Below are 144179 nucleotides of genomic sequence, written 5' to 3' on the forward strand. Positions count from 1 at the left end.
AAATTAAATTTAAAAAAAAAAGAGAATGATTGCAGGTGTTGCATGATGAAATGCGTGTTTGCTTGTTGACTATCGAGCCACCTTTTGAGTTAATTTGCACTCAAAAAGAAGCATATCCATTGCATTGATTAGCAATTCTATTCTGTCTACTGTAGTTTCACCGTTGTTGCAATTACCCATACATAGCTTAAAGAACTTTAAATAAATAACTCTCAAATTTAATTTTTTGTTGGTTTTGCAATTTTATAATTTTAAATATAATGTGCTGCAAAAACATTTGCTCTGTCTAGTGGATTGGTAGCATGGAATATTGCTATCCTTGGGTTTTGGTACTAGTGACCTGGATTGGCCACCGTAAGATCGGGCTACTGGGCTTGATGGACCATTGGTCTGACCCAGTAAGGCTATTCTTATGTTCTTATTTTCTCTGTTTAGTGTGTCGGAGCTAAAAAGGTTTGAGAGACACTGCTGTAGAAGGCATTGAGAATCTGATTTTAAACCATGCTCTGATTTAAACTAGCTGTTGAGAATCTGATTTAAACCATGAATGTCTATGTGGTACTTCAAAGATCTGCAAAACAGAACCCACAAAGAAGCTGCTGAAAAGTTAAGTTGATAGTGAAGTAGCTGTCCACAGGTCCACAATACAGCATTGTTTACATAGTAATGATCTGCCTGGGAAAGTTGACAGAAGGAAAACTTTTTGCAACATCATCCAAAAGTCATTGTCCAAAGCATAAATTATAGCAGGTATGTATACTTTCTTAATGATACACACCTAAATTACATCCCAATATCTACCCAGTACTACAGATATGCATTCATCAAAATGGAGAAAAGACTTCAGTGTCTAATAGGGGTGCAAAACAATCGCTACCCATTTAGTCAAGCAACTCTCAAAATATCAACTTTGAGACAAGCAGACACATCCTTGGTCAAAAACTCCAAGATAAGTGGAAAAAATATCACACACTATCATAAACTTTTGTATTATATATAAAAAAAAACCAACATCGCACTTATCTTTGTAAATGTAGAATTCACAATAGTCTTCATAGTGGTAATGGGATGTAGGAGCAGGACCAAACCTGCACAATGGAGCATGAGCCATAAACACAACGGCTAAAAATTCCTCACCTCTGGCAATATACCTCCACAGTTTCCAACAGGGTTCCCTGTTTCGCGACCAAACGTCATCAGGGAATTGAGCTTCACCTCCTATTGCCTACTTCCTTAATGAATCAAACAGCACCATACATCCCAACACACTCTTCAGTCATTCATTTGAATGTCTCCTAGGACCATCAGTATTGTTAACTCCAATGAACAGCGGTAAAGAAAGCTATTTCATCGAGACTTCGCCAGTCCTAACGGGAAACTCTTATAACACATATCTTCACTTTTCAATCACTTCATCACATCATTGTTCTTTCATGATGATTTCATACTTATTTTAATAAATGTTCAATATATGCTCTAAATATAACTTGCACCCAGTAGCGAATTTAATGCAATTCTTATCTTAACCGCATCGGGATGGGGGAGGGGGTAGAGTCAAGTCGACATGAATTCATGTTTTGCTCCCTATAGAGCACGAACGGCTCCTCTTAAAGCATTACCAGCTTGGATACCTTGGTCATCTCTGCTCATTCTTTATTGACTGATTTTTCTGTGGGGTTTTTTCTTTCTCTCTCTCTATTTTTTTTTTTTTTTTTTTTGCTTATACAAAACTAAACTTATTTCTTTTATTGTGTGTAAGGAGGCAGTAAATGATCCCCTGACTCACTACCAATTGACTAAATGTTTCAAGAGACACTAACTAATGATGTAATACATCATGAAGGAATTCAATAAATGGTGCCAATAATATGGCACAGAAAAACTGGAATGCTAAGCTCTATTTTATAAAAGGAGCATATAGATTAGCATTCAGCTTGGATTCTGTACCTCTTTGGGTGCTTTAGTTATACCTTCTAAAAGCAGGTGTAAATGCTGGTGACCAACTTAGGTGTGCTTTTTAGAGGACATGCCTGGGCATCTGGATGGCTTTTCAAAACTTGGCACATTGTCCGGGTTTTGAAAGCAGATCGTGTCGGGAGGGGCATCGGTGCATGTGCCTATGCCCTCCTGGCCAAAACGAGCAGGCTGAGGGGGGGGGGGCTGGGGTGAGGCTGGGGAATGGCGTGGGCATAACGGGGCAGAGATGGGTGGACTGGGCGGGCCTGGGGGGCGTGTCTATGGGTCTGGATTTTACATAACCCTAGCTTTGGGCAAATTCTGTAAATTCATGTATAACCTTATGTAACGCCCCTGACATACCTCTGGCCACACCTCTTTACAGATACGCACAATCTAAGTTAGATGCCGTGCTATATAGAAGCATGTAGAGAGAAGGATGTGCAAATTTTTAAGACTGCCAATTAACATCAATAATTCATTGTTGGCACCCTGTAACAGTGCAAGTGGGTTGGGGTCCGGACCAGTCCACAGACAGCCAGACACAAGCAGAGAAGGTAAAGGAAAACTTCTTTATTAACTTAAAAAGGGAGATCCTGTACCTTTTTACTTCACAGGGCCAGGAATACATGGAACAGTCTCTTGTTGAAAAAGTTCTGAGAGGGGCCTGTAGCTGATAGGACCCAAAGCATGGACTGCCATGCCCCAAACACAGTCTTTCAACAGTTTTCCTCTGTCAGGGAACAGGGTCTGGCCCCAGCCAGACCTCAGAGCAAAATCACAGGTGTTCAGTAACAAAAGGTAGATTGGTTTACCTCAGCCAAGCCGAGTATCTAAGGGTTGTAGTCAAGGTGCATATGGGAATTACTTTTTTTCTCCTTTCCCCCAGGCCTCTCTAACTAGATCTGGCCTGATCTCTTATACTTCCTGGTTCCTGCCTTTCTGACTCCTCCTTTCCGTGCCCCTTCCCCTTAGGGAGGAGCTACCTATATTAGGTTGGCTCTGGTATTGCGAGGGAATATCCAACGGGGAGAATAATAGTGTCCTATAGAATCCCTCAAACATCCAATTATTGATGTTTCCAAGCTCATTAGTCAATTAATTTGTGTGTACATCTTTGATGTGTGCACAAAGTTGGGCATGGAAATGTGGATACAATATATAGAACCGTGGGGATAGTGTAGTGGTTTTGCAGACCAAATGGGAAGTGTTTTGCAGGGGACAAGCTGTGCATTATAGCAGAAGAAGCCAGAATGATGCCTGCTCCTTCTTCTTGAGTTCTCTTCCAGAGAGGTGGCTGGCGTTCAAGGGTGGAATGCCTAGGCCTTCAAGGAGAGGGCCTTTACTTGGGGTCCATAAGGATTCTGGCATGGGGAAGAATCAAAGGAGAGCTGTTTGCAGTGGAGATGGCCTTTTCTGATTCAAGAGATGGATTTTACGCAAAGGATGACTGTCAGGCATGGGGAAACTGATTCAGGTGAGCTTACCAGTAAGAACAAACAGGATTCTCCAAGAAAGAGAAACCGCACTGATTTGAAAGGCATTTCAACTTCCAATCAGGGGAAGAATTAAATTCTTGTTTGGAGGACTGAATCTACAATTATACAGAGGTAGCAATCCAGGGAGAACCCTGATGTTGCTGCGAAATACGAGGGTAAATCAAAAAAGTATAGGCAAAAATACATTTAACAGCTTTAATAGAAATAACTGTGAACAATTGAACATATCACTTTTCCACTTAGTCCCCATGCAAGATGACACATTTTTTGTATCAATCAACTAATTACATTCCTTCAGAGAAGACATTTTTTGGCTGCTCCAGAAGCCAGGTGAGCACTGCTTCTTTCATCATGCTTTATCTTTTGCTCTCTAGATCGCAGTGACGCACGCTTGTCTCATCGCCGGTGCAATTCTCTCCAGAATATTCAGATCTTCTTCATACCATCTCAGCAACGGGGTCGCAATCTCCACATGCTGTTGCTTGTGCGATGAGTAAGCTCTTTGGGAACCCATCGTGCGCAGACTTTCCGGCATCCCAAATCATCATGCATTATGGCAAATGCAGATCCATAGCTGATATCCAAATTTGCAGCCAATTGAGACACCGTTATCTGTCAATCTTCTCTAATCAAGGCATCCACCCTGCCAACGTGCTTTTGTGTGCGCGATGTTGATAGGCGACCAGAAAGACCTTCATTGGTTACACCTGTTCTTCCCACTTTTTTTTACCCATTCATAAACCTTTCGTTGATTCATGTTGCTATGTCCATTCTGAGCCAATATCCGATGGTGAATTTCCACAGGTTTCACTCCTGTTGCCCAAAGAAAGCGCACTACTGCACATTATTCTTCGATGGTGCAATCTTGCAATGGAGCGTCCATGTTTCTGACCTTGTGGCTACCATACGACTACAGGCCGAGCGCACTACCTCTGTTCCAGTTATCATGTAATTTAACAATTGCCTTGAATTTTCAATTTGCCCTCATAACTGTAAAATTATGCTATGTTTTTGATTTTTAAAAATTCTGTAGGGATGTTATTAGAAGAAAGCATATACTAACATAGTTCACATTGCTCAAATACTTTAGTACAGCGGTCTCAAACACGCGGCCCGCGGGCCACATGTGGCTCTCCAAGTTTATTTTGTGGCCCGCTGTCTGGACTGGATCATTCCCTTCCTTTTGGAGCAGCAGCGGGTCTGGCCAGTTTGTTCCGTTCAAAGCCGCGGGTTGGCGGCTCCTTGCGCTATTCGCTCCTGCATCGGAAGCCTCTCTGACATCACAACATCAGAGAGGCTTCAGACGCAGGCGCGGATCTCGCAAGGAGCCATCACCCGCGGCTTTGAATGGAATGAGCCGGTCAGACACGCTGCTGCTCCAGTAGCGTACCAAGGGGGGGGGGGCAGTCCACACAGCTGGTCACCCTCCACTATTCTTCCTAGTGCGGCTCGTGGCTCCTCTAGAGCAGGGGTGCCCAACTGCTTCCCTTCCCTTTTCACCGCCGGCACCATGCTCTTTAAGCTCCCTGCTTCTCTCGCCGCCCGACCTCAATTCTGACGTCGAGAGGACGTTCTGGCTAGCCAATCGCTGCCTGGCTGCCCGGAACGTCCTTTCCGACGTTAGAATTGTAGTCGGGCGGCAAGAGTTGGTCGGCCCCGTGGAGATCTTGGCCTGTTCCCGATGGCGGCAGCAGCAGCAGCAGCAGCCGCAGCCTATACCATGCGATGGCATGGGGGAGGGCAGGAAGGAAAAAAGAAAGAAGGGGGGGGACAGGGAGCCAGAAGGAAAAAAGAAAGAAGGGGGGGGGGGACAAGGAGCCAGAAACAAAGCAAAAAATGGGACAAGGAATCGGAGAAAGACAGACATAGAAAAAGAAAGAAAAAGTTGGGGGAGGGAATGAGGTCTGGAGGAGAGGAAGCATACAGGAGGCTGAAAGAAGAGAAGAAATATTGGATGCACAGTCAGAAGAATAAAGTGCAACCAGAGACTGATGAAATTACCAAACAAAGGTAGGAAAATTATTTTATTTTCAATTTAGTAATAGAAATGTGCCAGTTTTGAGAAAGAAAAGATATTAAACTTTAAATGTGAGTGCTGCAGAAAAAATAGAGTACTTGGAAGGCCGCAGAAAAAATAGTTAATGTCTTATTAAAGAAATGACAATTTTGCATAAGGTAAAACTGTTAAAGGAAAGTTTTATAAATTATAAAGAGTTTAACCTCATGCAAAATTGTCATTTCTTTAATAAGACATTAACTATTTTTTTCTGCGGCCCTCCAAGTACCTACAAATCCAAAATGTGGCCCTGCAAAGGGTTTGAGTTTGAGACCACTGCTTTAGTAAATGTTTTCTTTTAGAACAACTCCTACTAGTATGCCTTTATGGTTTTCTTGCACAAACTACTGAAGGAACTTATGTCTAAGGTATGTGTAAGGTCCTTACAAAGTTATTTCTTTCCCTGTCGAGAAGGTACCTGAGGTCCCAGAAGTAGGCTTTGTTTTTGTAAGAGTATATTACAAAAATCACCTTAGATTGTGAGCCCACAAGGGTCAGAGAATATACCTGCATATACTACTACTACTACTACTACTATTTATTATTTCTATAATGCTACCAGATGCATGCAGTGCTGTAAATTAAAGATGCAAGATACGGTTCCTGCTCGAAAGAGCTTATAATCTAATTATGACAAACACAGTGGACAAAATGGCAAATCAATAGAAGCTGCTCATGTAGGGGAATACAAAGGGATGAAGAGGTAGAGAGGGTAGAGGACAACAAAGGGAATGATAAACAAATATAGTGCTTTACCAGTTGGTAGGGTTAGGACTTAGACGCAGCTTCGAAAAGTGGGTTTTCAGCTTGGATTTGAATACTGCCAGAGACAGACCTCGACATACCAAGTCAGGCAGGTTGCTCCAGGCATGGTGCAGCAAGGTAGAAGGGATGGAGTCAATAGTTGGCAGTAAAGGAGAGGGGTACAGACAAGCGAGACTTGCCCAATGAATGGAGTTCCCAGGGTGGGGTATAGGGAGAAATGAGAGTATTAAACAGGGCAGTTTAGATCGTCTCCAGTTAATACAGAATACAGCGGCTAAACTTATTTTTGGAAAGAGAAAGTACGACCATGTTTCCCCATTGCTGAGAAAATTCCATTGGCTTCCGGTCCATCATAGGATACAATTTAAGTGTGCATGTGTTGTTTTCAAACTCCTTTATGGAATATTTGACTCTTTGATTCTCCTTAGTGGGAATTCCTTTAGATCCTGCTATTCAAGAATTATAACAATTCACAAATTAGCATTTCCTTCTCTGGAAGGTATTAAATGCACTAGGAAGTTTAGTAAATCTTTTACTTTTAAATTGGTGAGAATTTGGAAGGGACTTCCAGATTCTCTAAGACTGGTAAATCAATTTTTTCAATTTCGTAAAAGTTTAAAAACCTGGTTGTTTTCACAATAGTTAATATGATTTTAGTGGTGTATAGTAATTTTAAGCAATTCAACATACTTTTTTCTAACTTTTTCCATCCATGTAATCTAACCAATTTCTGTTTTTACTTGTTATATTTCATTTTTTAACAAACTGTAAACTGAGTCGAGTTCCTTAGGGAGTAGATTCGGTATATAAAATGAAGAATCTATATTAGAGAGATGTTGAGTGAATACACTTGTTGGTCCGTAAGAGAAGTTTGAACTGTATGCAGAAATGGACAGGGAGCCAATGAAGTGACTTGAGAGGGGTAACGTAAGCATAACAACACTGGTGGAATACGAGACAGGCAGCAGAATTCTGAACAGACTGAAGGAGAGAGAGATGGCTAAGCGGAAGATCTGCGAGAAGCAAGTTGCAGTAATCCAGGAGAGAGGTGACTAGAGCATGGTGGATGAAGGTCTTGGCAGGTAACAAGTAACACGTGTGTGTTGATACAGACTTCTAGGAGACAGGAAAGATAGAAAGGGATTAATCAAGTGATGTAAAGGATAGCCTCCAGAAAAAAAAGAGTTAATGAAGTCAATTAGAACTGTGTTCAGCCCTGCGTATGTCTAGTAGCAGTATAGAAATAAGTAGTAGTAGAACCAGGGTTCCATATAGATTTTGAAAGAGAGAATGACACGGCGACAAATTTTTCCCTGTCCCCCCGCAGGAACTCAATTTACCTGTCCCATCCCTAAGCTCTGCCTTAACCGCACAAGCCTCAGCCACTTACGATTTTAAAGTGTTTGAGGCTTGTGCAGATGAGGACACAGCTTGCATGGGCGGGGCAGAGACAGGAAAAGAACTCTCCGGGACAGGATGGAAAAATGAGTTCCTGCGGGGAGGGGGAAAATTCTCCCCATGTCATTTTCTATTTTGAAACCATCCCCCTTCTTTTACTAAGGTGCGCTAGCTGTTTGGCGCACGTTAAATATTACCGCACGGTATACGCTAACACGTCCGTAGAATATAATGGATGCGTTAGCATTTAGCATGCGCTAAATCAGCATCAGCTAAATCAGCCTTAGTAAAAGGACCCCTATGCCCTTCTTTTAAAATGTATTTCTCTTTCTTTATTTTGCTCATTGGAACATTATACTCCAGTTTCTAATCTAATCTAAGATTGCTTTGTTATGTTCTTCAATTTCAACCGCATTGTGTGTATTTCATCTAACTGTTGTGAACCGCCTAGAACTCTCTGGGTATGGTGGTATACAAAAATAAAATTATTATTATTCTTATCTAAGCAGGGGTGTCAAAGTCCCTCCTCGAGGGCCGTAATCCAGTCGGGTTTTCAGGATTTCCCCAATGAATATGCATTGAAAGCAGTGCATGCACATAGATCTCATGCATATTCATTGGGGAAATCCTGAAAACCCGACTGGATTCCGGCCCTCGAGGACTGACTTTGACACCTGTGATCTAAGGGTTGGCTTTATATACCGAGTCATCATTCTAAGAAAGCTCGACTCGGTTTACAGTAGTTAACTTAACAAACGGAAACCTGATTTAAACTGAATTAAGTAGCAGGGCCTAGTAGCAGTGGCGTACCTAGGGTATGTGGCACCCGGGGCCCATCATTTTTTGACAACCCCCCCATGTAAAAAAATATTTTTTGTAATGACCATGAAACGGAATAAATGGTCAGAATAGAAACAGGCAGTGAAAATTTTCTTACATTCCAAACATAACATAACATAAATTATGTCTGAATTGTCATGACATCAGAAGTACATATGGAGTAGTTGCAGGTGATGCTTGGGACAGTTCTGATTGTGTTAGTTCGGTTTTATGTGTTTTTTGAATAGAAGGGTTTTTATTTCTTTTTGAAGGTTTTGCAGTATGTGGTCGATGTCAATTGGTTGTAGGGTTGGGGGTCGAGTGTTGCAGCTCGAATGGCTAGGAGGTTGTCAAACAGTTTTTTTCCTTTTGACGTTTTTGGTTGGAGGGTGTGTGAATGGTGCGTGAGTTCTCCTATGTCTGTTTGAAGTGGATTGAATTATGTAGCTGAAGAAATTAGTTACCCCCTCATCCCACACACATTAATTCTCTTCCATTTTTGTTCCCATTATAAAAAACACTGATAAGTTCCCAGAAAAAAAATACATTAAAATAAGAAGTGAAAACAAAGGCCCCTACAGATGAGAACATAACATAAGAATAGCCTAACTGGGTCAGACCAATGGTCCATCATGCCCAGTAGCCCATTCTCATGGTAGCCAATCCAGGACACTAATACCTGGTCAAAACCCAAAGAGTAGCAACATTCCATGCTACCGATCCAGGGCAAGCAGACACTTCCCCCATGTCTTAATAACAGATTATGGACTTTTCCTCCAGGAATTTGTCCAAATCTTTCTTAAAACCAGCTACACTATCTGCTTTTACCATAACTTCTGGCCACTTCATTTTTAAGTTTAGATCTTTCCTTTCAAACAGAGACCTTGCTAGATGTCAAATACAGCACAAGGTAACTTCACATGGACTTAGCTGTGCAGGAAATGTGAATCTCCTCATACACCCACCATATAGTGCAAAAATGTGCAAAGGTCTGTTTTTTTCTTTCGATCACTACATAGCCTAATGCCACACAAGCAGCGCTGTTACAAACATATTCTGTAGGTCAATGCTAAGGATAACAAAGTTTCCTTCCTTGGACCAGAAGGAGATACTGATAAACCACTGGAAGAGATCCCAACACAACACCCTAAGACCCACTCAGTGTGTGAACCAATTGAGTGGAGTGGACTAACTGGGGGGTGGAAATGGGCCCGGAGTTTGCTCAGCAGAATTTCCCAGACCACCTCTTCCTCTCAACACATTGACACGCTGCCACCACCACCACTAGAAACACCTCACTGGGTAGGCCAGCTATGCTATAAACTTTATAAAACACATTATTATATTTTCTTATAAAGCACATATTTTAACTGAACTCTCTGACATTCTTAGCCTTTCCATTCACAAAAATAGAAGGAAGAAAAGTTCCCATTTCCTGCTGTTTCATGTCCCCGGCCTATACAATATTTTTTTTCTGCAGACCCTTCAAAAGTCTGACCAAATCCTCGTTTCACTTGCATTATAAAGTACTGAGGATGCCATCTCTCCCCAATCCCAGATCCTAAAGTCTAAGACAGTAGCGCAAACTAATGCTGCCAGATTCAGGAAAAAAAATTTCGATTCGATTCAGCCTATTGAATTGGTTTTTCAATTTGATTTTCCTGCCCAGTTGGGTGATTTTTTTCAAAACTCCTGGTGGGTTTTATAGCTTTTTCACCCCCTTTGGCTTCTCCTAACCACACTGGCGCTGTGGTGTAAATAAAATAAAGAAACAAAAAGGACTTTTCCTCTCTCTGTTAAATCCTAGCTCACGTTTGCAGTCCAACACCAGCTCTGTCAGGATACACATTTAAAATCTGACATATTATAATCACAAAACAGAAAATAAAATTAATTTTTCTACCTTTTGTTGTCTGGTTATATTTAAAATCTTGTTGGTCCAAAACTCTGGTTTTCTTCTGATAACTTGCTTGCCAGGGTCTCCTTCTTTTTTCTTTCTGCGTGCTAACCATCCATCTGCCAACTCTGTCCTCCCTTTCCATTTCCCTTCCCTCCCCAGGAAGTCTGGTATCTTTCCTTTTTTTCATCTCCCTCCACAGATCCACCTTTTCTTAACTACCCTTTCATCCGGCATCTCTCCCTCCTTCCCCACCACCCCAGAGTCCACCATCTCTTCCTTTCTTTTCCCAATTACCCTCCTATCCAGTATCTCTATCCCTCCTCCACACCATCCCTTGTGTCCAATTTCTCTCCCTTTCAGTTCCTTCCCTCTCTAAATCTCATGGTCCATCATTTCTTTCCCTCTCCTCTATTTTCAGACCCATTATTTCTTCATCCCCCCCCCAAAGTTTGGCATATGCACGTCTCTTTGAACACCCCCTTCCCTCCGTGTACTTCTAAACCAGGGTCCCCCCCAAAGGCCTGTCCCCCCTTAAAGGTCTGCCTGTCCCCCCTTGAAGGCCTGCACCCCCCTTGAAGGCCTGTCCCACCCCCTTGTAGGCCTGTCCCTCCCCCTTGTAGGCCTGTCCCCCACCTTGAAGACCTGCCTGCCTGTCCCCCCCTTGAAGGCCTGTCCCCCCCTTGAAGGCCTGCCTGCCTGTTCCCCCCTTGAAGGCCTGTCCCCCCCTGAAGTCCTGCACCCCCCTGAAGGCCTGTCCCACCCCCTTGTAGGCCTGCCCACCCCCTTGTAGACCTGTCCCCCCCTTGTAGACCTGTCCCCCCTTGAAGGCCTGCCTGCCCCCCCCCTTGAAGGCCTGTCCCTCCCCCTTGAAGGTCTGCACCCTCCCCCGAAGGCCTGTCCCCCCCCTTGAAGGCCTGCCTGCCTGTCACCCCCCTCCCCCTTGAATGCCTGCCTGCCTGCCCACCTGCCCCACCCTGAAGGACCGCTTGCCCCCCTGGCCTCCCCGCACCACCTATGAAGCAGCACTACCTATGCTCCCGGCCTTGCCGTTCAGTCCCCACCACTCCCGAAGGACCGCTCGCCCCACTGACCTTCCTGCACCACCTATGAAGCAGCCGCAACAGGATCGCGACGTCAGCTATCCCTGCGCTGCTTCCTGCGCCGCGTTCCCGCCCCTCCTCTGACGTCAGAGGAGGGGTGGGACCGCGGCGCAGGAATCAGTGCCCAAGCAGCTCAGGGATAGCTGACCTCGCGATCCTGCTGCTTGCTGCTTCATAGGTGGTGCAGGAAGGTCAGTGGGGCGAGCGGTCCTTCGGGGGCGTGGGGGGACTGAACGGCAAGGCCAGGAGCACCCCTTCAGGGCTGGCACCCGGGGCGGACCGCCCCTCCCGCCCCCCCCTTGGTACGCCACTGCCTAGTAGCCCGCATGCCTGTAAGGCACGGGAGAAATGAAGCAGCAAGAGAACAGACAAGAGCTTTTTCAGTTCACAGAACCCCAATTCTTTATTAATCACAGCTTGCTCACAATGACGTACAGAAAAATAGCACTAATGTCGATTATGCAGGCAGCAACCTCCAGGGGGGGTGGGGGACAACTTCAAAATGGCAACTAGGTTTGAGACTTTGTGGTTGTGCAATGGTTCCCCATTTGGCATGAGAGTCCTCTCCCAAGATCCATGCTGTTTCGGCTCTCATAGTTCAAGATCTATTTAAATTACCCAGGGCAGCCTTCCCCTGAACGGGTAAAGGTCAACTTCAGTGAATGTTCAGTTTGGCAACAACCAGCTCACATGTCCCAGGTTCAAACAAGACACTGAATACCATCATGTATTGCATGTAATAACATAAATGTATGTGATTTTGTTAGAATATGCCAAGGAAACCAATTTAACTAACATACTACATCCATTTCGGTAGCAGTAGTCTATGACTGGACTGTTCTGAGTTTTGTGTGTTAAGCACATGGAACAATCTAGATTAAACTTGTAGCTAAATGAATGAATTTGAATCTCCCTGACTGAAAGTTCTACTAACTGTAATGTTTGTTGCCCATGGGCCAAAAGCAGTGGAAGAAAGCATTACACACAAATCGGCCCCAGGATTACTCAGAGGAGTCCAGGTTGTAAGGATGGTACATTTTTAAGAGCACACAAAAGGAAACAGCATCAGGGGTGGCTACATCACCTGAGATCTAGTAATTGATTTAACAAAGTTTCAAGATTTTATAAAGAGTTGTGGGTGGCTGTGTGTATGTGTGGGAGGGAGGGGGGCGGAAATGATTGGTCTCTAGCACCATGAAACTACTGCTTCTTCTAGCCTCTTTGATTCTGTTTTGAGTGAAGCGCAGGGAATGGAATCAGGAAAGCTCGGAAAGACCAAATTTAACAAATTCAACAGAGTGGCAATAGACAACATCGAAAGCCTGTTACAGGACACATAAGATTATTAAATAACTTGCATAATGCAATACTTGTATTTTTTTAACAAAAATGTAAATATTTACAAAATAAGATCCAAGATTTTTTTTAAAACATCAAGCAAATCATTCTGCAAAGAGACCACATTGTTTTGTTTTTAATTTATTTCTGTTTTGTTTTGTTTTTATTCATCATGAGTTCCTGGTTTTCTATTTTTTTTTTTTTAACCATGTCATACATTTTCCATAGTGCTATCGCATGATCCGTAATAATAGAGGCAGGGGAGTTTACTAATGATGGTGACGTGTCATATCAGCCATCGCTTTGTCTCAGCCGGAAAGTTCTACCTGAAGCTCCTTGTTTCTACGGACCTCTACAGCATGTCTCTCCTGAAAACAGCAAAGAGAGGTGCATCAGATCCCACATAGCACTTAAATTCTCCATTCTGTATTTTTTTAAAAATGAAATATAATTTTTCAGACAGAAGCAAATCTCTCAATGTAAATACAGTATCCTACATGATAATTGACTAATATACAGAATAGCTAACCTGCAGCCCTTGTGCCAAGTCATTAGAGCATGTTAATCCAGTGTGTATTGAACTGAAAAAACATTACTGAAGGGCATTAAGCCCTAATATGCATTGCCCCCCCCTTTTTTTTAAACAAAACTGTAGTGCGGTTTTTAGCGCTGGCCGCAACGATAAAGGCTCCGGTGCTACAAACTGCGATATGGTTTTGTAAAAGGGGGGGGGGGGTTAATGTGTGAAAAACCCACCGTGAAATGTGTTAAAGTGTTTTGCTGTAATTTCCCCTTTTCTATGTGCTAACCACATGTTTTTTAAATTTTTTAATATTTTTGGGAGGGGCAAGTCATGGGCGGGATAAGGCAGATTTAATGCAAAAACACTTAGGGCCAAATTTGATAAAGTTTGCCTAAAAAGTTGGTGCCGACTACCGCTTCACTAAACGTCATTCTATAAAAGTTAGGTGCAATTTATAGAATCCCACTTAGCGCCCTCTAAGCATGCCTAGGTGTCGCTAGGCATCTTAACTTTAGGCGATCCCTACTTATTGGTATACCTGCACCTAAGTTAGGTGCCTAATTCACAAAGAAGCGCCTAACTTGAAAACACACTCATGACCTGTCCCTAACCACACCCACTTTTAGGTAGGCGCTTTGGACTTGGGACCTACTTTTTACAGAATTGTGTTTTTCAACATAGGCATCTAACTTTTAAGTCCAATTAAAGCCAATTTTGAGGTGTTAATTGCCAATTATCAGTGCTAATTAAGCCTATTAAGTTAGGCGCCTGCATTGGCTCGGCCTGCCAATGTAGGCACCTAACTTTAGGTGGATTTTATAGAATTTTCAAGACAGTGTCTCCTAAATTCCTAAATAGGAGGTGGTAAGTCCTCCTACTTAGGAACATAGAAACATGATGGCAGATAAAGGCCGAATGGCCCATCTAGTCTGCCCATCCGCAGTAACCATTATCTCTTTCTCTCTCTGAGAGATCCCACGTGTCTATCCCAGGTATTGTGCATTAATGACAGCATTAGCACATAGCCTGCCAAAAAAAAAAAAGTTTTAAAAATGCACTGCATTGAATCTGGGCTTAACACATAGAAAATTTGTCTGTTAAGATGTGGTTTTTTTTTTTTTTTTTTAAATTCTTTATTTATCATTTTAAAATGTTTAACAAAATCAAAACATTTTGTACAGAAAGATTGTCAGATCAGACACAAAATAACAAGAAATCATTTATATAATATTGATAAATTCTAATCAAACAATCTCAAGCCCTCTATACTGTGATCCAAGATTTATATGAGTGAACTTAAGGAAATCAAGATGTGTTAAACCCAGATTCTATGGCCCTTTAGTAAAAGAGCCCCTTTGTTTTGTTCAGAGCCCAAGGATATTTAGAGCTACAGCCTTGGCACCCTGAGGTTGTGGGTTCCAATCCCGCACTGCTCCTTGTGACCCTGGGCAAGTCACTTAATCCCCATTGCCCCAGGTACATTAGATAGAGTGGGAGCCCGCCGGGACAGTTAGGGAAAAATGCTTGAGTACCTGAATAATTTGTAATCCGCATAGAACTGTAGGATATGCGGAATATAAATTATTATTATTTTTTTTAATTCCAGTGACAAAGGGACACATTTTTCCCATCCCTGCGGGACCTTTCTATCCCCTTCCTGTCCCCACAAGCTCTGTCCCTATCCCATTCCTGCAAGCTCTGTCCTCATCTCCACAAAACTCGCACGCTTTAATATCATAAGTGTTCGAAGCTTGTGCGGTTAAGGCAGAACTGAAGGGCTGGGACAGGGACAGAACCTCCAGCCCCACCCGCTCTTTCCCCACCCTCCCCTGCCGCACATGCCCTTTCCCTTCCCCTGCGCCTCTTTAACATTCAAGGTGCGAGCATCAACTCCAACCTGCTGCTCGCGCTAGCATCAGTTCTTCCTCTGTTGTCACTTCCTAGGCAGGGGTCCAGGAAGTGACATCACAGGAAGAGCCGATGCTGACGTGAGTAGCAGGTTGGGGTTGCTGCTCACGCCGTGAACATTGAAGAGGCACAGGGGAAGGGTAGTGGCGTGTGTATGCGCTCGTTGGGGGGAGGGGCAGAGAGGAGGATGGGTGCTGGCATCCCCACCAAGACGGTGCCCAGAGCGGACTGCCCCCTGCCCCCCCTTACTATGCCACTGGTTCAGCACTATTCTATAAACAGCGTTCAACCCCCCCCCCCCCCTTTTATCAAGCTGTGCTAGAGGTTTTTAACATGAGCCGGCAAGGTAAGTGCCCTGACACTCATAGGAATTCTATGATTGTCAGATCATTTATCGTGCTGGCCCACATGGACAGGTCTAGTGCAGCTTGATTAAAGGGGCCAAAAGATGTGTTTATAGAATAGCGCTTGGCACCGGGCATCGTGCTTAACTATAGGCCATTTACATCAACTGAAACATGGTGGAAATCCTTGCGCCTAAATTACGAGTAGGCATGGATCCCTCCCCCCCCCACTTATTCTATAACCGTGTGCATAAAGTGCAGGAATGCTCCGATCTGCCCATGACCCTTTCTTTTAGAAATCACATGCAACATTTATGTGTGGATCTCGCACCTAAAAATACACACATAAATTTTAATTCCAATTGGCGCTAATACTTGCTTAAGACCAGAACTTTTGGTGCTGATTGGCTCATTATTCAATTAAATTATGCATACAAATTGAGAACACACCCAAATTTGTACACCCTATATTTAGTGCTTTTTATAGAATTAGACAGTAAAAATTAAATAAGAGGATTTAAAAGTCAGTTAGTGGTTTACAAGGCCATCTCTCAGCATTCTACATTCACCAAATAAATGTTATGGAAATGGCATTGGAAGGATAATTTTTAAAGGCATTATTGGGGGTAAAGCTGCCTAAAATATGTGTAGATAACACATACTACCAGTATACCTCTTGTTTGAGAGGGTTTACAAGGTCAGATTTGGGGAGGAGTTTTTATTTGCCTGAATTATTTTGAAAATTCAACTATTTGTACAGTACACTCGTATTTTAACTCAGAAAAATTGTGCACCCCAAATTTCATGTATAAATGTGACTGCATAGTTTTCCTAGGGTCGTTTTCAAAGTGAAAGTAATTTATTCGGCTATGAAATTTTGGCATAATTTGAATATATTTTTTACCCATGCATGCAGTGATAAAATTATTCCCTTACATAAGAACATAACATAAGAAGTTGCCTCCGCTGGGTCAGACCAGAGGTCCATCGCACCCAGCAGTCTGCTCCCGTGGCGGCCCATCAGGTCCATGTCCTGTAAGGTGATCCTTGTTTAAATCATTTAAGCCCCCCTGTCCTTCTATCTATGCCCTATCATAGCCTATCTCTACCTCTATTTGTATCCCTCAATCCCCTTATCTTTCAGGAACTTATCCAATCCTTCCTTGAAACCCGGTAGTGTACTCTGTCCTATCACAGCATCCGGAAGTGCATTCCAGGTGTCCACCACCCTCTGAGTGAAAAAGAATTTCCTAGCATTGGTTCTAAACCTGTCCCCTTTCAATTTCTCTGAGTGCCCCCTTGTTCTAGTGGTTCCCAGTAGGCTAAAGAATCTGTCCCTTTCTACCTTCTCTATGCCCTTCATGATCTTGAAGGTCACTATCATGTCTCCTCTGAGTTTCTGCTTTTCCAGGGAGAAGAGCCCCAGCCTTTCTAACCTGTCTGCGTATGAAAGGTTTTCCATACCTTTTATCATTTTCGTCGCTCTTCTCTGAACCCTCTCAAGTATCGCTATGTCTTTCTTGAGGTGCGGTGACCAATACTGGACACAGTATTCCAGATGTGGGCACACCAATGCGCAATACAGTGGCAGGATGACTTCCTTCATCCTTGTTGTAATACCCTTCTTAATAATACCCAACATTCGGTTTGCTTTCTTTGGGGCTGCCGCACATTGTGCAGTTGATTTCATTGTTGTGTCCACCAGCACACCCAACTCTTTTTCAAGGGTACTTTCCCCTAGCACTGATCCCCCCTTTACTATGCTAAATACATTTGAATATTAGACATATAAGAGAAGTTGTCATAAATTTTGAATGCAGTTGAGGTTTTGATATGGTGAGCTAGTCAGAAGTTGTGGCATGAAAGGAATCAAGCAAGGTCATTTTATTCCACCAAGAGGCTTTTGTGTACTTAATTCCTCTTTTTCATTTGCTTATTTTTCATGAATACCTTCCTTTCTACTTGTTAGGATAAGGAGAGTAACATTATTACCTTCTCTTGGAGACGTTCCATAACACCAGCTAAGTAGGCCTCACGGTTTTCCTTGATATGTTCCATTTTCAGTATCAGTTTTTCCTCTGCCATTCTGCTGAAGGTATTATTGTCTTCCAGAGCCTTTTGGAGGACTTCTCGTTCATGTTCTCTCTTTTCAGCCAAGTGCTTTAGGATTTGGGCCTCTTGGGTCTGAAGGAAAAAAAATATGCTTAATTCTCAAGGAAGCACTAGCCATAGATGTAAAAATCACACATAGGAAAGTAGAGTGATAGAGCAAAGAGTTACCAGATGTCCGGATTTCCCAGACATGTCCGGGCAGATTTTCAATTTAACAACTTTTGCCCAGGGAAACTGGACATCTAGTAAACTTACAGCAATTCAACCTATCTGGAGTCCTCCTATCTCCCCCCATTCCCACGCACCTATCCAGAGTCCTATTGCCTCTCTAGCCCTCCCATCCCCTTGCCCCTTGCTGTGCACCTATCCAGAGTCCTCTTCCTTCTCCAGCCCCCCTCCCGCTGTGCACCTATCCGGAGTCCTCCTCCCTCTCTAGCCCCCCCCCTGCACACCTATTTGGAGTCTTCCTCCCTCCTCTCCCCCTCCCCCCACCTCACACAGGATCCTGCGCTTGTTCACCCGGTGTTTTTGTAACACTTCAGTCGTCATCAGCATCAGTGAACTACAGTATACATGCTGCATTCAATGACCCGGAAGCTTTCTCTCTGCAGAGAAAAAGCTTCCGGGTCACCAAAGGTAGCATGTTTAGTTCACTGATGCTGATGATGGCCAAAATGTTACAACAGTGCTGGATGAGCAAGCACTGGGGAGGGGGGGGAAGACTGCGGGGGTGCGGAGGAAATGGAAGGAAAGATGCCCTAGATCTCCAGGGGAAGAAAGGGAAAGGGCAGATAGAAATTCCAGACCAGGGGAAAGGGAAATGGATGGGGGGAATAAGAGAGAGATGTCAGACCAGGGAAAGGAAGGAGGAAGGAGGGGAAGAAAAGAGATGCCACACCAAAAAGGGGGGGGGGGGGGAAGGGGGAGAGGAGAAGGGAAAGAAAGGAGGGGAGAGAGATACCAGAATATGGGAAGGAGAGGATAAAGATCCCAGACCATAAGATGAGGAAAGGGGGGAAGGCAGATGTCAGATCATAAGAGAGGGAAAGAAAAGGAAGAGTTGGTACACATGGATAGATGGGAAGGGAAAAGTAGATACATTTGAGGAGGAAGCAAAAAAATGGAAGAAAGGGTTTAATGTGTGTATATTAGGACTTTTAGTTTGTGGTCCTGTATTTGCATAGGGTTTATGTGTGTTTTGTATGTGTGACCAAGGCCAGGTGTTATGGTAGGAATGAATGTTGTGAAGTGTTATTGGTGTCATGGCCCCGAGTAAGAAGATATTTATTGGCAGTTTGTCTAGGTTTTGGAAGGCCCCGAGTTCAGGGCCATGTCTGGAGGGCCTCTGTGCATGTGCGGATGTCAACGTGATGACATCACATGCATGTGCGCATGAGAGTGATGTCATCGCATCGACATGCACACACGTGAGGAGGCCCTCTAGACATGGCCCAGAGCTTGGGGAAGGAAACACAAGGTTCGGGTGGGGGCGGGATCAGGGGTGAAGCAGGGCAGGGCCAAGTATCCTCTTTTTTAATAGAGGAAATCTGGTAACCCTAATAAAGCAACATCTGTGGTTAAACAGAACAACTGGACTTCTATATATTTGAAAATAGCCAATGACGTTTCAGGTGTGGAAGTGCATTTTCACACTGCAGTTTCCCTTTGAAAATGCAGACCAGCGGGGACTGCAGGTACAAAAAAAATACCTACATACTTTGCACCTGCTTTCCCAAAAATACCAATCCACAACATAAAGTACCCACAGGGATTTAAAAATTAACTCCAGATGTGTGTTTATTTATTAAGGTACTTCTATACTGCCCTTTGCAAGGCCATCAAGGCAGTTTTTACATTCAGGCACTTAAGTATTTTTTCCCTATCAGTCCCTTCAGGCTCACAATCTTCCATGGGGAAACAGAGGGTTGTAATGTGCTCAGAGTCTCAAGGAGCAACATGGGGATTGAACTTTCAACTAGAGAATGACACATGACAAAATTCATCACCATTCCCGTCCCCGCGGATAACCGCGGGAAATAATCCCATGTCATTTTCTAGTGTCTATTTCAACCTCGGTCCTTCTACACCAGCATTCTTCATAGCAAAGCTTGCGGGTCAGTGGTTGTACCCAATTATACTCTGATTCTTATGTGAGCCAAGGATAATGAAGCCATTGTAACATCACTGATGTGACTGGTTCTCAGGCACTGGTGGAATGAAGCATTATGACATCACAATATCTGCTCTGGATACCAGAGATTGTCATTCTGTAGTGTCTGTCTCAACCTCAGTCCATCTACACCAGCATTCTTCAAAGCAAAGCTTGTGGGTCAGTGGTTGTACCCAATTATACTCTGATTCTTATGTGAGCCAAGGATAATGAAGCCATTGTGACATCACTGATGTGATTGGTTCTTAGGCACTGGTGGAATGAGGCATTATGACATCACAATATCTGCTCTGGATACCAGAGACTGTCATTCTGTAGTGTCTGTCTCAACCTCAGTCCTTCTACACCAGCATTCTTCAAAGCAAAGCTTGTGGGTCAGTGGCTGTGCCCAATTATACTCTGATTCTTTCCTCTCTCCTTAAAGAATGACATGAAGATAGTTTCCCACGGTTATCCGGGGGATGGGGACGGTGATGAATTTTGTCACCGTGTCATTCTCTACTTTCAACCTCAGGGTGCTGAGGTAATGGTTCAAACCTCTAGGCAACTCCTCCATTCTCTTCTCTGCCCCTTTTTAATATGCTTAAAAGTATGTGTGTTTTTAAGTACCATTCATACTTCTATGTAAACACAATAGAGGCAGGTATGATCCACTGCAGTAGCAGCAAGAGAAGAGAATGGATCAGGGAAGATGAAGTAGAACACTTTTATTATAAATAGCCACATGTGACTTTTTGGTATGGTCAGTGGTGTGTGGTGAGGGCTTTCAGGGGATTCAGTGAATCCCCTGCTGCACAGCCCTGCTTCTTTTTTTTTTTTTAACGTTTTGCTAGATGCAGTTGTCAGCCTTAGCATTTTCGGTTGGCCTAACCAATGTCAGCAAAGGCATATGGGAGATCATATCATTCATGTCTGATCTTAGGGAATGTCATTTAAAACAGCCTTAGCCAGCCTAAATTAAATCAGTGCTTAAAGGTAACAAAGGAACTTGCAGTGAAGAAGTGCGAAGAGGTGTTAAGACGTGTTAATGTTTAATGCTTAAGATGGACAGCTTAAGATATACAATAAGTCCAGGTGCATGAGCTAGCAGAGACCATTGTTAGAGGCATACTGGAAATTACATTTGACTCCAGTCTGTAAGGGACAGGTTCTCCCTCTATTCTTCTCCAGTCTCTCACACCTCACTCACCTTCCTTATCAATGAAACTAACCATTGTTTCAAACAGTTTACAAAAGATAGCGGTACTTAATTTCAATAGATTCTATATTTAGAAGAAGCCTCAAAGGTAGAAATATGGGAGATTAGAACTCTCCCCCTTGCTCTGTCTGCAACATCTCTCTCTCTGGAACATCACCTCTCTCTTCTCTGTCTTTTCCTCTGGATTCTGTAAGGCAGGGAAACTGCCTTTTCTCTCTCCTTAATTGTAATGCTTAATTGTAATCTTTATGAATCTTGCTTTTCTGTAATATTAAGCTTATTTCTGCACAATATATATATTCTTTATGCAAGCACTCTTGGTGGTCTTTGTCAGTAATTTTCCTTCCTACTGAATCTTCAATGAGGGTATCGAACTCGGGACCTGGCGGATTGTAAGGCTGCTTCAACATTACCCCTCCAAACCTTACATTTAGGGGGCTAAACCTTACAGCAATTTGATTTATTGAGTAGGCAGCCTGGCCAACCAGTCAAACTGCATCAAAAAAGAAAACTACTCCCCCCCCCCAGCAGGGCTCTTGGTCTGCAAGACGTCCATGTCTAACCTGCCTTTGAGACTGCCCAAAGCCTGCTCCATAACATTCCTCCACCATGCTCATCCTGTGCTCTGAACTTACAGAGGCTGAAAAACTTCGGTAGACGTACAGAAAGACGTTTTTGATTATTGGCACTTGGACGTCCTGACGATTAGGACATCCAAGTGCTGATTTAGGATGCTTTTTGGACATCTATGTTTTTTGATTATGGGCCCCATAGTGGAATTAGAAAAGGTACAGAGAAGGGCGACAAAAATGATAAAAGGGATGGGACGACTTTCCTATAAGGAAAGACTAAAGTGAATACGGCTCTTCAGCTTGGAGAACAGACAGCTCAGGAGTGATATAGTGGTCTATAAAATTCTGAGTGGAGTGGAAAGGGTAGATGTGAATCACTTGTTTTCTCCATGGACAAGCAGTATAAGTCAGCCCCACTTTTGGTGACGTCATCTACGTTCCCAATTCGGATTTGCTCTCCCAGAGCTCAGGTGAGGCTTTAGGAGCCTCATCTGAGCATGTGCAGGTAGCCCTATATATACCTGTGCTGTCCCTCACTAATCCAGTTTAGTTAATCCGCCCTTCCCAAACGGACGGATCACAGCTCTCCATTAAAAAAACAAAAAAACAAACCAACAACAAAAAACCCAGAAAGAAAGAAAAGAAGAAGAATGGCAAAAAACCCCAAAACAAAACAAAAAAAAACAAATGAAAAGCCTGCAGGAAAACCAGGTTTCAAGAAGTGCCTGGACTGCAAACGAAAAAGGAGCTCCTTGGACCCCCATGAGGTGTGTGTCCATTGCCTAGGAGAAGCACACCTCATGGCAGCCTGCCCTCAGTGCCTAAAAATGTCTCAGAGGGCTAGAAGAAATCGGCTCCAAAAGCTGCACACCATGGGGGAAGACCAGCGAAGGAAGAGAAAAAAAAAAATGCAGCCAAAAGGTAGCCCCTGCTTACCTGCTGCCTCAGGAAGCCCAGCAAAAACAGAGTAGACTGCTCCTGAAACTTTCCAACTACAGGATAGCTCCCCGACGGCTGCTCCATGGCCTAGGGTAGAGCATAGAAGTGCAGACAGTGGCAAAAATGGCCGAGGGTCTCCTATCCCCTCCACCGGCCATTCCAGCTGCACCAACTCGGGACTGCTCCGATTTCAAAATAGAAGCCATGCGGCCATTGAATCCATGCTGCAGCTTTGCAGCCCCGAGATTCAAACTGCCTCGATCTCATCCCAGGATGATATCAGTGCACTGGGCCCCGCCCCCTTAAAGGCACAGACACAGTGCCTTTGCAAGCATGGAAAAGAACTCTGCACACCTAAAGGGACAGAACAATGTGCCTCACAGGAGCCAACACACCAGAACCTGCAAGGAGGGAACATGAAGGAGACAGAACATCTTCCTCCCCCTCCTCTTCATCATCATCATCAGCAGCCTCACCAAGACGGCAGAGGCGCAGAAGGTTGAAAGATCGCGGGACCAGGAGCAGGGGCAGACCCCATCAGCCGGCTGACCACCCACGTGCATCGGCCGCAGATCCCAATATCCAGCCACGCCAACTGACCACTCCTACCGCTCACAGACAATTGTTCGACTTTTTCAACAGATTCATCGCACAGCGACTCTCCGGGCAAAGGGCGCAGAGCAAGAGCTCAGCACCGAATGCAGAGCAGACACTGCAACCACCGGCAACATGGAGGCAGGGAGCAGAGACAGCCGCATCACACTCTCCAGCCACAGACGGCTATGCCTCCGAACGCAGTGGGCGCTACCAGCAAAGCTAGGCTTCAACACGGGGCAGCCCACACACATCAACAACTCAAGACACCCCAGACACAGAGCACGCGTCTGGGACAACACAGTCCGACATACCGGTGGAGGACCTCACTTATCCAAAGTTCCTCCAGAAGGTAGTTTCCAAGCGGGCACTCACCCCAGTACAGAAGCTAGAGGCGACAGAAGAAGCACCGGGACTGCTGAAATACCTAAAGTTGCAAAAGGCCATAGCCGCACTACCAGCTCACAGAATGCTACTAGATTGCCAGGACCAGATCCGGAAAACCCCACGGTCAGGCCCGGCCGTGTCCAGGAGGCTAGACCAAAAAATACCAGATCAGCGAGGCACTGGGCTTTGACAAACCACAGCTCCCTCACCAGTCCATCATAGTAGAAAGTGCCCTTAAGAAAGCTAAGAGCAACCGCCTGCAGGCCAACGACCCTCCGGGCAAAGAACACAGGACCCTGGACGCTACCGCCAAAAAGGTCCACCATGGCTCCATACTGAATGCCAAAATTGACTCTCACCTGTTCCACCTTACCCTGTACAATGATGCCCTCCGGAGGAAAATAGAGGAAACCCTAGACATGCTACACCCCAAGGGAAAAGCCTGCATAGCCTCCATATTACAGGAAATGGAGGAATGCGGAAAACACATGATAAAAGCGATTTTTGACGCATTTGAAACATCTGCCCGCACGGCCGGAGTGGCCAGACACCTGGCATGGCTGCAGGCATCGGGCCTATACAAGGACACCCATGAGCATATCGCAGATGCACCTTGCTCAGGGGAGAACTTATTCAGAGACAAAGTCACGAAAACAGTGGACACAATGAAAGCCAATTGCACAACTCTCCAAACCCTCTCCTCAGATGGCTTCGTAAAAACCCCGGCACCAAGGCGGCATAGCACCAACCACTATTGCCGACAAAATAACACCGTGAGGCGTTTCGACAACCTGATAAGAGGGCCGTCCCACAGACAGAAAGCACAACCCTGCAGCGCCCCTTACTAGCAAAGGCAGCGCCAGAGGGAGGGAAAACAGCAGAAGCCAGCTACTTCCACCACCGCAAAAGCCGGGCCTTGCTTTTGACTCATCAACAAGGCCCTCCACCCCTGTTTGGGGTCGCCTCTCCGCATTCAACAAAGCCTGGGAGAAGATAACAACAGAAAAATGGGTGCTACACACCCGCCAGCCAACCCACCAAAGAACTCATCCTCAGAGAAATCAAAGCTCTCCTTCAAGCAAGAGCAATAGAACCAGTATCCAAGTCACAGCACAACCAAGGGTTCTACTCCCACTATTTTCTCATCCCCAAAAAGACAGGAGGGTTCAGACCCATCCTAGACATATGAGGCCTAAACAAGTATGTAACCAAGGAGAAATTTCGTATGCACTCCTTAAGAACAATCCTACCACTAATTCAAAAGGACGACTGGCTGGCTTCACTGGACCTCCAAGATGCGTATTCACACATCCCTATGCACTCCTCCCATGGAATGTTTCTGCGGTTCAGGACCCAAACCCAGTACTTCCAATACAGGGTCCCGCCCCTTTGGACTCTCCTCTGCACCGAGAGTCTTCACAAAATATGTCACGGTAGCAGCGGCACACCTCCGCAAGAGCGCCATATGCGTGTTCCCTTACCTGGACGACTGGCTGCTGGGAGGTCCATCAGCCTGGAAAACGACAACAGCAGTCAATACAACGATGTCACTCCTGCAATCCCAGGGGTAAACACCAAAAAATCCGTGCTAGAACCAGCACAATCAATAGAATTCATTGGGGCAAGGATCTGCACGCCCCTGAATGCAGCTTTTCTGCCCCACTCAAGGGGCAAGCAATACAAAAAACTGGTTCAGCAAATATCAGAGAGACACACATTCACAGCAAGAACAATACTACACCTCCTGGGCCATCAAGCAGCCTCCATGCATGTTGTCCCACGCACCAAACTCCACATGCGACCCCTTCAGTGGTTCCTCAGAAAGAATTGGAACCAACACACACAGCCTCTGTCTCAGAGCCCAATGGATCAGAAAATTCGCAACAACCTCAAGTGGTGGACACAACAACAGAATTTGTACACAGGCAAGCTTTTCCAGCAGCCACAACACCAACTGACACTCACCACAGATGCCTCAAAACAGGGGTGGGGAGCCCACCTCCTCCATCTGAGAATCCCTGGTCACCTTCTGAGGCCAAACAACACATCAACCCGCTAGAACTCAGGGCAATTGGGAATGCCCTACAAGCCTTTGCTCCCTGGATCTTCAACAAGATCTTACTGATCCAGACAGACAATCAGGTGGCAATGTTCTATATCAACAAGCAGGGAGGCACGGGCTCACTCACCCTCTGCAGGGAAGCCAAAAAAAAAAAAAAAATCTGGATATTTGCTTTATCAACCAATATTCTCATCCATGTCACCTACCTCCCGAGCCTGAACAACGCCCTGGCGGACAGCCTCAGCAGAAAGCTGGACCCCCACGAATGGTCCCTCCATCCGGAGGTAGCCCAGGATCTCTTCCACAAATGGGGCCTCCCAACAAGGGACCTCCTCGCCGCAGAGGACAACAAGAAGTGCCCTCAATTCTGCTCCAAAAGACCGGCACAATACAGTCAAACCAGGGACGCTTTTCTCCATACATTGGGGGGAACGCCTGCTCTATGCTTTTCCCCCCATACCACTCATCCACAGAGTGCTACAGAAGATCAGGCAGGAGGCAGCCACAGTGATCTTCATTGCGCCCCACTGGCCGAGACAGGTGTGGTTCCCCTGCCTATACCAGATGTCGGCACAGCCGCCAATCAGTCTACCGCTGCAACCAGACCTCATCACCCAGGACCAGGGACAAACTCTGCATCCCAGATTGAAAGCACTAACACTGACAGCATGGATGTTGAAAAGCTAATCCTGGACCCTTTCCACATGTCAACCAGGGTGACCGAGGTACTGCGAGCAGCCAGACGCTCGGCAACCAGGAAATCATACAGGCTCAAGTGGAAAAGATTCCACATATGGTGCGTCTCGAAAGGTGAAGATCCACTCACCTGCCAGGTCCCAGTAGTATTCCAATACTTACTTGACTTATCCACATACTTACTTGACAGGCCACAGCAGGCCTGAAAACATCCTCCATAAGAGTCCACTTGAGCGCTATATCAGCGTTCCGCAACCGCATTGAGGACAGGACCCTAGCCACACACCCACTAGTGTCCAAATTCATGAAAGGGCTTATAAACCTGCACCCCCCCGCCCACCGCCAGCGTGGGACCTGGGCATCATCCTCCGCAGGATAACAGCGCACCCCTTCGAGCCATTGGAGGATGCGCCAATCAAATTCATCACCTGGAAAGTAGTCTTGCTCATTGCCATCACATTAGCAAGGCGTATCAGCGAGCTACAGGCCCTGGTGACATACCCACCAGACACACAGATCCTTCATGATCACGCAGTGCTGAGAACTCATCCAAAGTTCCTATCTAAGGTAGTCTCATCTTTCCATGTAAACCAAATTGATAGTGCTCCCCTCCTTCTGCCCGGAACCACATATCAACAGCACGGAACAACTCCTACACATCTTGGACTGCACCCGTGCACTTCGCCTATACATTTAACGAACACAACACTGGCGAAAGGCAATACAACTATTTGTCTCCTTTGACCCCAACAAACCAGGAACACCAGTGGGGAAACGCACTATATCCAACTGGATATCAAACTGCATTGCCTCCTGCTACGAGCAAGAGGGAGTGTCCCTTGAGAGAAAGACCACAGCACACCAACTAAGAGCCATGGCCGCAACATTGGCAAACCTCAGCAACACGCCACTTCAGAACATTTGCAGAGCAACTACATGGTCTACCCCACACACCCTCACCAGACACTATTGCCTGGATCGCCCGAAAACAGACCTCCAATGACTTTGGTCTCAACATATTACGAATGGTGACCAAAACAGACACAGCAAAAGACACCAATACCTGGACTAGTTGAACAGGACTATCTGATCTGTCTGAATCAGACAGAAGAGATTGTTAGACAGCTTATATTCTGCTATGTTGGCACAATTTGCACAATCAAAAAAAAAAAAAAAAGTGTTACTCAAACACCACGTTGGTGATATATATTTGTTATAATCGCTATCTGTTATTGAGATACATACTTTACCATGTTGGTAGATTTAAAAAAAAAAAAAAAAAAAAAATGAAAAGAAAGGGAGTGTAGGTCCAGTTCTAAGGACCAACATAAAGTTCCTATTGTTTACAACGCATAACCTCTGACTGGTCTCAGTAACTGGGGCTTTGTCTCTGTCCCTCACCTGACATTTATGCAGCCTCACCCTACCGCAGCGAGGTAGCGGGGACGCAGAGGGGACCATCCCCGACGGGGACCCTGTCCTCTTACACCCTCCGCACCCCGCAGCTGGAGAGTCACCAAAAGTGGGGCTGACTTATACTGCTTGTCCATGGAGAAAGCAAAGTTACTTACCTGTAACGGGAGTTCTCCGAGGATAGCAGGATAAGTCAGCCACACTGACCCTCCCTCCTCCCCTTGTGTGACACTGCAATAAGACTCAAGCTAGGGGAATCACTGGATTAGTGAGGGACAGCACAGGTATATATAGGGCTACCTGCACATGCTCAGATGAGGCTCCTAAAGCCTCACCTGAGCTCTGGGAGAGCAAATCCGAATTGGGAACGTAGATGACGTCACCAAAAGTGTGGCTGACTTATCCTGCTGTCCACGGAGAACTCCCGTTGCAGGTAAGTAACTTTGCTTTCTCTTTCCAAAAATACTAGGACTAGGAGGCATGTGATGAAGCTACTAAGTAGTAGATTTAAAACAAACCAGAGAAAATATTTCTTCACACAAAATTGAATTAAACTCTGGAATTCATTGCCGAAGAATGTAATGAAATCAGTTAGCTTAGCGGAGATAAAAAAAGAAAAGTCCATGGGCTATTGAGATGGCTTGGAGAAATCCGTTGCTTATTCTTAGGATAAGCAGCATAAAATCTGTTTTATTACTTGAGATCTAGATAGGTATTTGGGACCTTGGTATGGACCTTTGGTCCGTCTCAGTATGGCAATTCTTAAGTTGTTAGATGCCAGACCATCAGAAGGAAGAGATGGAGGGAAAGGGAGGAGAGGAGATGCCAGAGCATGGAGGGGGAGGGAAGTGAAGCAGACAGAGATGCCAGACCCTGAGGTGGAGTGGAGTGGAAAGGAGGGAAGGAAAGAAAGAAGCGAGAGATGCTAGTGCATGGGTGAGGGAGTGGAGACAGAAAGAAAAAAATGGCGAGGGGGTGATGCTGAATAAATCACGTATAAAGGAGAGAAGGGGCACAGGATAGGCAGTTTATGGATGGGGCATAGAAATGCCATACAGAAGGGGGAGAGGGCGAACAGAGGATGGAAGGGCAGAGAAAGAGGGTGCAGGGTGGAAGGGATGAGCAGAGAAAGAGGGCAGACAATGGATGGAAAGGAGAGTGCAGAGAAGATGAGGAAAGAAGAAACCAAAGATGACAAAATGTAGAAAAAAGATTATATTTTGTTGGTATAGAATAAAGTAGTATTGTAGCTGTATTGATAAACATTTATTAATATAAAATGTTAATATGTAGAAATAAAACAAAAATATAAAAGAAAAAAAATAATACCTTTTTTATTTGACTAACTTACCCCCCTCCCTTTTTCAAAAGTGTGGAAAAGGTTTTTATCGCCAGCAGGCATGCAGAATGCTCTATGCTGATCCGAAGTTCATAGGAACTCTATGACTGTCGGAGCAGCGCAGAGCATTCAGCATGTTGGCCGGCACTGAAAAACTCTTTCACACTTTTGAAAAAGGTGGGGTTAATGCATTTTATGATTAGCTTTCAAAGGTAACCCCTTCTTCCTCAGATCAGAATAAAATGGAAATAAGGTAATCTTTATATTGGACTAATGTTAATACTGTTTTACCAACATTCAGAGACCAAAACCCCCTTTTGCAGGTCAGGATAACGTAACAGCAGTATACTGTACTGACCTGAGGAAGGAGGTTTTGGCCTCTGAAAGCTAATTGAAAAATGGATTCGTCCAATAAAAACGGTATTTTCTTATTTTCCATTTTTTGTTTTATTTCAACAGTATTTGTTAATTTGTAAAGTGGTGACTGGTATTTTTTAATTGGTTTTTTTTTTTTTCAAATTTACATCTATTATCCCGCTGAAGAAAAATGGAGCAAGCTGTTCTTGGTGCAGTGCTGGAAAGAAGTTACCTGCATAAATGTTTAGAATATTAGCATATATGAGTGTATGTGCTGGATATGGGCTTAGGTGACATTCTTTTTTTTAATTTTATTTATTTATCAAAATTTTCAATTTTTACAAGCATATATCTTGACAATGAAAATAGAGTTAGAAATTAAAAGAAATTATAATAAGAATCAATACCAACCAAAATAAAATTCACATTTAGTAACTCTATTAAACCTCATTATGAAGGAAATTAGAAAACTAGGGCAAGATGTTGAAAAGACAGGAAATAATTCAAAAATATTATCAAGAAAGACTAGATTACAATAAGCGGATGTTAAGCCTCTTAAATTCCAACTTAATTCACATTTGAAGGGGTAGAGATAGCTATTGGGGCTGGAGGTTTCCCTGCTTCCAAGAAATTTTTCAGATGTTCAGAATTAAATAATGCAAAGGATTTCTCCTCCATTTTAACAATACATTTACATGGGAACTGCAGGAAAAAAGTCCCTTTGAGGTCCAATACCAGGGGTTTAAGTGCTAAAAAGGCCTTTCTCCTCTGTTGAGTGGACCTACAAAGGTCAGGAAATATCAAAACTGAATTATTCATAAATTTATCATCTTTAAATCTGAAATACATTCAAAATATCCAATTCCTATCATATTCTAACGCAAATGTAACAATTAGGGTTGCTGTATTTGAAATAGATTCAGAGCTCTCCAATAAGCCAGTAATATCCAAACTGGCCTGCTGGTTTTGCAATGAAGGTAATTTTTCCAGTGGGCTACCCAAAGACATATAATATGCTTTTGTTATTGGGGGCATAGAGTCAGCAGATTTTCAAGACCTCTTTAAAGTATTTCTTTAACATCTCAATTGGTTGTAAAATTGAAGATTGTAGAAAATTAAAAAACCTTAAATTCAAACATCTCTCATAATTTTCCAGTTTTCCATTCTCTGGTGAATATTCAAATTATCCTTTACCAAAGCTGTTTGAACTTTCTTAACCCCTTCTATAGTTTCACCAAATTCCTTTACTTGGGAGTCCACCTTTACTGTAAAGTCCCCAATTTGTTTAGTATAAGTTTGTACCACCTCTGGAAGTTGGAAAATCTTATCTAAACGCTCAGTCGATTTTTCTTCCATAACCGTAACAGCCTCCCATACCTCCTCCAAAGTTATTTTCTCCGGTCTTTTCTTCAATTTGGTGGAGCTCTTAATCCCAGCATCTGCAGTGTTGGCTGCTGTGTAGTCAGACATTGGGAGCAATCCCCCGACCATCCTCCTAATGCTCCTTCAAAGATATCCCCGGCTGGTTGTGCCACCTCTTGGGAAAGAGAAAAAGGAAACGATGTTCCAGGAACGAAGCTTCCATCAGCAACCTCTCCCCTATCCGCGGGGCTTCCCATCGACTTCTCCGCTTCACTTCTGGGTTGAAGTGGAGTCTTGCGGTTCTCAGGGCTCAGCGTGGCTTCTGCCGTGCTGCGGGCGAAATCTCCTGTCTGCTGCTCACTTCCTCCCCGTGGACTTTCAGGCTTAACCGGTAAGAGAAAGCTCTCCAGCGTCTGTTGTATCGACACTGGGGAGGGAGCCAGTTCGACTGGGAACAAACGCGGCTTTCCTTTCCTCTTCACCATGTTATTCTTCGGCGGTGTCCAACGCTAGTCAGCACATCCTCTCACTGAACCGCCTTCACCGCCATCTTGCCCCGTAACAGATAATCTTATAAGAATTGCTGGCGGCTTAGGTGACATTCTATTACTATGCACATATCTCCAATAGCACGTAATTTTTAGGTGGACTTACACATGTGTAGGGTACTAAGTTACACACATCGGGTCTCATTTTCAAAGCACTTAGACACACAAAAGGGCAAATTCTATAAATGGCGCCTTAACGTAGACACCAGTAGGCGCCCTACCGGCACCTAAGTTAAAAAGGAAATGCCATTTGAAATGCAACTTAAGCGAAAATTCAAAGTGCCTACTGTCACCTAAATAAATGGCATTGGATTCGCACTTATGCCAACTCTATGCTCCCATCTAAGTTCATATATGCATATATTTATTTATGTTTAGTATTTATATACCACTTATAACCGAAGGGGCTCATAATAAAAACAAACAAACAAACAAAAAAACTCGTCTAAAAAATGGCCTAAATGGGTACTTGGACGATCAAAAAGCCTAATCATCCAAGTACCCATAACCAAAGCTGGTTTTAGACGTATCTAAAACCAGCTTAGGCCTTTCCCCTGACTCTAAACGCATAGAGCAAAAAGAGGCGTTTTTAGAGGAGGGGAAAGGGTGGGAGGTGGGCTGACCTACACCTAGGCGTACAGCAGGTATAACCAAACCTTTTGACAGGTTGCCTAGTCGGCACTTATACGTTTTGACTTAGACCAAGTCAAAACAGGTATAAGTGCCGAAAAAGAGCCTGCTTAACTGATGGCGGCTGGCACGATCAGCTCAGCGGACCGGCAACCTACCACCCCCCCCACCACAACCATCGCGGCAGGAGAGATGGCTCATCTCCCCTGCCTCGATGTAATCACCCCTCTAACCGAACTGCCACGACCCGCAGCAGGAGAGATACCCAGTCTCTCCTGCTGCAGTTTGTGGCAGTTCGGGTAGAAGGGTGATCGCATTGCAGCAGGGGAGATGAGCCATCTCTCCTGCTGCGATGCATCACTCCCCCCTGACAACGATCCAGGCAGGAGGGAGCCGAAGCCCTCTTGCCCCGGCGAGCCGCGATCCCCCCTGCGGGCCAGGAGGGAGCCCAAGCCCTCTGGCCAGGCGACCCCCACCCCGGCTGACTACAATTAGGGCAGGAGGGAGCCCAACCCCTCCTGCCCAGGCAACCCCCCTACCCCTACCCCCACTAAGATCCGGGCAGGAGTGATCCCAGGCCCTCCTGCCCTCAGCTCACCCCCTCCAACGATCTCCCCCCCTGAACATCCAATCGACCCCACAACCCCCTGTGCAAGATGATAAGCTTCCAATGGTGTCAAACCACGTTTTTGAAATGCCATGGTTAAGGAAGCCAGTTCTGATAAGACATCATTCAAAATTTCAAGTGTAATATGAAATTGTTCACTGTTCAGCTTCTTATAGCAGTACTTTGCAATAGGATCATTATCTTTGTCTTCTTCAAAATATTTTAACAGGGGATCATAATTTCGAATAATTGCTTTAAGTGCAAAGTGTCTAGATAACCAGCGCACTTCATTCAGAGGTCTGAAAGCAATTGATTCACATTCAGATGCATCTGTTATTTCTTGAAATTTGCATTGTTTAGTAGAAGACCGACAGAACACCGTGTACACAGTTCTCATTACAGTTTCTACTTCTTTCATCAATTTTACTTCTTTCCATGAATCAGAAAGTCCCAAATCTTCCCGATGTGCAACACAATGTTGCTGCACTAAATGTGGAATGTCTTTTCTCAGCTGTGCTGCAACACCATCTTTTTTGCCCAACATAACAGAGGCACCATCAAAGGTGAACATAACCATTTTATTCAGATCAAGTTCATGTTTCCTATAGAATTCCCTAATTGCTGTTACTATTGATGTAGCATCACATGTTTCCAACTGTAGCATCCCACCAAATGATGTCCTATACTCATTTGAATTGACTGGCCGATACTTAAAGTAGAATATTAAGTACTTGTTGACAGAAATGTCTGTGCTTTCATCAACAATTAACGTATGATACGTTGCTAATTTAATGTCTGCCATACGATCATCTTGCACGATGCCATTGATAATTCCAAGAAGTTTTTGCTTCTCCAGCTATCAGGTATACTAACATACTTCGCCATGTGCTCATTGATATCTTGAACAGAGAGCATTGAGATATTCATCTTAATGGCCAGCACAACACAGTCGACAAGAACCTTAATTTCATCAGGACTGGAACGCTTCAGTTCATTACTAATTTGCCTGTTTTCTTTTTTGGTTGGGCTTTCAAGCAACATGTTAACCAGTCCCCCTCTTAAATTCGGATTTTTACTTCTGAGTTTCCTAATACTGTCGGTATGAGATTTACTTGATAGATGGCGTTTCAGAAAGTCCAGTTTCCAAACATCATCCCATATTTTTCCAGTAGAGAATTTTCCAGTTGCTTTGGCATCTTGACAGTAACAACACACAACTCCATCGTCTTTGTCATAGGTAAATATTTCACACAGTCGAACACGCAATGTATTTTGAGATTCCGGTGTCTCCGTTTCAACAATTTCTTCAAGCCATTCAGACCTAAAAGCTGTTGCAGCGCTCTTGCGTTTTACACTTTTCACCATTCATGGTTTAGACGTTTTAAGAGTTATATCTGGTTGCAATTTAATAAATGAATACAGTTATACAACCGCAGTACCACGCTGCACACTACGATTCCACGAAATAAACAATATGACGGAACTTCTGGAAGTCAAAGAATCGGAAGTGTTTCATATCCTATGGGCCATAGGCTATGGCCCAATGGGGCACGTGACGTGTCAAGTTCAACTGCCAAAGATAACGGAATCACGTGAATGACTTAAAATTTATATTATAGCGCTTCAATAAATGTGATAAATGGAAAATCGGAACAGCTGGTCTTCTGCAACATTTCATTTTAGCAGTGAAAATCATTTTAGGCAAAAATTAATTTTTTTGTGTGCGCTATTTTAATTTGTGTGCGCAGGTTCGGCAAGTTGTGTGTGTGCGCACAAGCGCACAGCATAGAGGGAACAGTGCTTGGGACCCGTCTGGCCAACGTATTTACAGCTACGGGGAGGGGGTTTAGGGGTGGGTGGTCGGCAGGGGGTCGTGGGGTCAGTGGCCGATCAGGGATTCGGGGGGGGGGAGGGGCGATCGTGGGAGGGGGGTGCGCCGAGGGGATGGTAGAGGATGTTTTTTTTTTATAATGGACATTTTCCCTGCTTCTACTGTCAACGTTTAGGGCCTTAGGCCAAAAGGGGAATTAGACCTTTTTTTTTTTTATTATGCCCCTCCACATGTTTACATTCAGGTACTCAAGCATTTTCCCCTCATTGTCCTGGTGGGCTCACACTTTTCCAAATGTATCTGGAGCAAAGGGGGCTTGCCCAGAGTCACAAGGAGCAGTGTGGGATTTGAACCCACAACCTCAGGGTGATGAGGCTGTAGCTCTAACCACTGTGCCACACTCTCCTCCATATATACCCAGTTATGCTAGTATTTTATAGTAGGCCCCTACTTTCCTTTATAGACTAAGTGCTACATAGGTACCCTCTGGGAGCCTACGTATAGGCACACTGTTATAGGATAGTAGGCTATAAAAAATTAAGAAAAGTTGAATTAATGCATTATGGAAAACAATTACTTATATTACCTTTCTCCTTTCTTCTGCAGCCTCCAGTTTCTTCTGGATCTCTTCCAGGGAAACATCTTTCTTCTTTGGAGAACCTAGAATTCGTGGTGCTTCTGACACAGGAGATGGTGGCTTTAAAATGAGTTCAAAGGCCTGTCCTGAAGCCCGTTTGTTAATTTGTTTAACTTCCATATCTGAGGAATGGAAATTTGAAAATGATTAATGTAATATTTTCCTAAGCAGCAAAATAAAATTAATTACATTATAAATAAGTGATTAATTTGATTATATGCGTAGACTCCTTAATTTTCATCAAAAACTTTAATTTGAACAACCATTAAACAAAGTCAGGGTTCAGTTAATAGACTTATTATAATCCAGCTGCCAATATTTGATCAAATGGGGTTGATATCAGTCAGCAGCTTACACAGTGGTAAACATAAGAACATAAAAATGCCTCCACTGGGTCAAACCAGAGGTCCATCGTGCCCAGCAGTCCGCCCACGCGGTGGCCCAACAGGTCTAGGACCTGTGCAGTAGCCCTCTATCTATACCCCTCTATCCCTTTTTCCAGTAGGAAATTGTCCAATCCTTTCTTGAACCCCTGCACCGTACTCTGCCCTATTACGCCCTCTGGAAGCGCATTCCAGATGTCCACAACACGCTGGGTAAAGAAAAACTTCCTAGCATTCGTTTTGAATCTGTCCCCTTTCAGCTTTTCTGAATGCCCTCTTGTTCTTTTATGTTCTGAAAGTTTGAAAAATCTGTCCCTCTCTACTCTCTCTATGCCCTTCATGATCTTGTAGGTTTCTATCATGTCCCCTCTAAGTCTCCGCTTTTCCAGGGAGAAGAGCCCCAGTCTCACCAATCTTTCAGTGTATGAAAGGTTTTCCATGCCTTTAATCATTTGTGTCGCTCTCCTCTGAACCCTTTCAAGTAAATAACATCATAAACACATTAATACAGGGCTTTCCAAACATACTGATGACACCAGAGTCAGTTGGATTTTCAGGATATTGAAAGTCTTCTGTTGCATATCTTACTGGAGAGAGTGCAAAACATGAGAGGCAGTAGCGTACCAAGGGGGAGCAGTCCACCCTGGGTGCAGCTTATTGAAGGGGTACTCTGGGGTCCAGTCCCTTAATGCTTCAGGCTGCTGGCAGCATTAGTGAGCTGAACTTGCTGCCTTCAGAAGCCTGGAAGCTTTTCTTCTGCTCTAACGTCTTTCTCTGTGGGGACAGGAAGTTGAAGCAGAGTGACAGCATCTGGGGCTGCTGGAGGCAGTGTGTTTAGCTCACTAATACTGCCCATGGCCCAAAGATTACAAGCGGAAGAGAGAGGGGTAAGAGAAATGTTGTACCTGATTGGAGAGAGGGAGGGGTGGGTGAGAAAGCCACCAAATTAGAAGGAAGGAATTAAGAACACCAGGGAAGGGAAGGGAAGAGAAGGAAGAGGGGATAGAGATGCCAGATCACTGGAGAGGGAGGGAAGGAAAGCAGGAGAGAGGAGAGAGATGCCAAATCACAGGGGGAGGGGAGAGAGAGATGGAAGGGAAAGGAAGGAGACAGAGATGCCAGTCCTTGGGGTGAGGGCTGGGAAGAAAATAAAAGGGAAGGGTAAGGAGAGAGAGTTGCCAGACCACAGGGGGAGAGAGGGAAGGGCAGCAGATAAGAGGAGAGAGATGCCAGAGTATGGGGTGGGGTTGGATGGGGTTGGGAGGGAAATAAGAAAGGAAAGCAGAGGAAAGAAATGCCAGAGCATGGAGAGAGGAGGGAGATATAGAAGGGAAGGAGACAGTTGGCAGACCATGGAGTGGGGGTTGGGAAGAAAAGAAAAGAAAATGATGAGAAGAGCAATGCCAGAACATGGGAGAGGGAGGGAAATGAAGTGAAACAGAGGAGAGGAGACAGATGCCTGAGCATAGGATGGGAAGGAGTTAGGAGGGAAAGAAGGAAGGAAAGCAGAGGACAGAGATGCCACAACATGGAGAGGGGAGGAAGAAGGGGGGAGAGATGGAAGGGAAGGGTACAGAGATGCCAGACCATGGGCTGAGGGCAGGGAAGAAAATGGTGAGGAGAGAGAGATGCCATATCACAGGGAGGGGGAAGGATGAAGAGAGGAGAGAGATACCAGAGCATGGGGGACAGATATGCAACCATAGGGGGGAGAGAGGAAGGAAAGAGACAGAGATGCCAGACTGTGGGGTGGGGTGGGAGAGAGAGATATGGAAGTGAAGGAGACTGAGATACTAGACCTGGTGGAGGAAAGGAGAGAGAGAGATGCCAAACCTTGGGGGGGGGGGGGAGGGGAGGAGGGAGAGATGGAAGGGAAGGAGACAGAGATGCTGATAGTGATAATTGTATTAAGCAGGATAAAGTGTGTGTGTGTGTGTGTGTGTGTGAGCCATAACCCAATATGTATGAGACACTCCTTTGCTGGGAAACATGAAAGACACTAATATCTATCTATCTATCTATCTATTTATCTATCTATAAAAGATGAAGCTGAAGGATAGAAATGCTTCAGTTACAGTAAAATAATATTGCTTGGTTAGCAAATGTTAAAGTTTTAAAATAGATGAGTCCTAATAGGTCATTATGTCCTAAATGAACATGTTGTTAACCCTCAATTGCTGACAGGGGTGAAACCAATAGCATGTGATACTTAAGTCATAATAGTTGCTAGGGGAAATTACTAATGAAAGAAACCACATGACTTGCTAATGTCTGGGAAAGAAGGCCCTGAGGATGTGGCAGTCATAACATATAAATAACAGAAACATAGGCTAGTAGTCAAACTGAACTGATAATCAAACTGTTCCCATGACAATGCTTGGGAAGCAAAACATGTCTGTTTATAAGAACTAACATATTTTTCACTTACCAAGTTAGGGGAAAATATTGATGAGCTTATAACCATGTGATTGTAAGCAACATAAGAACATAAGAATAGCCTAACTGGATTAGACCCAGTAGCCCGTTTTCACGGTGGCCAATCCAGGTCACTAGTATCTGGCCAAAACCCAAGGAGTAGCAATATTCCATGCTACCGATCCAGGACAAGCAGTGACTTTCCCATGTCTTTCTCAATAACAGACAATGGACTTTTCCTCCAGGAAATTGTCCAAATCTTTCTTAAAACCAATTACACTATCTGCTTTTAGCACAACCTCTGGCAATGTGTTCCAGAGCTTAACTATTCTGAGTGAAAAAAAATTCCTCCTATTGGTTTTAAAAGTATTTCCCTGTAACTTCATCGAGTGTCCCCTAGTCTTTCTAATTTTTGATGGAGTGAAAAATTGGAGTGAAAAATTTATCCACTTGTACCCATTCTACTGCACTCAGGATTTTGTAGACTTCAATCATATCTCCCCTCAGCCATCTCTTTTCCAAGCTAAAGAGCCCTAACCTTTTTAGTCTTTCTTCATACGAGAGGAGTTCCATCCCCTTTATCATCTTGGTTGCTCTTTTTTGAATCTTTTCTAGTGACACTATATCTTTTTTGAGATAAGGAGATCAGAATTGAATGCAATACTCCAGATGAGGTTGTACCATGGAGCATTATAACATTTTTAGTCTTGTTAACTATCTCTATTTTAATAATTCCTGGCTTCCTGTTTGCTTTTTTGGCCGCCGCTGCATATTGGGCAGTAGGTTTCATTGTATTATCTACGATGACATTCAGATCCATTTCTTGGGCACTAACCCCCAAGGTGGACCCTATCATACGGTAACTGTGATTTGGGTTATTCTTCCTAATGTGCATCACTTTGCATTTGTCATCTTCCACTTGGATGCCCAGTCTTTCAGTTTCCTAAGGTCTGCCTGCAATTTTTCATAATCTGCATGCATTTTAACAACTTTGAACAGTTTAGTGTCATCTGCAAATTTAATCACCTCACTCGTCATTCCAATTTACAGATCATTTATAAATAAGTTAAATAGTACCAGTTCCAGTACAGACCCCTGTGGCACTCCACTGTGTACTCTCCTCCATTGAGAAAAATGACCATATAACCCTTATCTCTGTTTTCTATCCAATAACCAATTCCTAATCCACAATGGAAGTACATTGCTGAAGTAAGCAATTTGTAATTGGATGATATCTTTGTAATTTGATTGGAGATTGCATTAACCATGTATGTGTAATAACGAATTAATTAATGATGTCATTAGCCCAATAAAGTGGCCTGTCACTTGTAATTCTGAGAGATTCTTGGTTGTTTCCCTACCAGTTAGTACGAACAAAAAGAATTGCCGCTGCTAGGTCAGACCAGTAGTCCATTGTGCCCAGCAGTCCGCTAACGCGGTGGCCCTTAGGTCAAAGACCAGTGCCCTAACTGAGACTAGCTTTACCTGCGTACATTCTGGTTCAGCAGGAACTTGTCTAACTTTATCTTGAATCCCTGGAGGGTGTTATCCCCTATAACAGCCTCCGGAAGAGTGTTCCAATTTTCCACCACTCTCTGGGTGAAGAAGAACTTCCTTACGTTTGTATGGAATCTATCCCCTTTTAACTTTAGAGTGTGCCGTCTCATTCTCTACCTTGGAGATGGTGAACAACCTGTCTCTATCTACTAAGTCTATTCCCTTCATTATCTTGAATGTTTCAATCATGTCCCCTCTCAGCCTCCTCTTTTCAAGGGAGAAGAGGCCCAGTTTCTCTAATCTCTCCCTGCTTGGCAACTCCTCTAGCCCCTTAAGCATTTTAGTCGCTCTTCTCTGGACCCTTTTGAGTAGTACCATGTCCTTCTTCATGTACGGCGACCAGTGCTGGATGCAGTATTCCAGGTGGAGGCGTACCATGGCCCAGTACAGCGACATGATAACCTTCTCTGATCTGCTTGTTATCCCTTTCTTAATTATTCCTAACATTCTGTTTGCCCTTTCCGCAGCCACCGTGCATTGCGCGCACAGCTTCATCGACTTGTCGACCAGTACTCCCGGGTTTCTTTCCTGGGGGGTCTCTCTGAGTAGGATGCCAAGAATTCCCAAGGCCTTGAATATTTAAACTACACTTTTGTGTTTGGTAGTTTTTTCCTTGGCTTCTTCCAGAGATGTGTAGCCTGTTGTGACAAACCCAGCACCTGCACAGGCTTTGTCCCAAGAGTTGGTAGGAAGAATACTAAACCCCTGTGCAGGAGAGCTGACAAGGTTAGCTCTGCAGATTATGACAGCACTGACTTCCCTTGCACCAGTAGAAATGAATTAGATAGAGACTGCCAGGTTGAGAACAGACAGACACTAGCTCATCATCTTAAACCTGTTTGCAACCCTTTTAAGGCAGTTAAAGCTAAAACACAGTATGGCCCTTTAAGGCAGAGTCACTGCAGAGAATAGAACACTGAGCACATACAGGTACAGAGGGAGTTTGATCCTTTCCCCCTCTCTAAGCTGAGGAGGTGTGGCCTGTAGTAGGTTAAAGTGAGGCCAGTGAGAAAGGAAAGGGGAGAGCCACGTGGAGAGTCATGGCGAGAGACAGAGGAAGAACTTGAGGGGGAGCAGTGCTTGCCTTTTGAACCAGATTCAGAGCATGAGAGAGATTGAGAAATGAAGGAGGAATTTGAAATGCCTCTTACCACAGCAGAGTCAAAGCAGGAAGTGATTGAGACAATGGAAACTTGTGAAGTGCTGGGACAAGAGTGTGCAACAGAAGCTATGGACATAAGTCAGTAAGCTGTGAGTTTGGAATGAGCTTTATTCATGTAGTTGGTGAATTTCTACTCTTATATTTTGGCACTCTGGGTTAAGCAAACCCACTACATGCAGTAATCAGAACTCTACAGAGTTAATATGTGTGTTTGCAAAGCAGTTCTTTTGTCTTTCCTGTATTTGCCTTTGAAGTACATTTTCATTACTAAACCAACTGGTTGCTGACATAGCTCAATGTTAATTAGCCATGTGAGACGGAGCAGTGCAGGCTGAGCTACCAATGCACAGCAAGCTAACTAAAGTTTGTTTACCATTTGGAGTGTACTGAGTTTTTTTTAATTAACCCCTGATGTCGATGGACTGATTTTTGCTCATAAGCCTTGCTGAGAAACTTCTGTTTAAAACCATTCTTGGAAAAGCTTGAATTTCTATTTTTCCATTGTGGCTCAGTTTTGCTGAGGTTTTCCCTACAGATGCTCCTAGGAGCTAAGGACTGCTTAAACCAAAGTAAAGCAAGATTATGCACTTTAACCAAAGTGGTTACATTGCTGGACACAGGTATATGTTTTGTGAAATCTTTTTCTTTTTGCTTTGTTCTGCTGGAAATAAATGCTAGTGTTCACACTGTGTAATGACTGCTCTGGTGAAGTGGATTCAAACCAGAAGTCCAGAAGCAGGGAATGGACTATAGCCGAACTGTTGGAATTCAGAATCCAGTGTGTTAGGAAAAACTTGCAATTTTGTTTCTTTTGCTTGTATGAAAAGCCACTGGAGAGTTTTGGACATTCTCAGCAATGTCTGACCATTGGTCAGAAATAAAACTTGAAACCTTGTTTTTGAATCATTCTGATTGTGTGTTTGACTTTTTGGGGTAACTTTCACTTACCTGGTACCATTCACCCTAGGTAGGTGCCTAGGAGTGAGTCTTGAAGGGTTCCCTGGTAGTAGGGATCACGCCAGCTCTGTTTGGTCACGAGTTGCCTGGTCCGCTGCGCAGATCAGGGACCATGATTGCAACACTGTTCATGAGTTATTTAGAGCAAACAATGACAAACAATGGGGTGGAGTGAGGAAGGAAGGAAGAAAGGAAAGGAGAGGAGAAACATGTCAGAGCATGGGAGGAGGGGGGAGACAGAGAAAGGCGAGATAAAAATGGAGTGAGGGGTGAAACCAGAATGAATCATGTAAAAAGGAGAAAGGGGGCATGAGGAGCTAGCTTAAATAAAGGTAGACAAAGCGATGGGGCCGGATGGTGTACATCTGAGGGTGCTGAAGGAACTTAGGAAAGTTCTGGTGGCTCTTTTGATTTACCTTTTCAATGAGTCTCTTGAGTTGGGATTGGTACTGGAAGGCTGGAGAAGGGCAGATGTGGTCCCTCTCTATAAAACTGGAAGTAAGGAAGAAGTAGGGAATTACAGGCCAGTAAGTCTGACTTCTGTGGTAAGCAAATTAACGGAGACTGGTGAAGTTTCTGGAATCCAGAAGATTACAGGACCGGAGGCAACATGGATTCACTAGAGGTAGGTCTTGTCAGACAAATCTGATCAATTTCTTTGACTGGGTGACTAGAGAGTTGGATAAAGGGAGTGCACTAGATATGGTATATTTAGATTTTAGCAAAGCCTTTGACAGTGTTCCACACAGACATCTAATAAATAAACTGTATGTGCTCGGGATGGGTCCCAAAGTGACAGATTGGTTGAGTGGAAGGCAACAGAGGATAGTGATCAATGGAGATCGCTCTGAGGAAAGAGGTGTTAACAGTGGTGTGCCTCAAGATTCTGTTCTTGGGCCTGTTCATTTTAACATTTTTATAAACGATATTGCTGAAGGGCTGTAGGGTAAAATTTGTCTCTTTATGGATGATACCAGCCTCTGCAAGAGTAGACACCCAGGATGGTGAATAACATGAAGAAAGACCTGGTTAAGCTTGAAGAATGGTTTGAAATTTGGCAGTTAAAATTTAATGCTAAGAAATGCAAAGTCATGCATTTAGGTTGCAAAAATTCAAGGGAACAGTACAGTTGAGGGGGTGAAGAATAGAGAATGACACAGTGGTTGTTACCCGTGGCTAGCCGCGAGTAGCTGCGGGTAACCCGCCAAAACGGGGAGAAAAAAATAGTGGTCGGTGCAGGGAAGGGGACAAGGCCATTCACCGCCCCGTGGAGCGGTGAATGGTCTTGTCTCCGCAGTGAGGCAATCACGGATCGCGCGGTCCAGTAGCCCCCCTCCCGCCCGATCGTTCTGCCATTTCCCTCCCTCCACCTCATCTTAGATGCCGACTCCGAGTTTGCCAACTTTAATTCTTTTTCTCCCAGCCGTACGCTTTCAAAAAGCTGTGTATGCGCGGCTGCTCGAGTTGTTCAAGCTTCTCCTCTGACACAACCGGAAACAGGAAGTTGCAGCAGAGGAGAAGCATGAACAACTCGAGCAGCCGCGCGTGCACAGCTTTTTGAAAGCGTGCGGCTGGGAGAAAAAGAATTAAAGTTGGCAAACTCGGAGTCGGCATCTAAGGTGAGGTGGAGGGAGGGAGATGGCGGAACGCTGCGATCGGGCGGGAGGGGGGCTGCTGGACCGCGCGATCCGTGATTGCCTGTTGAACTGGAATTGACACCCCATCATACACAAAGGTAGGAGGGGCATCCATAATTCCAGAAGCTGAAAGCCACAAAATTTTTGTTTTAGATACATTTAGACAAAGACATTTTGTTGATATCCAGGTCACAATGGCATCCATATAAGCTGTTAACAGTTGAAAACCTTAAACACAGTCAGTGGGAAATTCAAAGAAAAACTGTAAATCATCTGCATAGATCCAGTACTGCAATCCAAGTTTGGAAAAATTTGCCAATTGGCACAATAAACAAGTTAAATAAGGTAGCTGATAAAGAAGAACCCTGAGGTATACCCTTCCTCCATCTATGATCCAGTATCTTTCTCTATCTCAAATCCCCTTTTTTTTACTGGACCAATTGAGACACTGGCGCAGGGCACTGATGATTAAACGGTGCCAAAAATACCAGTCCAGTATCTATGCCTCTAGGAGTCTGAAGATAGACTGAACTGGGATTTTGGCACCCTTTATCATCAGCACCCTGGGCTAGGGTCTCACCTGGTCCATAGGTTGAGCCTGTTCTATAAAGCAGACAAGAGCCACTCTTGCCCACTTTAATCGTTTTGAATATCAGCCAGTCTATTTATTAAATAAATAAATAAAAACTGAAGGACATCCAAATGACAAGGGTGTGGGTGTGTATTGGACAGGGCAAAGGAGAGCCCAAAAAATAGATTTTCATTTTCCATTCCAGAAGGGTAACAAATGTCTGTGCCGATAAAGAAGGATGTCAGCTGTTATATCTGCTACACTGGACAACCAGGTTTCAGAATGTGGTCCTATTGAGGTAAGAGGGAGGGAGGGAGATAGATAGATAGTTAGTCGGGCCGCGTGAGGGGAGCTTAAAGGTGGTAGAAAGGAACAGATGGTGAAGGAGGGAGGGAAGGGTGGTGGTGGAAAAGAATAGAACAGAGGTTGAAGGAGGGTGGAGAGGAACAGACACTGAAGGGAAATGTGGAAGACAGAGTGGGGAGAAGACGCTGGAAGGGAAGACTATGACAGAATATGGGGGAATGGAGGGAAGAAGATGGGTGCCAGACCAATTGAGGTGGGAGGGGGTGAAGGGAGAGGCACAATAACAGAGCAAATGGAAGACACAGAGAGAAAACACACAGTGGATGGAAGGAATTGAATGAGAAGATGAGGAAAGCAGAAGTCAGACAACAAAGGTAGAAAAAAAATTCTATTTATTTTCCTTTTTTTTTTTTGCTTTAGGATAAAGTAGTATATTAGTTGTGTTGATATAAATTTATAAACAAAGCCCTGCCAGCTGAACATCTGTTTCTCCAGTTCAGCAGCCAGAACTTTGATTTATAAGGAAGGAATAAGCTAAATATTGCAGTACTGAGGCTTGTATGAATGCTGCGGGGATGGGGCGGTGAATGGGATGGCAGTGACGGTGACGGGGCGGTGAAGGAGATAGTGGTGACGGTGACGGGGCGGTGAAGGGAGCGGCGGTGATGGGGCGGTGAAGGGGACAGTGGGCAGGGGACGGGGCAGTGATGGGGACAGATTTCTTCTCCGTGTCATTCTCTAGTGAATAACTTCTGTGCATGACATAAAAGTGGGACTAGGGTTTGATTGTATGTGATGATCTTAAGGTGGCCATTCAGGTTGAAAAGGTGACAGCGAAAGCTTGAAGGATGCTAGGGTGAATAGGACGAGGTATGGCCAGTAGGAAAAAGGAGGTATTGATGCCCCTGTATAAGACTTTGGTAAGACCTCATTTAGAATATTGGAGGCCACACCTTCAAAAATTTGTAAAAAGGATAGAGTCTGTCCAGAGGAAGGCTACTAAAATGATGCATGGACTTTGTCATAAGGTGTATAGAGATAGACTTAAAGATCTCAATCTTCAATGCCTTCGGAGAGATGGAAACACTAAGAGAAGGGAAAATCTTGGTAATTTTTTATTATTCTCTTTGACTTTTGTTTCTTTCGTGATTTATTTGTTCTTTTATTTTGATATTTGTTTATGTGAGTGCTTTTCACATTTCTACCAATGAGGCAAAAGCTTTGGATAGGGCGGGACTTTGTCACCAAGACTCCCATGCTCTGATTGGAGTTTGCTACTTTTATTTCAGCTGGACTTATTTGGTGATTGGGACTAAAAATGTCTGTCAGCTGCATTCGGTACAGATGTACAGTAACCTGATGGAGATTATTTACGATCATTTGAAGTCTCAGGGGGGATGCGGATCACCCCTCAGGACCTTCATATGGAAAGATTTAACATAAGATTGGGGCAGGGCATAGAAGCATTAGGGGCCTCTCTATACAATGGCAGGTTGCTTCGGATTAGCAACCCATGGATATTCGTCAGCTGATGGAGAAATGCCGAAGGATCTTTGAAGCAGAAGAACAAGGAGGAAGATTGGGGAGGGAAGCAATATAAAGTTATACAGAAACATGAGTGTTGAATTATATTATTACATTTTAATAAGTTTTTATTAATATTCTTTAATTTCTTTATTTAATATTTTTTTATATGTCTATTCTGCAGGGTGGATGTGAAAAGTTGTGGTATCTAATTATTTTTAATTTAGTTTCATTATGGATGACTGGTTCATTTAGGAATTAGTTGATAGTAATTTATGTTATTTAGCTATAAATTTAGTTAACCTTTTCTAGTAGTTTTTATACTTGATAGCTTGATAGCTGTATTTAGATAAAATGCTATAATATGATGTATTGTTAATACTGTATATTGGGAGGGTATGTTGGTAGAAAGATTTACAGTAAATGTGGCGAATATAGTATAAGAATACAGTAGGAAATTAATGAGTATTTACTGATTATTACCGGGTATTGAAGGATGTTTACTGATACATTTTTACTTCTGATATTTAATATGTTATACTAATCAGTTTATATAAGTAGTTTTGATTATTGCAAATGAATTGGGGTAATTTGTGCTGTACTTATAATTTGATTAATTTAATTTGAAATAAGGGATGGGGATATAGGGTTTAATGTGAATTATGGGGAGGGGGGATAATGGTTTTGTGTGCCTATTCAATCCGTATCAAAGCTTACATGAATTATTTTAGGGGAAGGGTGGGGGGGGGGGAATGGGATAGATGGGGGTTCTGGAAATGTATAGGGAATTATTAATTAGAGTTTATTATGGTGGGAAGGGAACTGCTTTGAATTTTATTGTGAGTCATTTAAGATGTCCTTAAAAATATTTTCATTAAATGTCAACGGTCTTAACCATCTAATTAAGAGGAAAAGAACACTAAACTTTCTAAAAAAGCAGGATGCTGATATATATTATATCCAGGAAACACATTTAAATGCCATGGAATCAAAGAAGTTGGAAGGGGGATGAGTTAAACAATGTTTGCTCCTGCTGTAGGTAAGAAGGCTGGAGTTGCTATTTTAGTTAATAAGAAATGCTTAGCTACTTTTAATTTGAATTCTGATGATCCCTCAGGTAGATGGATCCATGTAGATATAAGCTTGTGGAAGGATACGCTGGTGCTCTTTAATATCTATGCCCCTAACTCACATCAGGCTGAATTTTTAAGGCTCTTCAACAGTTGATATTACCACTGGTTGCTTCTAATGTAGTAGTGGCGGGGGACTTTAACGTTGTTATGGATCCATTATTGGACAAGAAACCAAGTAAAATAATTAAATCATTAGGGTTAGATAACTTGGTACCAGCATCTGCAATAGAGTATCCTATGCACTTAAGGATATATGGAGGATTCTCCATTTTAATGATCGGGAATTTTCTTTCTGCTCCTAGGTTCACAAATCCTTTTCACGAAGCGATTATGTTTTTGTATCAAATAAATTAGTACAGCAGGTAACAAAAGCCACCATAGATCCAATTATTTTGTCAGACCATGCTGGGGTTTGGATTGAACTTAAGTTTGCTGATCAAGATTGTAGTAGGCCTGTGTGGAGATTTAATAATATATTGCTTGCTGACTCAAACTTTCTAGAAGAATTTCAATTAAACATTGTGGGATGCTTTCAAAGCTACCATGAGGGGGCAAATCGTATCATATTCAGAAGTCCTGAAATGTATATCTCCTTTCATGATAGGGGCCTTGATTGGCCTTGAGCAATCCACAGCTTCTTCCATTTATGAGATATTATTGTGCAATTAAGACTACTTGTTAGTGTAAGCAACAGGTGATCGATCAATACAAGCATGAAACAGCAAGTCAATTGTTAAATTGCAGTGCTAAATACTTAACTATTGAAACCAAGAGAGTAAAGTGTATTTTGTTTTCTATTTGTCTGCATAGCAATTCTAGCCCATGGTACATACCGGCAGTGGTGTAGTAAGGGGGGGACAGGCACCCATCCTCCTCTCTGCCCCCCCCCCACTGCCACATATATGCACCACTTCCCTTCCCCCGTAGCTCTGTAATGTTCCTGGCAGGAGCAACAACCCCCCAAGATGCAGTAGTGCCAGCATTGGTTCTTCCTATGATATCACTTCCTGGACCCGTGCCTAGGAAATGACTTCAGAGGAAGAGCCAACCCTGGTACGACAGCATCTTGGGGGTTGCTGCTCCTGCCAGGAACATTACAGAGGTATGTGGGAAGGGAAGTGGTACGCACATGGCAGGAGGGGGCGGGGAAGGAGCGTGTGGAGGGAGGGGGCAGAGAATATGCAGAGGAGGGGCATCACCGCTCTTGGTGTCTCTCACCCTCACTACACCACTGCATACCAGTAAGTGTTTTCAGCTCTTGCCAGTCTATTGCATTGTATTTAATAAATAGGTTAATTTCCATTTTAACTCACCATCATACGTATAGATATTTAAGTTGCGAGGTTCAGGGTAAAAACAGGAACAGATCAGGGACAGCATAGACAGCTCCTTCATCTTTTCTTTGTAGGCTGAAATAAAGGAAAACAGGTGAAAATATAACCTGTTTAACTATGTACTGATGGAACATCAAAATCCAAGACCACAAAATAACTGCAATGCACAAAGGTTGCGCTAGAAAGTCTTTTTTAAATTTGCTTAGGACTAAATGCAGTAAATGGTACCCAGATTTGGGCACCCCAAAAAATATGCATGCTAGAGTGCTATTCTATAAATGGTGCTTTGAGTTGTCTGCCATTTAGGCTTATATTCTATAAATGGCACCAGTAGGCGCCCTACCGGGGTCCAATTTAAGTGGCAAAAGCAATTTTAAACCCTCCTTAAAATTGTTTAAAATCTTGAGGTGCCTACAAAGCTGCCACCGAGATTGCATTTATGGTGATGCCCAAGGATGCCTACGGTTGAAGTAGGTATGACTAATGCCAGAAACCTTAGGTGTCCTTAGGTGCTGCTGTAGACATGATTCACATCACACATAAGCACTGGAAATGTAGGCCTCAAAAACCTTGGGCTACATTTCTATTTCTATGTTTGAGGTAGCTGCAATTCCAGAAATCGTGCCGTTGCATAATTGACAGATCAGCGGCCAACTTTTAAGTAGCTGCTAATACTGGTGCTGTTTTTAGAATGTGTCTCTTAATTTTAGGTATGTGAATTTACATGAAATGAAACTTGATATAAATTCCTGTGCCTAAATTAAGCATGGATCCCCCAAATTCTATAATAGTATGTGCATCTTTAGTGAATTCCCCTCACCTACTAATGCCACTCCCGTGGCCACGCCCTCTTTTCATTTACACGCTAAAGGATTTAAGTGCTCATCTTTATAGAATAGCACTTAGCAAGATGTACACTTAAAACCCAAATGGTTGCCGATTAACGCCAATAAGGGCTCCTTTTACAAAGGTGCGCTAGCATTTTTAACTTATGCACCGGATTAGCGCATGCTATAGCGCGCACTAGCCGAAAATCTACTGCCTGCTCAAAAGGAGGCGGTAGCGGCTAGCGCACGTGGCAATTTAGTGTGCGCTATTCCGTGTGTTATGGCTTTTGCGCGGCTTTGGAAAAGGAGCCCTAAATGATTGTTAGTGTCCAAATGTTGGTGCTAATAGGCTTGTTATTTATTGGGATTTATTAACCGCCTTTACGAAGATTCACCCAATTATATTGCGCATGCAAATAGGGCAGGGTGCAGAACCTGGTGGCCCATTGGAGGCCCACAACAAGTCCAGGAGAGGGGGTGGGTGGGTGCTGGCCCGAATATAAACCGAGACCCCCATTTTTGGGCCAAATTTTTGGTCCAAAACTCTTGGTTTATATTTGAGTATATATGGTAAATTGTTTTAACAGTCCTTAGATTTTTAATGTACTTCATGTGATATTTTAGCATTATTGTTTTGTATATGTTTTAGATGTGATATTTTAATTTGACATTTCATATTTATTTTTATTAGCCTGTACATGATTCCTATGTTTTTTCAGTGTCCCCTGAGGAAGGCATATTCATATGCCGAAATTTGGATCCTTATTGGGATGAATACTTTCTTACCAAACTTTTAGGAAGTCAATCAAAACTTATCTCTTTGATAAATTTCTCCAACTCCACTTCTGTCTTGATGTACTTCTAAAACACTTCCAGGAAAAATTTGACTAATCTTACCATGCTAATGTAATTTTGAAAGTTTTTTGTAATATCGCTGTCTGTATACAATCTCTTTCTCTGTAAACCGCTCTGAACTGTTTATGGGTATTGCGTTATATAAAGTTATTATTAGTATTATTATTACTTAAGGAATAAAGATATTATTGGTTGAAAGGACATCTCTCTTGCCTTTTGCTTATTCTGCCTAGGATTTACCGTATTTTCACGCAAATAACACGCACCCGTATAAAACGCGCACACGTGTATAGCGCGCAGAAATCACGATGATAAGCACAAAAACTTTGGTATAACGCGCTCACGATTATACCGCGCATGCTGCCCGACTCTCCGTTCACCCCCCTGACTTCCGTGCACTGCCCCGCCTCTCCGTGCGCTGTCCCGACTCTCCGTTCACCCCCCCTGACTTCCGTGCACTGCCCCGCCTCTCCGTGCGCTGTCCCGACTCTCCGTTCACCCCCCTGACTTCCGTGCACTGCCCCGCCTCTCCGTGCGCTGTCCCGACTCTCCGTTCACCCCCCCCCTGACTTCCGTGCACTGCCCCGCCTCTCCGTGCGCTGTCCCGACTCTCCGTTCACCCCCCCTGACTTCCGTGCACTGCCCCGCCTCTCCGTGCGCTGTCCCGACTCTCCGTTCACCCCCCCTGACTTCCGTGCACTGCCCTGACTTTCCGTGCGCTGTCCCGACTCTCCGTTCACCCCCCTGACTTCCGTGCACTGCCCCGCCTCTCCGTGCGCTGTCCCGACTCTCTGTTCACCCCCCCCCCCCGCCGTCCGATTCACCCCCCCCCCCGGCAGGACCATTCGCACCCCCGCCCCGAAGGACCGCCGACTCCCCGACAATATCGGGCCAGGAGGGAGCCCAAACCCTCCTGGCCACGGCGACCCCCTACCCCCACCCCGCACTACATTACGGGCAGGAGGGATCCCAGGCCCTCCTGCCCTCGACGCAAACCCCCCTCTCCCCCAACGACCGCCCCCCCCAAGAACCTCCGACCGCCCCCCCAGCCGACCCGCGACCCCCCTGGCGACCCCCACGACGCCCCCACCCCCCTTCCCCGTACCTTTGGTAGTTGGGCCAGAAGGGAGCCCAAACCCTCCTGGCCACGGCGACCCCCTAACCCCACCCCGCACTACATTACGGGTAGGAGGGATCCCAGGCCCTCCTGCCCTCGACGCAAACCCCCCTCCCCCCCAACGACCGTCCCCCCCCAAGAACCTCCGACCGCCCCCCCAGCCGACCCGCGACCCCCCTGGCGACCCCCACGACGCCCCCACCCCCCTTCCCCGTACCTTTGGTAGTTGGGCCAGAAGGGAGCCCAAACCCTCCTGGCCACGGCGACCCCCTAACCCCACCCCGCACTACATTACGGGCAGGAGGGATCCCAGGCCCTCCTGCCCTCGACGCAAACCCCCCTCCCCCCCAACGACCGTCCCCCCCCAAGAACCTCCGACCGCCCCCCCAGCCGACCCGCGACCCCCCTGGCCGACCCCCACGACCCCCCCACCCCCCTTCCCCGTACCTTTGGAAGTTGGCCGGACAGACGGGAGCCAAACCCGCCTGTCCGGCAGGCAGCCAACGAAGGAATGAGGCCGGATTGGCCCATCCGTCCTAAAGCTCCGCCTACTGGTGGGGCCTAAGGCGCGTGGGCCAATCAGAATAGGCCCTGGAGCCTTAGGTCCCACCTGGGGGCGCGGCCTGAGGCACATGGGCCCAACCCGACCATGTGCCTCAGGCCGCGCCCCCAGGTGGGACCTAAGGCTCCAGGGCCTATTCTGATTGGCCCACGCGCCTTAGGCCCCACCAGTAGGCGGAGCTTTAGGACGGATGGGCCAATCCGGCCTCATTCCTTCGTTGGCTGCCTGCCGGACAGGCGGGTTTGGCTCCCGTCTGTCCGGCCAACTTCCAAAGGTACGGGGAAGGGGGGGTGGGGGGTCGTGGGGGTCGGCCAGGGGGGTCGCGGGTCGGCTGGGGGGGCGGTCGGAGGTTCTTGGGGGGGGACGGTCGTTGGGGGGGAGGGGGGTTTGCGTCGAGGGCAGGAGGGCCTGGGATCCCTCCTGCCCGTAATGTAGTGCGGGGTGGGGTTAGGGGGTCGCCGTGGCCAGGAGGGTTTGGGCTCCCTTCTGGCCCGATATTGTCGGGAAGTCGGCGGTCCTTCGGGGTGGGGGTGCGAGTGGTCCTGCCGGGGGGGGGGGATGTATCGGACGTCGGGGAGTCGGCCGGGCAAGAGGGCTTGGGCTCCCTCTTGCTCCGATCGTGGATGCGGGTGCGGGTGGGAGCGCGTGCGAGTGGTCGTTCGGGGTGAGGGTGCGAGTGGTCCTGCTGGGGGGGTGAATCGGGCGTCGGGCGGGGTGGGAACTATGTTTTAAAACTTTCGTATACCGCGCTCACGCATATAACGCGCGAGGGGTATGCGCGGTAGGTAAAAACGCGTATAACGCGCGCGTTATATGCGTGAAAATACGGTAGATCCCATTTATAGAATCAGGCCCTTTGTGCAATTGCCTCCCTAGACAGTATGCCCAGTTTGTGCAAGAAACCCACCCTAGCTCTTTGATAATTGTTACTGCAGAAAGGCAGTCTGGATGGGCAATTTGGCCTTTATTTGCCATCATGTTTTTATGTTTCGATGACCCTGAGAGCTATTTTTCTGGAGATGATCCCTGAGGTCTGCAGTATACTGCCAGAAGCTGCCTAAACCTTCCTTCCTGGATTTCAGTGCAAGACCTTGCGTTAACACCCAAGTATATCCAACCTCTTTAGAGTGCAGATGTACCCACAGTGCTTTGACCTGAGTCATTGGGATGATTTGATGGCACCTTAACATAAGAGAACAGCAAAAAAAGAGGCACAGGAGATGTCAAAATCAACCTCCAATTACATATACCGCGTTTCCCTGAAAATAAGACAGTGTCTTATATTTATTTGGGGCCCAAAAAAGGCACTAGGTCTTATTTTCGGTTAGGGCTTATTTTTTCATGTACATGATCATCTCTCCCTTCCTCTCCTTCACCCCAATTCTTCCTCTTTGCTTTCCCCCACATGTGCAACACCTTTCCTCCCCTCTCACCCATCTTCTTGTGCCTTCCCTTTGCAGCATCTTTCTATCCCTCCAACCCTCCCATCCCCCTGTGCAGAACCCTTTGCCCAGCTTCCATCCTTCCCTCCCTCCCATCCCTCTGTGCAGCAGAACCCTTTGCCCAGCTTCCATCCTTCCCTCCCTTCCATCCCCCTGTGCAGAACCTTTTGTCCAGCTTCCCTCCTTCCCTCCCTCGTGCAGCAGAACCCTTGAGCACCCGCCGCCGCCCCTGCTGCTCAGCTGAACCGCCAGTGACCCTCCATCCTTCCCTCCCAACCAATCCCCAACCAATCCCCACCGACCGCGACCATAAGTACCTTGCTGCAGAGGAGCGTTAGGCCAGCAGCACTCACAGGCTTCTTTGCGGCCTTCTCGCTGGGACCGTCTGTGTACTGATGACATCATCAGTACACAGATGGCCCCAGTGAGAAGGCTGCAAAGCAGCCTGTGAGTGCTGCTGGCCCGACGCTCCTCTGCAGCAAGGTATTTATGGTCGCAGTCGGCGGGGATTAGTTGGGAGGGAAGGAGAGAGGGTCAGCGGGGGTTTGGCGGTTCGACTGCACGGCGGGATTGGGGCGAGGGGAAGCACAGCTGCCAATGACTAGGGCTTATTTTTGGGGGTAGGGCTCATATTAATACCTATCCCAAAAATCATGCTAGGGCTTATTTTCAAGGTAGATCTTATTTTCGGGGAAACATGGTACTTTATTGGTAATTAGTTCAAAGTCCAAAAACACGTCCTTGACATACAATATGAAAATGGTCCCAACTAGGATCCAAGTTTCGGCGACTGAGTCGCCTTCCTCAGGGGACAACAAGGAACTTGTGATGCTTTGCAAATTTTGCACGGTAACGCTCCAGTGTCTCTGCTCTGAAAAGAAGTGCCAAAAAAACAAAAACATCACAAGTTCCTTGTTGTCCCCTGAGGAAGGCGACTCAGTCGCCGAAACTTGGATCCTAGTCAGGACCATATTCATATTGTATATCAAGGAGTTGTTTTTGGACTTTGAACTAATTACCAATAAAGTATATGTAACTGACGGTTGGTTTTGACATCTACTGTGCCTCTTTTTTTGCTGTTCTGTTTACTTCGAGGCTTGGTATCTTCTTTTTCTGTTCTTTACCTTAACATAAGAAAAAGTCAAACAAGAAATCTTCACATAAGGGATATAAGAAAAGTTTGCAATTTTAGCACTTCTATAAACTCATTTTCAATAATTCCTTCCTTTCTCTGGATGAATATGCTTGATGTTTGGTCTGTCTGAATGCGCTTCTTTGAGCATTGCATCACGCATTTTTACCTAGAAACAGATCATAATATATAAATAATGCAGCAACATCCTTTTATCCAAGGATAATTTGAAAAATTTCAGGCTCAGTAATATAACCAGGAGCACTACATGGAAGTGTGCCCTTAATTTTGTAAAAGCAATTTCATTTGAAATACGAGGCTCTTATTAATGTGTTCTACTGTAGATACTCTTATCTATCAATCTGTCAAATTAGGTACATTTTATGCAAAAGCTGCAAATATTATTAGTTTATCTGCTTGCTTAATCTTAATAACTGCAGTTAATATAATTTTTCAGTGCTCTTAGCATATGCACTTTATGCTAATATTCAAACTGAAACAGCAAAAACAATTGTTTTTGGAGAATTGGTTGCACCAGCTTTTTCAAGCAACAGCCTAGAGTGAAAGAAAATAACACATGGAGTTGACAAAATACAAAATCACGTATGTTTGCTATTTTCCTTCTCTAAACTATGGAACCTATTTACTATATATACTCAAATATATTTACTGTTTTACTGAATTTACTGTATATACTCAAATATAAACCTAGATTTTTGGGCCTAAAAAAGGTCCAAAAATGGTAGTTGGTTTATATTCGAGTCTTCCCCCCTCTCAGACCTCTCCCCAGGCCTACCTTAAGACATGCTGGTCCAGTGGTAAGCCAGGACAAGAGCGATCTTCCTATGCTCCTTCTCCATGCAGTCTCACTACTCAAAATGGCTGATGCACGTTTATTTTTTTATTTGGATTTATTAACTGTCTTTTCATGAACAAATTCACCCAAAGTGTTTTACAATACATTGAATAGTAATCAGGTTCTCTTAAGTATTCTCCCTATCTGTTCTGGCAGGTTCACAGTCTAACTGTGATATGTACCTGGAGCAATGGAGTGTTGAATGATTTGCCCAGAGTCACAAGGAGCAAGTTGGGATTGAACTCACAACCTCAGGGTGCTGAGGCAGCAGCTCTAACCACTAAGCCACCCCTCTAATCCACAATAACCTTGTGATACTGCTGTGAGTTCAGTTTATATTCAAGTCAACCTTACCCCCTTTTTTAGGGGCGGGGGGGGGGGGGGGTAAAAGGTTACCTTGGTTTATATTTGGATGGGTTTATATTTGAGTATATACAGTACTTTACATTAATTGCTAAAATTAAGGCACAGTAAATGCTCAGCTTCTCAATTAACTACTTGGGGCATTTCTAACATCTTCTCATACAGTTAATAATGAGGAAATAGCTTTTCTGTATATTAAATCATCACAGATAATGTGATGCCCTCTTCTCATTCAGAATGCAGGCAGATACAATCATGTTTCAAGTTTTATTAAAATTTTGATGTATCGCAATATCATTAATTCAAAGCGATTTACAGTTAAAAACGGGGTCTTAATTATTAACTAAAACCAACACAAATGGACCTGATGTACCAATACATAAGGGAAGTAGGTAGAACTATAATAAGTATAGTAAAGGATACATACAAGGAAAATACAAATGGAGGGTAAAAAAAAGTATTTATAAAAGTATAGTAGAAAATTAAGAACTTTTTTTTCCCCCAAATTCTCAGAGCGTAAGACAGAGGATTAATGAGTTTAAGCATCAAATAGGATCAATAGGGACTCCAATAATTAGGTCTCAAAAGCATCCTTGTACAATCAGCACTTTAACATTCCTATAAATTTACTCAATGTTTTTTCTTCTTTAATAAACGATGGTAGGGAATTCCATATTCTGGGTGCTGTAATTGCAAACATTGTATCTTGTCTTGTATTTATTATACTAAGTGATGGAATTACTAGAAGGTTTTTGTCCTCAGATCTCAAACTTCTAGTAGGAATATATGGAACTAGTATTTTAGCCCGTTACATTAACGGGTGCTAGAATATATGTCTGTTTGTCTTTCCTTATTTCTGCCTCTCTCTCCCTCCCGCTGTCTTTCTTTCTGTCTGTCTCTCTCCTTGGCCCCCTTTGTCTGTCTGTCTTTCTGTGTCTCTCCCTGCCCCTGTGTCATTCTTCTTTTTTTTCTGTCTCCCTTCCTCCCACTGTCTGTCTTTCTTTCTATTTGTCTGTCTCTCTCCCTGCCTCCTATCCAGCAGCATTTCTCTCCCCCCACTTCCCTGTGCAGCAGCCACAGCAGCATTCCCTCTCCCTCCATTTCCCTCCCCCCCACTACTTCCCTGTGCAGCAGCATTTCCCCTACCCCCCATTTCCCTTCCCACAGTCTGCAGGCTCCTTTAGTCCCTTTCCGCCTCCCCTTCCCTTCCCGCGGTCCCGACAAACCTGCGACTCCAGCAGCGTCTGCAGCACTCAACACACGCTGTTTCGGGGCCTTCTACTGCCCTGATTTGTTCTGCCGTGTCTCTGATGATGTCATCAGGGAGTCCAGCACTGGTGGCCAGGCCTGCGAGTGTAGGTAGAGGCTGGGGACTCGCGCATTCACACTCCTGCGGCCATGGACCTACTGATCACAGATCAGAGATCACGGAAGCACGCAAGAGTGCGCATGCGCGGCTAGGGTTTTATTATATAGGATAATATACCTTTCTAAAAATGATGTCACTCTTGTTCATGTATGCACCCTGCTGGTTAGTTGTTTCCCTTATGATTCGATCAAAATTTCTGGAACTGAGTCATTGTGCCTTTCAGGTAGGCCTTCTACTTTACTTCGCTTTTCTTTCAATTCCAAACTGTTTCATGCACCCTCTTAGATATTCTCAGTTAACATCTGGATTCTCAGTTAACATCTTCACCTCTCTTCCCCACCAATGGTTGGATTAGATCAGTGTTTCTCAAACTATGTGCCATGGCTCAGTGGTGTTCCCTGAAGAGATTCCCGATGTGCCAAGAGAGATTTCAGAAATTTATTTTATTTTTAAAAATTCCTTTCATAAGTAAACATTAGAATAGATGACATGTATGTCATGCACACAAGAGTCTGTCAATGTTAAGAGTGTCTGTGTGTATAAGGATACCACCACCCAGACCAGTATCATTCTTTTGATGTGATTTGTCCTTGAAAACTAAGAGCAAGTAATTTTAGTTTTATTTTTTATGCAGTAGTTATCCTAACTTGAGCAACAAAGCAATCAAGGCTTTGTTACCATTTGGATCTTCTTATCTTTGTGAACTTGGATTTTCAGTTTTGACAAATTAAATTGAAAAAAAGAGAATGACTGCAGATGGTGGATGATGAAATGCATGTTTGCTTGCGACTATCGAGCTGTGTTTTGAGTTAATTTGCATTCAAAAACAAGCACATCTATTGCATCGATTAGCAATTCTATTCTATCTATTTTAGGTTTACCGTTGTTATATTTACCCATAGAAAGCTTAAAGAACTTTAAATAAATAACTCTCAAATTTAATTTTTCATTGGTTTTATAATTTTAAAATTTCTATTATAATGTGCCTCGAAAAACATTTGCTCCGTTTAGTGTGCCAGAGCTTAAAAAGTTTGAGAGACACATGATTAGATATTACCAGTTGCACAGACTTCTTTTTAGCTTTCCAGCATTGGAATAAATTGCCCCCTTAGTCTGAAACAATTGTATACTGCTTTGTTTTGTTGAAACATAGAAGCATGACGGACGATAAAGGCCAAATAGCCCATCCAGTCTGCTCATCTACAGTATTCACTATCTCCTACTCTAAGATATTCCATGTGCCTATCCCATGCTTTCTTGAATTCTGACACAGCCTTTATCTCTACCATCTCTACCGGGAGACTATTCCACCTATCTACCACCCTTTCAGTAACAAAGAATCTCCTTAAATTACTCCTGAGCCTATCAGCATCATTCCATTTACTGGTGCAATCTTCCATTTTAAGCATGCTCAACTACTGTAACATCATTTATTTGGGGTCTTTCAAGAAAACCATTCAAAAACTCTGAATTATTCAAAATTCGGCAGTTTGATTGATTTTTGGTATAAAAAAATGGGAACACATAACTCCCTATTATCAAAAACTTCATTGGCTGCCCCTGGAAGCAAGAGTTCTGTTCAAATTTGCTTGTCTTTGTTTCAAATCTATTTTTGGTTCGGCCCCTATGTACTTGGTTTCTCATTTTAATTTGGATTGTTCTATTAGGACCTACACGTAGAGTTCATATGTTTATCCATCCAACAATAAAGGCCTGCCGTTACAAAAGATACCTGGACAGAACACTTGCTTTCCAAGCAGGTCATCTGAACGATTGGCTAGGTAACTTCATTACGCACTCCTCATCTTATCTAAGTTTTAGAAAACTAGTAAAAACAAACTTGTTTAACCGATTTGTAACCTAAGAACTCTTAAAGCCTGATCTCTTTATTCTTTAATCTGATTTGTAACCTAAGAACTCTTAAAGCCTATCTCTTTATTCTGCTTACATGTATTCGATGACTTTACATTTGTGACTACTTCTCTGATTGTCCAGTTCTTCTTATTGTAAACCGCCTCAAACTATTATGGCTTTGGCAGTATATAAGAATAAAATTATTATTATTATTAACTTCATCCTATGCCCTCTCCTTCTAGTTTTCCTTCATTTGAAAAAGACATTAATGCCATGGAGATATTTAAACACATCTATCATATCCTCTCCCTCCTTTCTTCTAGAGTATACATATTGAGGTTTATAAGTCTGTCCACACACGATTTATAATAAAGGCCGCTAAACAATTTTGTAGTGGTCCTCTTGATCGATTCCATCCTATTGAAGGTGCTGAAGGGCAGTTAATAATATTTAAATAAACCTTCAACCTTTAGGTATATGGGGGCACTGGTCATAAATAGTTTCAAGCATTCTGAACAAATTGTTGGTGAAAAGTTCTTTGATACTGACAGGAGTCCAGTTGGTGAATAGTAAGATCTGGCATTTCATCGGGTTCCTCTCTACCAGTCGTTCTGTTTAACATCTTTTTGCAATCCTTAGATGATTTGCTGAGAATTAAGAGTCATAAACCTTTTCTTTTAATCTGTATTCAGTTGGTATGGCCTAGTAAAGTTTGAGCATCTGCATTCAGTAAAGCTGGCTCTATTTTTTGGAAGTCTTTGTCAGAATAGCTTAGAACTGAGAGGATTTATTTGAAATTCAGCAAGGAACTGAAAAGTTTTTGTTTAATCAGGCATATGGCTAAGAGCTGTATCTGTGCCCAATAGTGGAGTTTTAATCTGTTGGGCTGAATGACGATTAGCAGTTTTAGGGATTGGTAGGTAGATGTTTTTAAGATGTCTTTTTTATGAATTTACGAATGTTCCAGCTAATATTCAAAATTATTTAACCAGCTGGAAAGAATTACTGACTGGTTAAATCACTTGTTCATAGCTATTCCGGTCATTTTCAGTGGCACTTAACTGGTTATCTTCTCTTAAAATGACTGGTTAGCATGGGATTCAAAAGTAGCTAACTTCTGTGTGTTCCGGGGCGGAGTTGGGTTAAGTGCTGATATTCAGCTCCTTACCATATAAGTAAACCACTTAAATAGCAGTCCTATCTTTAAGTGACTTAGTTTATGTCAATGGTCTCCAATTTTTTCATGTAAAGAGCTACAGTGTGAGTATGGGAGGGGCCCTAGGCACCTGGACCAATCAGGGCCTTAGGCATCTTCCTGGGCACCTTGGGATGCAGTGAGAGGGGCCTAAAGCCCTGATTGGCAAAGGTGCCTATGGCCCCTCCTAGAAAAGGGACCTTAGGCATCTGGGTCAATCGGGGCCTTAGGTCTCTTCCGCTGGGAAGGGTAAGGCCCACTATTGTGAAGAAGTGGGCCTTTTGGAAGGAGGGAGAGGGACACCTCTTGCCAATCTTCGTGTAAAGGTATGAGGAGGTTTCGAGGTGTTAGAGGGGGCTCATTTAGCTAGAAGGAAGTAGGCATCCCTCCTGCTAGTGTTGGGTGTGTGTGGGGTCATTTAGGCAGGAGGGAGTGGGCATCCCTCCTGCTGATGTCGGGTGTGTGGGGGGTGTGAGAGGGGGTAGTTTAGGCAGGAGGGAGTGGGGATCCCTCCTGCTGATGTTGGGTGTATGTTTGTGGGAGTCATTTAGACAGGAGGGAGTGGCTATCCCTCCTGCCAATGCCAGGTGGGAAGGTGTTGGGGGGGGTCCTCTGTCCGCTGCAGCCAGATGAGCTGATCACATTAGGGGAAATTCCCCCAATCAGCTGAGCTGTCAGGACTCACCGAAGCTGCAGTTTCAATGAGTACTGACAGCTGAGCTGAGAGGGGGAAATTTCCCTGCCGCGATCAGCTGATGGCAAGCTGTGGTCTGATAGCAAAGATAGGTGGCTGAAATGTAGGCCAGTTTCTGGGCCTACATAAGCGCTTTAGGCTGCCTAATGCCACTTCTTGTGTTGGTCACGCCTACTTTGGTGTTCAGCGACCTAAAGCGCCTATGTAGATGTGATTCCCGTGCTATTTATTTAGGTACCGGTAGGCGCCTCAACTGTGCCATTTTTTTATGTTTCTAATGGTGTTTTCCAATTAATTTAGGCCGTTGGCAGGGCACCTACCAGGACCTAAGTTTATAATTTCCCCCTTAATGTAATATTCGAAAGGGCAAGATTGAAATGAACGCATTTGTAGGATTTGAAGAGCATTTCAGCCAACTGTTTGAGGGCCACAATGGAGGACTTTGGGGGCTGCCTGGGGCCATGCATTGGAGACCACTGTCTTATGTGGTCAAGGGCTGAATATTAACTTAGCTGGCTATATGTTTACTGGTTCAGAAAAAAACACAAAAATGGATAATCAATGCCAAAGCTCAAATAGGGCTCGGCATTGAATATCTAGGAATAACGCCAGTGGCGGGCAGCAAAATACTTAGCGTCACTGGTTGAATATAGTGGAGGGGAGGTTTATAATTGTAAGTTGTGTAGATTGTTTGTTGGATATAATGGCCTGTGAGATCAATAAACTGAATTGAACCGAATGTGTTATGTTAAGATGCAGTAACTTACTGCTTGTTAACTGTTAATTGTAAGGTATAGTTTGCCCATTTAATTCCTACTCTTCATCCAGTCCCCATCCTATTCTATGTCAGGAAGTTAATGGGAAATCAAAGCATCCTGTCAGATCGATATGATTTCAATTCCTGTGTTAACTGCTTAAATCTGCCTAGTATAAAGGCTCCTAAAGACGCATCTGGGAACCTCTTGCAGTCCAGCTAAAAGCATGCGTGATATGCAACACAATACATACTGTTCTCCTACACGATGCAAACTATTCTCTTGAATAAACGCCTTTGAAAACAATTTTTCCTATGCATAATAACTGCCAACTATTCTGACCTTGGTAGCACTGTCTTCTCCAGTTTTACAATTCAAAAGGCCTTTTCAGCAAAAGCTTTAACAACCTGCTGTAAATATGATTTTCAGCATTTTTCATTTTTTTGAGAGGGAAGAGGTTCACTGGCCTTAAAACGTCCTTCCCCTACCCTAATTCTCTGAGATTAGGGGCTGTTTTTCTAAGCTGAGTTAGGCAGTTTTTAACATGCATTTTAACATGCATTAAAGTTAGTGTAGCCCATTCTAATGGCTGATATAATATAATGTAGCTAGCACAGTAAAAATCTGTGGTGTGTGCTATATTCTTATTTACTTTCACAACAATTTGGAATGAACTGCCTTCTTAAATCAGAACACTTTTCTCTCTTCAGGCTTTCAGAAAATCCTTGAAAACATTGGTTGCAGTTGAAGCATGCCATTCAGAAAGGGTTCCCTGATTGGCGAAATTTAAAAAATCATTATAGCCTGCAGGTCCTCTGCTTCCAGACAGATTTCATAGGACATCAGGCTGCCCAGTGGTATAAATTAATATCTGAATTCTTAAATAAAAAACCAAAAACTAGTCTTAAGAGACATTTGGAGCATTGAGATAAAGCAGCAGATTTCTGCTACTCAATGGCCACGAATTTGGAGGTTGAGATGTACAGCGTCAGCATCTATGAGACAAACATGGTTTTTTTTTTGTTACATAGAAGTTTCTGGACCCCTGTTTGTTTACAGAAATTAGATAGTTCTAAATCTAATAGATGCTGGCACTGTCATCTAGACATCTAGACCCTTTGATACTCAACTTTTGGAAGTCAATAGGGGGGACAGATGAATAACATACTGGAGTCATCGATTTCATTGACGTATGAGGCTGTCATATGTGGGATGATATTACATCTTAAATCCTCATTGGATAGGTATAATGTCGGCTTTTCCTTATTATGACCGGGATAACCATGCAAATGATTACTCATAACTGGAAAAATTGGGATCACCTTAGTTTTACTTTTTGGTGAGCGAATTTATGCTTAAGTTATAAGTATGAGAAAATGAATGCTGATAAGCTAGAGCATTAAGAAATTAAGACATTCAAATTGTAGAGTTGTTATAGTTGTCCTTTTCTTTATTTCCCGTTGTTTCAGCTCCCACACATCCAAGGGAGGGTGGGTGGGAGGGGAGGGGTATATCTTTTGTTTGGTATTATTCTCTTATTGATATTATTCTCTGATTGATTATAAGTGCTTATCTGATTATTATTATTTGTAGGTATATTGTGTTGCACTTTTTGTTGGATTTGAAAACTAAATAAAGAGTTAAAAAAAAATAAAACATTACTTTTCCAACAGTCATTGCTTGACTATTCAAATTGTGATCAGAAGACTTAGGCCTCCTTTTATGAAACTGAGATAGCAGTGTCTAGCGCGGGGAGCTGCGCTGAATGGACTGCGCTGTTCGACACTCATAGAGTTCCTATGAGAGTCGGGAGCAGTGCGGGCAATTCAGCGTGGCTCTCTGTGCTAGAAACTGCTATTACAGTTTCGTAAAAGAGGGGGGTAGTTTTATGTTAAATCGATTAATCTAATAGTTCTTTAACTTTGTTCTGTGCCTCTCCTTATATAAATTTCTTTATGTGAACCGAGTCGAGCTCCTGAGTACAGTAGATGACTCAGCATATAAACCTAAGGATTGGATTGGATTAGATATTGCCTTTAACTGAACTGCACAAACCAAAACATTGGAAATAGAGCATTGCCACAGTCACTAATGCCAATAGCACTGCTTCAAACACTGCCGCCGCAAGATGAGGCAATAGTGGCAGCCATGCTGTCAGCAGTCTGGCAGAGTGGCTGCCTCACTAAAGGCTATGAGAGCACTGCAGTAGCCAGTTTTCTGTCCCCTTTCAAAAGCTCTTATATAGAAGGATGACCCTTTTGGGTACAACTTTGTGGGGGCAGAGGTGGACTCCTGAAACACTAAAGCAAAAGGGATGGGCCTGGGTAAGACCCTGGGGGTTTTGGGGGGTCAGGATGAGTGGAATCAGGTTGATGTTAAGAGGGACTTTATAAAGGGGATGGGGATAGAAACATAGAAATTGACGGCAGATAAGGGCCACGGCCCATCCAGTCTGCCCACCCTAATGACCCTCCCCTGCCTTTACTTTGCGAATAGAACCCACGTGTCGATCCCATTTGGCCTTAAAATCAGGCACGCTGCTGGCCTCAATCACCTGAAGTGGAAGACCATTCCAGCGATCCACCACCCTTTCGGTGAAAAAGAATTTCCTGGTGTCACCGTGCAGTTTCCCGCCTCTGATTTTCCACGGGTGTCCTCTTGTTGCCATGGGACCCCTGAAAAAGAAGATATCTTCTTCTACCTCGATGCGGCCCGTGAGATACTTGAACGTCTCGATCATGTCTCCCCTCTCTCTGTGCTCCTCGAGCGAGTATAGCTGTAATTTATCTAACCGTTCTTCGTACGGGAGATCCTTCAGTCCCGAGACCATCCGGGTGGCCATTCTCTGGACCGATTCCAGCCTCAGCACATCCTTATGGTAATGTGGCCTCCAGAATTGCACACAGAGGCATAATGACTTCAGGCTTACGGCTGACGAAACCCCTGCATATGCAACCTATGATTTGTCTTGCCTTGGAAGAAGCTTGCTCCACTTGATTGGCAGCCTTCATGTCCTCACTGACGATCACCCCTAAGTCTCGTTCTGCAACCGTTCTTGTTAGGATCTCGCCATTAAGGGTATAAGTCCTGCATGGATTCTGGGTACCCAGGTGCATAACTTTGCATTTTTTGGCATTGAAGCTGAGCTGCCATGTCTTAGACCAGCTCTCTAGTAAGGGTAGGTCATGCATCATATTGTCGGGCATTGAATTTTTATCTATTGTGCTTTTGCCCATTACATTGCTTAGTTTGGCGTCATCGGCAAATAATGTTATCTTACCTCGGAGCCCTTCTGCCAAGTCCCTTATAAAGATATTGAACAGTATCGGGCCCAAGACAGAGCCCTGGGGCACTCCACTGATCACCTCCGTCATTTCAGAGGGGGTGCCATTCACCATTACCCTTTGAACCCTACCTCTAAGCCAGTTCCCAACCCACTTCGTCAATGTGTCGCCCAATCCTATGGAACTCATCTTGCTTAGTAACCTGCGATGAGGCACGCTATCGAATGCTTTGCTAAAGTCCAGGTATATGATGTCCAGGGACTCTCCAACATCTAGCTTCCCCGTCACCCAGTCAAAGAAGCTGATCAAGTTGGATTGGCAGGATCTCCCCTTAGTAAATCCATGTTGACGGGGGTCCCGTAGGTTCTCTTCATTCAGGATCATATCTAATTGGTGTTTGATAAGAGTTTCCATTAGTTTGCTCACTATTGATGGGGATGATTTGGGGACTCTGGATTGGTGGTGGGGTATCTGGATGAGGGTGTCAGAATTGGGGGGGGGGGGTTCTGATTTGAGGAGTCTGATTTCTGGGGAATGGGTTATGGATCAGGGGGAGTGGATTGCGGGTAGGTGTACAAAACTTGACATGATAATTAGCTGCTAATTGGCGCGAACAACCAATTATGGGCTATAATTTGTGTTAATTGGTGCTAATTAGTGCTAATTATCGGTTATGTGTGTAACTGTGCTTAGTTGGGATTCTGCAAATTGCACATGCAAATGCAAATGGGTATGGACCTGGGAGAAGCATAGGCATGTCAGGGGTATACCTAGTACTTGCACACACAAGTTCTAGTACATTAACAGTTATGTGTTTATATACAGTTAGGTGTGAACATTTAAATCAGCCATTGAGCTGGCATAGGCATTCATGCCTAAAGTTAGGCATATAACTGTGGACTTGTTTTATTATTTATTTATTTTAGTATTCATATACCACTTATAGCCTAAGTAGTTTACATTCAGGTACTCAAGCATTTTTCCCTATCTGTCCCGGTGGGGCTCACACTCTATCTAATTAATGTACTTGAGGCAATGGGGGATTAAGTGATTTGCCCATGGTCACAAGGAGTAGGATGGGATTTGAACCCACAACCTCAGGGTGCTGAGACTGTAGTTCTAACCACTGTTCCACACACTTCCCATACTCTATAATGGCAATTGTCTGCCCTATGTGGTAAATACAGGGTAGATGCTGGGCACATCCCTTGCATTTACAGCCAAGGCTCTGCATTTACCATGTGTTAAGTATTGCACCTGATGTATGATGAGTGCAAACACTTATGACACTTAAGTAAAAGGGCTTCTTTACATAAAATGATTTTCCAGTTATAACATTTGAAAGAAAATCTTCCGAGCCTCCTGTCCCCTAAATTAATTTGTTTATATGTATGCACAATTTGAAAAGTGCCAAGCCTTAAACTTCCCTCATGGTTCAACCGTATACAAAATAAATTGGGTAACCAAATGTTTTCTTACATAATACTGAGGCTTTTGCCTAACCCCCTCTTCTTCGAAACCATGCTAGCAGTTTTTAGCGCAAAGATCTGCGCTGAATGGCCCCTGCTGCTCCCGACGCTCATTGAGTTTCTATGAGCGTTAGGAGTAGTGCAGGCCATTCAGCACGGCTCTCTACACTAAAAACCACTAGCGTGGTTTTGTAGAAGAGGGGGTAAGTCTTTCACTGAATGTTCCACTAGGCATACAATCTAGAAGACAACTTAGGTAAATCAAACCACTGGTTATTAAATTTTGCCATGAAGTTTCCTGGAATTCAGCTTATACTCGTAAAAGAAAAATCTTCTATTCACCTCAATTTCTCAAAATGTTTTTTTTTTTCAAATTTATTTATTTAAAGTCAAGAGCATTTTAGATGGGGCTCTGTGGAGAATCATGAGTTGAAGTAAGGAAGAGGGAGGATATATTGAACACAGTTTCTAATAGCAGTAGCTTGGACTGTTATCAACTAGCAGCATTGTGTTGGGAGAGAAAACCCTGAGTTTGCTGCATTGATTTATCTCAGTCCTAAGAGAGATTTTGGTAGCAGTATTGTCCAATATTAAAGGAACAACACATGATTTTCCCCCAAATATAGCAGACTCTCTGTTAATTGGAACTCAAGCAACCAGAACTCTCAAGCAACCAGCAAAAAAAAAAAAAAAAAATTCAAAGAAATACTTTAAATAAAAATGAAAATAAAATCAATTTCTGGTGGAAATTTAAGTGTAAACTTGGCACGCCACACTTGAGTACGCCCACGCTTTGCCTACAAGTGCTAAAAATATATATATTAATTGATCATACAAAAACCCTTCTTCCTCTGTTTCATATGCAAAGAACCTTTTTTTAAAATCAAATATATCAAATAGCCATAATATTATGAAAAAAGGTTCTTTTCATATGAAACAGAGGAAGAAGGGTTTTTGTATGATCAATTAATATATTTTTTTAGCACTTGTGGATAATCAATTGAAACGATAGGAAGGAGGGTCCGAGCATAAATGATTGTAACACCAAATCCAGGATGTGGACCAGGAATGATATACAGATCATAGGAGGTCCTATGATCTGATCATCCAATAAGTTATGATATGCTCACCTCCGTTCCCGAGTGAACATTATATAATAATTTCAGATGGAAACTTCACTTAATTGATTGTTAATGATGGTTTAACAAATTCTGTTAAAATTGATGTGAAACAGAATTATAGTAGTTATTTTTCAGCACTTTCAGCAATTTTTAAACTCTTATACACAAAGTTTCATATAAACATCACGTTACCCACATTTTTTCTATACAGTTTAATCCCGGTAAGATGGAATTTTAGGTCTAATTTTTTTTAATATATTTGTTCTCATTTTGGCAGCATAATGCAAGCTAAATCATAATGAAATGCAAAGCAAGCACTTCCTTATTATGTAAAACGAATAATGCAACTTGTGTTTAACCTTGCAAGTTGCATTATTCATGGAAAGATATGCCAGCCTTGAACAGTTATTATCTCTTCTCCACAGCTTTATATTCCTGGGGAGCCTCTTAAAGGGGTCATTCTCAAGAAAAGAAATAAATCTCATGCCTGGCCCCCTGCCTCCTCTCTATATTTTTCTCCCATTCCAACCCCCTGGCATCTTTCTTACCATGCCAAACACCTTCCCCAGCATCCTTTAACACCCCTCCCCCTAATCCTTGAGCCTCCAGCAACCTTATCTTCCCCATTCCCTACTACCAGTACCTACTGAGGGTTTCCCTGATGTCTAGAGGTAGGGCAGGAGTAATCCAAGTTCTGTCATTAATGATTGCTAGCAACTGTAATCCACTTTGATGGCTTGACACTAGGCATTTTATCAAATAAATATACAACCTTGAACCTTTCTCTCCTGTGCCATTGGGTAGCTGGGCTTAAAATTACACCAGTTAATCCTTACCAATAGTCATGCTGGGGAAAGGAGGGGGGCAAGAGGTTATACCCGTGGAAAATACTGGTGCAGTAAATGTACTGTTTCATTGTAGCTTAGAAACTACCCCTCTTAATCAAATTGATTAGAGGTAGGGTGTGAGAATTTGCACTGGATTCTCCAGCATTTTCCCTGGATCACTGACTGATATTATACTACATGAGATCTTCCTGGACACATATAAATGATCAGCTGGAAACATGTATAGCTATCTCCATTTTGTATGACTAACGGCCTCTTTTACAAAGCCGCTCTAGTGGCTGCCGTGCGGCAACAGCCCCAAAGCCCTTTAAATCTCTATGGGCTTTGGGGCCATTAGCGCAGCGCAGCCGCTAGCGCAGCTTTGTAAAAGAGGACTTAAGTACACACCTGGAGATATAGACTACATTCACTTTTCTCAAAAGGTACACTGCTTTGCGATCTAAGGACAAAAGGCTAGTATTCTATAATTTCAAAAATAAATTGAGCTTCTACAATAAATTGTAGCACCTATTTTAACATTGCTTCCCCAACTTTTTCTCAGTCAGTCAAAATGTGAAGACAAATTAGATACTGAACTTGAACTGAATTTCATTTTAGTTGCTGTTCAGTAAAACCACCGTAGATCAAGGAAAGATGTAAAGATTATCTGAAGCATGAAATGTAAGTCATACAAGGATCATATTTCTTTGACCTTTTATAATTGTATTGATATTGATCCTTTGAAAATTTCATTAAAAAGTAAGCTGTGTTGCTTTGTCAAGGTTAACTTTGTACTGCTTTTGATGTGCTACACATACACAGAGCTTTCCTTTATGATGGCAGTCCGTCAATTTAAAGCTTATGTATTGAACTCTCAGTCATCTCTCTGTATTTGCAACACAGAAAGAGCAATAGGATGTATTTGTAAAATGAGATGGAACTCATATAATCCTGTAATTATTGATCTCAGATTATTCTAATTTACAAAACCATCTCTAAAGGTCTTCTGAAATCTGCTTGTTGGATTTCTTTAAGCTAAACCAGTAATCCTACTTTCCCAGTTCCAAATTTCAGATTATAGTGAGGATTGTATCACTTTTCTGTTCCTGATGAACTAGAAGACTGATAAATTTTTGCATAGGGAGTTTATACGAAAGGAAGGGATAAGATGGAAGAAATAAGAAAAGTTTCAAAAATATTCATGAAGGAAAAATGAATGAAGCTGGGGATATGAATAAATGTTCTCTCTCAGAGTAGAGAATGCCACAAACTACATGTAGAAATCGGCACACTATCTCACTCATTGGCCATTAAAATATCATTTTGTTGTGAACAAGAATGTCATTAAAATGACAAAATGGAGAAAAAAAAGGGAGTAGGAATTTACAGGAATGAATGATAGCATAATTTAAAAGGGAAGGTCCCTTACTGTATGATAATGTATGTTAATTACCTACTGTATAGTGTCTGATTTTTGCTTATATCTTATAAAGATGCCATATTCTAGAATCAGTGTAGTATTTTTTTTTTTGGTGCTGCTAATGTCCTCATAACTACTAGCCATGAATTTTGTGCCTGTAGTTGACAGTAGTTAACTTCCCTGTTGATCTTGCTGTTAATGTCTTTCCTCTACCCATCTGAAGAGTAGTCAACTGATGAACACTGGTTGGTGTGGCTCAGTATTAGGATAAAGGTGGAGATGGTTTGCTCAAAAGTGAAAGTACTAAATATCAGGAAACAAGTCTTTAGCCGTGTAAGGGAGTCTACATAAAATTACCGACCCGCTTAACAGCGTTCCCTCACAGTCACAGAGCCACCTTAAAAGTTGGGTCACAGAGCAAGGAAGGGATGATTCAGGAGGAGCAGAGCAGGGAAGAGCATGGCCAATGTAGGATAAAACTCTAAGCACAGAGCAGTCAGGGAGGCCCCAGAGGAGAGAAGTTCTCCACCCTAATTCTCTAGCACAGTCATATAAGCTGCAGAAGGACTACCCAGGTATGTCAAGTTTAGCTTGGAACTTTGCTAAAACTGCAACTTTTAAACTGAGGGCCAAGCCTAGCCAATTGTGCTGCCTTTTCAATGGACAGAACTGTGATTCCAGGCCAGAGGCAAGTTGTTTTTGCTGTTTTTGAAAGACAGATCAGTACACGCTGTGGTTCCACAGGTGCTGACCACGGCAGAGAACATTTTGAACACATTTACTTTTCTGTTCTCAAAATAAATTGGTTTATTTCCCTTTTAAACCTCTGAATCTGTATTATTCAAGGCTCTAGGTCTGCGCTTGCTACTCATGCTTAGGGTTACCAGACGTCCAGGAAAACCTGGACATGTCCTCTTTTTAGAGGACTGTCTGGGTGCCAGGATGGACTTTCCAAAACCCAGCAGTTGTTTGAGTTTTGGAAAGCTCTGGCTGTGTGTGTAGGGCCTCTGAGTATGCTCGGATGACATCACACCTGTCCACGCATACTCGAAGCCCCCAGACATGGCGCGGAGGTCAGGAATAATGAGGCAAGGCATTTGGGGGTGGGGTTTGGGGGTGGAACAGGGTAGGGCTGAAGGCAGAATGGGGCGGTACTTGGGGCAGAGTGGGGTGTGGCCATGGGTAGAACAGGGCGGGGCCAGGCATTTGGGATTTTGCCATGAAGTATATGGTAACCCTACTCATGCTGCTACAACCTTGTTTACCTTGTTGTGGATGATACCAAAATCTGAAACAGGGTACACAAGCTGGAAGGTTTGGTTAACTTGATAAAGAGGGATCTAGCAAAGCTTGAAGAATAGTCTAGAATTTGGCAGCTAAGACTTAATTCTAACAAATGCAGGGCCAGTAATTTGGGCTGCAAAAATCCAAGGGAGTGGTACTATATAGGGTGTAAAAGAAGAAAGGGACCTTGATATGATTGCATCTAAAAATCTTAAGGTGATTATTAAACAGGTAGAAAAGGCAATGGTAAAAGCTGGAAAGAACCTTGAGTGTATAAGATGAGAAATAGCTAAAAAGGAATAGAAGGTGATAACATTTCACCCTGAAACACCCCCCGAATTACTCTGGAATAGTGTTCTATGGACAGATGAGTCTAAAATGGAATTATTTGGACACCAGAAAAGAGGACATGTTTGGCGTATACCAAATACAGCATTCCAGGAAAAGAATCTCATACCAACTGTGAAGCATAGTTTGGGGATGCTTTGCTTCAGCAGGACCTGGCCAGCTCACTATCAAAGAATCCATCATGAATTCTACCGTGTATCAGAGGGTGCTTGAGGAACATGTGAGACCATCTGTAAGAATATTAAAGCTGAAGCGGAACTGGACCCTGCAACACGATAGTGACCCAAAACATACCAGTAAATCCACCAAGGACTGGCTGAAAACTAAGAAATGGAGAGTCCTGAAGTGGCCGAGTCAAAGCCCTGATCTTAATCCCATTGAGATGCTGTGGGGTGATAAAACAGGCTGTACATGCAAGAAACCCCTCAAACATCTCACAGCTGAAAGAATTCTGCATTGAGGAGAGGGCCAATCTTTCCTCAGACCGATGTCAGAGACTGGTAGATGGCTAAAAGAAGCGTCTCACTGCAGTTATTTCAGCTAAAGGGGGTAGCTATTAGGGTGTCCTAATTTATTCCTAGTTAGAATACACATTTTTGTGGATATCTTTTGTTTCATGAGTAAATCAAGCAATTACATCTTTTTCTTTTCCAGAGATAAATAAACAAAAGATTTGACATTGAGATGTGAACATTTCTTAAGAAAGAACTGAATATTTCACGGGGTGTCCTAATTTTTTCCATGACTGTATATCCTATTTTTCAACTAAGCTCACTGGTTACTGACAATCTAGTTTTGTTCTGTAGACAATCTCGGAAGCTTTCTCAGCATTTCATCAGTGAAGGTCAGCAAGGTGTTCTTGATATAGTCAGGTTAGAGCACTAGGCTTGACAGCCAGGGGTACCTGGTTCAAATCTTACTGCTGCTTCTTGTGATCTTAGGTACGTCACTTAACCCTCCATTGTCTCATTTACAAAATTAGTTTGTGAACCTTCAAGGGACAGCAAAATATCTTACCTTGGTCTACTACTAAAAAAAGTTCTCAAGATTAATATATCGAAAATGTGACTGTAGAAGAATCTAATGAGGAAGGGATTGGAATTAAAACTATTTTATCATCAGCACAGATGAAATTACAGAAACCTGCTCTAAAGTAAATTCTAGTATGAAGAAAGATGTTGAACAGTATTAGCAGCATAGCAGTGTTTAACAAGAAAATGTTTGATTACATTTCTAGAGGAGGGCAGGTCCATTGGCCATTATTTAGACAATCTTAGGTGTTTCTACCTAGTAAACAACAGGGAATGTGCTTTCCTGTTTGAGATCCGATGCCTACTCAAAAGTTACCTGGGCTGGCCATTGTTGGCACATTGTCGTACTCTGTATGGCACTTCTTGAGTTCTTATGTAGTCCTTGAAATATAACACTAATATTCATATTCAAGGTTTCATATAGTACATACACTGCTAGTCGTATCTGCCTCCAAGTGGATTTATTTTCTTACAACATTCTAAAACAAGCTTGAATGACCTATATTTGAGAGAGAGCAATTACGTTATGTATTATACTGTAGGATGTTAGCTACTGTACAGAAGTCACAAATAAATGCTCTGAAAATCTTTAGTTACTATCCAGTTCCATCCTTTTATAGCTTTTCAGGTCAGAATACTAGAGCAATGAAAAGTCTATTTATTCACAACCCCTGCCATCCAACACACACACACAGTAATATTATTGTTACTGATAATAGATGTTAATAAGACTATTGTCTTAAACTTAATATGATTTTTAATGATCTGTGCCCAAGAACAAATAATAGTGATGCTTCATAAACCTCATAAGCAGCGAAATGAGCATTGCCTGTGTTCTCAAAAGACAATTTCAAAGAAATCAGTTGCAATTTGTTCTATGCAGATGCAATAATGTCAGTAAGTGAATAGGGAGAAGCAGAGGTTACTGCATTTTCAAAGAATACATTAAGACTGATTGAAATTGTCTTTTCATATATATGAAGCATACATAAAATAGCTTTTAAAACATTTTACAGTAATGGAGATTTTAATGGCCAAATAATGATTTATTTTTCACCAATTTCATTTACCACAAACGATATTGTTGGAATAAAAAATTATTTATATATGTGCTTGCCACAGTTAACTATTTCTAACATGACTGTTCTTTTCCTCTTTTCAGTGCATTTTAGCACAATTGCTATTTAAGCCATAATTAGATCCTAATTTAAACCCTGATGAGAGGGAAAAGAAACCTGTTGCAGGGCTCCAAATTGTCATCCTGTATTTCCAAGAAAATTCTGAAGCCTACTCCTAACTTGAAGGCTATGTTGAAGTGATGTTATGGAGGATGGGCTTGTTTTAGTATGTTCGTCATTGCCTAGTGAGCATTCTTGAGTTTTGGAGAGATCTATAAGATGCCTTGTACTGATAGTGAGGGAGTTCTTTTCTGGTAGGGCTTCAGTGGGAAAAGTTGTCCACAGTGGTGTAAAGAGTTATGTTGTGGCCTATATCATCTGCTATCAAAGTCTTATCAATTCTGGATGTTGGAGTATTCTCACATGTGGCTTTCTTAGAGCATGAAGAAGTCAGTCATTTTAGATTATTTCCCCATCTTGCCAGAGGAAACAATATTTTTATGCCACTCATCTAGAAGGCTTTCCCTACAGTGGCTAGGCTAAAAGAGGGAATGGATTAAACTGAAAATCCCATGGCAACTATGAATCAAAGTTCAACTTTTGACCATCCCTCATCATTAATGGCGGTGTGGCAGTTGTGGAGAACCCTACTAGTGACTAGCAACAAGCAACAGAGAATGTCAAACTCTGCTTAAAACCATAAAATCCAAATAGGAGCAGAGTACGTCTGGTTAAAAAATTCTGACCCTGATGAGTGCGTATCCTTTTCCTGACTAGTACAGCATGTGAACGCTTACAACAGTATTGTATTCATTTGCTGCCGCAAAGCTTTCTACCAGCTGCTCTGGTCGTTGCTTCCCTTTATTACCTGTCTGGAAAGTTGGGGGCCAGCGCTACCCTTGTTTTTTCGACATGCTGCATTATTTGTGATCTGGCATTCCACTCATAGGGACTCCCGAGGCAGGCTTTTTAGTTGAAACAAGGCCCGTGCCAAGTCACACGATTATTTCCAGACTAGTACGTTTTGTGCATTTGGTTGCTATTAAAAGTATGATTTGTTTGAAGACCAGGCGTATTCTGCTTCTTTTCTGGACTTTTCAGCAAGTTGTAGGCACCACAGTGGGGTGCATTTAGTGGCAATTCATTAATGGCTTCAGGGTACACCCAAGCTGTTTTAGAATACCAATGCAAAGCTATGGGCTCCTTTTATCAAGGTGCAGTAGGCGGTTAACGCGTGGAATACCGCGCGTTCAACCGCCTGCCGCGCTAGTCGCTAATGCCTCCATTGACGAGGCGTTAGTTTTTAGGCTTGCCGCGGGGGTTAGCGTGTGATGAAATGTCCGACGCTCTAACCCCTGTAGCGCGCCTTGTTGCTGAAATATTAGCATGCCCACTTATGAATGCTCAATAGCTGGCATAAGTTGGCGCATCTAAGTGTAGCATTCTATGTGTGTAACTGATATGGACATGGTCTGCTCACATGTATGCCTCCTTGCAATTACACACTAACCCCCCCTCCCAAATCTAGGAAAAGCTTTAAAAATTGCGCATGCAATTTTGGTCATGCGCCCATATTGCGCACGCGATTTAGCTGAATAACAAGCTAATTAGTGCACGTGACTGACATTTCAACAAACATTTACTGGTGCTAATTAAAATTAATTACAAGTTATGCATGCAAATTCAAGCATGGGATCCGCACCTAAATTTTATACAAGTCAAAAAAGGGGGCATGGAAACGAGCGGGTCATGGGTGAGTTATGGGCGGATCAGGGGCATCATTTTAAGTTACACGCATAATAGAATAAGGATATCCATGCCTAAATTTAGATGTAGGCATTTGTACCACATTTTCGTACATCTAAACTGTGCCTAACTTTAAGTGCGGTTTATAGAATAGTACGTTTTTGGTGCCAACTTTTTGGGCTCCATATACAGTATAGAATTTAGCCCTAAGGGCCATCTTCAGTAAATGAGAAGTGTAGCCTAGAGGTTAGAGCTGCTGCCTCAACACCTTGAGGTTGTGGGTTTAATCCTAGTGCTACTCCTTGTGACCCTGGGTACCAGGTACTATAGTTAGATTGTGAACCTGTCAGAACAGATAGGGAAAATACTTAGAATACCTGATAGAAAAAAATGGTATACTGTATAGTCCTGTCCTGAACTTCTCAAGATAGGGTGGTATATCAAATGCCAATAAACATAAACATAATATTCTGTAAAGGGCATTCTATGCAGTGGCATTGTAAGGGGGGAGCAAGGTGCATCTTGGCTGCCATCTTGGTGGGGGCACTGACACCCGTCCTCCTCTCCACTCCCCTGCTCTTTCCTGACCTCTTCCGGCCGGGCATTCGCACCCCTTCCTTTCCCTCATGCCTCTTTAATTTTCCATGTGCCAGCAGTTTCATGGACTTGCTGCCCGCGTCGATGTCAACTCTCTCTGGCGTCACTTCTGGGTCCCGTGTCTAGGAAGTTATATCGGAGGGAGAGCCGACACGACGCGGGCAGCAAGTTCATAATGCTGCTTGCCCTGGGAAAATTAAAGAGGTACAGGGGGAAGGGAAGAGGGGCATGCACGCGGCAGGGGGAACAGGAAGAAGTGGGGGAGGGGGCAGAGAAGAGGGTGGGGAAGGGCACCACTCACCCTCACTACGCCACTGATTCTATGCAGTGCATCCTTCACAGAAAACTAGAAAAGTGTGCTTCCTGCATTTAGCGTTATGTACAAGAAGTTACGCCTGCCAAAAGCTGATATAAATTCTCATCTGATTGCAACTGGGTGTGCATATCCAAGTTTTTTATAAAATTATACCTAATTTCTGGGAATAGAAGACCAGACAAAAATAAAATATGAAGAACTTTAATCAAACTAGAATATATGCCTGATGTGGCCATGTTTCACCCAAAGGATGCGTCAAAGGCAAGAACTGTAAGGCAGAACAAAATTCAAATCAAAATACACTCATAAAACCAAACACATATATAAAACAACATTCATATATGTAAGTAAATCTATAAGGGGACCATGCATATGTTCTTTGATATGATTTTATTTTATTTATGGGTATTAATATGAATGTGTGTGCTTTTATGAATGTATTTTGATTTGGATTTTGTTCTGCCCTACAGTTCTTGCCTCTGACGCAGCCTTTGGGTGAAACATTGGCATGTCAGGCATATGTTCTAGTTTGATTAAAGTTTGTTCTGCTGTACTTGTATCACAGATCATCTGGGTTCTCCTACCTCCCTTAATTTCTGGGAAATGCCTCTGACCTCCCCATGCCCACCTCCTTTTAAGTTGTACACTATGAAATTTATGCATGCATGTTATAGAATAGGGCATTGGGCAGATCCATGCGTAAGTGGAATTACTATCAGTTATTGATTGTTAACACTTAATTGGCTGCACCTTAGATTTATGAACAAATTATGAATCTGTTACAGATTACCCGTGGCAGAATTCTGCACAAAAAAAAAATCTTTATTCTGTGTACAAAATTTGCAAATATTGCAAAATTCTGCAAGTTTGACAACATTTAAACAATATTTTTGCTATTATCCAGAATTTCAGTACAATTCAGTATTTTCATTAAATTATACTAGAGAAAATAGAACCTTAAAGCTTTTCACGCTCAGTGATTTTCTTCTAGCAACACACTTTTGTAAAAGCACACCTTAGTGAAGTTTGGTTGATTTGTTTTCATAGTACTTCACTTTGCAAAGACTCTCAACAGTTTTGTGTCCAGTTAATTAGATCTAATGTTTTTCCTGTTTACTACTGTATATCATGATTGGAAAGGGATTTCATGCCTCCACTTCATTCCCATCCCCTTTATCTGGTAACCAGCGGCTTTGGCAGTGGCCTAAGAGTAAGGCCAACCTGTCTAAATTTAGCTCCCCCTAAATGGAGCAAAAAGAGTGACACAATTTTCCACAAAACAAAAATACAGGGAAATACATCTTTAAAAGAAATCAAAGGTAGTGTGTTAGACCACGGTAGTGCTTCTCAATCCTCTCCTGGGAAGCAGACCTAGCCAGGTGGGTTTTAGGGATTACTACAGTGAACATGCATGAGAGATTTGCATTGGGTTTTCAGAATTACCACAAATATGCATGAGATAAGTTTGGAAAGTCTGCCCTTGGAAAGAGAAAAGCACTGAACTGAGGGGTCTGACACTCTGCTAAGAGAAGTCTGGTTGAAGATAACTAGGTAAATTAACATTGTTTTAAATGGATATTCAAAAAAGTGTTCAAGGCCCGTTTAGAAGCACACCTCTTTGAGAGTGCTTTCAACTCCTAACTCCTCTCACCTTGTGTACTCCAACCCCTACCCTGTATGTCATGTCATGTCTGTTCAAGTTAGATTGTAAGCTCTTCCGAGAAGGGACCATCTATAAATATCAAAATGTACAGTGCTGCGTTTGCCTTTCAGTGCTATATAAGTGATAAGTAATAGTAGTAGTAGTAGCTGCAAGATCAGAAAACCTAATCAGGTAATGTCAAACACATAGCACGGAATATCGATGCAGTCAGGCTAACTTTTTAATATTTATTTTATCAAATTTGTACCCCCCCACAAAAAACCCCAACAATAAAACAAAAGAACCTCCCAATATTCCATAAACCCAACTCCCCCACAACATTCCCCAAACACTATGTGGATCTCTACCTTCAGATATGAAAGAAAAAAAACCCAACACATTTTAAAAAAGGAAGCAGAAGGTCTATTGACATGAGAATATAAAATGATGAAAGACAGGTGGTAAAGAATTAGAAGTCACAAAATGCACACTTGAGAATCACAAAAGACAAAGATTGCTTCGAACATGAGCATCTGAGGCAGTTAATCACTAAGCTAGAGGTATCTCCTAAGTGCAAGTACAGTAGAACAATCAGTGGATTCCAAGTCTTTTGCCAATTATTCAGTCTGTTTAGGAGTGCTCTAAAACAGTGATTTTCAACCTTTTTACACCTATGGACCGGCAGAAATAAAAGAATTATTCTGTGGACCAGCGGTTGAAGAACAAGGAGCTAAATCGTGGGCCAGACCCCCCCATCTCTACCCAATCTCCACCCCAGACCCCGCCCCCATAATAATACTAACTGCAACTTGCACGTCCCGTGCCTTATCTGGAAACGTCAGAGAGAAGGCTTCAGGTTCGGGCGCAGGATGCCCATAGGAGCCACTGCCTGTGGCTTTGTGCACTGAATCAGTTAGGAAGAGGGAGCTGGCTCAAAGATAACGCCGCATCGATCACACTGTGGACCGGGGTTGAAGAACACTGTTTTGGGCCTGATGCACGTGCTGGTCCTGTGGACCGGCAGGAAATTTCTGTGGACCGGCACTGGTCCATGGACCGGTGGTTGAAGAACACTGCTCTAAAAGGTTCACCTTCAACAATCTGATGAAGCTATGTAATCCGCTTTGAAAAATGTATCCTAGCAGCGGCAGCTATTCACATACGCTGCCTGACACTAGCATGGAAGTTTCTCTGCGGCATAGGAGAGGTTTCCGGGTTAGCGGAAGGAAGTGTGTGGGAATCACTGCTGCTGCCATGACCTGTAGAAACAACACTTTAGGAATGGGCATGATGGAGGAAGGAGATTCTGTGCAGCAAAGGGAAATTCTGAGTGACTGTGCAATTCTGTGAAAATTCTGCACAGTATTCCACCAGGAGTAATGGATGTTACTTTAATTATGGGACTAAATATCTATGAGATCAAGCTTTGGCAAGAAGTGGCCTTAGCGTGCCCTTATGCAGGTTTTCTTGCACACTAAAGCCATTGTACTGCAGTCGGAGAATGGCTGATTTGCTATTTCTTCTTCATCTGTTTTTCTATATTTATTCAGTTTTAATTAAATTATAACATATTACATGTCTCAGGAAACAGAAAATAGCTATTACAAACAAAATATAATGCAACCATAAGATCATAGATCATATCAAGAAAAGTCATGTAGCTAAAGTCCCTATAAAGTCCACAAATTAAAGGAGGGGAGAAAACTATTAGGAAAAAAGAGGCACAATAAAACTAAGAAATGATACTAATTAATGACATCTCAGATGGAACTAAATTAAATTAAACATCCTTCCTCTTTTGGCTAATCTCTATTTACTTCCCCTGGTTCACTAACCTGGACCTGTATCTTGCACTTATTTTCAAGAAAAGCCTTTAATTGTTTGGGATCAAAGAAAAGATACCTATTAGATTCATACAAAATTAAACATTTACAGGGAAAATGTGAAAAGAAATGGGCTCCTAGGGATAACACCTGAGGGCGCAACAACAAAAACTGCTTTCTTTTTCCCTGTGTATCCACACAGACATCGGGAAATACCCACACTTTCCCTGCCAAAAACAATTTCTCATTATTACAGAAATATAGCCTCAACACCGTCTTTATCAGATTCAAAAACAAATGTCACCAGGAGTGTAGATCTCATACTCTCTTCCTCTAAAGATGTTTCCAACAACTGAGTGACATTCAAACTGTCCAAGGACAAATCTCCCTGGACCTAAGGTTGTCATTTTTTTGCAGGAACAAAGTAAACTCTGGAGAATGGAGGCACCGCTTCCTTATGAACCCCCAGAACTTCCATCAGATATCTCTTAAGCAGTTCAATGGGAGCTATATTCTTGGAATGAAGAAAGTTAACAAAACGTAGATTCAACCTACGGGTATAATTCTCCATTTTCTTAACTTTATTTCTCAATCCTACTAACCCCTGACTAAAAGTCAGTGTGTTAGTCTTACACTCTTTCAGATCTTGTTGGGTGTCTTCCTTTTTTTCTCTAACTCAGAATTTTTCAGTTCCTGGGTGGTAATTCTGGTTTTAATATCTTGCGAAGAATTAATAAAACCAAAATTTTGTTACCAGTGAAGATCTTATCCAAGCACGCAACAGCGTCCCAGATGGAATCAAAGGTGACATGAGCAGGTTTTACCACAGGAGACATACTGTGCATTCCAGTATCCTGTTGCTGACCACTTTCCACAGACCTGGGGCTCTTTCGGGGCCATGCTCAACCCACAGCTCCCTCGGACTCCAAGGGAATCTCAGAATCGGCTCCCATATTGGTGCTCCGTGAATCAGTGTCTCCTCTCGGGCTTTGATCACTCCCCTCTGATGATGAAAAATCCGCAGGGTTTCCCTCTCCCTGTGGGCTCATTGAGAGATCGGTGCACAGCTCAATGCCTGGATCCATGGGCAGAAGTCGCTCCTCCGGGCTCAGTGTTACATTGAACTCGGATAGGGCCGCCTCTTCACCTGCACCCGATCTGGGGAGTCGCGCCGTGTGGGTCATGAATCAGTCGATGGGGGAAAAAGGAGTCAGTGAGGACTCAGAAGGGTAAGTCCTGACTTTCCCCTTCCTTTTACCCATCTAATCACCAGTTCAAAATGTTAGTTTTAATGAAGAAAAGTTCCCCAAACTCAGAGCCTCACAACGTCTGTCCTGCTAAGACGCCATCTTGAATTTTGACTTGCTATTTCTTATATTAATTAGGCGATGTTAAAGCAGGTCTAAGTGCCCAGAAGGTATCCAAAGTGACAAGATAACTACTGCAGACACAAAGTACAGAGCCCCACACACTCCCTCAGTGATCACTGACCCCCCCCACAACACCATATAAATCGGAATTAAAAACGTACATACCTGCCTCCAGAACATCAGCACTGTATACCACAATAGTCCTTATGTATGCAGGTGGCACCTAAATATGATGGTTCAGTAAGTTTTGGATGGGTTTTGGTGGGCTCACATAGTTAGAGTGGAATATTGGTCTGAGTCTCCCTTTCTATGGTTGACTACACCGCCTACTCAGCTACTCCAGGAATCTGCTTGCTACTGTACTAGGACTGGCCACAACATCTGAAGCTATAATACAGGCAGGTTTGTACTGTTTCATTCACATCTTTGGGGGGTGGGAGGGGGTTCAGTGACCACTAAGGAAATGCGGGGGTTCATGTTTATATCCCTCCAGTGGTCATCTGGTCAGTTAGGGCATCTTTTTGACACTTAGGAGCCAAGAAAGTGCCTTTTGGATCATTTACTGGAAAGTAGGCCTGATTACTTATATAAGGGCTATTGTAGTGGTGTACAGTTGGGCACAGTACATTTTATGCTATTCCTGAAGGGCTCACAATGCAATATAAGGGGATTATGATGTGGTACCTATCATAATGACTTACCTCTTCCCATAAATCCCTCCAATTCATCCACAATATTATTCCTCACTCCACCCTTTAGCCGTTGTAATGAACCAACAGATCCAATCTATGTATGTAAACTCTATGGGGCAGATTCTCCAAGCTAAAATCTGCCTTTAACGTGCTCGCTAAACCGGTTCCAGCCAGTTTAGCTGCATGTATTATAGTGGCGGATTATCAAAACGGCTTACCGAGGTCTTTTCTGAGATTTCTAGCAATCTCCGATACTGCCATGAAAATGTAGTACAATGAGGTCATTAATATTAAAATGATCACTTCGAGCGATTCTCTATAATCGACGAGTGATTCTCTAACGTCGTTGTGCCACATTTGCAGTCAAAATTTTCCGATAGGTCTGAGCTGTCATTGCCTTACTTTCTGATCAGTGCTGGAGCACTGATTAGCTCAGGCATCGACAGGAAAGAAAGGTTTGCCAGCTCAGACCCCCCCAAATTAAAATATTAAAAAACCTACAAATTGAGGATCGGCAGGAGAAATGCCCACTTTCTCCTGCCGCATCGTACAATCTCCTGACACTGTAGAGGGAGAGATGGCCACTCCCTCCTGCCACTGCCATCAAGTGACCCAACCATCTGATACACCCCCGGCAGTGGGAGAGATGCCCACTTCCTCCCATCACAAAGCAACACACACCCCCCTGACACCCCCAGCAGCAGAAGAGATGTCCACTCTCTCCCACTGCCATGCAAGGCACTCCCAAATACCCCCGGCAGTGCGAGAAATGCCCACTTCCTTCCGCTGCCACGCAACCCTCCCTTCCCGACATCCCCTGTGCTCTTAAATATGCACTGAGCATAAAAACATCTAAAACAGGGCAATTTTTGAACCAAAAAGGTAGACATTTTTGTGGTTTGAAAATGTCCAAGTTAGACACTGGATTTTTGGACTGTTTCTGCTAAATGTCCAACAATGGATTTGGATATCATATTAAAAATGCCCCTCTATATGTTTGGCTGGGTAGACTTGCCAGCATAGAGACTGGAAATTACAATGGATCTTTTAAAGAGAGAGAGGGGCTATATATGGCCTAATACCTTATGCAGTAAGGCCGTGATTCTATAAAGTTGTCTACAGTTCTATAAAGTTGTCTAAAGTGATTCTATAAAGTTGTCTAAAGTTAGGCACCAATCTCAGCACCGATTCTATAAAACTTAGGTGCCCCTTACAGAATCACACTTAGTGTTACCTAATTAACTTTAGGTGGACTTTATAGAGACAAAGCCTGAGTTTATGATGTTGTTATTGACTATAGATAGCATCAGGGCCTGGGACTACCCTGGTGCTCCAAGAGAGGGAGAGAAAGATAACAGGGATGAAAATTATGTGGGGGTGAGGGATAGGGGACAGCATTCTCCCTCTTTTGCATCATTTGCTGTTCTCCTTATATCACTTGCATTATCTCCAAGCATTCACCCTTTCCTCACTTCCCTGCCATTCATCCCTTCTCACACCATCAATAGTATTCACTTCCTCTTCACCTCACCCACCTTTCTGAATTTATCTCTTTCTCTACATAATAAAAAAAAACATGCAAAGTCAGACCAAAATTCATTGAGTCTGCCATGCCATCTTAAACCAATAGTCAATGCAAGTCCAAGTACCTGGAAAATTCCACAAGTAGATACCTCTCTTAGCTCATTTCGAGGAACAAGCAATGGCTTATCCAAGTCTCCCTGGCTAATCATTTTTTGTGGCCTTTTCAACCAGGAACTTGTCCAAATTTCTTTTGAACTCCATTATATTAGAGGCCTTCACCACATTCTCTGTGAACAGTTTTCATGGTTTATTTGCTACACGATAAAAAAAACTTTGTTTTTATTACCTCTATCAATTTTATTGTCCTTCTCTGAACCTTTTCTAATTCCATTATACAGTATCTTTTCTGAAATGGGGAAAACCGGAACTGTACACAATACTCAAGGTGTAGTCTCAACAGGCACCTATATAGAGGAACAGTGATTCAGTTTTGCTCTCGATCCCTTTTTGAATAATCCCTAAACTTCTACTTTCTTTTTTTTAGCAGCTATGGCTCTCTGGGATGAAAACTTCAAAGTACTGTGTACAGTAACCCTAAAATCTTTTTCTTGGGTTGCACCTCCTAACTCAGAACCCAGCATTTTGTATCTGTGGTTGCAAATCCTCTTAATCCTCTGCCATTTTAATGACTTAGGGCTCCTTTTACAAAGGTGCGCTAGCGTTTTTAACGCACGCACTGGATTAGCGCATGGTATAGTGGGCACTAGCCAAAAATCTACCACCTGCTCAAAAGGAGGCAGTAGCGGGTAGCGCGCATGGCAATTTAGCGTGCGCTATTCCGCGCGTAAACCCTAGCGCAGCTTTGTAAAAGGAGCCCTTAGTGTCATCCACAAATATGATAACCTTGTTCATCACTCCTAACTCCAGATTATTTCCAGATCCCGGTACAAACACTTGGGGCAACTCCGCTACTGTCCCTTTTTCTTATATCACATCTCTCTGACCTGTGTTCCAGGGATCCTCCTTCCTCCTTCACCACTGCCCTCATATGGGTTTTTGGATCACAGGCTGTTTCTTTGTGTCTGTCTATGTTCCAGACCCTCCCTTCCTGTTATGTTTCATGATTGACGTGTCTGCTCCAGTTTCACCCCATCTCCACCTCTGGCGACAGGAGGTGAAAGAGTAAGACTGGAGCACACATACTCGTAGCAGATATGAAAACAATACCTTTGATTCTCTTTCTAACCCAGGGGTGTCAAAGTCCCTCCTCGAGGGCCGCAATCTAGTCAAGTTTTCAGGATTTCTCCAATGAATATGCATGAGATCTATTAGCATACAATGAAAGCAGTGCATGCAAATAGATCTCATGCATTTTCATTGGGGAAATTCTGAAAACCCGACTGGATTGCGGCCCTCGAGGAGGGACTTTAACACCCCTGTTCTAACCCCTTCCCCCACCTTTTGCAGGCATCCTGATGGGGGTGGGCTGGGGCAGTGACCAGCAGTTTTTGGAGTTTTTGTTTTTTCGACATTCATATTCAGAATCTTATTAAAAGGGTTTTTGGAAAGCTAAATAAATAATGACAAATTAGGAAAAACTTTCAGCTTTAGGATCTTAGCTCAAGCTTTGATTCTACCACAGATTGTGATCTGCTATATTTAGGCTGCAGTGTTGATGCACGAAAGAAATTCCAACAAACACAAGAAGAGGCAATGATCTGCCAACAGACACAATTAGCAACACACGAAGCAGGCCAACCAATTTGGAAGTATTTATTTATTTATTCAATTTTCTATACCGTTCTCCCAGGGGAGCTCAGAACGGTTTACATGAATTTATTCAGGTACTCAAGTATGTGGTTTATTAGATACAAAGACCCAATGTGGCCATGTTTCACTCTAAATCTGCATCAGGGGCTAGAGCTGAAAGGGGACTACAGCATACTTCCCTCTAAAAACAGATTTTTTTCCCCCCAAAACAATCACAATCAAGGCAGCACTCCCACAGAGTAACAGCATTTCCTCTCACCAAGAAGGTTTAGTGAATCTCTGCTGCTACTCTGTGGGAGTGCTGCCTTGATTGTGATTGCTTTGAAAAACAATCTGCTTTTAGGGGAAAGTATGCTGGAGTCGCCTTTTAGCTCTAAACCCTGACACAGCCTTAGGGCAAAATATGGCCTTTTTGGATACTTGTGTCTAATAAACCACATATTTCCACATTTATGTGAAAGAAATTTTAGATACTGCGGAATGCAGAAGCCAGACTGATTTTTTCTACGTCTACAAGAAACTGACACTCTTGTTCATTAATTTGTGACAGGCTGCTGGTAGAGGCAAGATCTATTTTTAAACCACATGTTTTTATTTTTCTGATAATTAATGGTGAGATTCCAGAGCATAGGTTGAATTGGATTTTATTAACAGATTAAAGACTGGGAGGCGCTATTAGAATTAACGTATCCTAGTATGGAAGGTGTAGTATACAAATCAACGTTATTGGGTACTTTTTTGCATCAAGCGGCTATATGCTGGAATCAATTACTTGCTAAAATAAGGTGATTTCTAATTATTTTATTTTTCATAAAGTTCTGAAATCTTTTTTATTTAAAAGTATTTATTAGTCAAATATTGATGATGATTTTAAATGTAGCTCCTGAGTATGCTCAGTTTCATCTATTTGTAAACTGCATAGAACTTGTTTGAGGGTAACTGCAGGGTATAAGAAACGGAATGGAATGGATTCGGGGCATGAGTTGGTCCTGTTTCAGCCTTTTTGTCTGCATTCAGTTTTCCATTTTATCTTGGCAGAATGTTAAAAAGAACTGCAGACTATTTAAGGATTCTACTCCATGCACTGAATTTATGCTCTTATGCTTCTGATTAATTAACTTTTATATCTCAATTCTGCTATAGTCTTTTAAAATATTTATTTTTCATAAAGCATTCATTAAGTAAGAGCCGTTAAAAAGTCAACTGGATGGCAGTCATGAGCATAATTATTTCCTACGTAGATTAAGTAGTAAATATTTGAACAAAAACTGCCCAAGGGATAATGTTACTTTATATAATAAATAGTTTACTTCTTTTTATGTAAATGTGTATTCAGGTAAGACAGTACCCTAACTCTACTTTTGAAATAATTATAGGTCTCTATGCAGGTAGAGCTATCAAAAATCTCTACTGTTAGTTCCAAAGCATAATTACCTTTGGAATCCATTTTAGAGGGCGTCCATTGCTGTAAAAACTCTGAAAGCAATCTCTCAGCTTAACCCAGATAAATCAGCTAAATGAGTACGTGCTTTATAAGGTTTTAAATAATAATAATAATAATAATTTTATTTTTATATACCGCCATACCCGGTGAGTTCTAGGCGGTTTACATCAGTTAGATTAGGATCTACGTTTGCACGCAGATTTACAAACAAATTAACAACAATTTAACAGGAAAACCGAAATTGACAGAATATGGAGAGAGCTTGTTGAAGAAATTAACAACAATGTAACAGGAAAACCGAAATTGACAGGGTATGGAGAGAGCTTGTTGAGGAAAGGGAAGAGAAGCTATTATGAGGGGGGAGGAGAGCAGAGGGGGGAGGAAGGGGCGGGCGAAGTGTAAATATGCAAGGGAGGGGCCATTAGGGGTCTTGTTTGCTGAATAGATAGGTTTTGAGTGATTTTCTGAAGTCGAGGTAGGAGGGGGCCTCGAGTATCATTTGGGCCAGCCATGGGTTGAGCTTGGCTGCTTGGTAGGCGAAGGTTTTGTCTATGAATCTTTTAAGGTGACAGAGTTTAAGCGAGGGGAAGGCGAACAGTTGAGTTCTACGGGATTTCTTGTTTATGTGATAGAGGTTAAAGTGGGGGTTGATGTAGCTTGGTGAAGAACCATTTACCGATTTGTAGCAGAAGCATGCGAATTTAAAAAGGAACGAGCATGACAAACGTTACAGAATCTCATTACTTTCACAAAATAATTTCTGCCATATGACATTACTTGATTATATGCAGCAATTTGTAGATGATTCATGGAGTTAAATGTGTTGCCGCTGATACCTTGTCATTTCCAGCTTTTTGCACAGACATTTTCACAAAAGGATCTCTTGTATAGCATGTTATTTTTGGTGCTGCGTATATTTCAGTAAACCCAATTGCTCTTTACACAGACAGACGTTTCTACAGATGCTAAATTAGAACAGGCATAAGCAATAGTTAAACATAAGCATTTAGGGAAAAAATAGCTGCGGTGATGGTTAAGTACAGAATTCAGTTCACTGCTGCAGCATTTTGTGTGCTTACTCTTGAATGGAGAACCCTGTGTTCAAGGCTTTGATCTTAGGATAACCTTGAGGTATGCAGTTTGTGCCACTGTTAACCTTCGCCAGTCAACTATGACAGAGCAGGGTAAATGATAGTGTGCAAAGTATGTGTGTATGATTGTCGGTGCAACGGAGGGCCACCAGGATGGTCTCGGGGCTCAAGGATCTATCGTACGAGGAAAGGCTGAAAAATTTGCGGCTGCACTCACTCGAGGAATGTAGGGAGAGAGGAGACATGATCGAGACGTTTCAGTATATTGCCGGCCGTATCGAGATGGAAGAAGAGATTCTCTTTCTCAAAGGACCCTCAGCCACAAGAGGGCATCCGCTCAAACTCAGGGGCGGGAAATTTCATGGCGACACCAGGAAATATTTCTTCACCGAGAGAGTGGTTGATCCTTGGAACGAGCTCCCGGTGCAGGTGATCGAGGCAAACAGCGTGCAAGAATTTAAGAGCAAATGGGATGCCCAGTGGGATCCCTTAGAGGGTTAAGCCAAGGGAACCTGTCACCAGGAGTGGGATCCCTAGGATAGTAGACTTGGGGGTGGGTCAGTAGAGTGGGCAGACCTGATGGGCTATGGCCCTTATCTGCCGTCATCTTCTATGTTTCTATGTATTCTATAAACTATAGCGGTTAGCGGCAGATTGTGGATATGTTTTTGAGTTAGAAGCCATTGGGCACCTTACTTAGGTGTAGGCATTAGGCCAAGAAAACCCTGGCATAAATAGGGTGTGCCTAAATGGTAGGCTTCAGTCATGGTACATGGGCTTGTCATGCCACTGGGGCTCGCGCGCATTGGAGAAGCTGAAAGCTATGCTGTCGGTAGTCTTGAATATCAACCTCCAAAGATTCTTTTGAGACACTGAACAAAGATGATGAAATTCAAACTGTTTGCAATGTGGTTTGAAATGCATTAGGAAGAGCAATAGTTAAATGTGATTAATGAGTTATCCTTTTCCTTCATTCCAGAAGATTTAGAGAGTGGGAATTATGTGTTTAGCTCTGCAAAAAGACACCCACATGGAACTTATGAATATGGTAACATCAGCATTTCCAAACAAAGACAAAGATACAGCTTATAATAAAATTATTGTGAAAATAGGTGGTGTCATTTTACAAAGCCCAAGTACCTATGTCACCTTTTCATTTGGACAAGCTGCAAAGTGCACACATACAGTGTGACACAATGGTGCATTTCCTCTTCCTCCACTGGCATATTCAACATGATCACAGAGCAGAGGGTTGTTGTGTGTGAGATAGGTGGTATACTGTATATGGAGTATATGTATGAGGTCAATTTTCAAACAGATCTTAGATGCTCAGCACTGTGTTGGATGTCCAAGTACTGGTATCATTTTCTGCAAAAGTGTGCACATAAAACTTTGTACGTACTCCGATGCACACAGGATTTATACACACAGAAAATAGCCACGAAAAGAGCTATGTATGCACCTATTCTAGATGTTTGGGCACAAATATCGGGTGCCTGTATGTCTAGCATGTACGTTTGGGCTGGATGTACCAAAGCCAGCTAGAGTGTAAAGGGTCATGAATTTGATATGCCACCTTTCTGTGGTACACCCCAAGTGGTTTAATTTTATTACTTTATATGCAGATACTTTCTAAGCCCATACTGGACTCACAAACTAAGTTTTCCTGGGGCAATAGAGGGTTATATGACTTGCCCAGAGTCACAAGAACTCCAGGGGAATTTGAACCCAGTTCCCCAGGATCACAGTTTGCTGCCCTAACCATTAGGCTCCTCCACTTACAAACTAGATGTGTGGAGGGGCATTTTCGATAGTACGTCTAAGTCCGACTTTGGATGTATTCTGCAAAATGTCTAATGTCATCCATTTTTGAAACCGCAAGATGTCCAATTATTATTTTTTGGGGGAAAATGACCTATTTGGACATCTTGGTCCTTAGGACATCTAACATTTTTGACTATTTCCAATTACAAAAATGTCCATGTTCAAAATGTCCAAATCAAGCCCATTTAGACATGGGAGAGGCTAGCATAGCTGCTTATCGTATAGAAATGTTTTTAGCTTTCTTCTGAATTTTAGATAGTAAGATTCCCTTCTAATCTCTAAAGGCAGGGTGTTCCAAAGTAAACCCACACAGGAGGAGGGTCAAGGTCTCTGAATGTTCAGGCTCCATGCTGACTTCAGTTAATAGGCAGAGCTCATAGGGAGGTTCAGATGGAGGGAGCCCTGATGAGGAGATGTCATTTAGGATCCTAACTCACAGTTTGAGAACTATTAGTCTATGTTCTGGACATTCATGTGCAAACACACTCAAATATAAGACTGATAGACAGACAAACTGACACAGGCTTAACAGCAGGCGCACTTGGTTTGCAAAGTATATCTAAACATTCGTAAAAGATGGCTATTTGCCAAAAATATTAGGAACCAGCATATAAATCTTTCTTTATAGCTTTTAGGTCAATGTTCAGCCGGGCAGTCAGCTACTGCAGATATTCAGTGCTGGTATCTGGATAGGGACCTTGGATCTGATGCTATCCACATGACCTTTTTGTTCTCCTACAAATATCTGGATAGTTATTTGGTTAGTGGATTAAATATCATCACTGATCAGATAACACTGGGGATTACCCTTGCTCTGCCCATGGACTGCCTTAGCCCTTCCATAGCACTGGGGTGGTCTGCAATGTTTTTTTGGGGCATTATCTGAATAATGCCATTGAAAATTGATGGCTGGTCCTGGTCAGTAATCCCTGTCTGGGTAGCAGGTGCTGTAATTTGAGTAAGTGCTCTTCAATATTGGGCCGCGTTTTTATTTATGGTAATTCTTTTTATTGGTTGTGGCATTATGAAGATCATAAAACAATTTTACAACATTCCAAAAACAACAAGTAAACAAAATAGAATTCCAAGAAACAAAAGAAGGTTTTTGCTCCCCAGTTTCATACTGCAAAGTAGTCAATATTTTATATTAACTTTTCTATTGGCATTCAGATTTGAACAATTTGGTCAGCCCTGTTGGGGAAATGTTCATAGCGGGCCAGAGTTCCCTGAATATCCCTTAGAACAGTGGTTCGTTCACAACCGTGTCCTGGGGGATACCAGCAAGGCGGGTTTTCAGGATATCCCTAATGAATATGCATGACAGAGATTTGCATACCTGTCATTTCCATTATATGCAAATCTCTCTCATGCATAAACCCGACTGGCTGGTGGTCCCCCAGGACAGGTTGGGAACCACTGCCTTAGAACGCTTAAGGCTGCCAAAGAGAAGTTGGGCTGCCAGCTTTTTACAGATTCCGTTGTGCATATTTGCTCCAACAAATGCCCTATGGATACATAAACCTTTTTATGAATATTTGGTTAGGCAGACTAAATAGGCCATATGGTTTTTATCCGCCTTAATTTTTCTATGATTCTATTTTGTACCAAAATGCTTTACAATAGAAGAGAGGCTGGCAGCTCTATTACTTCTGGACAAGTGGTATAAGACTTCCAATGCAGCTTGAGTATCATGTACTTTTGCAAAGCCTTTTATGAAATACCTACAAAAGACATGCAGGACTGCACATGCATTTTTACCAGCATGTCCAGAGGAGGTAGCAATTTTAAAAAGCTGCATGTGGGAAAAAGGGCAATCTGATCTTCCCCGATTAGGTGTGGGAGCAGCTTTTTAAAATTATTTCTGACAACATCCATGCATAAAGCCTCAAAGCAGTTAAATCGGTAGTACCCTGGACCAGCCCCCCCCCCCCCAAATCCCTGAAGCAGTTAAGTAGCATCCTTCAACTCCCCCCCCCTCCCGATGAGCCAGATCCTCTTCACTCCTGATCTAATCCATAGTGCCTAGTAGTCTGAGCAGGAATAATCCCAGTCACTCTTACTTTGTAGGGCTCTGGGTTCAAAATGTTGATGGTTGACCTTTAGTGGTATTTCTAAGAGAAAATGTTTGATAGCCATGCACATTCCCCTTCTAAAATTGGGAACACATATTGGTATTTCAGGCCCAACCAGACCACACCCTCTTAGTGCACTAACCACACCTCCTCAAAATTTATGCATAGCATGGCGTTCCACATATAAAAAGCAGCTTTATGAAATTGTTTGATGGTACAGCCTATGTACATTTACCATACTGGGATAGACTGAAGGTTCATCAAGCCCAGTATCCTGTTTCCAAAAGTGGCCAACCCAGGTCCCAAGTACTTAGCTAGATCCCAAATAATAAAACAGATTTGATGCTGCTTATCCTAGGAATAAGCAGTGGATTTCCCCAAGTTCATCTCAATAATGGCCTATGGACTTCTCTTTTAGGAAATTATCCAAACAACTACTTAAAGGCGGAGATGCTTCTAAAATAACTCCTGTAAAGACAATTCTATAACAGTGAATCTATGTGGCACCTATTTTATAAAGGAAAAGGTAATGAGTCATAGATATTTACTACTACTACTATTTGTTATTTCTATAATGCTACCAGATACATGCAGCGCTGTACATTAAACATACAAGAGATGGTTCTTTCTTGAAAGAGCTTACAGTCTAATTATGACAGACACACTGGACAAAAATGGTGAATCATATGTTGCTCATGTAGGGAAATACAAGAGGTAGAGAGGGTAGATGACTACTACTACTACTACTATTTATTATTTCTATAACACTAACAGATGCAAACAGCGCTGTACATTAAACATACAAGAGATGATCCCTGCTCAAAAGAGCTTACAATTTAATTATGACAGACACACAGGACACAGGGTGGATCAATATACAAGATAGAGAGAGTATGGGCTGAAGAGGGAATGAGAAACATATGGAGGGCCATAATAAAAAAAATACATCTAAGTTCATTTTGGGCCTAGGGCGCTAGTCGCAATGTCCAAAGTTCATTCTAGAAAAATACGTCCAATTTTTTTTTTCCACGAAAATTGTCTACTTCTGTGTTCACCTGATTGATCGTCCAGACCACTAGTATGTCTCTCTTTATACTACATTCTCGTTCAAAAAATCGTCCAATTCCCAAACGCCTAGAAAAAGACCTTTTGGATGTGGGAGGGGCCAGTAAAGTGAAGGACTGACCACCCAGACATGGCAACAGAGTAGTGGGGCACCTTACAGAGCACTGCTGTGAACTTCACAAAAAGTGTGCCATATAAACATCTCACTACAACTCCCTAATAGGTCATGGTGAGCCCCCCCAAGCAACCCCACCTGTCTACAACCCCAGTAGCTCTTATGGCTGCAGGTGCCACCTATATAGCAGTACAGTAGGGTTTTGGAGTTTTTTGGTAGACTCACATTTTCCACCATGAATGCAGTGGTTAAAGTGGCTTATGGGCCTGGGTTCTCCTCTCTATGGTTCTATAGCCCATCCCCAGACTACTTAAGCCACCTCTGTGCAGCTCTACTAGGCTTTCCTATGCCAGGTGCTGATGTTCTGGAGGCAGGTGTGTATGTCTCTATTCCTATTTGTATGGTGATGGTGGGAGAGGGTGGGAGATCAGTGATCACTGGGAGAGTGTGTAGGGGTCTGTACTTTGTGTCTGAAGTGGTTATCTGGTCACTTTGGATACCTTCTGGGCACTTAGACCTATTTTTAGATTGTCTACGTTCCATCCAGGCAGCATCGTAAAACTTTCAATTATCCCTGCAGTACGACTAAGTCTAGGTCAGCCCACATCCTACCTTAACCACTCCTTCAAAAATGCCCATTTCAGCTCTGGGCACACAGCAGCATTCAGAGGCCTAAAAAGTCTCTGGATATATCTAAAAACCCGTTTTGATTGTCGACACTTGGACGACCTGTCTTTTTGATTGTCCAAGTGCCGATTTGGGCGGGATTTTAGATGTATTTCTGTTTCTATTATGAGCTCCATAGTGTATTCGAAGTTGGAAGTGATTAGGATCTAAATGCAGCTTTGAAAACGTGGGCTTTGAGTCTTGATTTGAATACCGCCAGAGATGGAGCTGGCATACTGATTCAGTCAGGCTGTTCCAGGCATACGGGGTGGGTCAATAGAGTGGGCAGACTTGATGGGCTATAGCCCTTATCTGCCGTCATCTTTCTATGTTTCTATGTTACAGTAGAGTAGAAGGGTACAGACAAGAGAGACTTACTCAATGAATGGAGTTTTTGGGACGGGGGTTTAAGGAGAAATATGTGAAGAGAGATATTGAGGAGCCACAGAGTAAGTACATTTGTAGGTCAGTAAGAACAGATTGGGCTGTATGTAGAAGTGGACAGAGAGCCAATGAAGCAACTTGAGGAGAGGGGTAACATGACATAAGCATAACAACACTGGTGGAATACGAGGCACACAGCAGAATTTGGAACAGATTGAAGGGGGGAGAGATGGCTTAGCAGAAGACCCATGAGAAGCACATTACACTAATCCAGGTGAGAGGTGACGAGGGCATGGATAACGGGCTTGGTAGCGTGCTCAGAAATGAAAGCCCAGATTTTAGTGATGTATAAAAAGAAACAAGTTTGGCATTTTGTTGGATATGCGAAGAGAAGGACAGAGAGGGGTCAAAGATGTCCCTGAGGTTCTTCGTCGACGAGACGTAGGATACCATCTATTGCAAAATTTTTATGTCCTAAATCAATAAACATTCTCATTCATTCTTTAGTGATTTCTAAATTGGACTATTGTAATGCCCTTTTTAAGAGGATATCACTAAACGAAATTAAACGACTTCAAATTATTCAGAATGTATCCATTAAACTCATCACCAAGTCTAGAAAATATGACCATGTTACACCCCTCTTGATAGATGCACATTGGCTCCCAGTTAATCATCGGATAACATACAAACTCTGTTTGCTTGTCTTTAAGTCTCTTCTCTATAAGACCCCTGCATTCATATTTAAACATTTAATACCTTATCATTCAAGCAGAATCCTGAGGTCTAATGAGCAAAACTTATTAACCATTCCATCGCTTAAGATTATTAATACTAGACGTCAGTTTATTTTTTCTGTAACTGCTTCTCAAACTTGGAACGATCTCCTCATTTATCTACGGAATGAGCAGGATCTAGGAAAATTTAAGAGTAATTTAAAAACATTTCTTTTTAAAGATGCTTTTAATATTTAATTAAATAGTTCTTAAATTGGTGATTTTATTTTACTGTGTTATGCTATATGTTTATTGATTCCCCTTATGTATTTTTCCTTTGTTTTGCTTTTCTTTATTAATTGTATTTCAAACCCTTATCTTACCCTATGTAATGAGTATAATGTATTATGTATTAGTTTTCCACCCAATATTATTATTTAAAGTCTGTATTGTATTGTCCCTATTTGACTATATTTTAATATGTTCATCGCTTAGAATTTGATTAAGCGATCAATCAAGAAAAATAATAAACTTGAAACTTGGAATGACAAACAAATATGGTGCTTCACAAGTTGGTAAGGTTAGGACTTAAATGCAGCTTTGAAAAAATGGGCTTTCAGCCTAGATTTAAATAGTGCCAGAGACGGAGCCTGATGTTCCAGTCAGGCAGGTTGTTCCAGGCACATGGCGCAGTAAGGCAGAAATGAACATACCAAAAGAGAAAAGAAAATATCTAGGAAGGTCAAATCCAAACCCATAAGACCATTTATTACATATAAATATTCCATGCCCAGCTGCCATCTACCAGTGGTGCACATTTTTAAAGAGGTTTAATAATTCCTATTTAAGCTGACAGCTACAAAGGTTAAATAAAATTGTATTCAGTTTAGAAGGTCTGCATCTAAATCTTCAAAGCGGCTATAATCACAGCAACTAAGCTACCTTTGATAGTACTTGGGCATATTAATATATTTGCACAACAAATTTGTCTCTAGTAAAACAGATGGACTAATGAACTGAAAAATACAGATTCATTTACTACATATAAATGATAGAAATCTAGTCTAGCGGAAATTAAAAATGCCTGAGTTTGACACTGCAATAGCTTTGTTCTGTTTGGATCAGCAAACTGCCTTTCTGCGCTTACAATCAAAGCAGTTTACATATACTACATGTATATGCAGGTGCTTTTTTTCTGTTCCTAGTGGGCTCACAATCTGACTCCCCCTTTTATCAAGCTGTGCTAGAGGTCTTTAGCGCGGGCCAGCATGAGTCGAGTCTTTTTCATTTGAAAGATAGCTCTGGAATGAGAGGGCACAGGATGAAAATAAGAGGTGATAGGCTCAGGAGTAATCAAAGGAAATAGATTTTTACCGAAAGGGTGGTAGATGTGTGGAACAATCTCCCGGAAGAGGTGGTGGAAACAGAGACTGTCTGAATTCAAGAAAGCCTGGTATAGGCACATGGGATCTCTTAGAGAGAGGAAGAGATAACAGTTACTGCATATGGGTAGACTGGATGGGCCACTTGGCCTTTATCTGCCATCATGTTTCTATGTAAGTGTTCCAATGCTCATAGGAATTATATGAGTGTTGGAGCATTTACTGCGCTGGGCTGCACTAAAAACCTCTAGTGCAGCTTGATGAAAGGGGGGAGGAGGTAAGTTCTGTACCTGGGGCAAAAGAGAGTTGAGTGACTTGCCCAGGGTCACAAGGAGGTGCAGTAGGAATTCAACCTAGTTCCCCTGATTCTCAGCCCTGTGTACTAACCATTAGGCTACTCCTCCACTCAGTAGCTGCCTACTTTCCCTTACAGAATATTAGCATAGTATTCTGTAAGGGATACTTATAATTGGGGTGTGAACACTTTTATGCCAGTCATGCTCTGCCCAGATTCTACCTATGTATATGTCCATCTGTCAAATATGTGCTATGTATAATATATGTGAATTTACAAAATAGTGCTTGGGAGAAATTTTGGTATTTACTTGCATATGCACTTATATATGTGAGAGTATGCCATTATTTTAATCTTTTATGTGTGGAAATTAGAGAATGACATGGGGACAAATTTGTCCCTATCCCTGTCCCATTCTTGCAAGCTCTGCCTTAACCGTACAAGCCTCAAACACTTATTTATTTATTTTAAGTATTTATTTACCACTTATAGCCTAAGTGGTTTTTCATTCAGGTACTCAAACATTTTTCCCTATCTGTCCGGATACACGCAGCGCTGCGCAGAGTCACAAAGAATAAGAAAACAGTCCCTGCTCGAAAGAGCTTACAATCTAAACAGGCAAGACAGACAAACAGTTAATCAGTGGGCTGGGTTGGAGGGCAGAGGAGTAGGGTTAAGGATTGAAAGCTATATTAAAAAGGTGGGTTTCCAGTCTGCTTTTAAACAAGGGTAGGGAAGGGGCTTGACGGAGAAACTCGGGTAATTTATTCCAGGCATAGGGGGCAGCTAGATGAAAGGAACAAATCTGGAATTGACAGTGGAGAAGGGTAACACAAAGAGTGACTTATCTGAGGAATGGAGTTCTTCCAACGCTCCTGCCCCATGCAGATAGCCATTAGGAAATGGCTGTGGGGAGTTCCCGTAGTCTATCGAGAGAGACTCCCCACAGTCATTTCCTAATGGCTATTTGCATGGGGCAGGAGCGTAGGAAGATCGCTCCTGCCCCGAAAACCAGCTAGACCTCCAGGTAAGGCCGGGATGCCGGGGGGAAGACAAAAATATGGGAGGTGGGGGTTTCCTCCTCCCCCACCAAAAAAATAGCGATTATGTGAAATCGCGAGTAGGGAAACCGCGAATGGGGAGGGTGAAGTGTACTCTTTTGCTTATACAGGCTTAAGTACCTTATCAGAGTGCATATTTCATCTTTTGCTGCTCCATTTGGTATGTCCTTTTTGATTTTGGTGGTGTTATGGAGAACGATATGTGCTATGATGGTTCTCCAGTTCATTGGTCACTCTCCTCTATGACCGGTGAGTTTCAGGTGGTCTGAGCGCATTCATCACTTTAGTTTATATATTTATTTATCAATTTTTTTTTTTTTGAGTATTTTTATAGCACTATTTTTTGAACAATAATTTGGGAGTGCTATCTTTAAAGGCTCCTTTTACTAAGGTGCGCTAGGGCTTTAATGCGCAGAATAGCGCGTGCTAGACCTTAATGCCAGCATTGAGCTGGCATTAGTTCTAGAAGCATAGCGCGTGGTAATTTCCTGCGTACGCTAAAAACGCTAGCGCACCTTAGTAAAAGGAGCACTAACATGTTTATAATCCCCGTTATACTGTATATTTGTAACAAATTAGAATCTGCAACCCATCAGCAGGCATTTATTTTTTCATAAAATTCAAAGTTAGGGTATGCAATTTTCTTACTTGTTTCCTATGATGCAAACATATTTGGATAGTGTTTATTATTATAGGTGCTGCATACATATGATCAAGTGCAAAACAATAATATTCAAATTGAAGCTCAGATTACATTTTTTGCAAGGCACACTGTTTTCTCAACGACATTGACCTTGTTTAACTGAATCTATTTTGCCTGTATCAGCAAAATGCTACATTCAGCTGTATAATGTTGTATACAAATTGGCCCCCAAAAAACAAGCTAAGATATTTTGCAGACATATGCTTGGGATTCACTGTTGTTTAAATCCAATTACACTCTCTCACTGCCAACTTGTAATAATGTGCTAGAATGCACGGAGCTTCTTTTTATCTTAAAGCTTCAGGATTTCCATTCTCTTCTTAATCCCTTTCAGTCTGTGTTCTGCTTTCTAACTTTGATTTTCTTGTCATTAATGCTTTTAAGTCTGCCAAATCTTCTGGCTTATCTATTTGTTTTTATTTTATTGCATATTATGATATAATCATCACATTCTTTTTGGCAGTTATCCATGTCTGAAATGGTGCCCTTTGGACAGAAGCACCAAGGTTCAATCCGTAGCCTTTCTCTAGCCCCTTGCATGTTTGGTTCAGGTTCTTATGCCATGTTTTTAAACCAAGGAGATCCATATTTTTCTGTCTTTGTCGTTTCTCACATTAACTGTTCACAGTTTACTTGTGGATAACCAGACCTTAATAAAGAGAAAACTATCATTTAACTTTTCTTCCCTGTCATTTCTAATTCTGCTTACCATTGTTCCTTCAATTATGGTCCAGGTAATTCTTTAACTCTTTTAGTCAAACCACTAATCTCTGTCCTCATCAGATTCTTTATATTACTTCTGTGTCTTATCTGTTTAACTAATTCAAGATATGGTTTTAGGCCATTTGATTATTGATCTCTTACATTTCTCTAGCCTTGTAGCATTTTCTAGGTGACTACTTCACCATAATCAAAATTCTACCATTTGATTTGTCTTTGCCTTTGTCTCTCCATTTTATACCTCCATTTTGATACTCTGCTCTTTGCATTGTCACTCTCTTTCATGCCATCTACAATTTAATTTTATGACTAACTTTCTCAGCTTGGTTATAAGAACATAAGAATAGCCTTACTAGGTCAGACCAATGGTCCATAAAGCCCAGTAGCCTGTTCTCACAGTGGCCAATACAGGTTCCTAGTACCTGGCCAAACCCAAGGAGTAGCAACATTCTATGCTATCGATCCAGGGCAAGCAGTGGCTTCCCCCATGTCTTTCTCAATAACAGACTATGGACTTTTTCTCCAGGAAATTTTCCAAACCTTTCTCAAAACCAGCTATGCTATCTGCTCTTACCACAACCTCTGGCAACACGTTCCAGAGCTTAACTATTCTCTGAGCACAAAAATATTCCTATTGGTTTTAAAAGTATTTCCTTGTAACTTCATCAAGTGTTCCCTAGTCTTTGTAATTTTTGACGGAGTGAAAAATCGATCCACTTGTACCCATTCTACTCCACTCAGGATTTTGTAGTCTTCAATCCTATCTCCCCTCAGCCGTCTCTTTTCCGAGCTGAAGAGCCCTAACTTTTTTAGTCTTTCCTCATATGAGAGGTGTTCCATCCCTTTTATCATCTTGGTGTAGCTTAGTTCCATCTTTTTCTGGTTTTCTCCCCCTTTCTTTGCCTCCTCCTCTTTCCCTCACCTTCTTCCCCTTTTTGTTCTCCCTCCCTCTCTTGAGGATCAACTTCCCCTTCAAATTCACCCTGAAACAAAAGATTTGTAGGTGATCTCTTAAGATTTCCTGATTGTTTCCTCTCCAGCTGATTTTCTATTTTTATTTATAATTCAAATACAGAAATATTAATGAATAATCACTAAAAATATAAATACATAACTCAAACCAGTCAGAGCTTCAACACTCACTCACCACAATATATGAACAATGCTATCTTAAGGTTGCGTTCGTTCACATTCCCACTATTCAAATCTATTCAATCAAAAGATATTTCAGTCAATTAATCAGGTAAATTTATAAATATATAATACACGTTTCTTCTGCTAGTCTGATTTCTGACGTTAGCTGGAATATCTTGCAAATTCTATGCTAATAAAATTGAAAATAATTTGTGGTATTTATTAAACTATGCTTTCCAAGCTTAAAATTTCTTTAACCAAGTCTAGGATCACTTGTTTATCATTCTGTCAGATTGAATGAATGTAATTGTAGCAATAACTTGTTCAACCTCACACCTGGAATACAGTGAATAAATACTACTGTTAGATTCAGTCGAGAAAGAGCCAAGTGGAAGTACCATAATACAGAAAGAGATGCCAAGACTTGCTTTGTAGTACAGCAAATGTAGGACATGGGAATTATGCCATTTTCCACAAAGAGGTTTATGTTTGTACCCAAACTATAAACAATTGGAAGGACAGATGTGAGAAATAGAATTTAGATTGGACTGGCAGCACTTGTTCTAAAGAGATGTTACCAAATTAGATAGATTTATTGAGGACTTTTCCTATAGACCAGTGGGTCTTAGCCCATGACATATCAGTCAGGTTTTCAAGATATCCACAATGAATTAATGAGTTGCTTTGCATACAGTGGAGGCACAACATGAAAATCTCTTTCATGAAGATTCATTGTAGATATCCTGAAACCTAAGGCACTAATTTGCCTAAGGCACTAATTTGCCCAGGCATTTAAGTCCCCTCCCCTTCCTTAGGCAGCTGGACCAACTGGAATCTTAGACCTCCCTCCCAGTATATTCTGGGATACACTGGGAGTGGCCTAAGACTCTGGCCAGATCCCTTAGGCCACTCCCACTCCCTTAGGCATCTGGGCCAATAAATGCCTTAGGCCCCTCCCTGGTGCATCCCAGGATGCACTGGGAAGGGGAAGATCTGCCATTCTGAGGCAGTGAGTCTGCCAGCTGAAGGGAGTAAACATTCTTGTGGCCGGCCTGCAAGAAAAAGGTACAGGAGGATCCGGGTGGGCTTGGGGGGTGTTGAGGTGGGGGCATTTTTTTCAGAGGGGGTGTTCCGGCAGGAGGGAGTGGGCATCCTTCCTGCCATTGATCTTTGGGGTGAGGGTGGGGAGGGTTTCTGGCAGGAAGGACTGGGCATCCTTCAGGGTATGCAATGGTGGTTCCTTTTCCAGAGCCATCCTCCTATCAATTGGTGTATCTCAAGGCTCTGTCCTGGGACCACTCCTTTTCTCAATCTACACTTTCTCACTTGGAGCACTGATCTCCTATCACAGCTTCCAGTATCACCTCTATGCTGACGACTCCCAGAACTACCTCTCCACACCAGATATCTCTTAGAAAAGGGCCACATAATGCCTAACTTGGAGACAAACCCATAGCCCATCAATGCTGCGCCTACATGTATAGACTCTTTGCAGTTAGGCACTATGGCACTTTGGTGTTGCCTTATAGGATAGCGCCTAGTACACATAGGTGTCTAACTGCACAACTCATCTACCAACCTCACTACACTCATGCCACTCCCTCCTTAAATCACTTCACTGGCTCCCTATCTACCTTCGTATACAGTTCAAGCTCCTACTGTTGACTTGCAAGTGTGTTCATTCTGCTGTCCCTCAATATCTCTTATCTCGCCTTAAACACCTACCAGAGAACTCTGTTCCTCAGATCAGCTGCTCTTGGCTGTATCCATCTCTTCCAATGCCAATTCCAGATTTTCTTCCTTTCATCTAGCTGCCTCCCTATGCCCGGAATAAATTACCTGTCTGCCACGCCCCTTCTCTTCCCTTATTTAAAAGCAGACTGAAAACCCACCTTCCTGATATAGCCTCCAATCCATAACCCTAATCTCTACTGCCCTAGTCAACAGATTAACTGTTCCCCTTAACTGTATCCCTGACATCCTGTTTGTCTGTTTAGATTGTAAGCTCTTTCGAGCAGGGACTGTCTTCTTTGTGACTGTACAGCGCTGCGTACATCTGGTAGCGTTATAGAAATAATTAATAGTAGTAGTAGTAATTTGATGGTGGCTTTGGCATGAGTAAGTGGTGTCTACATCTAGACACCACTTTATAGAATTGCCTCCTTTATGAATATTTCCTATTCAAAGAGCCACTTCCTGGGATCATAAGCTTTACCTTTTTAAGAACTATTTTAGTATGCTCTGCTATCATACCTGCATTAGGTCTCCTTTTATCGCGGGTCACTGCGGTAAAAGCTCCAACGCTCAAAGGAATTCTATGAGCATCAGAGCTTTTACTGCAGTCACCTGCGATAAAAAAAAATCCTATAGCAGCTTGATAAAAGGGGGCCTTAGTTAAGAAATCATTCAGACAATTTCTTATACAGCCCATTCTCATTATTTGCGTGTATTCGACGTACAATTTCACGTATCCACGGATGCAGAAATTGCGACCAATATTCCCCATTTGCGCAACTGTGTTAGCATATTCACGGACTGGCTCTTCGTAAAACAGCTTTCTTTGCTTTCACTTTCACCACACAGTCAGACGTTTGCTTCCAGATATGGCCCCCAAGCACTGGAGACTGAATTACAAGTACTCCAAATGTTGTCCCATGTAGGAACCTAACCCTATTTTCCCAATAGGATTCATTGTTCACCTTCTGTGGCTTTGAGAAACAACGTGTATACTGCTGGAACCTAACCTCTATTTTTCCATAGACTCAGCATTTCATTATTCACAATTTTGCGGTTCATGAACATTTTTGGAAACCATACTACCGTGGATAACAAGAATGGAGTGTATTGTCTCTTTCCTTTCATTCTCAGCTTTGCACCTTCTGGCTCTTGATTTTCAGGACAGGAAAATCTGCATGGGTCATCAGTAGGAGTTCCAGAACTGCAAATGCATGCATACTGGAGTAAAAACAGAATTGGATTATCCTGTCTTGAAAATCAGGCACCAGTTGGCAATGTTGCCATGCATTGTTTCTGACAGATATCACATGCTCAGACTTGAATTCTACAAACTTACTACATGTAGGGAAAATTTTTTTCATATCCTATCTCACGCACAGCATACACCCATGGCAATATGGATCTCCATGAGCTTAATCTGAGCAGATAATATTGTCATGTAACAACTGATTTACAGCTTTACTATGTATAATCTCACATGCTAATATACACATATATCACTCATAGACCTCCTTCATACCATATACTTCTCAGTTTATAAATAGGACACATAAAGAAAAATCTATACAAATTCAACAAAATTGACACGCAAGGACTGATATCTATGCAGTAAAAAAAATCTTTAATTTACAAGAAAAAAAAAAAATCTATATCTTCAGTCACTATTCCAGGGGGATGGTGATAAGATGGGACTGATCTTGAGCTAGTGCCCTGGAGCTTTTTAGTGGACTGCTTGTCTTGTTGAGCTCTTTCAGTCTGCCAGTATTAAATGGCTTTAAGTAATCTTACCATTATTTCTTGGCTTTCGTCCTGAGATCTGCCTTCATCTGCTGAATGAGCCAACCTTGATTGGCTTGTGTATTCATATTTCTACTTGTCTTATTCACTTGGTTGGAACAATAGAATAACAGCCCAGTTTGAACGTGCTCCCAGTTTTTTATTTCCATCCTTAGAATTCATTGATCTGGGCTCTGTTCCAGGCCTGTTTCCAGCCTTTTTTCTAATTGGATTTGTTCCTGTATGCCTGTTCCTCAATCTTGTCTTTGTCCCCTCGGTTCATGATTGTCCATCCCAGTTTCATGCCTGTGTCTGCCCAATTTGGCCCTGAGCTCTGCTTTACCTAGACTACAAGGCTTTATCCTCAGCCTGGATCTAATGTAGACAATGTCTTCTGGATTTCTCTGTCATAACATACATAAATATTGTTATTAGCTTCTCTGCTGCCTTGGAACTATCTGCCTTTTTTTGTCAGCTGCTTGCAGCTGAGATATGACATTAGAATGCATTTTCTCTCTTTGCTGGATCGCATGGAGCTAGCACATGGTTTGGATTCCCTCCACTCTTCATCTTTCTGCTGCCGCTTCTGCACAAAAGCGAAATGATTAATGCCTTCATTGAAAAATCTATCTAACCATCTGGAATGCCCATTAGGAAAAAAAAAGAGAACAGGCTCAATGTGACCAAAAAGGAAACAGTAATGGAGTGAAGGAGTAGCTTATTGGTTAGAAAAATAGGCTCCAAACCAGGAAAATCGGGGCTCAAACTCTTTGGGACCCTGAGCAGGGCCAGTGTTAGACATACTAAAGCACAGGGTCATGAATTTGATTAGGGCCTCACAGACAGCAGGCAGACTGCATTTTCTTCAACTTTGGACAGGTTTGGGACTCTGTCGTGGCACGGAGGCCAAGGCCAGTTGCCCTGTTTGTACCTCCTTAATGCTGGCCCTCATCAAGGTCTTTCTGACACCCCATAAAATAGTATATTTCTCATCACTGAAAAATTTTGTATTGTGGTTGATCTATCTTGAGTTCACTTTAAGAATTGTTAGAATGGCCCTCATCTTGGGCAGGTCACTTCACCCTCCATTGCTTCAGGTACAAGCAGATTACAAGCCAGTTTGAGCAGAGGAATATGTAATTCACCTTAAGCTTGGATTTGAAAAAGGAGAGTGATAAATCTAAAATTCTAATCCAGTCTACTATAGCAAAAAATATCAGAATTGACAATACTGTAAACCACTCCTAACCATGTTAAAATAAAAAAAGAGATGCAAATACCACTCTGAAAAATGCAAAGGAGCACACAACATTGAAAGTAAAAAACTGACACCTACCACTGAGTGTACGCATCCTGGATCGCATCAGAATCACATGGCAATTCAGCTATACTCATGTGCGTGTAATAAAGGAGTCATTCTATTATAAGAACATAAGAATTGCCGCTGCTGGGTCAGACCAGTGGTCCATCCTGCCCAGCAGTCTGCTCATGCGGCAGCCCCCAGGTCAAAGACCAGTGCCCTCAATGAGTCCAGCCTCATCTGCGTATGTCCCAGTTTATATAAGTGAGCATGTGCTATAGACATATTAAGCAAAGTTAAAACATACTTTTCTTTGCAATAGCAAATTAAAAAGAAAAGGAATCAATATTCAGGCTGTTGCATTAAGCAGTTTGTATAATGGAACTGAGTTAACCAAGGATATTCAATGCCGGGGCATGTAATAGAGGTCTATAAAATACTGAGTGGAGTGAAATGGGTAAATGTGAAACTCTTATAGTAACATAGTAACATAGTAGATGACAGCAGATAAAGACCCAAATGGTCCATCCAGTCTGCCCAACCTGATTCAATTTAAATTTTTTTTTTTTTTATTATTTTTTTATTTTTATTTTATTTTTTTTCTTCTTAGCTATTTCTGGGAAAGCTTTACCCGGTACTATGCTTGGGTTCCAACTGACGAAATCTCTGTTAAGACTTACTCCAGCCCATCTACACCCTCCCAGCCATTGAAGCCCTCCCCTGCCCATCCTCCACCAAACGGCCATACACATACTAGGACTAGGGGGCATGCGATGAAGCTACTAAGTAGTAGATTTAAAACAGACTGGAGACAATATTTCTTCAGACGTGTAATTCAACTCTGGGATTTGTTGCTGAAGAATGTGGTGAAATCAGTTAGCTTAGCAGGGTTTAAAAAAGGTTTGGATCATTTCCTAAAATTAGAAGTCCATAGGACATTATTGAGATGGCCTGGGGAAATCCACAGTTTATTTCTAGGATAAGCAGCATAAAATCTGTTTTACTCCTTGGGATCTTGCCGGTACTTGTGACCTGGGTTGGCTATGGTTGGAAACAGGATACTGGGCTTGACAGACCTTCGTTCTGTCCCAGTATGGCAACTCTTATGTTCTTATGTCTGGTTTCTGGCATTGAATATCTGGGTTAGTGCATCTACCTAGAAGTTAATCAGGCACCATCCAGTATTGAGACTGATGCCTAGTTAATTTGGAAAATAAAGTTAGGACAGCCTTTCAGCTGTTCTAGTTTTGGGGCCCTTTTACTAAACCACATTAAGCGCTAATATTAGCTTAATGAGAGAACAAGGTCTACCACAAAATGTGCTAAAGTGTTTTGTGGTAGTTCACCTCAGTGTGTGCTAATTGTGCATTACTTATTTATTAAAAAAATAAATAAAATGGGGGGGGGGCATGGCATCGATGGGGAATGGGTGTTGAAGTATTATTTATCTAGAATGTTCTGATTAGTGCTCACTGAGGCTCCGATTCCATAAATGATGCCTAAAGTTAGGCACCTAGAGTGGTGCACCAAGCCAATCTAGGTGCCTAATTTAATTGTTTAAAAGGCTCATAATTGATGCTAATTGCACTTAATTGGACAGTAGGTGTCTAACTTGATAGATGCCCACCACTTTGAGGTAGGTTCCTGGTCCAAGGCACCTATCGGAAAGCAGGCATAGTTAGGGGACAGATCGGGGGCATGTTTGTCATGTAGGTGCCTGTTTTGGACTTAGGCGCACTCATTTAGGCCAAGATAAATCGGGCGCACCTAAGGTTAGGACACCTACGGATGCCTAAGACCACTTTAGACACCACTAAGTGCGATTCTACTGTATAAAGTGAACCTAACATTTATAGAGTCGTGCTTAGCACTGCACTACTGAACACTTAAGTTTTAGGCACCATTTACAGAATTTCCCTATACCTGGACAGTGTGTTCTTAACATGGGAGCACTTATTGAAGCGGTAAGTGCTCCCACATTATTTTTTGCATGCTCTTTGTGCTAATGGAAAAATTAATGCAGGGCCTGCAGAAAGAAACTTAGCATACGGTACTGCTGTGCTAAGTCTGGGCTTAGCACATGAGAATGTCCTGCAGTAGCACATGCTAAGGCCAGATTTTGCTGCGGCTAATCCTACTGGTTAGCAGACTGAATATCACTGCTATCTGATTAAGTGCTGATCCCACCCCCAGATCGCCCCTATCCTAGCTGGTTAATGCTTTGGCGGTCAGAGGGGATATTTAGTGGCATAACCAGTTAACTGTTGCTGAATATCTGGGCATGGGTAGCTCAGTGTGGTTTAACTAGGCAGGAGTATTTTTAATGCACACAAACTGATTTTATGCATGTTAATACATTAAACCAGTTTTGTGTGCATTCATTTTTTTTTAAGGTGTGCTAATGAACTGAATGCATGCTGCTAAATTCGTATCCCTGCTTGGCATGAGGTTTCCACCTGGGCCATCCTGCAGAACTTGGGCAAGAAATCTCAGCAGCTCTCCTGCACAGGTGCACGTTTCGAGTTTGACCAACATGAGTCTGGAAAGCAAAAGCCAGGAAGCATTTGAGACAAAATGTAATTACATATCTAACAGTATAGGGCACATCAACTATACATAATTACTCCCTTTCCACTTTGTTCAGAATTCAAAGTTCTAATCACATTACAAAGACTAGTACTTACAGGGGTAGATGGGAAAACGTTAAAACGTCTCTTCAGTGTCCAGCTGGAGGTAGGGAGTGAATTTGGTCCTAAATCACTAGACTCACTGGCACTGTTGCTGCCAGTAATAAAGATCAGATAAGTGATAATGGTAATCAGGTGACAGTCCTTGAGAGACTTCCTAGGGCAGTACTAAGGAGTTATTTAAAGGCTGTGTGTCCATTTTACACAACAGATACAATAAAAGCCATCAAAGAAAGCTTTCTGCAGAAGAATGGCAGAAGCTTTATCCGACTTCATATCTACTTGGTCTGTCAATGACAGAATCATATTCAGTGAACATTTGTGTTTGCTACCATAAGCAGAAGAAATGTGGTGACATAGCATTTTGGAAAGAGCTGAGTTTGAAAGTGCCTTTCTAGTGTTTCCAACACAAGATGGACATAAATTGCCATTAGATTGTCCTCTGAGTGCAGTTTTCTCTGCTTCCTTGAGCATGCCAGTTTCATGCATCCACCTAGTGCAATTTAATATGAACATTCCCAAGGTGTAAAATATTGTAGAAAGCAAAGGAACCAGTCATAATTCTTTGGAGTACATAGGGAAATTTCTTCAGTTTTTTTTTTCTTAATCTAATTTTTTGCTTCTTTGTCTGTATTTTTTAAAAAATTATTGCTCTTTTGTTGTTGTTATTTATTTTAGGTATTTATATACCACCTATCAAAGTTATCTAAGTGGTTTACAATCAGGCACTCAAGCATTTTCCCTATTTGTCCTGGTGGGCTCACAATCTATCTAACATCCCTGGGGTAATGGAGGATTGAGTAACTTGTCCAAGGTCCCTATCCTTTTTCCTCTTCTTTGGCCTCTCCCCTCACTTCCCTCTTCCGCAGCTCTTGACCTTGATTTCAGCCTCAGCCTTATTCTTTGTTGCCATTTCCATCCTTTGTCAGCTGCTGCTCCTCTTGTGCCTGTTCTTTGGCCACCGCCGCTTCTCTCGGGCATTTGCACTTTCCAACCCCTGTCCTGAGCCACCGCAACTCCTCCTAGGCCTAGCTTGACTGCCACCGCTCTCAATCTTGCCCTGAACCATGATTGCTATTCCTCCTAATTCCAGTCCTGTTCTTCAGTCCTTCAGGCGCCCAGGGTAGACCCAACCATTAGGCAAGACTACTCTGATATCTGGAGCAGTAGCTTCTTTGGGGTGGTAAATAGCAGCTGCAGTCAAAACAAAAAAAAACCCAAAAAACAAAACAGAACCTGGCAGCTGTATGAACTCAAAGAACCATTAGCAGCACAGACAACCTACATTTTTAGATTTTTGTGTGATAATCAAGATATTTGGGTTTGATCTTGGGGGGAGGGGGGGTGATGGAGGCTACAGACTAGAGGCTGTAAAGATAATTGAGTTTGCAAGCACTGAATTATAGCACTTGGGTATTTCAAGCCTTGGACCATACTGTAGATGAGAGATATGGTTTCTATGGCACATGCTGCCTCCTTAATTAAATGTTAGCCTGAGAATGCAGGTGTCCTTGCTAGATAATCACTCCTTCAACATTTCTGTAACCTTACTCCCCTTGGGTAAATAGTTGCATGATATCATAAAGAAGTGTAGGGCACAATAGAATTTTAGAGTTGTAGAAGCTATGATATGTTGTATATTAAGTAAATGTAAGACCTAGATGTACAGTGATATTGATAAAACGTTGAAGGTACGAATAAAGTCCAAAGGAAAATAAATAGATTTCTTTATTTGCTTTCCATGTATTTGTGTCGCTTCCCTAACTCCTGTATAGCAAAATCTATTGTTTTGAATATAATGTATTTTTTTCCCCAAAAAACATTAATATTTTTATTTTTCTTTGATTATTATGCAATTATTTCTGAGGGGTTAGGCTACAGAGGTGTCATTGAAAATATTTCCACACGGTTGTGTAGTAACGGAAGTAAGGAAATATTTTTGGGTTCTTATCTTTGATTCAAGCACACATTTGGGGCAATTCTATAAATTGCTACCTCAGTCTATGCCATGCACTTAGTTCCAATTCTATACCAGCATCTTGGCACCAAGATTTCATTAAAGAATACTAGCTTATTGGCATTGTTATACCCTCTTATACTATGTCAATGACAGGTGTAAGTTGGCTTACCTAGATGCACTAAGTGACGTATAATTTATCATATTCTATAAACTACTCATATAATTGGGAGATATGCCTGTGGCTTGCAATCCCTGCTCCACCCTTGTATACTCCCCCTTACAGTTAGGTGGTTTGGCACTTAGGCCTATCTTATAAAATAGCACATAAGGGGTGCATACATCTAGGTCCCAGCTTATAGAATTGTTCCAGTAGTGTTCTCCTCATAGGATTTTTAGAATTTGTATACATAGTACCAGCATTTAACTAGATTGTGGAAGCTAATCAAGAGTTAATGTTCTCACATTTGTTGAACTGTTTTGCCTTACACTTATCCTGTATATTTTTCATTAATCTTCAAGTAACCTGAGCTCCTGAGGAAGGCCAAGTGCCAAAACACAGTCCATGTTGGGTCCTGTGTATGATCATTGTCCATATGATATAGACTTTTTAAAAAAATTGTTTTAATAAAAGCCACTTTTTACCACTTACAATTTTTTGGACTTTTATTCTTCCTGTATCAATCTAGGTACCTTATTTTTTTTGTCCTTTGTCTCTGCGATTTTTGTATTGTGGATTTTCCCCCATCTTTTTTTGGCTGCTGACCATTAGTATTCTAAAAAGATGCATTTTGATACTTCCAGACAAATCCATATATTAGTGATATAATGAGAGTGATCTTTTATATCCACAGACCTATAAACTACCCAAAGACAGTGAGTTCAGAAGAACTAATGATTTTTGAGCTGCAGCTAAGTACTTTTGAACATTGCGTCCCTCATCTCTTTGAGCAGAGACGGTCTGAAGTGGAAAAGCACATAAGACAAGTGTTGTACAACTTTTCTGAGAAACACAGGACCTTTGAACCACCCTTTAACTTCAGATTTAAAATATTTCTATTTACCAAAGTTGATGAACAACCTGGTGGCAAAATAGTTTTTTTTTTCTATTTTTAAATTTTCGTAAATCAGTTTCACACCACCATCCTGCCCAGGCTTCATGTTCTCTTAAGTCTGCTACAAGCAGTCAAATATTTATTGTTAAATAAGGCCTTTAAGCAGAAAAAAAAGACTTTTAGTTATATTGAATACAGCTTATTTACATAAATGAACAAATTGGAACTTGAAAAGGAAATTCTTCTAGAAGCTTGGGGCTCCTTTTACTAAGCTGTGCTAGCGGTTTTAGCACGCGCTACAATGCCGCGCGTGCTAGACGCTAATGCCTCCATTGAGCTGGCATTAGTTTTTCCGCATAGTGTGGGGGGTTAGCGCACGCTAAAAACGCTACCGCAGCTTAATAAAAGGAGCTCTAAGTGTCAGAAAATATGACAAGATGGAAAAATCCTTTAAATAATTGTAGATTTCTTCATCTAGATTCCACAGTTCAGCATTCTTTATAGATTTTTCTAACATAATGAGTGTAGAAGGAGTGAGTGGGAAGACAATAGCCATTACCCAAGCTTATTTTCCCCAGTACTTTCATTAACCTATATAATTAGGGATTATTCTATATTAGGAACTCCTTTGTCTTAAGAGAATGTCCCATCCCACTGCACTAACCTCTAACCCACTAGAAATAGTCTGATAATTTGAGCCCCAGGCTAAGAACTAGGGAAGCAAGGGCTCAAATCCCACTGATGCTCCTCGAAATACTGGTCAATTGCAGTGTCACACTAGTTTCTTTAAAGATGGAGTATGGGATTAAAAAGGAGACATCCACAGGAAAAACACAATCCCATAGACTGAAGCATAGGGTGGTTGAGAATCTCAGAAACCAGCTTGGACATATATAAATACATTTCTCAGCCAAGACTTACAAGTTCCATGTTTCCATCAAAGACCCTCAAAACCTCCCCCTCCTTTTTTAACACTCCATAATTATCACTTATATTCTTTATTGCTTCTTTCTTTAAAAAACTTTCAAAGGTGGGTCCTTTCTCTCATATTCTGAATAAATTATCTTCCACCCAGCAAGGAAAAACAATAACTTATTTTAAATAGATACAAATGATCCAAAGCCCAACGGGACCTGTTTCGCTCTTTCTTTAGGCTTTTTCTCAGTTTCGGCTGCTTCACTCCCAGTAAAGGTTGGGTGCTCAATTTGAGCACCAGGCTAAGAACTAGGGAAGCCAGGGTTCAAATCCCACTGATGCTCCTTGTGATACTGGTCAATTGCCCCAGGCAAAAGCTTAGATTGTACAGTTAAGTCTTCCTAGGGACAGGGGAATACCCAACTTCACTCTTGAAAAGGCAATATACATTAAATCTCAAATTGTATAAAAAGCTCTAAAAATTGCACATTAAATTGTGTGTGCAATTTAGACATTATACCCCAGATTGTGCAAAAAGTGCTAAAAATTGCACATGCACATTGAATTGCATATTAAACTGTGTGTGCAATTTACGCTAACCGAATAACTAGCTAGTGCCAATAATTGGCTTAACAAGCAATTATAGATGCCAATTAAAATCAATTACAAGTTACATGCCTACATTTTACATGCAAATCTAAAAAGGGTGTGTGGAAATGAGCAGGTCATAGGTGACTCATGGGCGGATCATGGGTGTTACTCGCAGTTATGTGCCTAATTATAGAGTACGGGCATCAGTGCCTAAATTTAAGTGCGGGCATTTGCGCCACGTTTTCCTTGGTGCAAATGGCCATGCATAAATTTAGTTGCCGTTCCCAGGCATAAATGCCTGTTTATAAACAATGCCTAATTTTGAGCAGCTTATAGAATAGTGCTTTTTCCAGTGCCACTATTTTAGGGCTCATATATAGAATTTAGACCTAAGGAGTTAATTTTCAAAGTTATGCACCAGGATGATACACACTAAGGCCTGGATTCTTGAACTGCTGCTGATTTTCTAGGCACCCATACCTCCATTAAAAACACTGTCCAAATGGCATTTTAACCAAGATCTGAGGCACATACCAGTGCATAGAAAATCAGCATTGGAATCGCACTTACTCAGGCGCTTTAGGCCACTGAATGTCAAAGTAGGAAAGGGGTTGGGACTTGTATACCGCCTCTTTGTGGTTTTACAACCACATTGAAAGCGGTTCACATACAGATACTTCAAGCATTTTCCCTATCTGTCCCGGTGGGCTCACAATCTCTCTAATGTACCTGGGCAGTGGAGGATTAAGTGACTTGCCCAGGGTCACAAGGAGCAGCATGGCCAATGCCAGAAGTGACCTTAGGCAGCCTAAAGCGCCTACATAAGCACGATTCACACGATGATAGGTGCCGGAAATGTAGGCCCGTAAAATCCCGGTGCTTATCTTTCACGTTGGCACAATTCTGAAACCAGCGCGCCAATGTGTGATTGACATGCGATCAGTGGGCGCTTTTAAGGTGGCTGGTGATATCGGCACCGGTTCGAGAATCTGGGCCTAAGGGTGGATTCTATAAAGGCACACAAAACTACTGTTATTGAATGCTACATAGTGTAAGTATGCCATTATGCGCTTACTTTTAGGCGGGAGCGCTTATGCCAGCCAAATGGCTGATGTAAATGCTCATGTTTAACCGTAGCCAGTTAGGCACAGACATGCTAATGTTCTGTAAGCTGAGTGCATAACTGCCTGGCACATCAACTGACCCGCCCATGTGCCTCCTAGGTCCACGCCCACGTTGGAGCTGCCTGCTCTGGAATTTGAGTATTCAACTTATAGAATACTGACTAAGGGCAGTTATGCACAATGTTGCAAATTAGTGACAATCTTCATCAATTACAGTTGTTAAGGCCAATTAGCGTCTAATTATTCTATCAAGTTATGTGACCAAATGACCTTATTCTGTAGGTTGTGGGCACCAATTTGCATGCTAATTGGAAATTTAGGCTCACAACTTCCTAGAATTAGGGGTAAAAAACTCAATAATATTACTGAAAAGGTATGACCTTAATAGTTTATGACTGAAGCAATGCAGCAAAGTGGAGATTGGCATATGTTCAGATATTTTTGGAAAAGTAAAAATGTAGAAAATACTCTCATAATTACATTTCTGTCATTGGATATGGATGACTTCAGCAAACAAAAGTGTATTTTAGCATTGACATTTTGTTATCTTAGGTTTTGTGCATTAATATATTATTGATTTAACATTAAATTAATTTGCATAGACAAATTGGTGCATATATATTGACCACATGACCATAGTTCTGCTAAATACATTTGATATCTCTCCTATACCCATATAGAAACTATGAGTAAGCAATTTGAAGCTAAAGAGTAGACTTAGATTTGTCTGTGGGTTCTTTAATGGTCTCAGTCACATTTCTTGCTACCGGTATTTAAAATTTTTAGATTAGCTGCTCCACTATGAATTCATTAATAAAACACTGATGAGCCCTTCTGTCTATGGAGATAGAATTCCTATCAGGGGCCTTCTGCGGTGATCAGTCTCCAGCTGACTACAAATTATCAATACTGATTACCAGATTGCTGCAATGGGGAGGGGATGGTGCTCAGCACTGCAGGGCTGGCCACACTCCCATAACTCTTGTCTCACTGTATTTGCATATGCAGCTGTCTCATGCCTTTGTCCAACAGCGGAGATTCCGGGTGCAGTTCAATACAGATAATTTACCATTTAATAAAATAGAATACGATATTAGCCAGTAACAATTAAATATGTACTGCACCTTGTGTAACTTTTGAACAAAGGGTCGAGAATTAAATGTGACTCTCACAAAGATGTAATGTATCGCTTTCTATTTGTAAAAAAAAAAAAAAAAAATGTTAAATAATTCTTAGCATACAACTAAATGCAGTTGTAACGAAAGCTATTTTTTGAAGCTACTTTTCCAAATCCACTTTGAGATATCAAATGTCCACTTTCAGCTCCAGAAGCTAAAATAAAACTGAAAAGAATCATAGGCAAATAATGCAGTGCTCCACCCTAATCACTTGCAAATGTCTGGCTCCCTCACAAAGGGCACTGGTTGATTCAAAGCTTTGAAATGCATGCTACAGATCGCAAACCATTTTATACCTCAGATGCTACACAGCAAAATCCCTGATTTTTTCATCCCTAATCCCCCCAAATCAGTTGATTATAGATCCATATAGAGCTTGGAAACTCCTCACAGATCATCTCCATTTCTCTCATATCTCAGTATGGGCAAGCCCACCTATGTTGCACACGCCCAACAGTTTGACAACGCAGTAATGGCCGCTTTCATAGAACTTATATTGGCAACATCACCTTCAGTCTTTCTGTATCAATGATTAAAATAATATTTGACACAATCATTTAACATGAAAGGAAATTAAATTGTGGGGTGGTGGAGGAGGGGTTCTACCGGAGGGGCACTTGAAGTCTGCTTGCTTTAGTGAATCACAGGTGTGACAGCGAGGGTGGAGGGACGTTTATGAAAAATCTGGTTTTTTTTTACTTCTAGGAATTCTTTCTTCGGGGGGGGGGGGGATTTTCATAGTGGGCGTGGTGGAGAGAGGTGGGCTGTATCCTGGCCACCACCTATAGCCCCCGAGGGTATATTTATGGCATGCTAGAATTAGCAAAACTAAATAAAATCAAATGTAAATCTTTGCCATCTTTCTAGTGCCAGCAACAAAGCAATGCTGATGGTATAATTATATTCTGACAACATGCTGCCGTTTATTGCTGTCGTCTGCAATTATTGAAAATCATGATTTCTGACAACTGCATCTCTCAAAGGGATTTTTTTTTTTAAAAAAAATTCTATTTTCCTTAAAGCTTGTGTTTTTAAGAGTTAGGCAAGAATAAATCACTGACTTGAATGGGGATTAGGGCTCTCTGCTAGGCTGTCTGTGAAAAAGGAGAGTAGAGGCAACTGGGTGGGGTCTGACTGCATTGTGTTGTGTTTTGTGTCATGGAGCAATTGCAGGTGTATTCGCCATACGAATGCCTTGTTCAGAACACCCCCCCCCACCACACACACACACAAAGAAGCTGAAATCAGCACCATCCCAGTTATGAAAAGAAAACCATTTCTTTTATGCTTTTTTCAAGTACAATGCGCCTAGCCTTTAACACGGTCACCTCAGCACTGCATATAAAACATGCTGCAATCCTTGGAATCTTTTCAGCCACTGAAAGGGAAGAAGCCAAGGAAGAATTCTGCAAAATTTTGCTTAGATGCATCTTTATACACAAGTTATTTATGTGGCAAAAAAGACAGGACACTGAACATTAAAGAGCATTTTTTAAGTTTCAGATTTAGGTTTGGGGAGGGGGGGGAGGGTTATGCAATGTGCTACTTTCAGGTTAATAAGCAGCTTTTCAAATAAAATATCAACATACCTTTTAAAAGATAAGACTCAAAACTTCCTTGCCTAAAGCACGATTTAATAATCAATTTGGATAAAATAATAAGAGAAAAGAGCTTAGGGAGCTTAGGTTCCATCTATTCCGTTTAAGCTAAGGTTTACAATTGTCCTTGTTTGAAAACAATAAGCATTTCGTAGAATAGCTCAAGAAATACAAGTTCTATAAAATGAGCCGTGATCTCTTACCCATTGCTGTTTTAGCCATGGTGAGATGTGCCGATGCTCAGAGGCTGTGAAGGCAAAGGGGTCCAGCTACAGCAATGGAGAGAAGGAGAGAGAGAGAGAAGACTGAACGAGGCACTGAGTCAGCACGGTGGGGCTGTGCAAAAGAAAGAGCCAGGGGCAGGAGCCGATGAATAATTAGCTCTCTTCTTCATAAGCAGATTGGCTCGGGAGATGTCCCAATATAATTCCAGCAGAGGTTAAATCTCCATGCACTACGTATTGATCCATCAACAGTTGTAGCATCAAAGTGCCAGAAGGCAGTCTGTGACTGAAATCCTTTCCTGAGTAGTTTACTCCCCCCCCCCATTTTTCAAAACAATAGTATATTCCATGTAAAATGTCTTGCCGGAAAAGCATGTAGGTGTCGAAAATTGGTCACTTCAGCAGGAGCAGTGGTTACAAGGGGTTTACTGCAGGGATTTCGAATGACAAGGCTATCCAAGCAAAATCATTAGTAAGGACAGATTGCAGCATAATTTTCCCAGTATTTTAACACAAGCTTGGAAAAGTTTTTTTTTTTAAATTGTTCTTTTTATATTTGATTTTAATAATTTCTACCTATGTAGGTTTAAGTAAGAAATTTGTAACTCAGCCACCGGAACATTGTTAGGCATGAAAAACATTGTAAGGAATAATTAGAACCTTTAAGCTTTGGAATGCTGTGTGTAGGTGTAATGGTAAAGCTGTATCCTAGTGGGTATTGTGTGAAGAGTTTGAAAACACCAAACAAACCTCCAACCCTCAGCCCTGCTTCTGAAGCTATCCGTGGTGCTGAAGTGCTGCAGTCGGCAATCCGTTATCAACCAGCTAGAAACCTTTAACGCTCACAGCTGGGATCCCCTCACCTCTGGGCCACTCCCCATCTCTTCACCATAGCCGCAATCTCTCCTAACCCTCACATACCCTATATAGCTCCCTCCTTGAATAAAATACATCATACCAACTTGGATTAACAAAAGCTGTAGCTTCTTTCTTTAAACAATTTAGGTAACCAAAAACAACTTAACCTGAGCTACACAAAACTTTTGCTTCTTGCCCCTAAGAATGCTTGTTCTTAGCCCTGCCTTAACTGCAGGGGCCTCAGGAGTCAGCATGGACCTCTATGCCTATTTATTACTACTACTTATAACTTATATAGCACTGAAAGGCATATGCAGCGCTTTATATTTTGACATTTATAGATGGTCCCTTCTTGGAATAACTTACAATCTAACTTGGATAGATAAACATGACATATAGGGTTGGGGGATGCAGAACCCAAGGTGTGAAGAGTTAGGAGTCAAAAGCACTCTCAAAGAGGTGGTCTTTTAACTGGGCCTTGAACACTGCCAGAGACAGAGCCCGCTGTAGGGATTCAGGCAGCTTGTTCCTAGCATAGGGTGCAGCAAGGCAGAAGGGATGGAGTCTGGAGTTGGCAGTTGAAGAGAAGGGCACAGATAGGAGGGACTTACCAGCTAAGCAGAGCTCACAGGGGGATCATAGGGGGAGATAAGTGAAGAGAGATAGTGATGGGCAGCTGAGTGAGAGGCATTTGAATTGTATTCAGAAATGGATGGGAAGCCAATGAAGTGACTTTAGGAGAGGGGTAATATGATTAAAGTGGCTCTCCAGGAATATGAGTCATGCAGCCAAATTCTGGATTGATTGGAGGGAAGCGAGATGGCTAAGCGGAAGGCCTGAGAGTAGCGAGTTGCAGTAGTCTAAGCGCGAAGTGATGAGGGTGTGGATAAGTGTTTTGGTAGTGTGCTCAGAGAAGAAGGGTCAGATTTTGGTAACATTATAGAGGAAGAAGCAGCAGGTTTTAGCAATATATTGAATCTGGGTGGTGAAGGAGAGAGAGGAGTCAAAGATGACTCCTGAGATTACGAACAGGCAAAAACAGGAAGGATGAGAGTGTTGTCCACAGCGACAGAGAACAAGGGAAGTGGAGTGGTAGGTTTAGTGGGAAGATGAGTAGCTTGGTTTTAGCCATATTTAATTTTAGATGATGATGAGACATCCAGGTGGCAATGTCAGACAGGCAGGCTGAAACATGTCAGCCCAGCTTTAACTTGCTGACCTTACCAATATCAGCAAAGGCCTATGGGAGATCATATCATTCATATCTGACCTTAGGGCATGCCAGTTCAGACAGCCTCAGATTGCCCCAGAATGCCTAAATTACATCAGTGCTTAAAGGTAACAAAGGACCTTGGTACAGCTAAGAGGTGCTAAGATGTGCTAATGTCTGGTGCTTAAGATGGACAGCTTAAGATAGACAGTAGCCCCAGCTGCATAGTTAATCAGAAACCATTGTCAGAGTGATACTGAAAATGAACAGTTTCTCCCTCTTTTCTTCTCCAGTCTCTCACATCCCACTCACTTTATTTACCATTATTTCAAACAGTTTACAAAAGATAGGGATACTTAACTTCAATAGATTCTATTTTTAGAACAGGTCTCAAACCTATAAATATTAAGCTAAAGCTTAAGCTTGGGTTTTTTTCAGTTAGTTAAATAGCTACCTATTGAATAACTCAAATTCTTAAAACCAGCTATTAAATATTTAATACAAACAAGTATTAACTGAATCAATTCAATTTTAATCTTATCTTTCACAGTTCATTTCATTACAGTACTTTTACAACTTACCAATACTTAATTTATCAATAAATATCAGAATAATTTAGTCAGTGAACCCAATCCCCATCACTCACACTCACACTCACTTCCCAACTTTCACACACATACTACAGTCATTGTGATTACCTTTATCCAAAACTGAATTTTGGTTAGTTCATGAGTTCATTAGTCCATGATCATCTAGTCAGAGAGGCTTCAAACTGAGAGTTGCACAACAGCCTAGCACATGAAAATCACAGTTTCTTAAACACAATCGGCAGGCCTCTCTGTCCTCATGATGGTCCTGTTCTTCAATTCATAAAGCATTCAGCTCATACAAGATTGTGTTTCACCACCTGGCATCTTCAGGAGCTGTGTTTGCAAGGCTCACCAACATCACAACTTCACCTACAATACAAAATAATTTACATACATTCCCTTTCATTCATATTAAAGCCGCACCAAAATCTTTAAAACACCATTCACCTACTAGTAAACATAGCATGACTCGAGCAGGGACCCTGGGTTTGGCACAAGCCGGGATCAACTGACAAGCAGGAAACACACCTTCTACCAGGAACCACTGTCTACCAGGAACCACCATCTGCATGACCTCACTTCCTCTCCATAAATCTTCCAGTTATAACAACTTCCAGTCCACTTCTTTGTTGAATACAACCATATTCAGCCCCCATTCCTGTTACAACAGATTCCATTCCACTTCTTTGTTGAGACCATAAGGCTCAACTGTATTCCACTCATAAATTAATCTCTGCTCCCTTCTAAGCAGTGCCTCAAAAATATTACCATCACTTGGTAAAGACACTTGAATCAAAACCACAAACCACAAACCACATATCCTCTACCTTATGAGCATTTGTTTGCTAATGCGAAACAAGCGGAGTATCCTCCTTACCCAATCTGAGATTACTAAGATGTAAGTAGCAAATAATGTTGCATCAGATACATCTGACACCTCCTGAAGTATCCTAAGAAAATAAGATGTATCCTTAATGTAAGAGGGACTAATAGCACCAAAAGGCTGAAGTTGAAGATCAACAAAAACTGACCCCTTTCCTGACACTTTTGGGTGCTCTGGAGGATGGTTGGTGGATTTATGGAATCTTTAGACATTGCATTTGTAGAAATGCATCTTCTTGTTTAGAAAGGTAACAAATTTTCAACAGCCCACTGGACTCTTATTCACAATCATATTTATAGGATTACCACCATTGAGGATGCCCTTTTAATACATGTCTGATTGGTTCCATTATGCCAAAGTGTGGTTCAGTTTTATAGATAATATCACAGAAGGGAAGCAAGGATGCCTGCTGTGTAAGTTTGAAATAGCTTGCGATTTACCCACAGCAATATTTTTCAGGCATGTATATACAATATGAACCAAATTTTGGTCCTGAGTAGCTCTATTTTTTTGAATGTGGGCTGGTAACGGATTGCACACACTGGGGCAATTAATGGTAGGGGGTGAATTGCTGTCCTTTGCTGCTCTTCATGATGAGTATGGATTAGATGATTCAGATCTTTTTCCTTACATGCAAGTCAAAGATTTATATGCTGCACAAGGTACTGCCTCATTGGTGACAAGAGAATTATGCCCTTCTTAAAATCTTTCATTTAGGGGTCTGGAGAGGACTTATTTATAGACTCTACAAGGCCCTTCTTCTCTGCTCTCCTTTAGAGCACAAGTACGAGGCTACATGGGAGGGCATTTTGGGCTACTCCCTTACTAGAGTTCAATGGGATGGGATATATAGAAGCCTTTTGAAAAGTTTCTATTACTACTAACTTAGTGGAACATGAGTACAAGATCTTGCTCCAGTGGTATTATATCCCTGTGTGACTGCGGGTGATTTATAATACTGGATCTGGTCATTGTTGGAGGGGTTGTGCCCAGTTAGGTACTTTTCTGCACATTAGGACTGCCCTAGAGTGCAAGCATATGAGGGTCCTGTTATCACTCTACTACAAGATATATTACATGTTATCATACCCCTTGATTTACGTGTTTTGCTTCTCAACAGTCCAGTACTGGGACTTGAGGGAACTCAGCAGTTGATAGCCTGGTCGCCACTACAGCAAGAGTTGGTTTGGCCTCTTATTGGAAGCGATCTGCAGTGCCTTCTCTGAATACTTTATTTACTAAAATAGACTGTGTTTTTGACAACAAAGTTGATAGCAATGTGTAAAGATACTATGTTTTCTTTCTTACGAGTGTGGACATCTTATAGAGTCTGGCAGCAATTACCACCTTCATTGGTTTTACTACATGCTCCCAGAAATTTATTTATTTATTTTTCTATTTGGTGGATGCTTTGTTTGTGTACTGTTCTCCATTGAGGGTTTGCAATTGTATGTGTGTGTGTATAGGGGTGGGGGGGGGGGAGGAAGGAGTTGAGAATAGGGATGGGGTTTATAGTTTTGTACTGGTTGTTTTCTGTTTTGGGAGTTTCCCTAAGAACATAAGAATTGCCGCTGCAGGGTCAGACCAGTGGTCTATCCTGCACAGGAGTCCGCTCATACAGCGGACCCCAGGTCAAAGACCAGTGTTCTAAATGAGTCCAGCCTCACCTGCGTACATCCCAGTTTAGTCTTGATACCCTGGAGGGTGTTTTCCCCTATGACAGACTTCAGAAGAGCATTACAGTTCTCCATCACTCTGGGTGAAGAAGAACTTCCTTACATTTATAAGGAATCTATCCCCTTTCAACTTTAGAGAGTGCCCTCTTGTTCTCCCTACCTTGGAGAGTGTGAACAGCCTATCTTTATCTACTAAGTCTATTCTCTTCAGTATTTAGAATGTTTCGATCATGTCTCCTCTCAGTCTCCTCTTTTCAAGGTGGAAGAGGCCCAGTTTCTCCAATCTCTCACTGTACGGCAACTGCTCCAGCCCCTTAACCATTTTAGTCACTCTTCTCTGGACCCTTTTGAGTAGTACTGTGTCCTTCATGTATGGCGACCAGCGCTAGATGCAGTACTCAGTGAGGGCACACCATGGCCCGGTTCAACGACATGATAACCTTCTCCGATCTGTTCGTGATCCCATTCTATATCATTCCTAGCATTTTGTTCACCCTTTTTGCCACTGCCGCACATTGTGCAGACAGCTTCATTGACTTGTCGATCAGAACTCCCAAGTCTCTTTACTAGGAGGTCTCTCCAAATACTGCACCGGACATCCTGTATTCATGCATAAGATTTTTGTTACCGACATGATTCACTTTGCACTTATCCACGTTGAACCTCATTTGCCATGTCAATGCCCATTTCTCGAGCTTGATTATATCACTTTGTAGATCTTCGCAATCCCCCTGTGTCTTCACTACTTTGAATAACTTCATATTGTCCGCAAATTTAATCACCTCACTCGTCATACCAATGTCCAGATCATTTATAAAGATGTTGAAGAGCACGGGACCAAGCACTGAACCCTGTGGCATCCCGCTGGTGACACTCTTCCAGTCTGAGTATTGTCCATTTACCCCCACTCTCTGTTTCCTATGCTCCAGCCAGTTTTTAATCCACGTGAGTATTTCACTCTCGATTCCATGGCTTGCAATTTTACGAAGTAGTCATTCATGTGGAACCTTGTTGAACGCCTTCTGAAAATCCAGATATACAATGTCGACCGGGTCGCCCTTGTCTATCCGCTTGTTTACTCCCTCGAAGAAGTGCAGCAAGTTCATCAGGCAAGATCTGCCTTTGCTGACACTATGCTGGCTGGTCCTCATTAAACCGTGTCTGTCTAGGTGATCAATGATGCAGTCCTTTATCAGCACCTCTATCATCTTTCCCGGTACCGAGGTCAGACTCACTGGTCTGTAGTTTCCCTGCTATATTGTTTGGATTTGCATATTCCTTCGCATGTTGTGCACATATGGTTGTGTTTTCCGCAGCTACTGTTTATATATCAATAAAATTATATATTTAAAAAAGGTTGTGATTTGGAAAATTTGGGGGGCAAGTACTTGTTATAGCAGAATAGTATCAATTTTTGTGCTGCGCTACATGTATTAAATTTAGGTAGAATTCTGCACAAAAAAGAATTTCAGCAAAGAATAACGTGTAGGAATGTTTGGAAAGGCACTTACAGCAGAATAGTACACAAAACAGTTTTTGTTTTTATACAGTGTCAAGTTCTAATCTACCTTTGGTCTTATATACCGGGTCATTCCCCTGAGGGACTCGAACTGGTTAACAAAACGTAACTTAAGGAGACATTAATGAACAATAATGAGACAGGAAAAATTCAGTAAATATCAACTTTCAGTCATCAACTAGAAAATTCTTAACAGATACATCATCTTTCAGTTATCAGTTAGAAATTTCTTAAACAGATACGTTTTCATGATTTTTATAAAGCAAGTCAGCAAAGAAAGAGTTCTAATATCTGAAGGGAGATCATTCCAAATTTTCACCATAGTAAATGCCAAAGAATGTGAGAGCCTACCTAAAGTTTGAATCCCTCTATTAGAAGGGAATATTAATTTTAATTTATTTATATTCCTAGTAGACCAGAGACGATAAGAGTTAAAAGCAAGAGGAAACAGTGGGGAAAAAATCCCATATAAACTCTTAAAAATAACATTAGCACATTTAAACTGAACCCTCCAATACATCGGAAGCCAATGCAGTGCCCTCAGCAATGGAGTAACATGATCGTATTTGTTTTTACCAAAAATCAGTTTGGCAGCCATGCTCTGAATAAACTGTAATCTCTTCAAGTTACACTTACTTAAACCGATGTAAAGGGAATTGGCATAGTCCAGATAAGCTATTATAACCTGGATCAATATAGCAAAGTGATGTTGATGAAAAAAATGACGAGCCCTCCTTAGCATCCATAAACTAAAAAAAACACTTTTTAGATATATTATTAATTTGGATAGTCAAAGAAAGAGTGGAATCCAAAACAAATCCAAGGATTCTAGATGAAAATTCAATCTTCAGGGAATCGCCTCAATTTAATCTTATAGAAGAAGGTAAGTTGTGTATAACAGGACCAAACCATAACAGTTTGGTTTTCGTTGCATTTAACTTCATATGCACAAAAGAAGCCCAATCTTGAAGTCTTGAAATACAAGAATTAATATCTACTGTTAAATTCGACAATAATGGATCAACTTTAAGTAAGATGAAAATATCGTCAGCGTATGTAAAAATCAATTCTGAGATAGATAAATTCAAATATTTCAGTGTCGTCATATATATATTAAATAATATGGGAAACAATGGAGAACCCTGAGGTACTCTGCAAACAGGAGACCAGGATGGAGAAAATTTATTCTCCGATGAAAACAAAAACAAAAAACTGTGGATACAGATGCTCTGGAGATAATTTATCAAACACTGACATATAAAAACATGAAAATTCAATTAAGAAAGTACAATGATAAAAAATACAGTGATAAAAATCCAACCGGACCCTACACGGTCCGTGTTTCGGCGAACACGCCTTCCTCACATATAAAGAATTGGACTGAAAACAGTCTATTGTCTTTAAACATGTGAGCAAAGAACACCGCAGACAAGCTGAAGTAGCAAGTTGACACGATCATAGTTTCAAGAAACCACTGAACCAATTCAAAACTCCTTGATCTAAACCAATATTAATCAAAAGTTGTATAAGAATATCATAATCCACAACATCAAAAGCTGTCGAAAGATCAAATTGAGATCAAATTAAGAAAGCGTTTAAGCTGTGCATATTAGATTCAGGCCCCATGTGCTCTTGCAAATTTGGGCTTAGTCTTATGGAGGGCCATCTAAGTCTGACTTTGAATGTTTCCTACAAGTTGTCCAAAGTTGGAGGCAGAGAAACGGCCAGTTTCGAATCTGGAAAAACTGCTAGACGTCCAAATTTTTTCTTTTTTTGAAACCATCCAACCATTTCTATGTGGGAAGGGCCAGTATTGTAATGGACTGCCCATAAAGACATGCTAACAGAACAGTGGGGCATCTTAGATAGCACTGCTGTGAACTTCACATAAAGGGTAGGCAGAAGTATATCTCACCACAACCCCTTTTTAATTTATGCAGAACCTTCAAAAGTCCTCCTAACCTATTAATCCCACCTGTCTAACACCACACTAGCCCTTATAGCTGCAGATGGCACCTATATAGCAGAAGAGTAGGGTTTTGGTGGTCTCACAATTTCCACCAGAAATGTACTATTTAGAGTGGCTTATGTGCCTGGGTCTTCCTCTCTATAGCTCACCAGCCCATCCACCAGGTTCTACTAGGCTTTCCCATACCAGGTGCTGCTGTTCTAGAGACAGGTATGTACTGTTTCATTCAGATCTTTTGTGGGGTGGGAGGGGGTTAGTGACCACTGGGGGTGTGTGAGGGATGTCATAATTTAATCTCTCAGTGGTCATCTGGCCAATTTGGGTACCTTTTTAGCATTTAAATCTTTTTAAAACAGGTCTAGCTCAGAATGTCCAAGTTCCATCCAGGACATCGTGGGAAAGGTTTGAATATTACTGCAAGACCTCCAAGTCTAAGCATGCCCAAAGGCCACCCCTCCCCAGAACATGCTTCCAACATACCCCTTTAATTTTGGACACACAGGCCCCGATTCTGCAAACTGCGCCTAACTTTAGGCGTGGTTTAGGCATCTGATTTAAGTGATTAACGAGCAATTTAAGGGTCTTAACAAGTGTTAATTGGGACTTAGATGGAGTTAGGCGTCAGGTAGGCATTGTCAGAATATAGATGCGAGGTAGACGCGAGTTTATAGGAAAGTCGCGTCCAAGTGTGTAGACATGCGTGTAACGAGGACGTAACATGGGCGTGGTTAAGGATAGGCACCAGATAGATGCTAGTTGGGCAGCAGACCGCGTCTAAACATTGCAGAAATTGTAGGTGAATGAAAAGCTGGTCTAAGTGTAGTTTCTGCTTGTGCTGAACGCGAGTTTCTATGGGCGGAACATAGATGTGATTTGGGCTTCTGAAATGATATATTCTACATAGACTTCAGGAATCGGTTTGTTCCTCTTTTTCCCCTCCTAATAGATTTAATAAGCCACCATATCAGTAAGGCACATCAATACAAACATATTGCATGCAAACATAGTACTTTTCTGCTCAAACAGCAAGATGATTTACTAATCACAGCACCTTTGGCTTTCCTGCTTAAAAACAACCCCCTTTTTTTCTCACCAAACAGTGCTGCAATCAGATCTTTTTTGAGAGCAAAGAAAGAGCATGAAAAAGATATAAATATTGTACATATTACTTCATTTCTCTAAGCTTAAAAATAGAAAAACCAGATACAGACTTTAACATGCATTTTCCCTCATTGCAAAATGGAGCTGTTCAGCTGCACAAAGCTGATCTCATTGTGAGATCATCAAGGTGCACCTGCAAGGTAGAATGCCACAATTAAAAGATGCACTGGGTGTTGAACTCACAACCTCTGCAAGATCAGCACAGGATTTTAACACCAGCTTCCATGCCAGTTTCTCTGACTTCCATGTCATATCATAGCTTACTGACCTGCCTATGTATCATTTGGTTAGGAATGATATCACAATCACCACAAAGAAAGCATTTCTGGCTCACCTTGTTGCACCTTGTTCATCTTCTCAAGCTCAAGGTTCAAATCCTACCTTCACCTTCACTCATTTTAACAACTTCCTAACAGCTTCCTAAGCTCTTATTGGAGTGTATATATGGTGGACTTTGCTGTTTTTCAACAGCATTGTGCAATTTGCAGGCACATTTATTTAGATCTTTCCATGGCAAGGGTATCCTAAGCTCTCATGGTAAGAAACCTCTCCACTGACTGAAAGAAGCCATTTGTGGCTTACCAAGTTAAAGTTCCTTGTTGCGTCTTGTCTATCCTCTCCAGTTCACAGGTTCAAATCCCACCCTCACCTTTACTTGTTTTAACAGCATCCTAACAGCTCTCATAAGTGGTGGACTTTGCTGTTTTTCATCAGCATTCTGCAGTTTGCAGGCACAGGTGCATCAGATACATTCATCTGCTCTCAACTACAAGCCATTGTGGTAGGAATGTATTTCTTTTTATGCTATATCCGCTCAGGGCAACAGGTATAAGAGTTTAGTAAAACTTCAGAGGGCTTACACAGGTGTTCAAGGAATGTACATGTTTTGAGATGTATCCTAGAAACAGTAATATTGGTAAATTCAGCTTGGCTTTAGAATTGGGGGAGGGGGTGTTGGGATGGGGGAGGAGGTTTAGAATGAGAGAACAGGTTGCTTTAGAAATCAGCCAATGGCTGCAGATAATTAAAACTGAACCAAAATATGTTTAAGCAAAGGAATGGACAATAAGTTTGAGGGTTTTATTTCTGGTAGAAAAATGAATATCAAATATTTGCTAACCACACTCAAGACTTGAACCCCTGATGTAAGGAAGATAAAAGCAGCGCCTTAAGGCACAAACTAGCTATAGATAGAACTTTGTTTAGAATTTGGTAAGAGAGCCTCTAGAGACTAAGCAGATGACAAATGGCTTATTGTAAAAGCTTTGAGAAGTGAAGGAAATGATTAAAAGTTAGTGCAGCTGTATTTGGCCAAACCACACCCAAAGCACGCCCAATCAGATTTGAAAGTTTTCTGGTGGGAAGTCTTAATGGTGCCTATGACGTCAGATGCTACTTAGGTGTGCTTAGTATAAGATGGTCCATCAGAGCAGCTTTTTCTCTTTTAGGACTCCTATTCTGTGTTATTGCTTATGCTGATTTCTGAGACCTTACCTTTCTTGATTATCTTTTAATCTTTTCTTTCCTATATCTGCCACAACTCTCTCCATTCTACAGGACCATTAGCAGCTATAGTAATTTGCAATTTTGATGTCTTTCTAACCTTTTTCATATTTCCAGGTGACTATGCTGCACCTATGCAAGGAACTCCTTGCTAGTAGCTCAGATTGACCAAATCCAGGTGAGAATGATATATTGCTAGCTACTTAGGTGACTTTATTAGATAAAAGCTCAGGCAGAACTGATTTCTTCTTTTGGACTCCCATTCTGTGTTATTGCTTATGGTGAATCTCCATTAACTTTTTGTCCTTCTGATATCTGCCACAACTCTCTCCATTCCACAGGGTCATTAGCAGTTCTGAGAATTAGTGATGATAAAAAATTGCTTCCAGATGTGTTGGCTGAAAAAACACCCATGCTGTTTGAAACTTTGGTGCTAGGAAAATGGATATGCAAGTTACATGAATATGTGGAACCTATAGCAGTGCTTTTCCCTCATAGAACTAAAGGTAAATCTTTTTAGAGTCATAATTGTTAGGCATCCTTATAAAAAGGGGAACAATGTTTGTGTTTCTGTTCATTCAAGCTGTTATTTTGAGACTGTGCTGTGACATATTCTTCCACAACTTCTGATTTTTATTTTTGCCACAGATGTTTTTGGAACATTTCCTCCTTTTCTCCTGATTTCAGGTTCCCAGAGTGGCTAATGACTCCCCTTGTGTTTCCCAGAGGCTAGAGCAGGTCTGTTCAAAATGGGTTCAGCACACCAGCTTGCACCTGGCCAAAGAGCCAGCAGCTCAAATACCAAAACAGAAAGAACAGGTGAGAATGATGTACTGCAACCTTTGTTTGCTTTGTTTGCCCTTGTGATGAATTATATACATTTTCACAATACTAACATGTTTCACACTTTTTTTCCTTCACACGGGTGTAGTTATTGATGATTTTTTGAGAGAACAGTAAATTGGTGAGTTTTAGGCTCTCTTTTACAAAGATACACTAAATCAAAGCATACACTAACTGTTAACGCATCCATAGGATAACATGCATGCACTAACATTTACCACGTGCTTAAAGCAGTGCCGTTTAGGGCACCGTTAGCATATGCTAAATGTTAACGCTTGCATATTGTTTTACGGACGCGTTAGAAGTTAGCGCACCTTTGTAAAAGAAAGCCTAAAACTCACCAATAAACTCTTAATTTGTCTCAGTCCATCTTCCTTTTTCTACAGCTTGCCTTCTCGTACCAGGAGCAGATTATGGGACCTTAACAATTCTACCACAGTAATAACTTGGACCTAGGAGTGGCTTACTCTGCATACCTGTCATCTATCTCATCCAACTTCAGTTGCCTGAAATTACACTTGCATGCTTCTTTCCTAGACTGTGCAATAAAAATCTTAAACCATTTTTCACCTTGTGCATATTTACATTGAGTAGCAGCTGGGCATTAGTGTTTCCTTAATAAGCACCACTTCAGATACTTCGTCACATTGACCTTTGTCTTATCTAGTGTTCCATGAGGCCCAGGCTGCAAAGGAGAGAAATGCCACCTTAGGGGGTGGCAAACAGGATAGCTAGCATGTCTCCTGCCTCACAGCCTGCAACCAGTATAATATTTGAGAAAATGAGATTATATGAGGGCTGGAGAGGATGAAAAGGTGCAACAAGGTGCCTTAACATGGTGAGCCAGAAATGGCTTCTTTCAGTCAGTAGAGAAGTTTCCTACTCTGACAGCTTAAGATATGCTTAACTGCAGCCATTACGGCATGCTTCGGGCACTCCGCTACAGAGCCGCAAGTACGCTGTAGCTACTGCCGTAACGACGCCTAAATGGAACAGTATAATCAAACCAGAATTGCTATGATTTTATGGCTCATTGTATAGCACAGCGGTTAGAATGAAGGTTGGCGTGTGAGCCTGGTCTGGGTTCAACTTCCTCATATACTTCAGCTGACACAATACTCATTTTAATAAAAATTACAGGATACAGACCAATCAAATCTAATTTTCATCTCAAACAGCACAACATTAGCAATAAATTCCAAAAGTGGAGTTTGCAATTGATAAAAACAGCAGTATTTGACTCAATGTCACATTTATTCAAGCATACTTGGGATTCTGGCTTTTGGGACAATGAAAGCATTGCTTTAAGCCATTGAGCTAACAGTGCTTTGTTTTAGTTAACTGTGATATGATAGCTAAGCAGATGATACCTTAGCAGATCACTAAGCTATGATATGACAGGGGAGTCAGAGAAACTGGAGTGGAAGGTGGTGTAGCTCAATCAGTAATAGCTCTGTGCTGATTTTGCAGAGGTTGTGATATTAGAGAAGAGCACATAATACCAAAAGCCCCTATATTTTTGCTTCATCGACTACAGCAAAGCTTCTGACTGTGAGGATCATGTTAAACTATGGAGAACTCTAGCACAAATGGGAATACCCAAACATATAACTGAGCTGATAAAGAGCCTCTTTGAAAATCAAGAAGCTGCAGTGAGAACAGAATATGGCAACTCTTCATACCCATACTGAAGAAAGGTGATGCCAAGGACTTTAACAACTACAGAACGATTGCATTAATTCCACATACCAGCAAATATTTTGTATTATTTTCAGTATGGGTATGAAGAGTGATCTTCTCCAATCGGTTGGTCATGTTTTTTCTTTCCAAATCTTTTGCATTCAATTCTGGTTTCCTTATCTCAAGAAAGTTATAGCGGCACTAGAAAAGGTTCAAAGAATAGTGACCAAGATGATAAAGGGGATGGAACTCCTCTCATATGAGGAAAGACTAAAAAGGTTAGGGCTCTTCAGCTTGGAAAAGAGATGGCTGAGGGGAGATATAATTGAAGTCTACAAAATCCTGAGTGGAGTAGAACGGGTACAAGTGGATCAATTTTTCACTCCATTAAAAATTACAAAGACTAAGGAACAATCGATGAAGTTACAGGGAAACACTTTTAAAACCAATAGGAGGAAATTTTTTTCACTCAGAGAATAGTTAAGCTCCGGAACGCATTGCCAGAGGTTGTGGTAAAAGCGGATAGTGTAGCTGGTTTTAAGAAAGGTTTGGACAATTTCCTGGAGGAAATGTCCATAGTCTGATATTGAGAAAGACATGGGGCAAGCCAATTCTTGCCATTGATCGGTAGCATGGAATGTTGCTACTTTTTGGATTTTGGCTAGGTACTAGTGACCTTGATTGGCCACTGTGAGAACGGGCTACTGGACTAATGGACCTTTGGTCTGACCCAGTAAAGCTATTTTTAAGTTCTTATGATTGAGGGCCATGATAGCACCTTCTAAGCCTTTGATTAATTCAATTGAAATGCCGTCGATACCAGCTGACTTGTTTTTCGATAATGCTATAATTCCTGCTATGACTTTTTCTTTTGGTTCTTTTTCTTCTGGTTATTCTTTGGCATCATTTTCCAGTTCAATTTTCTCAATATCATTCTCATTGCCTTTTTTGTATAGATTTTCAGTATATTCTTTCCATCTCTTTATAATGCTTTCGGGATTATTCAATATAATTCCATTGGCTTCTTTAAGCATCCCCAATCGAGGCTGGAATTTCTGCCACAATCTCTTAACCACCTGATATGCTAATCTGGATTTTCCATTTACATGTTCCGATTCAATTTTCTGACAAATATCCTTTAGCTATCATTCTTTGTCTTGCCAAACTTAATGTTGATACATTCAGTTCATTTGCGATACTTTTTCTCTGTCACTAGCAAGTTTTACTTGCCTTTTTTTGTTTTGCTACTTTCTGGTTTCTTCTGAGATCCAAGGTGATTTCTTGGCTTTCTTTCTCTTCTGGAGTGGTTTTTTTAGCTTCATCACTAATTATGGTTTTCGCATCATTCCATAACTCTTCGGGCTCTCTATCTTCTGTATCAAGAAAGGCAAATCTGTTGTCTAGTTTTATGCAATAGTCTGATGGATAGTCTGATGGAATATTTTCAATGTTACTTTAATCTTGCATGTCAAAAGCTCATGGTTGGTTCTACAATCAGCTCCTGGTTTAGTCCTTGATGTCAAAACTGCAGATTTACACCTCTGTTTTATGCAGATATAGACTATTTGAGTTTGATACATACCATTTGGAGAAGTCCATGTGTACTGGCAATGTTTGTGGTGTTGGAAATGCATATTTATGATTGACAGTTGGTTTGTTTTGCAAAATACTAAGTTATCACCAGCTGTATTTCTTTCTCTTATGTTGTGCTTTCCAACCACTTCATCTTCTGGTGTACTTTCTAATTTTGCATTGAAGTTCCTCCTAATGATCAGTAGGTTTTGTTTCAGTGTTTGATCTATTTCATTTTGAAGTCCACAGTACAACTCTACATCCTCATCTTCCACGTCTGTCGTTGAAACATATACTTGGATCAAGGTGACACAGATTAGCTTTCCCTGTAGATGGACTGACATGACTCTATCACTGATAACATTGTACTTTAGTACCATCTTTGAAAGCTTATTGTTGAGGATGAATGCCATGCCATTTTCCCTGTGTGTTTCATGACTGGAGTAGCAGATCCAATGCTCATTTGATTGAAAATGATCCTTTCCTCTCCATTTGAGTTCACTGATCCTTATCAAATCAATTTTTTTTCCATTTGATCTATAACAATTTTCCTTGATTCATGCTTCGTACATTCCATCTTCCTATGTTATGAATATTTTTACAGCTTTTAATCTCCCTCTTCTGTCCAGCAACATCAGCATCAGGATGTCCTGGTGGCTTTGATCCGTCAGCTTCACAAACACTGGACATACTCTGGGTGATTATCAGCTCTTTCCTAGTAGCACAGTGAGTGCCTTCCAACCTAGAGGACTATCTTCCAGCACTATATGTCGATTCTTTATGTCTCATCATCATCAAGTTTTCTTGGCAGAATACAGAAGTAAATTCCTGAGCCTTTCTTTTGTGTGGTATAAATTCAAAATTGTCACCATTGTCACATCAAAAGCAATCTTCTGCCTTCAACACTGCCCATCTGCTGCTGCCCAGATGGGTGATATATCGTTAGCCTGACATCTCCATTGAAACCTGTCGGCCTTGGGAGGCCCTGCTGGTAGTGAAACTACTGACAGCATAGTTTTCAGCTTCTCAGATATGCGCAAGCTCCAGTGGCATGACAAGCCCATGTACCATGACTGGAGTTGGACATCTTAGTGTTTTGAGAATGCCTCTAATTGTATTCTGGCTTGGTAAGTTTGAATCCAAGGCTGGGGATAGTTACAAAAAACTTTGGAATTGGGCCTAAAATTCTGAAATCCCCTTCGCTTCCTGGAAACGAAGGGGATAACAGGGTACAGATAGAGGTTTGCCTTACAGGTCATTAAGCGAACAGGGTATGGACATTTTAGGTTAGGTAGGGAACACTTACAGGTCATGGACCTGGGGGGCCACCACGGGAGCGGACTGCCGGGCATGATGGACCCCTGGTCTGACCCGGCAGAGGCAATTATTATGTTCTTATGTAAAAAGTCGCAAATAGTCATGAAATGGAAGGTTTCAGAAGCACAGGATACATTGACATCAACATCTGTAAAAAGGGAGCTTAGTATTCAAAGCAGGTGAATCATTAAACTATAACCCAGCTTTGGCTAAAGAGGCAGACGTGACATTTACTGTGCTGCAGTGCAGCTCAGGAGACAGTCACATTGCTCACTGACCACCTGGCAAATCTGCAACGGAAGGAGAGGAAGCAGCATCTACATGGGCAGGGAGAACAGGAGCTGAACAACTGTCTTAATAAGCAAATCCCAAATCAAGGGTACTTTTAGAAAATGAGCTTACATAATTTTCACACATATTTGCTTTTAATATTCAGTTTAACTATAGATGCGAAGTGGTGGCTGAGTGGTGAAGACCTGACCTGGCCTGTTGGCCCCTAGTTGCTGGGTTTGAGGATCTCCTAAGATCTTGTCCCACCCTGCTCCATGCATATGTAATTTCTCCTTTGCCTGGTGAAAACTAGAAGGTTGCTAGGGTGCATAGGGAGAGGTATGGCTAGTAGGAAAAAGGAGGTATTGATGCCCCTGTATAAGACTCTGGCGAGACCTCATTTAGAATATTGTGGACAATTCTGGACACCACACCAGGATGGAGTCGGTCCAGAGGAATGCTACAATGGTCAATGGTCTTCATCAAAAGGCATATGGGGACAGACTCAAAGATCTCAATATGTATACTTTGGAGGAAAGACGGGAGTGGGAAGATAAATACCTACATGGCATAAATGTGCATGAGGCAAATCTCATTTTAAAGATGTTCCGGAATGAGAGGGCATAGGATTAATTTAAGAAGTGATAGGCTCAGGAGTAATCTAAGGAAATATTTTTTTATAGAAAGGGTGGTAGATGTGTGGAATAGTCTTCTGGCAGAGGTGGTAGAGATAAAGATTGTGTCTGAATTCAAGAAAGCAAGGGACAGGCATGTGGGATCTCGTAGGGAAAGGATGCTGCAGATGGGCAGACTGGATGGGCCAATTAGCCTTTATCTGCCTTCATGTTTCCATATTTCTGTGTTTCTATTAACAATACTCCCTTGCCACTAATATGAGCTTCTTACCCCTTACCCCCACACCACCAAACAAAAACAGGCAAACTATACCTATGTAGCTGAACTTTACAGCAACCCTGAGACTCATTCTCTGGATCTATGGCAATGAAGAGAGTTCTAGAAGGCAAAGTGGTTAATTTATATTCATTGCCAGCATGTCATGGCTTCTACTCTGCTGCCTGCCAACCAACCCTGTGAATAATATTGATGCTGGGTAAGGAGCAGAAAAATCTAATCTATTAGATAATGACAGATACTGTAATAAGAAATGGAAGTTAAATAATTATACACAAATTCATGCCCAGAATGATGAGGTAGGAAAAGACCCTTCAGGGTCAACTGCAATAAATGTCAGGGGGGAAGCATATGCTCTAATAGTTGTAGCTTTCCAAATAAATTAATAACTGACAGTCCTAATAACCACATTAAAGCTGAATGCTCCTGTTGTTATAGAGGAACAAACTGTTGTGTACCTGAAGGCAAGATAGATCAATGTCATCTGGATATATTAGTTTTTAGATTTTTAACCTACCTTTCAAGGTGGCTTTCAACATTATTCATATCCAATAAGTCCCTTCACAAAAGAGTTAGCGAGTAAAGGTTTTTTTTTTTTCTATGTAACATGATTTTTGTTCCTGGGCAGTAAGAGGAGCATTTACTTGGACGTTTCCAGCTGGACATCCAAAGTTGGAGGAACAAGAATAGCCATTTTCGAATGGCAAACTTCTGAATGTCCAAATATATATATATATATATATATATATATATATATATATAAAATAGTCTACTTAGACGTCTTGGTTACTGGGACATCTGGGCCACCAGAATGTCTAATTTTATACCCCATTTTTAATCAGAAAACCATCCATGTTGAAAATGTTCACATGCAGATCATATGGGTGTAGGAGGGGCCAGCATAGTAATGGACTAACCACATAGACATCCCAACAGAGCAATGGGACACCTTAGGCGGCACAGCTGTGAACTTCACATATAGGGTGCCAGATTTATATCTCATCACAACACCCTTATTATTTATGGTGAGCCCCCGACCCCTCCCCCCAAACTTACTATACCTACCTATGTACCACCCAATAGCACTAATGGCTGCAGGTGGCATCTATATGACAATGTAATAGGATATGGGTGGGCTCATACTTTCTACCATAAATGTGATTAGAGTGGCTTATGGGCCTGGGTCCTCCTCTCTATGGTTCACTATCCCATCCAAAGGCTACTTAAGACACCTGTGTGCAGCTCTACTAGGCTTTTCCATACCAGATTTTGCTATTTTAGAGTGAAATATGTACCATTTTGTTCTCATTTTTGTGTGGTAGAGGGGGGTCAGTGAGTACTAGGGGAGAAAAGTGGTCATCTGGTTAATATGGGCACCTTTGTGGCACTTAGATGCTTCTAAAACAGGTCTAGTTCCAAACATCTACGTTCTGTCCAGGATGTCTTGCAAAACATTTGATTATCGCTGTAAGATGTTCAAGTCTAATCTACCCTTAGACACACCTAAAGCCCACCCATAACATGCCTCAACCATGCCCATCACAAGCTCTGGATGCACAGAGGCTGGGACACCTCGCTAGACATCCAGAAAGGCGGTTTCAATTATCAGCACTTGGACATTCTGACAATTAGGGTGTCCATGTGCCAATTTAGGACACTTTTTGGACATTTATATTTTTTGATTATGAGCCCCTAAGTGTACTTTCCTAATTGCTCATGCTTAAAAAGTATAGCAAATGTCTATTTCTATAAAACTGCTTTTGTGACCAGGATAGTCAAATTTTGTGTAATTTACCTATTTAAAATGTGAAAGCACCAAATTTATATATTTTCATTCTTATAAATTCATAAAGAGCAACATATGAATAACAATTAACATGTATTTATATTGAAGTTATACAAATATGACCACAGACGATTTAGAAGTAAGGTTTTTTTTTAAAGATTTGTGCTTATATGCCAAGTCATTTTTGTGAATCAGTTCCCAGATGTAGTCTCCCATCATTTTCTCATTATATTGTTCTTGGTAGTGGCATTCGAAGTCCAGTATATCCTACTAGAAGCACTCACCTTGCTCCTTTGAGTGTGCTCCCATGTTTTCCTTGAATGTCTCAAGATGCGCATCAAGGACGAGCTAAGCTACCAATTTCTTCTTGAGACTAGAGTAAGGGAGACTAAAGTAAGTAAACACTATAATTCAGGGTCACATTATAATTCTGGGTCACATTGTTATGCTGGGGCTAAGGGGAGTACACATTGTAATTCTGGGTCTAAGGGGAGTTCACATTGTAATTCTGGATCTAGGAGGGGTGCACATTGTGATTCTGGGACTAGGAGAAGTACACATTGTAATTCTGGGTCCAGCGACAGAATAAACACTGCAAACTGTATTATAGGAAGTCAAGTTGCTCAAGAGGGAATATCCCCACAGGGTACACACAATTCTGAGTCTGGGTTAGGCATAAACTGTAGTTCTGGGTATGGGGAGTCCGGGAAAGGTGCACGTTGCAGCTCTGGGTCTAGGAAGAGTACGAGACATGCAAATAATGCTAAAGGTGGCCTAGTTGCTATGGCAGGAATGTCCCCACTGAGACGTAACAAACATACAACATGGAGGGCTATGTACGTCAACGCCCACAGTCTGGGAAACAAGATCCTGGAACTGGAAACAGAAATGACAAATGCCGACTTGGATGTGGTGGCGATATCTGAGACCTGGCTCACAGATTCCCACGGGTGGGACATGGTCATACCGGGTTACAACTTGCTTCGCCGGGACAGGGAGGGCAAAATGGGAGGAGGTGTAGCATTATATACTAAAGATGACATTAAAGTCACCAGAATCACAGATGTACGGTACACTGGGGAATCCCTTTGGGTAAATTTGGCCAGAGGGAAGGACAAATGCCTGTATCTTGGCGTAGTATACAGACCCCCAAGACAACAGGATGACCAAGATATGGAATTAATCGGAGATATAGAGAATATCACCTTGCGTGGGGACACAGTATTGTTAGGTGACTTCAACATGCCTGATGTGGATTGGGTCACGCTTTCCTCTGCTTCAGGCAGCAGCAGGAGGCTATTAAACTCCTTGAAGGGAGCAAGACTAAGGCAACTGGTGTTGGAACCAACAAGGGATCAGGCAATCCTAGACCTGATACTTACCAATGGAGAAAGTGTCACAGAGGTCTCGGTGGGCGACACATTGGCCTCCAGCGACCACAACATGGTATGGTTCAATCTCAGGAAAGGTTTCACTAAATCTACCACACTGACCAAGGTCCTTAAATTCAAGGACACAAACTTCAAAGACATGGAGAACTTCATTCACCAGGCGCTACAAAGCCAAGCAGAAACTGATAACGTGGAAGAAATGTGGTCAACTATGAAAGCCACCATACAGGAAGCAACAAACCGCTATGTTAAATCGGTAAGTAAACGGAGTAGGAACAATAAGCCACAGTGGTTCTCTGCGGAGATCTCGGACCTCATCAAGGAGAAGAAAAAAGCATTCATCTCTTACAAACAATCAGAGAAACAGGACTCCAGGGAAATCTATCTGGCCAAGTCAAAAGTAATCAAAACAGCAGTTAGGGAGGCCAAATTCCGCATGGAGGAGTCTTTAGCAAGGAACATAAAGAAAGGAGATAAATCCTTTTTCAGGTATATCAGTGACAGGAACAAGAACTCAGGTGGGATAGTACGCCTCAGGAAACCAGAGGAAGACTATGCAGAAACGGACTCGGAAAAAGCCCAACTGTTAAATGAATACTTCTGCTCAGTCTTCACCCGCGAGGCACCGGGACTTGGTCCTCAGCTGCAAACAAGGGTTGACTCAGCTGATCCGTTTAGTAATTTCAAGTTTACGCCCAGCAGTGTCTACTGCGAGTGTCAAAGCTCAAGGTTAACAAGGCAATGGGGCCTGACAACCTACACCCCAGGGTGCTCAGGGAGTTGTGTGATGTCTTGGCGGAACTGCTGTCCGCGCTCTTCAATCTCTCACTTAGTACAGGTAACGTCCCGTTGGACTGGAAAATGGCTAACGTCATTCCACTTCATAAGAAAGGCTCCAAGATGGAGACAGCAAACTACAGACCGGTGAGTCTCACATCAATAGTGAGCAAACTAATGGAAACTCTAATCAAACGCCAATTGGATACGATCATGAACGAGGAGAATCTACGGGATCCCCGTCAACATGGATTTACTAAGGGGAGATCCTGCCAATCCAACCTGATCGGCTTCTTTGACTGGGTGACGAGAAAGCTGGATGTTGGGGAGTCCCTGGACATCGTATACCTGGACTTCAGCAAAGCATTCGATAGCGTACCACACCGCAGGTTGCTGAGCAAGATGAGTTCTATAGGATTGGGCGACACGTTGACGAAATGGATTGGGAACTGGCTTGAGGGTAGGCTTCAAAGGGTAGTGGTGAATGGCACCCCCTCCGAAACGATGGAGGTGATCAGTGGAGTGCCACAGGGCTCCGTCCTGGGCCCGATCCTGTTCAACATCTATATAAGAGACTTGACAGAAGGGCTCCGAGGTAAAATAGCATTATTCGCTGATGATGCCAAACTAAGCAATGTAGTGGCCAAGAGTACAACAGACAAAAATTCAATGCCCGACAACATGATGCACGACCTACTACTACTGGAGCGCTGGTCTAGGTCCTGGCAACTCAGCTTCAATGCCAAAAAATGCAAAGTCATGCACCTGGGCAGCCAAAATCCATGCAAGACTTACACCCTAAATGGCGAGATCCTAACAAGAACTGAAGCAGAACGTGACCTAGGGGTGATCGTCAGTGAGGACATGAAGGCTGCCAATCAAGTGGAGCAAGCTTCCTCCAAAGCAAGGCAAATCATAGGTTGCATACGCAGGAGTTTCGTCAGCCGTAAGCCTGAAGTCATTATGCCATTGTATAGATCCATGGTGAGACCACACCTGGAGTACTGTGTGCAATTTTGGAGGCCGCATTACCGAAAAGATGTGCTGAGACTAGAGTCGGTCCAGAGAATGGCCACCCGGATGATCGCGGGTCTCAAGGATCTCCCGTACGAGGAAAGGCTGGATAAGTTACAGCTCTACTCACTCGAGGAACGCAGAGAGAGGGGAGACATGATCGAGACGTTCAAGTATCTCATGGGTCGCATCGAAGTGGAAGAGGATATCTTCCTTCTCAAGGGTCCCACGGCAACCAGGGGGCACCCGTGGAAAATCAGGGGAGGGAAACTGCACAGTGACACCAGGAAATTCTTTTTCACTGAAAGAGTGGTTGACCGCTGGAATAATCTTCCACTTCAGGTCACTGAGGCCAGCAGCGTGCCTGATTTTAAGGCCAAATGGGATAGACATGTAGGATCTATTCACTGAGTTAGGTGGGGAAGGGTCATTGCGGTGGGCAGACTAGATGGGCCGTGGCCCTTATCTGCCGTCTATTTCTATGCTTCTATGTAAGGACATGGACTTTGTGAGACACCCTGCAGCCTATTTTACTCACCAGATTCTCAACTAACTCTAAGTAGTTTTTGGCCTTGTGATTGCCCAGGAAGTCCCGAATTGCTGCAACAAAGCTGATCCAAACCACTTTTCTCCTTCCTAGTTAGCTTCTTGGAAAATTTCTTGCACTCTAGGGTCTTCTTTATCAGTGGTCTGACGAAGACACCAGCTTCGATCTTTACCTCAGACATATTAGGGCAGATGTCTTGAAGGTACTTGAAGGCTGCTGACTTCTTATCTAGAGCTCTGACAAATTATTTCATTAAGCCCAATTTGATGTGCAGTGGTGGTATCAGTACTTTCTGGAGGTCCACAAGTGGTTCCCATTTGACATTGTTTCTCCCCAAAGAGAACTTAGTCTGCTTTGGCCAGTCCCGCCTTTGATAATACTGTAATTATGAACTGCACCACTAAGTTTGATCAACCTTTTTTAGATGTTATTTTAAGTTCATTGAACTCCTCCTGACTCTATGCTATTTTAACAATTTTTCAGCACTGGTGGAACCTGTTGTGTGTCACCAGTTGGGTAAGCTATTCTTTTAAAGTTTTTTGTATCATTATTGTACTTTTGTTTTTCAAGTGTATATTTATTGGTTTAGATTTTATTAATTTCTTGTTTATTGTTTCAGTTGTATGCCTTGGATAAAGCCTTGTTGGCGAAACACGTCCATGTCGGGCACTATCTCCTGGGAGCATGGAAAACCACTTTTTTTTTTTCATATGGCCTGCTTCTTGTCTTGTACACCACAAAGAAAACTGCTGAGCAAAGAAAGACTCTTCATCTTGGTTTGTTGTTCACCTACAGCAGGGTTTCTCAACTTGGTCCTGGAGTACCCCCTTGCCGGTCAGATTTTCAGGATATCTACAATGAATATGCATAAACTTGATTTGCATACACTGCCTCCATCATATGCAAATTTCTTTCTTGCATATTCATTGTGCATAGCCTGTAAACCTGACTGGCATGGGGGTACTCCAGGACACAGCAGCCCTAATGAAACTGTGCCACATAAATAATTTGGATAGGAAGGAATGTTTCCCTTCCAATAGGAAATGCAATTACTGCACTGTACTGGTTCATGATAATTTTTCTAGCTACATACAATATGTTTTTATTGCACCTGGACTTGTGATGCACTACAATGTAATGCCACTGTGCTATTAAGATTATGTTTTATTTTCTATCACAGAGTCCAGCTGTCAGGTAATTTCTTAAAGTCATTGGTGGCTCCAGATTCTTTAAGTCTCGAGAATACAAACAGAACAGATTTAAGATTTTCTCAGTCTAATTAATTTCTTATGTGGAATCATTTACGAGCATGTTTTCTTTTTAATTGCTCATATTTTAACTGGTTATTAGAAACTTGTGAATGTTTTAAGTCAATGTGATCTAAGAGCTACTGTATCTCTGCTTCAGAACATTTCAGTCTTATGAGAATAATATTAGTTATTATGGTTCTTCTTTTGTTATTAAACTATAAATAATTCCAGTAAAATGTGGATTTTCAATTTATGTGTAGACATGCAAGAGAATGGTCTCAAATGGCTGGTTATTGTGGGAATCGGCCGTTCAGAGGGAATAACTCTCATAAACAGTGCTCTCGGTCAGTTACTAGTGCTAATGACGCTGTGGTGAGTGTTTTGGGTGCGCATGTTGTTGTTATTAGGTGCTATTGACTCATGCGCGAGTCCTAGCGACTTGATGAATTGCAGATCTAAAAAGAAATCAGTTTTGTGCTAGACCGGAAAGGTCCTCTAGCCCTATTTTCAATGTGTCCAGCCATCTGATTGCAGGTCACACCTTACGCTGATAAGATTGGCTGCAGATCTTATCATCAGCCCATAATAAAAGACCTCGTGACAGCGACAGTTACAATAAGATAGGTTTATTAGTAATAAGCATAAGCAACTCACATGAAATAGCATTACAACATATTGGCTACAAAGGATAGCATACATATGAAATAGCAATCTGATGTTCTTTTGGGTCTGGCTCCTCTCTCTTCTCTCCTCCTTCCCTCTTATAATGTATATAAGGGACATGCTGGATGGCATATCAGTAGACTAGGGTACCTCCTAGTTACTTACTTCTCATTGGTTGTCACATATGTCATTTTTATTAGATGGATAGTCTATACACTTATCATGGAGCCATACTGAAATGTGATGTCACCTGGTGCCAAAACTGACCTTTCTAGATTTCCCTGACAAATGCATTTCTAATACTAAGGCTAATAACTCCAGAGAACAGGCCCCCACCTTCCTGAGTTACACTGTCCTTGCTAGTGCTTCTTAGGAGGACATCATATCATGTCCCAAAAAAATGATGCCACAGTCAGGAGATCTGACTGCTGGTTTCTGGAGCAAAGGTGAATCTCTCTCTTTTGCTGACAGAGAGGAAAATGACAGCTTAGAAGTCTGAATTTATATGCACAATGTCTCTCTTAGAAATATAACCATTTGGGATTCTCAAGGGTCTTCGTCTACTACAGTGGTTCCCAACCCTGTCCTGGAGGAACACCAGGCCAATTGGGTTTTCAGGCTAGCCCTAATGAATATGCATGAAGCAAATTTGCATGCCTATCACTTCCATCATATGCAAATCTCTCTCATGCATATTCATTAGGGCTAGCCTGAAAACCCGATTGGCCTGGTGTTCCTCCAGGACAGGGTTGGGAATCACTGGTCTACTATATATGCAGGTCTTATGCTTGCGTCTTCTTCTGCCTACATTTCCATGCAGGTCTTACTCCTGATTCTCCTCTGATTTGTTCTTATTCCCCTCTAAAATTCCCCTCTGGAAGCCTACGTGTTGGAAGCTTCCCCCCTCTAGATCATGGCATAAGGGGTTGTAGTTGTTGTTACGACATCGTCCACATCCAGTAGGAGTGGAAGGATGAAGGGCCATTACTCAGAAATCAAGCTTAGTAAAATCGGGAAAGTATCTGTCTCTACCACCCTTAATCTAATATGACATCAGCTTCAGTAGGACTCATGATATCAGAATAAACCATATAAAACAAAATGTGCATAATAATAATACATAAAAGCAAGAAAAAATAAACAAAAACATTAAGCAGAGAAATATCTGGAAAAATTCTTACAATAGTACATGTGATGTTTAATGGATTTATCCTGTCAGGTAGCTATCCTTCTAGGCTAGGGAAATAAAGAAACAGAACTATTGTTCTTTAACACTGAATGTACAATAACTAAAATAAAGAAATAAAACAATCCTCATTCCCATAAACTAATGACAATGCTGGAAAAAGAAGCGAATGAGCAACAGACTACACTCGAGACTCCTCACAGGAATCAGTCACATACTCCATCTGCACTAAGGAGAGTGCACTAATACGACTCTCAGCAGTCCTATTAGGAGAAGCAATAAAAACATAGGGATGGATAATAGTTGTGTAGTCAAATGTGTAGTTGTAGTTTTGACAAACTGGAAACAACAAGGAAGACAGCAAGGGACAAACAAGAAAGTAAAGCAGACAATGCCTAGGAAAATGAGGAGAGGGCGAAAAGCTCCAAAATCATGGAACCAGGATCTGATCCATCCCAGGTCTATCTCATCCAATTCTGTTTAGGAACGTGTGCAACTTCTTTCATTCTATCGGTAATGTCCTGAACAATCTGACCTACTTCATCTATATGAAGGCAACAATTTGACAAATTGAATTTACCATAAACGCTAAAAAATGGCGGTGGCTTTTCAAATGAACGCTGTCATCATAGCCAGCTTTTACTACATCCTTTGACAATGAGTGAAAAAATAGCTTTCCTATTTGTTTTAAAAGTATTACTATGTCATGCCCGCTTGTCTGTGCACTTATTGAAATAGTATATCTTTGATTTGCTTATATTCCACTTGATTCAGAATTTTGTAGATCTCTGTCATACATCTACCTCAGTTGTCTTTTCCATGCTGAAGAGTCCTAACATCCTTAGCTTTTCATCATAAGAGATCATTCCATACTAGAGGCTGACCGAAACTGGTGGTTTTGGTTTTGACTGAAAGTGAATTAGTGGATGAAATTCATCACTCAGTTTTTATTCAGAACCAAACCAAAACTGAAAACATTGTGCCTGGCTGGACCTGCCTGCCCTTTCCTGGTAGAACATGTACTTACTGTCCTCCCCCATCCCCATCCCCCATAGGCCTATCCTAATAAGCCCTTGTGGTCTATTGGCCTCAGTTGTTCCTGCCCAGTGCTGCTCAATGGAAATGGCCACCAAGTCTTCTTGGCAGCCATTTTTAGATTGGTATCAGCATACTACTCCAGATACTAGATGCCATAGGAATATCAGGTAATGTTCTCAACTGATTCCAAGGATTCCTCAAAACAAGATCATACAGAGTCAAGTCAAATGATCTTCTATCCGACTCATGGTCAAACCCCTGCGGAGTTCCACAAGGATCCCCTCTATCGCCCATACTTTTCAATCTCTTCATAGCATCCCTAGGCACGGCCCTAGATGCCCTAAACAGCTATGCGGATGATATAACCATCCTCCTCCCCTTCGACATCCAAGACCCCACCTCCAACGGACGCCTGAAAACAACATTGGAAACTGTAGAAAAATGGATGACGAATCACAAGTTAAAACTGAATGCGGAGAAAACCAAATTCCTACTACTAGAGAAGGAACAAAAACCATCCCTAACAGAACTAGATGTAAACACAATCAAATATCCAATACAGAATACTCTCAAAATTCTGGGAACACACCTAGACAGAGGCTGCACAATGCAAACACAAATACATAAAACCATAAAAAAAGCATTCTTCACCATGCGAAACCTAAGAAAAATAAGAAAATTCTTTTCCAAAGAACACTTCAAGATCATTGTACAATCCCTCATACTCAGCTCCTTAGATTACTGCAACAGCCTCTACCTACCTTGCCCAAATACTATGATAAAACAACTACAGACCGTTCAGAACACAGCTATCAGACTCATCTACTCGCTCAGCAAATTCGACCATGTCACACCCGCCTATGTAGACTCTCACTGGCTTCCGATAAAAGCAAGAACTCAATTCAAACTCTACTGCTTACTTTTCAAAGTAACCCATGGTATGGCCCCCAATTACTTGAACAACCATCTTTGCCGCTACCGACTACCCAGATCAAGAAGAACTCAGAATCTTTTCACCTTCCCCCCTCATAATGGTACCTGACGTAAGAAACTTTACGACAGCCTTCTAGCAACTCAGGCAGCGAAAATTGACCCCACCATCACCAAACTAATGATCAAAACAACAGACATCAAAGTGTTTCGGAAAGAAATCAAAACATTTCTTTTCAAAAAACACGTCCTTACTTAATATTCCCCTCCCCAATCGCACATGCACTCTCCCCAGCAAATAACACACTAGTCATCCCCTTGAACCTCATTTACGAAAAATATCCAAACTCCTAAATAAGCATCTCCCTTAGGTATCCA

At 42.2% G+C, this 144179-nt stretch overlaps 1 protein-coding gene across 1 annotated transcript; it reads right to left on the reverse strand.

The window, feature by feature from the left end:
• Positions 1–11877: 11877 nt before the first annotated feature.
• STMN2 (stathmin 2) lies at positions 11878–115313 on the reverse strand. Its single transcript, XM_033929746.1, has 5 exons — positions 115236–115313; positions 48019–48114; positions 35010–35182; positions 17599–17790; positions 11878–13199 (listed from the first exon to the last, which is right to left on the reverse strand). Exons 1-5 carry the CDS (start codon positions 115252–115254, stop codon positions 13140–13142), a joined length of 540 nt encoding a protein of 179 aa, XP_033785637.1. The 5' UTR covers positions 115255–115313; the 3' UTR covers positions 11878–13139.
• Between the last annotated feature and the right edge of the window lie 28866 nt (positions 115314–144179).

The sequence above is a fragment of the Geotrypetes seraphini genome, chromosome 2, assembly GCF_902459505.1.
Source record: "Geotrypetes seraphini chromosome 2, aGeoSer1.1, whole genome shotgun sequence".
NCBI lineage: Eukaryota > Metazoa > Chordata > Amphibia > Gymnophiona > Dermophiidae > Geotrypetes > Geotrypetes seraphini.

Excerpts from the sequence above, each read along its gene's own strand:
- STMN2 (XM_033929746.1), bottom strand. Across the intron at positions 35,183-48,018 it reads AAATATCTATACGTATGATG|ATATGGAAGTTAAACAAATT; the intron begins GTGAGTTAAAAT and ends TCCATTCCTCAG. Across the intron at positions 13,200-17,598 it reads TGGAACGTCTCCAAGAGAAG|GAGAGACATGCTGTAGAGGT; the intron begins GTAATAATGTTA and ends TGCTGTTTTCAG.